Raw genomic sequence first — 144,179 nt, forward strand, 5'->3', positions numbered from 1 at the left:
ATGTTCTAGATACAGAGAAAAACAGCAATCATATGTATAACAATTAGTTATATATCATTTGGTTCATATATATTTTCTACCTTTTGAATATTGGAAGATGATCAAGAGATGAAGTTGAGTACACAGTACTGCACATGAAAATATCAAACTATGATGTTTATGTATGCAGCATACAACGAATAATTCCAAAAGAACGACGACGAAGGAACATTCGCATAGTAAACTGAAATATATGTGACATGCTAACTGACATAGGAACACAAAGAACTGATAAAGCGTTACCGGAGGCACCCATGACACTTTACTACTCCTTGCTAAATTTCATCCATATGCAACAGTGCATAACAAAGCATATACGCATCTGGTCATGTATAACTGTCAATTGTTTGAAGTGGAATTGTTTGTTGCTGTTGCTGGTATATTATCATTATGATTATTATCATCGTCGCCATTTCGAGGCCATTGTAATGCCATTCTTATAAGAAGTACCCTTGGGAAACACATATGAACAATGAAGCCAAAAAAGGCCAATATATAATAATATACATGCATTCCAGGTTGAAACATACACGCTGTATCACCTCTAACCTCATTCGAAAAATGTATAATGAATACTCACTAACTAGGACGATTACAACTATTAAAACTTCCAAATTAATTAGAAAGCCTTTTATAATAGCAAGGACAACGGTGAGAAAGGTTGCCAACTTACTGGCGTTTAATTTTTATTTCGATGTTAATAAATGTAAACACAAAGAGCTTAGCTGATTAAACGTTCGGCGGAGCAGGACAGTAAGGTCGAATATGTTGCCTCTAAATGAGTAAATTTTCTCTGAGCAAAAATGAGAATAATGTAACAGCAGAATCAAAACTTTACCATGAAAAAATATTAGATAGGAATTACCGTTAATAAACTGATTCCTACATTTCGACCAACATTTCAATCACCCTATTTCGAATATGTGACATCAGTATTACATGATGTGAATGTAGATGTATGGGGTGATTGTTTGAAATCACGCTGAACTAAGAGATCCCGTCAAAGGCAATGCCCGCGTTTGTATTAGGAATCCTAATCCGTAAAGGCTAATCATTTTGCACATTAGATATACACGATATGGAAAAGTCACGAGTCAAATACCAGTAAATTGAACGATTAAAATAAGAGTATAATATCCGCAAGCTGAAATCCATTTGTACTATTATGGACAGACTGAAATGTTAGGAAGATATGTATACCACGTTTCACACGTTGTCATACAAATCGGAGGGTAACCATAGATAAAAATGGAAAATGGCAGTCACCTACAATCTATGTATATACTTCTGTTTCACAAATAATTCACTGAACGCATTAAACTCAATATTATATAGTAGGCCATTACAAAGATAGTATTTTATAACTATTAGAGTTTAGAAAAAATATATTTGTATCCGATCGGCCTAGCTTGAAAGTTCTTTGTTATTATCGTAGTGGCTGTTTAGAAACAAATTCATATCGTTTAGGAGAAGAAAAACTACTATCAGATGCAGAACATAAGGCAAATGCATTAACTACATTTCCTACAAAACAACAACAGTTTGTTCAACATTATATGAAAGCGGCAATTTTGTAAGTAATATACCTTGTACAATACTATTCATGGTCAATACCACGTTGCCAGCCTTAATGTGATATCGTGTTAATGAAATCTAACTTCTGCGCTCGAGAAGGTGAGGTTGATCCAGCGCAAGAGCTGCTTTACCATAATCTCCTTCACGCTCAGGTTTTTTTCTTGTGTAACTCTCCTCACTCAAACCCCTGCCTTCTCTTTCTTTATACTCTTCGTATCTTCAAAGTACAACGGCGATTTGGGAGGGACGAAGCGACATGTAAATGTTTAACTGGCAGTCGTAGTTCTAAACCTTTTGAGAAATGGTCGTCTTTATCTTTAAAACAGGAGAGCAAGGAAGTCCAGCAGTATCCAGGCGACTGAGCAGCCCTGTTTAGGTCAGCACTGCTCAAACTAGTAAGGCAAAGGACTAAACATTTATTTTGCTGCAAACTAAATGGCCGGCTGTCCGTGGTCGGCAGATAACCCTTAATGAGGTCGACACCATCAGCAAACCAAACTCATTATCCGTACATGGAACGTACGAACACACTTGGGCAAGGAAGATACACTCGGGCCTCAGAGAAGAATAGCCGTCATAGCCAGAAAACTCGGCCGATACAAGATTGACATTGATGCTCTTGGCGAGACATGTCTAGCCCAGTAAGACCAGTATGAGAACCCGAGGGTGGATACATCTTCTGGCAGGGGAAAACAGAAGATAAACAAAGAATCCACGGAGTCGGTTTTTGCCATTCGGACTGCACGTTTGGGGCAACTCACAGTGATTCCTACATATTTGAACTAACGCTTAATGAAAGTCACGGTAAATCACCATCATCAGTTCATATCCCCCAGCAGCAACGACAAGGAGGCTCTCTACGAAAGCACCGATACGCTCGTAAATGTTACCCCAACTTGCGACAAACTTATACTAGGCGATTTTAACGCCCGAGTGGACCACGACTATAACAACTGAAATGGAAGATTGGAACAGGGTGGAATCGGAAAAATGAACACGAATGGATTGCTTTTACTGTCGATGTATGCAAAGAATAATCTGACTATCTCGAACACACTCTTCAGTAAGAAGAGCAAATATAAAGCGATTTGGATGCATCTCATATCCAAACAATATCATCTGATCGACTATAGCATCGTCCCTACTGATATGTCTGCGATGTACGGATAACAAAATCCTTGAGGGTAGCCTAGTGCTTGACTGTTCATCGATTAGTCAGGGATATCATTTTCCTGCCACAGCGCAAAAAGACAAAGCTTACCCAAATCAAGTTCAACACTGTAAGGCTGAACCACCCTCAGGTGCGTGAGCAATATCAAACTCGCATTGAAAACCTACTGAATGCACACGAACCTTTGGCTGGTGAACCAAACTCAAAGTGGAACTAGCTCAGGGACATATTGGGTGTGTCTGCGATGGTTATCTTAGGACCCAAGATAATAGTCCACAACGACTGGTTTGACGAAATTAACAAAGTGATAAACATCCCCCTTCAACAAAAGCAAGAGGCCTTTACCTGATGCCAGAATAAAGTTGACTCAGTCTCAAAACATGATCGCTTCAAAAGCCTGGAGAGCAAAGCTCAATTAGAACTCCGCATAATGCAAAGGATCTAGAGGGACCGCAAAGCAGATGTCGTATAACATTACTCAGACACTAACAACTCGAAATATATTTTCAGTTCCCTGGAAGATGTATATGGACCGACCGTCGAAAGCCTCAGCACTCCGCTAATCTCTTCTGAATGCATCACTCTGCTCACGAAAAGGGTATCATCAAGACGTTGAAGTAACACTTTTCCAACATGTAGAACCTGCCCTCCACTGTGGTCTCTGCAGTGTTCGACGCAATTTTTCCGAAACCAACTATCTCGAACGTGGACTTACCCCCTACCAAGGAAGAAATTGAGCGAGCAATCAACATAATCATCTCTGACAAGGCACCAGGCCAGAATGGAATTCCCGTTGAACACTTAAAAACAGCTGGCCCTAAGGTACCTTAGGCACTACATTGCATCCTGATCAGCGTTTGGGAGAAGGAATCCATGCCACATGAGTTCAAAGACGAAATGATTGTCACCTTTACAAATCCAAAGGAAGCAAAGCTGACTGCGGCAACTATCGAGGCATATCAATCATGTCGATTGCAGGTAAGTTATAGCGCGCGTCCTCCTCTACCGTCTGGTCAGTAATGTGTCGGAAGCGATATTGCCGGAGGCTTAATGTGACTTCATACCAGATCGGAGAACGATCGACATGATTTTCACAGTGAGACAAATACAGGAAAAGTGCATTGAACAAAATATGAATTTCTACTGTGTCTTCATAGACCTCACAAATCCTGCGATACGGTCAACATAGATGCACTAGGTGTCATCAAAGCACGACTTGTTTGCTCTAGGAAGTTTAATAAGTTGATCGGACTTTTCCACGACGGCATGGCAGGATTCGTTCTCTATAATGAGGATGTCTCCAAGCCATTCTACGTTTCTCACTGCATGAAGCAGGGTTGCATTCTCGCCCCAGTATTATTTAAATTATTCACATGTGTCCTGAACCATGCTACACGTGATCTCCAAAAAGGAGTGTAAATAAAGTAAAGACTGGATGGCTTTCTCTTCGACCTTCGCCGACTGAATAACCCGGTCCAAAACGATGGAGAAACTTATTTTTTAAGCACTTTTTGGTGATGACTGTGCTCTCATACCGCACACGGAGACAGATCTCCAGGTCATCGTTATTCGCTTTGCTGAAGCCTCAAGGCCCCTCGGACTCACTATCAGTCTGATCAAGACAGATGTACTTTTCTAAACTGTCCCAGGCACCATGGATCGCCCCCCACCCCCACCCCGATATTTGTATATCGAAGACACCCAACTTAAAGCTGTTGATCACTTCAAGTACATTGGAAGCATCATATCTTCCGATGGATCGGTAGACAAAGAGATAACGGCATGCATCAGCTGTGCCAGTCAAGTATTATAACGTCTCTGCTCTTTCGTATTGAATCAGAGGAATATCAAACTGTCCACCAAGTTAAAGTTATATACAGCACTTGTGCTAACAAATCAGCTATATGGCTGTGAGACCTGGACAACATACAAGAAGCACATCAAGCAACTTAAGCGCTTCCTCATGAGAGTCCTGCGTTGGATTATGGGCACCAGAAGACAAGACCTATAAGTGCTTGATAGAGTAGGCTTAACCAGTATCGAAGCGATGGTCATGAGAGCCCAGCTCCGCTGGAGGGGTCATGTCATCCGTATCGAGGAGTCTAAAATCCCGCGTCAGATTATGTTTGGAGCACTATCTAGTTGACAAAGAAACATTGGTCGTCCGAAGAAAGATTCAAAGACTCCATCAAGGACAGCCTGAGATGCTAATCAATATATATATGGTAAACTTGGAGTCCTGTGCAAAGGATAAAACTGGCTGGCGTACAGCTGTTAATAATGGGTGCATAACCTTCAAGGATGCCCGCCGTACGAAATTCGCCAATGCCAGGGAACGCAGAACGGCCTCAACGTCAAGAACCAATCCATGCATCAAGTGTACACACTGCTCAAGAATAGGCGCATCTCGTATTGAACACATCAGCCACACGAGGACCTATCAGCGAAGAGCAGAGCAGGATTGACTTCATCGAACCAGATGGTCAACCAACGAGTACCAAGTATAATTTTAGCAGGTATAAGTGCGACTAATTTCTGCCCATGTAAATTCAACTTTTAAAAATCGACTAATCTCCGATATTCTGAATTTCGATTACAAAATTAAGAGAAGGTCACTATTTATGCATTCCTTTATCATTAGAAACGTTATCCAGAATAGTTAAGGCTCGTTCGTACCTATCAAAATTGATAAGATAGCAAAACCAAACATTAAACAAGCAAAAAGCCAACTATACAATGAAGCGCATTCCTTGTTAATATGATTGGCTACCTGAGTAATATAATTATGGTATGATGCTTTATAATTACAAGTCACGTAAAACTCAAATGTGCTTAATAATTCCTCATTTGTCCAATATATGATGTAATCATTACGTTATTTGCACAGAGGCATATTAGGCTACGTAAATCTGTTTCTTATAATATAAGTTATAAGAGCCTGAACAAAAATTATGTTCCTAATCTCAGTTCGTTTTTCACACTCATAGGTTTTGCAATGGGGTTAGCAAGTGTAAATGTATCATCATTGGTAATCATTATTTGATATATTTGAGTTATTAAAGTAACTGTAAAACAGATCAATACTAGGCATAGCTTTTTTCGTCAAATCGTTTGACATCATATAATCGCTTATATGGCTATATTCTTCCTCAAACTTGTACATTTCTTTGCTCTAAATGTTTCGTTATCTCAAAAGATTTGTCATCGCTTGACATTATAGCCAACGACTTGCGAGACTGTCCCGTAAGCCTAATTATACCTTAACAGATAACGCACTTTCTCCGGTAATGTTCTAATATTTTTCTATCCAAACAACCTCAAAGAGTTTGCTAAATGAAACGTATTTTCGTCATATTCTACAATATATTTACTTCCAGCCTTGAATTTTGGGTTACCGGTTCATTGAAAGACAGGTGGGAATATAAATCGCACAAATAATAAAATAAACGTGCAATGACTGTCACAAATTTATAAACTATATTACAGATGGTATGCACGTATAAATCATTGAAGTGTATTTTGTGCAGTAGAGCTTTTAGGCGTAACAGGCTTGCCGGATTACTGCGGCAATTATGCCGGTGGGAGTACTTCAGTATATTTCTTCTGTACCAGAACGTTGGTAGTTTCTGTCAATAAGGAATGTACGAAGTTTTCTGAGGAATCTTGTCACGATTTTTAATACATAAATCAGAGTGTATTCATTACTTTACAAAATAGTTCACTATGTTATCTTTATTAAAGAAATATTTTGCATATGTCACATAGTAATGGCAAATAATTTAAAGATAATTATAAGATTAATCTTTAACCACGTATTTGATAACATGTAGGGAATGTCTAGGCTGTAGGCAAATGAAATATTATAAGTAAATCCAACATTAAGAAACATTTTAGCATTAGAAGATAACAAGCAGATCACATTTCTTTTAAATTTACTAGCCTTTAGGAATGTTTTGAGGATATTGTTAACAGTCTATGCTCTTAAAATAAGTAACATTAAAGTATGACGACCAACAAGCTTTGTAAAATGTAACAAAAAATGTATTGCCCGAGGACACAAAATGAAAATCAGAAGAAGGAAAAAGTTATGGCAATTCTAACTAAATCTCATGATAACCCAATAATTACACACATAAGTCCTAGCAAATTAAAGTCCTGAATAAAATTCTGTACAGATGTAATAATTCCGGATTTGAATATACTATAAACTCCAGTTAATGTCTCTATCCAAATATTGTATCAGAGGACCTTTGCATTTGCAGTGGAAATACTCACTTAAATTCAATAATTTTAACACGTAAATATTCTAGCCTAACACTCCTGGTCACAACATAAAATACAACTTAAAGTGCTAGATGATAAAGCATGAATGACTAAATCCTGACAATCACAATATTTTTATATTTCTCAACTTGACCTAAGGTGACAATTATCATTTACTAAAAAGAAACATTACCTAATGGAAAAAAAACTTCTATAATGATCCTGATGTTTACAAAATCAAAACCATAACCTGTATAATTCACTTCGGAAATTCCATAACAAAAATATTAAATTATAATAATGCAGCTATGTGTTATTTGTTTGCATAAAATAAAAAAATGTAAATCAGATCAACCAGAAATGATTTATGTTCGGACAAGGTCAAGAACAGTATACAATGTTGCATTACAATATAATGTAATGAAATATAACAAAATAAACTAACAAAAATAATTTATATTAAATATACATTAAAACTTATTCCTTTATAAGACTGCAAATCATCTTACGGTTTTAATTAGGAGATGGTTTTTTTGTCTGAGCAATAATTTTGCTCAAGTCCAATACATATATCCTCGTAATTTCGAGTATGGTTTATGTTTACTGACCTTCTCTGACAACATGACCTGGTTTTGGCATCCGACACAATGTTTCCCTGCAATAATACAATTAGTGTAGCTAGAGAGGTTTTGCTTGAGTATCAACACTTGTTACCTTTTCCAGTAGGATATATAATGTCAGCACGATGTCTCTCACAGTATCAGTTTAGTATAAGGTTTACCATCCCACTTAAAACATATATAGTTTAGATAACAACGTATACGCGAATAGGAATCCTAATGGTAAATATATCTACTGTCAGGTATTGTCCATTTAGTTTTGGATGGCGGTGGGAAGGGCTGTGATTTTTAGTTCAGCTGAATTATATTTTTTTTAATTTTCTTTCATAACAAGATGATATTTATTTGTCCAACTAATGTCATGGGATTAATATAATTTATTTGTTACTATGAATCAGAGCAAGATAATATTTATTATTTAAAAAAACAAACAGAACAAAACATTAAATTGTTGGTCCGTAATTTTATTGCATTGTAACTTGATATATGAAAATGGACGTTGCGATGTATCATGATGCATGCCATTGCAAAATATTTCAATGTAATCGGCTCTAGTGCGCAGTAAAAGCACATCGTATTCATTAAAATGAATCAGAAAAAAAATTAAAGTTTAAATTATGCTGTTGATTTCAAAACTTTTGCAACAATCTTTTCAGACATTGTGCATTCAAGTTGGCTGCATTGTTTTTACAAAGAACTTTTGACTGATAAATTTGCTTCCTATATTCATTGAAAAGGTATATTATCCTTTATGTAAATGTAATCGTACATCATGACATTTGCTAGGAACTTATCGAGGTAAAAATCATTTAGATGAATGTGGAATTAAGTGTAAATTTGGGGAAAATTGCATAATTCCACAGGAACTCGATTAGAATTAAACCTGTATATCGAGATTATGCGTTGATGACACGATAAAATTCTTTGTCAGATCTGTTACTTGAACGTAATTGTACCATCCATCATCGTACATATTAGAAATTTCATACAATACAAGACATATGTTCGTTGAATCATTGTATACATTTAGATTGTACTGTATAAACCCTTTTAGAGATAGACGATTTGCCAAATAGTTTAAGAAATCTAGGGATATAATGAAATTACTAAAAATAAAATAAAATAACCGACATAAACTTGTAACATACGAATGAGAAAAAGATAAAGGAGATTAAGAGCTCCACCCTTAAAGAAAGGTTTAGAATACTTAAGCTGTGTTAAACTGGGGTTGGATTGTGTTTAATGGTTGAAGGTACTCAGAGTCAGAGAATATACAATGCCAATATTACAAAAATGAATACCAAATATAGGTTACCACTGAGTAAACAACTTAACTGATGGATGAACAAGAATGGTATTATTATTTATGTATATGAATGTTGACGGTTATGCCAACATTGTCGCCAAAGTCGACATCGCGTGTACTACAGTCACGTCCCTGTACAATGTTAAGTTGAGCTAAGGACAATGGGAACACAATATACATTATCTACGAATGACGGATTTCAATGACTAGGACAACATTTGTCAGATTTATCTAACAAGACGTTAGATCAGTTCGTAATGGAAAACAAAGGGATAAGGCTCTAGATCAAATGAAGTGATTTTATTGACCGTATTTTATCAAGCGGGTTACTGACAATCGAAACGGACTGTATTCATTATAACAAAATATATTGTTGATGCTCGTTAAAGGCAGAATTAAATGATATAGCTGTCTTGCTTTGGGATTGCTAAATTTTAACTTTGAAGAAAGATATTAGATGATTAAACGTGCGGTTGGAAGAGTAATAATCATACTAATAACACTCTTGTGGAATTAGCTGGCAAACTAGTTACCTGCAATTAGTATTAATAAAGACAAGAAGACGTAAATGAGGAAGCAGAAGAAGAAGAAGAAGAAGAAGAAGAAGAAGGAGAAGAAGAAGAAAAGGAAGTAGAAAAGGAAGAATTGAAGTGAGACGAAATAAGAAGGGGAAGAAATGGAAAAGAAGAATAAGAGGAAGAAGAAGAGTTCTTGGTTGGTTGTGACGCCATTTTCTATATGATACATGGCGTCAAACATAACTGCTGGGGAAAGAACTGGGGAGAATCCCAGTAAGAAACACTGCCCAAGAAAATGTAATTGCATGCTTTCTCTTATAGATACATTGGCCTAGCCTGAGACCCAAAACCACACGGATAGAGGTGATACGGCAGTGTGGTGAATATCGTGCGCTTTTGACCACTCGGCCACCTGGAGCTACATAGAAGAACAAGAACTAAAACAAGATTAAGAAGAATAAGCGCAAGTACAACTGGAAGAAGAACAATAGGGTGAACAAGAACAAGACCAAGACAAAAACAAATTAGACCAAGAAGAGCAAGAACAAATAGGGAACAATAATAACGCAAGATGAACATTTACAATAACAATAACAAGACTATTAGTGTCGATTATGTATATAATGTAGTGTTCTCTCCGCACATACACTGTAATACCAGTGTATTGCTGGTTATTTGTCCCTAATTATTATTTTTGTCCGTTTCTGAAATATTGTATCACATCAATGATATCAAGAAGAACTCGAAATTAATTAATTTAATCAACACGCAGAGATAAACATTCACATATCCCTTCTACCCTGCGTCGTGAGTTCGATCCCCGACCGAGTCATACAAAAGACTTACAAAATTGGTACTAACAGCTGCCTTGCTTGGTGTTCAGCATTAAGACATTAGTGTTAGGACTGGTCGGCCTAGTGGGTGGGACATCATGATACATGTCTGCGGCATGATGCCCCAGTGCCAGACATCACTATAAACTGGCACATTGCAGACATCGTAGCGATATGACTGAAGAATTGTTAAAGCTACGTTAAAAATCAAAATCACATCACATCAGTACCCTGCGTCATTGTTAGAGCGCGTGTATAACAATTAGCTGTCAGCAATTATTGTTTAATTACAGGACAACCAATATCCATCAATCACATCAATCGGACTTCGACCCCACTTGTGATACATAGGATTAACCTGTCGATTTTGTACAACCTGGCTAGTTCTGAACTTTGCTTGATACTTGTAAACAAATTTATATAGTATGCATACTTTTATCATCAACACAAATGCAGTAATACCTAGCTACTGAAATGTAGTGAAGCGTGTAGGAGTGATTATTTATGACGTTCCAGACAACCTCATTACATTCTCACAGATACTGATCGGCGGAGTCACATATAAAATACATTGTGTCTGCTGAATGCATGTGGAATGAGATCAAATTCATTCAGTTCTCTGCTTTGATTCGATCATATTTAGAAAATATCATTTATTAAAATAATGCTGACATTAGTACAAAAGACGTTTATATTTGCGACCTGGGCAGTTCAGGTCGGGACAACAATAGGTAAGTCAATATCTTTCAGTCATAAATAAGGTTGTTCTACATCTTGTTTAAATTTGATTTTGTGGCGTAGGTAGGATATTTCATCCCCTATACGGGTCCCAATGTAAATCTTACCGGAGAGCGACCCTTTGTCTAATCTATAGCGCTAAACAAAACTCCTTGGACCCTATGTTTTGCATACTCCCGCTGTATAGTAGCTACGGCCCTGAATTCATAACTGTCATATATATATTAGTAATAGTCTAATATCATTTTACTGTAAGATTGAGATTTAAGATTTCCAATTAAATGTTTGTGTAAAATAAATATATTTTGACACCTAGAAAAAGTTTTATCAAACTAATATCGTGTCTATACGTGCTTAGAAGATAACAACAATTAAGCGTCCACTCTGTACTATTCGCTCATTTTTCACAATCCCTTCAGGCATTTATGTCAAATGTGAAACTATACTGGTTATAATAAACCACCAATTATCTAAAGAGGAACAGTGGGCAGCGAAGGGAGATTATACTACAAATATTATTACCACTATTATAAAATATACGATAATTAACAACTAACGTATGAATAATGACAAGGCGTTCATAACGAATTTGGACATATTTACTCTTTACCTACATTGATATTACTGGAGAAGAAATAAGTCTTTCCATGGTCGACAATAATAATTAGGAAACATAAAAATAGCCCAAAACATTTTTTTAAAAACAACTCTAAAAACAAAAGCAAACAGTTAAGCGATTGAGATTGCATGTGGAACTTCACATCGTCGATGTTGTTAAAATGTAAAGACACTCTATCAATTGCACAACTGCCTTCAGCTAAACAGTGATTTACTAAGAAAACTCATGTAACGGATTAAAGATGGAATTTTGCTGACGACTTCTAACCAAATATAACAATCAGTGTATATCACTTACTTGTTAGATACAATAACGATTGACCAAGAAAGGAAATGTAGAAGCTCCTAATTAATACAGATTTAAGCCAATCAACTTGATCACGAGTTGCAACAGCAAAAATTGCATCTCCTGTCATTAAATCAAAAAATAATAATTAACTTAACCGACTTGGTAACAATCTAAATACTGCACATATTATCTGACACGAATTCTGTCAACTATCATTCAAGGCGTGTTCAGGGTTCACAAAGTGTGTTTCACCCTTTACTAAAAGGCCACGGAGGGCATCGCACTCAAAATGCAAGGGTCGCAGGTTCAATAAATGCCCTGGTCAGATGTTTCCGAAGATCATTAGGAACATAGTAGAAGAAAATTGTCTTAAATTAACCCATAAAGCCAATGATTATTCAAGGTCACGCTATTTAAAAATGCAAAAAAAAAAAAAAACCTTTCCATGGTTCATTTAGATTACTTTACATTATGTTGGAATATATTCGTCATGATTTTATACAAAAGCGATAAATAAACAATGCGAAACATAACTGTCCAAAGAGGTACCTATTTGGAGTGAAAATAACACAGAACAGTTAATGATTATTTTTTATTCCAAACCCCGTCCCTGATGGAGGAAGTCAGACATATGTATACTTGATCTTATATTACCATCTTGCTGTCAAATAAAGGGACGCATCAAAAACTAGCCAGTTAATGAAAATTGACTGTTGTTTTTCAAATATTTGTACATAGGTGAGCGAAATATAATGATATAATTATAAGTTTTTATGTTTTATGTGTTGTCTAATGCTGTAAAACGCAGATAGTTTCTAAAGATTAGACGCTCTACAAAGTCGTTATTATTATTATTATTATTATTATTAATAGTAGTAGTAGTAGTAGTAGTATCATTAGTAGTAGTAGTAGTAGTAGTAGTAGGAACATTATTATTTCCTTTTTCCAAGCACTATTATCCTATAACGCAGTTAAAACTTTGTTGTTGTTATGCTTAATGCCAATTTTCAGAACGTGATATATGTCTGCTAGTTTCTGTGTTGAAGAACTAACTCCGAAGACCCTGTGTTGAACCTTGGTAAGCTACTGGTAAGCATTCTCATATATCCTGTTGGTCGACATGAGATTCAAACTCATGTGGACGGAGGTGAGATGTCTGAGTGAAATGTAAAGGTATGAGCTTAAGACTACTCCACCACACATGCCCTTAGGTTAACGAAGCTAATACGTGACCTTATATAATATATAGCCACCATGTTGTCAATGACAAAATAAATGTTTACCAAACTAGGGGTTTATTGTACGTACTGACCTCAGTCAAAAAGTTTTGGGTATCATATCACCTTACAAAAGCATCAAATCTGATTAAGTAATATCACTTGACAATGTGAGCTTGGAATTTGAATGTATACATAGACACACTGTGTGTCTGATAGAAAGAGTTCCGTTTGAAAGCATCAGAACATTATTTATTCCCGAGGAGAAGTTAATGCATTGAACATTCCCAGCACGAAGTGGCACATCATATCAGTATGCATTATCATAGGAACTATTCTCTATGACAAACGTTGACAGTCATTATTGTGAAGCATATATATATTTAGTAGTTTTCAGACCAAATCAACAATCCTACTAACTCAAATAATTAAGGTCAACCATTTTTAAGTAATCTCTAGGGTTTTGTAGTGTTAAATTAGTGGTCACTAGTCTCTGGCCCATATTAGATTGTAGATGAAGATCAGAAATACGGTTGAAGGATTAGCATTTCGTACCAAAGCCCACCGATATTCCCTCACCCCTAAATTATGACGCGTCAAATCTTCTATACTTGTTTTGTTCTTTTTTCTCTTATTTTCTTGTTCTTCTTCTTACCTCTGCACTATAATCGTCTAGTGCAACTGACAATGTCTGCAGTGTACAATCAACTTTATTCTTGTTTTGGAAGGACACCTTCGTCCTCAGACTGAGGTAGGTAAAACACGCGAGGATGGAAATGAACGTATGACCTCGTTGCTATAAAGTGTGTCCCGTATCATTACTAGAATATTAAGGAAATTAGTCTGGGAGACTATAGGTTCTATATTCAAAGAGCTGGAAAAAATGCAAGTAATTAATAGTGCTCCGGATATAAATTTATTGAGGATATTGGTGCAGAGGTCTGTTTTCTGTTTGATGCAGATGTAATGAAAAGTGGATTAGTTGTATTTACCCCACAGCTTGGTACGAAGAAGCTGTGATATCCGTCTACTATCTGTTCATCTGTTGTGCGTTTATGCAATTGAAAGACTGTTGATTTATCAATGATGTATATTTGTTTAATTGAATGATAACCGAAACACTCCATAATTAACACACTGGAAAAACCGTGGCACAATGGTCAATATTGTTTTTGTCAGTAGTAACAAGACACAGGTTCCACACGTTAAATATACATGATCATATATCAAACATCATGTATAAGTGTTGATTCAGCTCATACTTGATTGTTATATTTATTAAGGCACAATACGCATCAGTAGGATGGAATATATTATTATTATTATTATTATTATTATTATTATTATTAGTAGTAGTAGTAGTATTGTTATTATTAATAAACAATTAAAAAATCATGTTTTCATTTATATTCCACATTAACTGCGATAAGCTCAATGATCCAAACCCTCTCACCACACTTCTATTGCATAGAGTTTTGAGGCGACAATTAACAAAAGAAAATCTTAGATGGTAATCATTTAATTGGATACAATTGTATTGAGAGGCGAGCACAAAAGCTATAAAGAAAGTGAATCAAACGCTTGACTGGAAAAGATATGACTGCAGGGTGATTATGAAGAAACAACTTTGCTAGTGGGTATATATCAACTTTTTCATAAACAATGTGATAGCTTCAAAGGACACGACAAATCAACGGAGTAAATTGTTATGACCTTCAGAAGTAAAGACAACCTTTTGCCGGTAAACTGAAATAGTAAAAACTCATGGTGATATCAGTTATTCCCCGCTGATTCCTCTCGAAATAAAATATCAAAATTACATTAAAGAGCAATATATACTATCTTGGCATTCTCCTGGCTGTATGCAAGTTAATGTAGACAGACTTAGATATTTATATAAAAGAGCTTTCAACTATCAAGCATTCTTCACATAATGGTTAGAGCGTCCACCACAAATGCGGGAGGTCGTGGGCTCGAACCCCCGGCCGAGTCGAACCAAAGACTTACAATAATGGTACTAACACTGCCTCGTTTTGGGCTCAGTATTAAGAGGTTAGAGTTATGACTGGTGTCATGATAATGGGACTGGGTGGGACATCATGATACATGTCTGCGGCATGATGTTAAGTGCTGGACATCATTAAACTGCCACACTGCAGACATCGTAACGATATAACTGAAACATTTTTGAAGCTACGTTAAAAAGTCCAAATCATGCACACACACATGCACGCGCTTTTAAAGTATTGATATAAATCAAGTCGACATACCAGTACTATTGATATAGCAAACTGTAATCATCCCACGGCACAATAATATGCATATATAAACATTCAGTCAACTATAGGCTGTCAAATGTATGTCTATTGATCAATGATGAACTTCGACTCATTAATCACTGGTGACATGAAAATAATGATAAAAAGTATTAATAATCCCCGTTTTCTAAATTAATTTAAAATGGTAGGTACTTTCATCGCAATTCCTTCTGCGTTCCGTACAATCCTCTCCTATCACGCATAAGGGACAAAATATCCAGAAATCTAGAGTGAGAGAAAACGAATGTGGCCTGGGTGAAAACGTTGACACTGAACTCATACCTAGTAACTTACAAGAATATGGTTCATCGTATCGGCATGTGTATACATTCTTCGGGATTTATATACAGTGTTTATACTCATAAAAACGTGCAATAGCCTTTTGACAGTATACGGTAGTTTCTTCATTACAAGGCATACATGATGTAATGCATTTAATGTGTTGGTGTTATTACTGTTTCTTAAACCTATTATAATGTTCTAAAAATTGATTATCATTAATTAAATATTAAACTATCCAAATGCCCCCCCCTCTCTGTCTGTATGTATGTCTGTATGTCTGTCTGTCTCTCTGTCTGTATGTCTCTCTCTCTTTTAATGGACCATCGTAGCATTATACGCGCAAAAATCCATGAAAATCCATGAAATGAGACGCGTGAAGTATTGTTTTGCTTGTGTCATGCGACGATGTTTCTGTACGTATGAATGATGCTAAGAGTTAGATCAAACCGACCAAAATGAGATAGATACGGAGACAAAAACAGAGAGAGACAGAGACAAAGACAGAGGGACACAGATAATTATATGGTAGGTTATAATGTTAATTAATGCAGAATAATGACCTAGATTAACTGTAAATATATTAGAATAGTTTAATTACACGTTTCTCTTACGTCCTTTTGCTTAGTTTCTATTAAACACCAATTTCCATGCGCCGGCACGTGAATGGCTGAGGGTTCAGCGTTCACAAATCTAACCATTTGTTTGTACATTCTCTATTAATACCAATGAAACATACTGGACATATACCATGGCGTATCCTTGGGCAAGGCACGTACCTCCAGTGAACCTCTTTGTGTTCCTGTGACATGACGCACCCAACAAATGTATAACACATAATTACCATGTCAGCCAAGAAAACTATATTTGTCAATTTACATCAGTTACCCTGATTTCACGTAGTTTGTCTCTTTCGAATACGATGTATATCTATAGACATGACCGGAAATTCGAAGTTTATTTTCAATTTAATTTTTCATCATAGACTTTAATTCCCGATTTCAAGATGCACAATGTAAGATTTATTACCTGGCAAATTATATTGCATTACCGATATTTATGTCTTCACTACCTATCAACGGATTTATTATAGTTTCTAATATCGTGGTATCTTGAAAGAGATCGTGATCAACTAGCGATATCCAAGACAGGAGAAACTCGGTCGGTCTTGCATATTGTATGTAATAATTGTTACAAGATGTGATTAATTATGACATAGGATGACTTACAGTAAAACATCAGCAAATACTATTTTGAAGGAATTTGTATGCACAATATATGTCTTCCTACCGACCACAATCAATCTAACACACTAAATACAGAATCTTTTACCGGGCTGATACTGACGAAATTACGATACTCGTCTATAGATCAATGCTAGTAAACAATAGGTATTAAAGTGAAAGCAAAGACATCTCGATATCGATTCACTAAAGTTGTAATAACTGTTTTCTTGTTCGAGCCTAGCACAAGAAACCTATTTATTGAAACAATACTGTGTAACCGGCTTTCAAGCGATAGTTGAACTCATTGCTATAGAGGGTCCTGATCAAGGATTATAACTAATGAACCATCACATCCTTGTTATAGATGCCTAGCAGATTAAGCACATCCATTTACTGATCAAAGTGTCAGAGGAATACTTTTTCAATTAAGTTTTCAAATTTCCAAATTAAATGTCATGGATTGTATTGGACTTCAAGGACAAATAAATGCACTATAAGCACTAAGAATGATTCATGGCGTGTTATTAATGTAAACTACTAGGACACACATAATATAACTAAATTTGACCAAAGATAAACGGTATTCTATTTCTGTAAGATTCAGGATGGATCTTTGGATATTCTACATATATAGCGCAAACGAATGGGCAATCTGTGATCTTGAAGGAAGCAAACATATATGGTATTTTTCTGTCTTCGTCATTTCGCTTTCTTTTCTTAAATTTGTTTTATTTCTCGGAGTGGGAGGGGACGATATCTATGCCTTTTCCCCATGTTTCAATTTAGAGCATTTGTTTGTGTATGATAACGTCGAGCACGCCATGGGATGTGTTTTGGCATCAAATATTGGTTCGTTTGGCATTCATTTAAATAATGATACTGCTATTTATATCTTGCACGAAAGGTGTGTCTTTTTACATAGGTTTTTCTTTGCTAATCTCGAACACTAGAATTGTCATAGTTTATTTGCAAGAAAGATTTTTATTCAAACAACTGAAAAAATGTTATACTCTTTTCTTGATTATACGATTGGCTGCCAATAAATCCGCGATTTATTTGATTACAAATGCAACATTCACGCCACTATCCAAAAGTGTTATATGCCAAACATGAAAATCGGAAATTTGATCCAACTTGTTCTTGCTAATGTGATGATATTTCATCATGGACTCCAGAAATATCCAGCATGCAATTGAATGAGAATTGACAATGTAATCCTAACCCCACGCTCCTGTGTACAAATAAGCTTAAATCTCGGTATCGCAGATTTTTTGACATTGTACACGTCTTACTTTGATTCACAGGTTAAGAACATATAAGGTTCAGTGCTCATTCATTCGATTCGAACTGTTTTTCTTTATAGAATTTTTAAGGGAATACAATTCATTAGAACAAATCAGAAACAAACTACTTGATACTAATTTCAAAAACTTGACTTAAATGAAACATAACACATAAAAAGCAACAAAGTGTGAAATACGTCTTTACCTTTCGTTTCATCATCCTTTCATGTGTTGTGTTTATACCTCTTTGAGGTGTTACTAACCAGCACATATCCATATTTACAGTCGCTGTAATACAGTACGCTAAGTAAATGTATGAGTTATTTCAATTTTAGTCCAATATTAAATTGAGATTGTATCCAATTACAGTTATATGCCTTCCCTGGTGTTTCAGAAACCAACGTCTCTTGTCCAAATAAATTCCCAGGTGGCGTTTGGGACAACTGTCAAAACAGGGAAAATGAGACTTGTATGTACAGCTGTTTACCCGGTTTTCACAAAGATCCGATAATACAAAACGCCACGTGTTTGCCCGATGGCGCCTGGAACCGAAACACAGAAATACTCTGCAAACGTAAGAAAGACAGACAATGACAGGTTTATTAACTGATCAGAATAAACATCAGAATAAAGGAGGAATCGCATCGTATATGAAAAGTTTACTGATCATTATTCCCTTGAATGAGCTTTTTGATCAAATAGTTGGAATATTTTAGTAACAGTTCAATATACGAATTAATCCTAAATTACCTCAGATGCAAGGCATATTCCTTAACAACCATTTATCAACTCATTTAGAGAGTATCTTATTCCATAAGAAGTATAATTAATTGCACAGTCTTAAAATGAATAAATTACACATGTATCATATTTTTTTTTTTCTTTCTTTTCTTTGCTTTTTTTAAAATCTTGTTTCATAGTTTTGAATTGTATGATGTGACATGGGAATCACAAACGGCTATTTAAATTCAATATGCACATTAGACATTGGCGAATCATACTCATTGCGTGTGAGCTTGGATTTAAAGCAGTCTCTGGATTCAGTACAGTGACGTGTCAGGAAAACGGCGAATGGGCGCATGAAGAGCAGTGTGAAGGTAAAATAAGTCGTAGGATTACATGAGTACGTAGAAACAATGAGAATTGACTTAAGTACATTTATGAGAGATATAAATAATACTGCTTTCATCAACCATGATGGTCGGTTCTTTGTATTTTACGAAAGTTGTAAAATACTCCTTTCTAGTTTAAATGATTATGCTAAATTTTCAAACCTTCAATATGATTGTGTCACTAAATGCACAAATCAGATAGAACTATTTCATACATAAGCAATAAAGACTGGAAGTTTTAAAACAAAAGAAAATATGCTCCGTTCAATAAATTTCAAAACTACCGACTAGACATTTTCAAACGCTTGTTACAAAAGCGAAATTTACATGATTTGACTTGCCTTTCGATTGTGCTTTACCAAAGTTTTATGTTTTGGAGTAATCGTTGTCACAGCTCCGTAGAGCTAACTTCTATGATAATGTCTGAAAGAATTTTTCAAAAGGTCTTCTGGATCTAAACGTATTTTAGTACCCAGAGAATCTCAATCTATTGTCTAGCTCCCTACATTCTAAACAAAGACTTATAAAGACCATTTCAGAGAGGAAAGGGCTATGCGCAAACGTTTTCGAGCATGGTAAATAGGCAGATGGTTGTCATTTTAATGCAGATGATACGTGCGCATTTGAATGTGATGGTGGCTTCGATAAGAACCCGAACATTACAAGAAATATCACATAAACATCATCGACCCAATGTAATATTTACCTAAGCATACTATGTACAGGTATGTTTGACTTCTGGTGAAATTGTGTTGTATGTTTGTTATCGTTTGGCTGTCATCTTTCACACACGAATATACTTATGGCGTATAGAGAACTGTTAACTGAATTAATTCTGTCATTTATTCAAATAATTATTTTTCTGTGCTCCAAAATACGCATTGCCAATGCCAATTTAGCGTGAAGCAACACCTGTTTTCGCCGGTTTTGTATAAAACCGTTTTTTTATATAAATGTTGCATATTATATTTTTTCAAATATGGGAAACTATGTTCCTCAAAAGTATGGTTATCTCCTTTTATCTTCTTTCTGTCTCTAAACGTTATGCTACTTTCTGCTTTGCATTATTATCTCAATGATATTGCAAACAAGTTTGACCCTATTTTTATTACCAAATTTATGATTTTTATCGTTTCGCTGCTTATAGAGTTATAAGAAAAATGGTTCAGTTTAAGGTATTTTGCATGTCATTTAATCTTCGTGTACTTACTTATGATTCCGTATCTAAATTTACTTGTGTTACCTATTATTGTTACCGAACATATTATATTACAGAGAATGACCGTGGTTTGATTCTTACGGTAACCTATGATTTTCATAGGAAACATTTATATACGGTGCCTACTACTCTGGACGGAACACCCAACCTGGATTACATTCGGTCACTTAGCTTTCCTACTAACGTTCAGTTTCTCAGCGTAGACGGAGACTATAAGTTAAAGCAGGCGTTCGTGTACGATCACGTCAGGAACGCCATATACAAGTACGCCAACTTTTCGATTGGTCTCTCGGGGGACAATCACTGGACAAATTTTCACATGGGAACTTCAAAAGATTATGTCAAATTGGCGGTGGATTGGATCAGTCATAACATCTACTGGACCGACCCGCAGTACAAGTGGATTATGGTTCAGTCACTCTTAGACAATACCACGTCCCAGTACCGCGTTCTCATTTACGAATATCTGGAAAGGCCTCATGCTTTGGCTCTGGATCCCTTCGAAGGGTATGTACAACCAATGTTGAGTTAATAGATCATTTGTATCATTTGTATATAGCGTCAGGAATGTAATCACTTCCGTAACACATACGTGTCCTAGGTCCAAATCTTGTGCAGCTGTATGTTTAATATTATGTCACTTTGCCAACGTTCTTAATACTTTTGCATCCAACACTGACGAGTTCAACGTAATATAGTTATTTAGGAAATACAATACAATTCATGCAATTTTCTAGGAGCAATACCTTTATTTTCTTTATTTTTCATATGAAAATTGTATAACAGTACCGATTATGTTTAGGTATACACGCACATCATACACATAGAGAGAAGCAAGGATACACACACACACACACACACACACACACACACAGATATATATATATATATATATATATATATATATATATATATATATATATATATATATATATATATATATATATATATATATATATATATGTGTGTGTGTGTGTGTGTGTGTGTGTGTGTGTATACGTATGTGAGCTGCAGACAAGAAAGCTCAAGCATGATGGCAAATGTCATGATACCGTCGAACAAGACCACACATGAGGAACTAAAAATTTCACAGATCAGCTCTGACTAATCTGGACACAGAAGCTTGGTACCAAAAATTTCAAACGTTCTAAGACAGCAATTAGCTGAATGTTATATGCAAGATAGGATGTTTAATCAAAATTTTATTCTGCATCTTGACATAAAAAATCTGCGAAATTCGACATGTTAGCGAAACAATAGGTACCAAAAGGCGGACAAAAACCGCAATTGCCACAATCGCAACAAAATCAAACCGAAACTTGCCAACGAGAACAAATCTGCTATAAATTTGGAAGAGTCCATGAACGTACCTAGCTCGATGATGTCCCAAAAAGACCCATGAAGTTCAGCTAAAAATACTAATAATACTATTTCTGCTTATTGTTGTAATTTTTTTGTCATTAATTGTATTATTATTATTATTATTATTATTATTATTATTATTGTTGTTATTATTATTGATTATGTGGATGTACTATTTGTAAACATTTTATGCCCATTGCTCTATAGCTTGCCTCATATCCTAAAAAGTATTTGTAGACATGACTATCCTATCAGTTATGGTTATTTTTCTTCTTTTGCAAATTCGAGACTGAGTGAAATATATTTTTTATGGTTTTGGCATAATAGTAATATATTTAGCTGTATTGTTTGAAGTATTGTATTGATTGGAATATGACTATCATATCCGGAATGGTTATGAATGAAAAATGTTACATGGTTATCTAAATTTCTATTTGTAATCGTCATCTGCTGGACCTGCAGATATTCCTCTTAGATGAAATTGTATCTTGTATTATTTTCGTTGAGTGTCTCTTGCATGTATTAGGTTAATTTATAAACTTGAAATATTGACAGTCTACATCTGTTAATATCGTTCATTTCGGACATATCAATTTTAATTCGTTATAGACTACATTTGCGATGTCACTGAATTTTTCTCAGCTATTGTGTCGTTTGGTTTTTTGAATTATATCTTGCTTGTTTATTATACTGACGTTACGCTATAGTCAATGCTCTCAAATAAATATGATTAATATGAATACCAACCGTCTGTGATGACATCAATCTTGAAGAATCTTTTACTTAAAAGTAATTATAAACTCTGCCTATAGATCATTGGTTTAAAATAATAAATATCATGTTTTGTTTCTTTCTCAATGTCCGTTTAAGTAAACGGTTAAATTAAGATCGTTCAGCTGTTGCATAAGCAGTTAAACAAATTGGCAATTTGTAACAGGTTTTATATGGCATATATAGAACGAATTCCTGTCTATATCAATTGTGTTTTCTTTCTCAGGAAATAGTTGATGCAGTATTTAAATGGATGCAACCCCAAACAAGACGGTTTCATTCATATCCTTCATATTGATGGAATCTATTTTGTTATTACATGTCATAAGCATTGTATAGTGTTCCTTTCAGCGGTTCATGTTAACATATATTAATCGCTTAATATTCTGTCCTGTCAAATATGCATCTTTTCCATCAATCTTTCCAAGGCAATGCAAACTGCGACATATGTTGAGCACTGTACCTATTACAGCATGCTTTCAAACACATCTAGTCATAATTATAGACCTCATTATTAGTAATAAATTTATATCCTACACATTTTGTCCCCAATCAGATATTAAGAGTCATTTAACGTTTTAACAGCAACAAATTATTTTCAAATATAGTCGAATTTAATTATAATGTTATACATTTTATTTATAAACGCAGTGTATCATTTGATTTACATTCGAACAAACATCTCAGTAGTTTCTTTATAATTCTAGTTAAAATATTTCAATTCGTCCTATACAATATGTTTTAGAAACAAAAAATACAGAAAGCGGTTGTGCATTTGTTATTTAATTTCATGTTTGGTGCATCATGTATAGAACTGGCAATTATGGTGTAATCTACTAGACATAATTTAATATAGAGGGATATATATGGTTACGGTGCAGGATAGAGAGACGGGATAAGGATTTTCACGATGCCAATATATCTTTGAAGGGATGATATCAAGACAAAAAATGTTATAATAGCTATGACAAACAATGCAAATAAAATGTATAAAACAAATTAATTTGTGGCAATGATTTGGCTCTTCTAATTTGTAATTTGCTTGTATCATTACATGCATTAATTATGGGCTTATTAACTCTACAAATATAAATTAGTATTAAAATGAGTCAGAGAAGTCTAGCCGACGGTCATTCAAGATCATTCAACACTGGTATAAAGAAGTTTTGATAACTTATCAATATCCAATCAAACTCGTATTGCTTAAAGCTATCGTACACAAACGAGCAATAATTTCAAACAGAAAGGTTTGAGTAAAAGTCCTTTGTTAAAGCACTGTTACAATATGTGCTTCAGAGTTCGTCTATATAGTTTCCAGGCTATGGTCATTCATTGAGAGCAGTGAAAGGACTTAGCGTATTTTGAAAGTCTGGTCGCACTTTCTGCAATATCAGCATTGCCTTTATTTGAACATATCCTGCATGGATTTAGTCGACACATTTCACTGTTTTATAGACTGCGTGTCGTAAAGGTGTGGCCATCGAGTTGTCTGGTTTCTCTTTGATATAATATTGTATTGTTAGCTGCAATATTATTTCAACACCGCTTAGAGAGCAAATTGCTATTAAGCATAAAGTCAAACGCAGCTTTATGAAACATGCACCATATTGTAACTAAAGGTAAAACCTCTTCCTAAAAGTATGTGATGAAACATTTCAAAATAAGTTCTGATAGCAAGAACTAAGCGAGTGTCGATGTTTTCACGGAGAAAACGAAAATGAGTCTTCATAATAAACAACCAAATTTTACAAAGGCTAACCGAACATTATTCCCTACACTACAGCTTACTCTTCTGGAGCGATATTGGAACTTACACCAAGATCGAGGTGTCCAGTTTATCGGGTCGAAACCGGAAGTCTCTGATATCTTCCACCCTAGTGCGTCCGTACAGTCTTGCTGCTGATCACGCACCCCGACGACTTTACTTCACTGATACTGGTAGGGAAACCGTGGAAACTGTCACCTACGAGGGCAGAGATAGGAAAGTCTTATTTAAGAACACATGCAACTACTTTTTTGATATTGCTGTATATAAGGTAAGCAAAGCCGATAGCTTCAGAGCACAGCTTTTTTATATAAAATGTATATATCATGATATATGAGAATCTTGGTCATGAGACGTAACAATGTTACAGGATGGTGCCGGAGAATAACACCACTTTTACCGCGATAGATCAGTGTGTATTTTATTCATAGTCCATTTGCCTGTAACTATCACAATGCTTATGAACAAATTCTCCGAATTGGAAAGAAGATAACTTAATTTTGCAAATTTCTTATTTATGGGTCTGATAGACCGGAAATCCGTTGTTACTAGAAATTAGTGTTTTGCCATAATGAGATATCTGTTCGAAGTAAAAATGAATCGTACTTGCATTAACAAATATGTGATTCAATGATAAACGAATTTTATTTCCATGACAAACTCCTAGAAATATCTTGAGTTCTAACATTTCTAATCAAAATAAACCTAAGCTGGTTCTGAATTTCACAAACACAGTATTAATAGTAGAATCCTGAAAACATATAGCAGACAGCATTGACGATGTTTCAATATTCAATACTAATACGACAATGAAGAGAACATAACAAAACAAGCAGCATGGCTTCATTGATAATACAAATTTGCAACAAAGTGATGCACATGCTTAGTCATTTTGTCACATGTAATGTGGTTTAATAATGATCTGTTCCCTCATTATAAAATGTTACCCAGAATTAGTGTATGCAAAGCTAACGATGGTTTCAAAATTTTCCCTTGAGGTACTGCGGTAATTCTTAAAATTCACAATATCTGTTTTCTTACTTGCCTTTCTCTCAGAACAGGAGAGTCATAATTTATATTATTGTTTTTTTTTTTAAAAAAATATGCCCCTGCTCGTTTTCAGGATTATTTGTATGTGACCGATACCATTTATGGTCGGCTTTATTTCTTCAATAAGACGAATGGGGAGGAGTTACACAATAGTTTGTACGCAGAAGATACTTTCTACGCAGGAATAACTGTCTTCCATCCTGATGCCCAACATACATCTGCAACAGGTTCGTATGCTAGTCTATGCTCTGACAGACTTTAATAAATTTTGTCTCGATTTTACACCCATCTCTCTGTCTCTCTTTGTCTCTCTCTGTATGTCTCTCTCTCTGTCTTTATGTCACTTTCTCTTTCTCTCTCTTTCACCAGCGATACATTTTTAATGTATTAGTTTACCGTTTCATGTTATAACATGCAACCTGAGTTATGGATTTATATGCATTTATCTTTACTTGTAGCCCACTGTGTAAACTACGGTTGTGAACATATCTGTGTGACGGAAAAAGATGGCGCCACCTGCCTCTGCAAAGATGGGTACAACCTCAACCAAGACAGAAAAACATGTTCACGTAAATATATTAAGCAAACGTGCGGAATTGAATCATATTGTCAAGGATTAATTTATGTTTTTTATTTATTTATTTAAAGGTAATATGTTCATCTTACCAGAAGCTAATAAAAAAATGGATTTATCTCGTAATGTCATATTCGTTGCATATTATTGATTCTGGGTGTATATAAAATGTAACATTTACGGATTTTTTATAAGCAATTTTCAGTGTTAAAAACAAAATTTGTTTTGTTATATAGTCTGGGAATATACCAGCTTTAAGCTGAACATTGATTATGATTCGCATGTTATATTCTTTTTCTAAAAATGAAAACTGCAATAAGAACAAATGTAATCAAAAGCCGTTTAATGTTGTTGTGCTAATGATATTGCTCAATTTTGCATGTTCCTCCATACCAAGCACAGAGTAAATGAAAGTCTGTTTCATGGTAAGCTTCTTCCTACTGGGACTTAATCTTCTTGTATTCGATATGCGGAATATAGATAGCATTTAACATCGAAAGTGGAGATATTAAAGACAGTGCATATCTCCATGATTACGCCAAAAGAATATCGCTTAAACCTCCTTTTATATGTCATGTTTAACCCTGTCCTGTTTTCAAATTTCAGTGAATAATGAGTACTTTCATCGCGGGTTGGTGTACAGTAATGAAAGCAGTATTTGTATTGTGGATATTAGAATTGTCACGGATTTCATCTTCAGACCCAACTGTGTAATGAAAACTAATGGCACAAAATACATCGTTCTGGACACGGATCAGAGACAGATTATAATCGCCAACTATACGGCTATTTACGCGGCAAGGGTAGATAATCCCAGCCTGTATCTACTTACTAAACAATCTGGAATAATCAGTGGTAAGATTATCGATAATTCCATTATTTAAGGCAAATGTTATGAAATTTATATCTTATACAATTTTGTTGAATATTATATTCTACCGACGTTTTGTTTATTATACGGACAGTTCTTTAATTAAATGACTACATGGGAAGAAACACATACTATTTTTGGGGATTTGAATTGTAGCTAACAAACGTGTAATTTTATACTGATGGATTTTATCAGTCAGTTCTCTAACAGTTTGGTCACATTGCAACATGTTGCTTTCTGCTTCACATACCTTTGTCATGGTCTACAGGTGGGTCACTGTGATGTGACCCCCTGCGTGTCCGGGGTTGTAGAATTGGCCAGACGTGCCTCGCTACGTGTCGTAAAAGGCGACTAAATAGAGGCAACCTGTTTGCCGTGGGTTGCGTCCCGTGTCGGGGGAGGAAAGGATCCTGGTAGTTGAGCAGAGGCTTTCCATGCAATACACTACTTTGGCCTCTACTTCTCTTAGACGGGTAGTCGGGATGGGCCCGGTTCCGACAAATCGGCTGGTCACGCCGATCCCTAGGAAGTCTTTATTTACTCTCTCACCTTCTTTATCTGTCTCCTTGTATCTCTCTTGATACCACCGTTGCCCCTACATTCTATTCCTTTATCGTTCCCTTTTCCAAGTCTTAGAAGACTTCCTAGAAGGAGGTGGCTTAACGGGACATTCGGGGGGTAATTTTACCGACCTTAGAAATTGGCGACTTCAGGGTCAATCAAAGGTAATTTTATCAACTGAGTATGGCATCTGTGTATCCCTGGCACCTGAAAAGTGTCCCCTTGTTGGGCTCCTTGGCGGGTGGGGAGCACGGGTGCTGAATTTTAATTAAGCCAAGATGGAAACTTCCCAAAAAAATCAAAATAAACGATCCAAAACTCTGACTCTGACGACGAACCATGCAGTGTGGAGTCATTTCCACGCTTCATGGTCATACAATCAAAAGATGCCACGAAACCGCTTACCTCACTCTCTCCGTTTGTGATCGAGAAAACAATTACAGGTTTGATTGGAACACCAAAGAGCGTCAAAAAAAAATGAAATCTGGTTGCCTTCTTGTGGAGTGTGACAGAGGTCAGACAGACAATATCAAGAAAATAAAAACTTTCTTCGATATTCCAGTGACCTCATTCGCTCACACCACACTCAATACATCCAAAGGTGTAATTCGTTGTCGCGACTTGGCTGGAGTCAGCGACACTGATATCATTGAAGGAATGAAAAATGAAGGTGTCACTGCAGTACGCAGAAAACGTATTAAACGTAATAACAACCTACAGGACACCAACACCATTGTTCTCACCTTCAACAAGCCAACAGTACCCAAAGTGGTCAAAGTTGGCTTCTTGCAAGTGAAGGTTGAGATCTACATTCCCAACCCCCTTCGATGTTATAAGTGTGAAAAATACGGCCATCACGAAGACCGCTGCTCTAAAAGCCAAATATGTGGCCGATGCGGAGACAATTCTCATCAGGAAGCTGACTGTAGAGCAACTCCACATTGTGTCAACTGTGGAAAAGAGTACCACGCAAATTCCAAGGATTGCGATACCTGGAAAAAGGAGAAGGAAATTCAGAGGGTACAATATACAAATAATATTCCCTATCCAGAAGCCAGAAAACTTGTATAGGCGAAAACATCCCATCCTGGCCCATCCTTCTCCACTGTAGTGAAGAGCAATCCTAAAACAACGAAGGACGCTCAAACACAGACAGATCTACCCGGCTCAACACCAAGCTCTAATAACCACCATTACCAAGCACAGAAAAACACGGCATCTACACAAACTACATTCAATACCCAATCACCGAAATCACCGAAAAGTCAAAAAAAGTCTCACGAAAACAGGCAACAAATGAGGTCAGATGACCCCATCAAACTCTATAACAGGTTTGGAGACATTGAGAGCATGGATGCGGAAGAATCTGCTCCATGCGCTCAAGGTAGCTCCAAACCTAACAACAAAAACTTCACCCCCGTACTTCCTTCAGAGAAATAACCACTCAAATTGACTCCGCGAAAAGTCTAATCTAGGTTGACAACCTTTAATTTAAAAGAATGATGAAGAACACCATCATACAACGGAACTGTCGAGGACTTAAAGCAAATTACAATAATATTCTTCTGCTTTTAAACGAACATGATCCTGCAGAATTATGTCTTCAGGAAACATTTTTGAAAGATACGGAGAACATCACAATTAAAAACTACTCCCTGTTTAACACTTACTCACAGAATGTTGTCAGGGCCTCATGAGGAGTCTCTGTTATTGTGAACAACAGCGGCCCTCATAGCTTCATCCATTTAAACACCAATTTACAAGCCATTGCTGTAAGCGTCACTCTACATCGAGTGATTACATTTTGCTCTATTTACTTACCACCAAACACTAACCTAGTACCAAAGGAACTCGACAATCTTGTTCAACAGCTTCCCGCACCCTTTGTTTTACTCGGGGATTTTAATGCCCATAACATTTTATGGGGATCAAATCATATAAGTGACAGAGGTCACAAAGTTGAAGACTTTATTTCTAGACACCATCTGTGTCTATATAACACCAAAACACCGACATATTTACACCCAGGCAGGGGTACATACACATGCATCGATTTGACAATTTGTTCTCCTTCGCTGCTTTTGGACTACGACTGGAAGGTCGCTGAGGACCTTCACAGCAGCGATCACTTCCCAATCTCCCTTGTAAATCTTAACTCTACAATTGATGAAGTAATTCCACAATGGAATTTAAAGAAGACCGACTGGACTAAATTTGAAACACTCTGTAAAACTAGGCTGAATGCAGATACAGTTTTCAATGTTAATAACCCTATTCAGCATTTTACATTTATTTTAATTGAGATTGCAGAAGAATCAGTTCCCAAGTCCTCGCCGTATTGTAAAAGAACCCCAAAACCTTGGGTCACTAAGGAATGTAAGGAAGCCATTAGACTACGCCAAGAAGTATTAAGAAAATTTAATAATCATCCGACGCCAGAAAACATAAATATATATCGCGTTGTCCGGGCCAAAGCTCGCCTCACAATCAAAGAAAGTAAAAGAGCATCATGGAAGAAATATGTTTCTTCTTTAAACTCTCGTTCCTCTGTTAAGAAAGTTTGGGACACTATACGCAAAATAAACGGAAAGAGAAAACAAAACCCTCTCCGACATCTGACACTGAACAATAACAACTTTAGTTCAAAACGTAACATTGTAAATATTCTTGCTGACAGTTTCTCCAAAAATTCATCATCATCTAATTATTCAAAAACTCAAAAAGAAAAGTCACGTTTAAAATTCATATTCAACAACTCAGAAAGTTATAATAAATTGTTCTCACTATCGGAGCTGAGGGAGGCTTTAGATAAGGCCCATGATACATCCGCTGGGCCTGACGAAATACATTACCAGTTTTTGAAACACCTTCTAGAATCGTCATTAACATCTCTTTTTAAACTCTTCAATGATTTATGGATTACTGGTAATGTACCAAAAATCTGGAAAGAAGCAACTGTAATACCAGTCCCCAAACCCGGTAAAGATAGCGAAGACCCCAACAGCTATCGACCATTTGCACTCACAAGCTGTGTGTGCAAAACAATGGAACGAATGATCAATTCTCGGCTTGTCTGGTACTTGGAAACTAACAATTTACTATCTCCTTTCCAAAGTGGCTTTCGATATGGCCAAAACAACAATGATCATCTGGTTAGACTGGAAACATTTATTCGCGATGCATTTATGAAGAAAGAACATTTAGTAGCGGTTTTCTTTGATTTAGAAGAGGCCTATGACACTAGATGGAAGTACGGGATACTAAATGACCTGCGCGAGCTAGGTATAAAAGGCCGTCTACCCTATTTCATATTAAACTTTCTTTCAGACAGAGAATTCAATGTACGAGTGGGCTCTATCCTCTCAGATCTGCACGAGCAAGAGATGGGTGTGCCCCAGGGCAGTATTTTATCTGTGACGCTCTTTAACATCAAAATTAATGACATCACCAAGTGTTTGGCTCCTGGTGTGGATTGCTCGTTATACGTTGATGATTTTCTCATATATTATCGATCAAAGCACATGCATGCAATTGAAAGACAACTGCAGCAAAATATAAACAAAATTCAAAATTGGGCCAATGCAAACGGTTTCAAATTCTCGAAATCAACAACGGTATGCATGCATTTCTGTCAGTTACGAAGACATCACGATGAACCGAACCTCACGCTGAATGGAACACCTATTCCAGTTGTTGAGGAAACAAACTTTTAGGCATAGTCTTTGACAGAAAACTGACCTTTATACCACACCTAAAGAATTTAAAAGCTAAATCCTTAAAAACACTGAACCTACTTAAAGTAGTAGCGCACACTGACTGGGGTGATGATAGAAAAGTCATCCTGAATTTATATAGAAGGTTTATTCGCTCCAAACTAGACTATGGTTGCGTTGCGTACGGTTCAGCCCGAAAGTCATATCTTAAAATGCTTGATCCAATTCATCATCAAGGAATAAGACTGGCTCTGGGAGCATTTAAGACATCCCGGTGTGAAAGCGTTCTAGCTGAAGCGAACGAACCACCATTATCGCATCGTAGAGAAATGCTTTCCGCACAATATGCTCTCAAATTAAAATCAAATCCTCTGAATCCTGCTTTTTCGGCTCTTTTTCAACCCAAATACAAAACCTTATACGAAAACAAACCAAACGTTCCTTTGGCGTTAGAATATCATCCAGCCTTGACACTACAAGTATAGATCTTTCTAAAATTCAGAAAATGTCTATCTCCGAAACACCACCCTGGCTAATTAAACAACCAAAAGTACGTTTTACGCTACACGATGGAAAAAAATCCGAAACAAACCCTTCTGCCTTCCACAACTCTTACCATGAACTCCTCGCCGAATTTAAAAACTACACCAGAATTTACACTGATGGATCAAAGGATGAGGAAAAGGCTGCTGCAGCCTTTGTTTGTGGAAATCACACAACGCAAGTTCGCTTACCAAATGGAGCATCAATTTTTACAGCGAAATCAGAGCAATAGACCTTGCTCTGCAACATATAGAAAAGAAACATATTTTAAACAGTATCATCTTCTCCGGCTCTCTATCAGTACTCCAGTCACTACACAATAGAAAACTGGAGAACCCATTATTGAAAAACATACTCGTCAAAAATACCGAGCTGAGTTTCTCCCACAATATAATATACTGTTGGTTACCTAGCCACATTGGTATTAAAGGTAACGAAAAAGCAGATCGCGCTGCTAAAATGGCCCTTACTCAAGAACCATCTGATTTTAAAATACCGTATACTGATTTTAAACCTTGTATCAGAAAGTTTTTTCGTCAGAAGTGGCAGGCATCATGGAATGATGCCGTGAATAACAAACTTCATGCAATCAAGCCAACTCTAGGAGAATGGACTCCTTCCTACAGAACCATGCGTAGGGAGGAGGTAGTCATTGCAAGAATCCGAATTGGTTATACTTATATCACCCACACCCACATACTAAAAGGTGAAGACCCACCAGAGTGTTTTTCTTGCAATGAACCATTCACTGTCAAGCACTTTATGATAGAGTGCTTTGACCTGCAACTTACGCGCGATCGTTATTACATTGTGCATGACATGAAAGAACTTTTTGATACTATAAACATCACTCGTATTATAGAGTTCCTGAAAGCCGTAAATATTTACTCTAAACTCTGACTTTTATGCTGTCACCTTGTGCAGTTTTATGCAATATATATACCGTCGCATTTTAATACCTTTTCATCTTTTTTCATTAACATGGAATATTTACATCTCCCGTTGATCGGGAAGCTTTATTTTGCACCGCTACCATCTTACAGTTTTTAATTTCAACCATTTCTTCTTTTATATCGCTGGTCGATATAGGACTTTTAATACATTTTTTAAAAATATACAAATAACATTTTGTTTGGCGCTAAATAACCTAACAGTGCTGATGCGCCGTTAAAAAATGAATGAATAAATCAATCAATCAATCACTGTGATGTGACAATAAATCGTAATCTTATCTTTTCTCTTTATATATATATATATATATATATATATATATATATATATATATATATATATATATATTTAGTTTGCGCAAAATAATTGTAATATACTATGCTTCCTGCCTAATGAAAGTGTCATAAAAGTTTACATTCATGTTTGTTACTTATAAAATCAGCAATATAATATAGTGGGATAATATCTATACCTTTCAGGGACTCTGCTTGTCCATCAGCTTTCTAGCGGTTGGCACACTTGTCCATAAACATACTGGCATTGTGTGTTTCTCCCATCTTACATCTTTACGATACTTGTAACGGCTAATCTACACTTTAATTATGTGTCAGGCATGTCGACATGCGGACATTTTCTTCCGATATTATCTAACTTAAATGTAGTATGAAACAGCAGATATATTGGTTTAATTACGTACAGTTTCCGTATTGTTATAGCTACAACCAGGCAACTGCTAAATGCTTTGCCTTGGTATTAAATGTGTTAATCCAAAGATAAACAGAAAATGTATGTGTGCTGACAAAACCACTCGCTAGTCTTTCTTCTTTAAGGGTTATCAGTGAGGGAATGTTAGCATACAATGATTACCTAATCAAACAACGAGCAGTCGATTTATGTCGATTATTATCTCCCATTTCCATCAGCCCATACCTATAACTCATAAACGGAATATATAAATATCAATTATTGTATTATCAAAATACGAATAATTTATATAGCTGTTTCTTCTGATGAATGACCTGGGTTTCACGCAGGAAAAATGGTTGAAAAAATGTTAATTTGTAGCTGCTGTACATCAAGGCCATGGAGTTTTCTAACATCATATTGGTTACTTCACTACAGATTGAAGAGAACTTTGCATGAGAGAGATTCAGTTATATAATGGTGCATTTTGAAGAAACTACAAAAACAAGATCCGCCAGTAGAAGACAATGAAGTTAGAACTTTGTAAGATTAATATATCTAATTTGAATATTTGTTTAGGTTCAAGGTATGGACAAAACGCGACACAGTGTTTTATCTATGGAGATTTGAAACAAGAACTTGACAAATGTTGGTTATAGTTCCACACCAATACAGTTGAGACAGATAGATACAGATTGTCTAGTCTGATCTATAAAAGACTTCCATGAAATTAAGGCAACAATAATAATTTCCTTACTTGCAATAATTTTTGTTAAGGCATGGCATGGGATGGATACGACAGAAATTTGTACTGGAGTGAGGAGAACACGGGCATAATTTGGAGACTGTCTGAAGAATCAAACACGACACAAATCTTCATCAACGGTCTTAATAGACCACGTGATATCCTGGTTCTGCCCCATGAGCGGTATGATATTTAGACATATCAAAATTCTTGATGATATATATGGGTGTTATATCACCGAGACATGTTTTGTCGTGAAAACTAGTATCACAGTATCCATATAAAAGGCAACAGCATGCAAACGGATTCACTGGATCTTTAAGACCCGGAACATTCCCCATAAACCGCAGAGAGGTCATTTGTATGTTGGCCTCTATCGATAATTTATCTAATATTCTATAACAAATATTCAAATCACGCGCTTATATTTAATTGTGGTTTGCAAATTTACATGTATAGACCAGTGTAAACAAATTAATGACCTTTCTTGTTCATTTGTACTTATAACTGTTTATCATTATTCTGTTGATATATTTTTAAGTTTAGAGGCTTACATATTTACAGTCTCTTGAATTTTCTTGTTGCTAAAACGCTTTGTCTCGACGTATAATAATTTACAATAATTCGTAATTGCATATGTAAATTAAATAATTCGCATCATACAAGGTTTTGCGTCTTAACTTTACAGACTGATATATTGGATATCAGACAGAAACGGGAGCCCTATAAAATCTTCTAAAATGGACGGCAGTAGTCATCAGATGGTCCTAAACTATGCAGACTTAGTTGACCCAAGATCACTCAGTTATGACCCGTATGCAAAGAGGTGAGTCAGGAAAATACTGTGTCTCTTAAATTAACTAGCTTTGTTCTTAGATTTGGATATCATCGTTTATTATAGTTATCCTTAACATACAAGAACGATACGATAACAATGAACGATGTCGGCAGGTTTTATATGTTTCCGTTAATGATTAGAAAATTACTTTAATTATATCTATATGGTACAGTGTAGACCATATGCTATCTATCTGGTGACTTTTATTGCTGAAACAAGTATACTTTTTCCTAGCATTCCTTTCAACTGCAATGTTTCCTCTGAGATAACTGCTGCATAACGTGCCGAACAATCTTTTCCTAAGCTGTTTGTTCGAACCATACCCTAAAACACTCACTGTGGACACTCTGACATATCAGCGCAATACAGTTTACAGACCTGATTTTAGCCTAGCTTGTTTTTTTCTTCTTCATCTTCATACATTATTGACTATTGTAGCTAGATACGTTAATAATTAACAAATGGTGCTAATTGTTTGGAGAAAATGTGCTAAGCAGACACTGTGTCAAAAGTCCTTTAAAGAATAGTGTGATTTCATCAATATGGCTAGACCTTGAGTACGTATATCAGGAACTAATTTATTTATAATTTACAAATATGGCGCAAATGATTAACGCCATAACCACTATACCACCAATCGCAGACAAAAGTAAAGCACACATTATTAACAAAATGTCTAAACTAATATATGCATCTGTCTTATCTTGCCTACTAAAGAATTCTCTCTCCCATATTTAACACTGCAGACTTACCATCACAATATCAATGAAAATCAATCACTGCTGTAAGAATGCCAACTAACTTTGAATTGTAATTTACAATACAGGACTGAGTCCCGAGTCCCTATACATGTATCTAGGTTAAATTGGATAGTGCACGTCTATCCCATTTTGTGATTTATGATTTTGATTTGGACTTTTAATGCAGTTTTACAAGTTTTCTTTTATATTGCTAAGATTACAGCAGTTTAGCAGGTTATAGTGAGGTCTATTATTAGGGCATCATGCAGCAGATATGTAGCATGATGTCCTACCCAGTCACGTTATCCTGACACCATGCCGACTAGTCCTAACACTATCCTCTTAAGGATCATCGCCTAAAGAGGCAGCTGTTGGTGCCATTTATATACGTCTTTGGTTTGACTCGACTGGAGTTCGAACCGGCGACCTCCCGCATCCGAAGCGAACGCTCAATCCACTAAGCCATAGTACCGTTAAAGCACAAACATATTAAATAAAGCATTAAATCAGCGTAAGATATCTGCGTCATTTGCTCTTTTTTTCTTTCATAAATACATGTATATGGATACTAGTCATACAGAATATTTTTCGAAATACTTATAGTATTGTTTCTATTTTGAAACAGAATTTTACTTCTCTTTCAGGATATATTTCCTTGATGGATGGACCGGATATCTACATTCAGATATTAACTACATTATTTCCTGCAAGCTTGATGGATCCGATCTCTACTATTTTCATTCAACTCATCAAATCCTTCAAAACCTGGAAATATACAGGGTAAATGTGCAGTCTTATTTAGTGGATATGCAGGTGGAATTCGTAGTAATCCCATTATTATTAGTATTACTATTATTATTATTATTATTATTATTATTATTATTATTATCAATGCATTCTTCTGAAACACTATTTCACGGTCTAAATTGAATTGAATTTGTCTTTAATTCAATTAAATTTATTATAACGTTTCCAGTAAATAACAAATAACTATCTACGTCGATTAAAATATGAGATATTTCAATATTTCCAGTACTGCCCTACAAGAGTTATTTTACTTTGCAAATAACGTTATGAAAGATAGTTATATATATAATTCAAATTTCATTGTTTTGCTGTAAACACTTGGGATATCTGAATTAGATGCTTAAATTTTAATAATTCTATCAAATATTTTAAAACTTTCTTCAACTGGGTACTTTGTGTTTTCTTCTCCTGAGAAAGTACTGTTGCATGCCCCTTTCGTGTATTTATTTCAGGGACACTTGTTGATGACTGCTAAAGTTGCCGACGGAATATTATTAGAATCTTATTCCATAGACCTTGCGAGCAAAACAACATCTGGCGTTTTTTCGGGAAATGTTTCAGCTATAAAGGTTTTTGATGAAACTTTTCGTCAAAATGAAACAGGTAAATATTACTTGGTAATTATATGTTGAATCTCTTAACTGTCATTGTCACTGCTACGACTCTAAAAGTAACTAAGAGAAAAAAGCAAAACCATCAAGTTTTGTACAACTTTAACAAAGTCTTTAATTATCAAACTTATAACTGTGGGAGGAATTTATAGTATTATGAATCGAATTCAAACTAATCCTTATAAAGGTCTGTGAAAGTCCTAAATGAATGAAAAGTTACTGGTAATTTTCAAAACCGAAGATGTCCTGGTGCTCAAAGAACCGTGATGTCCAAATAATGTTGTTCATACTTTCTTCGGACAATTTATCACACTTCCAGAATAATATTATGGTCCGAATAATGGGCACATTCTATTTTAACTGCACATTCCGAACAAATGTTTTTGAGCTCGAATTTCATCTCAGTACAACATAAAACACGACTGTAGACTTACAACAGGAGCAAAAGAAATGTGATTGACTCCAAAATCGGAATGAGACTTATTTCTTATTCTTCTCTTTATATGCCCCGACTATTGCGACTATGTTTCGCAATAGATCACACGTGACAAATAACACTACTCATTTTGCGTATTTATGTGCCCGTGACCGACCACTGCGAATTCGGAAACTATTCTAGAAACGTCGAAACCCTATTGGACACAGTGAAATTAAGCCATAGGCGCCACTAAGTCTTCATATTACGATTATTATTATTATTCATAACTGTCAACAAATACAAAACCTCTATTTATAGATCCTATTTTAAGATACGCAGGTATCGTATGCAAAATACAGCTAAAGCTATTCTATACGATTCACAGACATGAATAATGTTAGTGGAAAAATTAGTAAAATAATGTGCCGAGACTTAAACATATATATATATATATATATATATATATATATATATATATATATATATATATATATATATATATATATATATGCAAAACGGGTACCACACCATGACTCAAATTATGCAAAAGATATCAGCAAAATCAAACAGATTTTAAAAAATCAACAACTGAATTATTTCTCTGAGCTACAAGGTAAAAAATTTATCGGAAGCTTAGAGTATTACTAAATAAGTTCCAAATATTTCCAAATAATTAAAATTATCTTATTTTATAACGAAACGTATTGCATGTTCAGGATGTTTACCAGCAATAATATTTACCAAAGTAAGACATGCAAACCTTTTGATCCACAACCCTCAGTTGAAAATAAGAATTCCATTAACACAGAGTTCCGTTCTGTTCCTTCAAGAGGACAAGGACAGATTGTTTTCATGTGTTGCAGCAAATGTTTTTCATAATGTATGTATTATTTTTTATTGTAAACTGATGCATAAATTGGTTATTATATCAAAAATATTGTCTCAGTTTATTCCATGGAAATCTAACCAAAAACATTTTTTTAAATTTTGAATATGAGGCAGTCAGTAGCGTGCTCCTAATAATATTGGCATACTAAATGTCGGACCTTTTCAATACTCAAGGTGCAGTTTGTCAACATTCATGCATTTTTTCTCCCATTGAATAGCTATAAAGTGATATTATAAGGTAATAAAATATACAAGAACATTGTGTAAGTCTTTTTTTTGTCAAACCAGCACTTAAGGATAACCTATCCATACAGTGCTGATCTCAACATGACTGTTGGGATCCAATGAACCTTTTTAAACCTTTCATACATCACTGCTTCCATCAAACATCTAAGATTTTGTATTAATCTTCATTCCAAAAGTTTTAGAAAAGAAATAAAACTGATTTACACGAGCAATTATCAGTATATAATTTCAGTTCTACCACTTGCATAATCCTAAAGGAATGTAAGAGCCGTCATCCAGTAGATTGTGTAAGCACCTTCATTATCAAAGTTTCTCATTAAAGCTTTGTTCTTATTATATACATTAGGTCGTGGGATACAACAGCACGTGGACAAAGTGTGACATAGACTGATTGGGACACTTGTATGAACACATTTTTGAATACTAACCATCTTCTCATTCTTTAGTTGAAATTTTATTTCAGGGCCGTGTTTCACTTTGAATGGAGATTGTGAGCAGCTTTGCATAGCCTACGGAAAGTCAAGGATATGTGAATGCACCTTTGGCTTTAAACTGGCCGGAAATGGAAAGACCTGTATGTCAGGTAGGTAAATTAAAGACAAAAACTGACACGTCGCTCTCTCTTTCAGACAGACATACAGAGAACCAAATATGTTACTTTGTCATCCTTATATATCTTCCCCAGAGACACAAAGTAAGTTTAGCAGAGATATTTCAAAACCGTTGTGTGTCAATGCAACTCGTGGCCCTAAAAGAGAAATACTTAACATTGGCATTTCAAAACACTCAAGAGTAACTGCATGGAATCAAAGGAAACATAACATTTTATATTTATTCTGGCACATGCGCATTTCCAGTAAAATAGGACTAATACATATCATTTGTTTCTAATGAACACAATGTCTTATATAAATTGAAAGGTGACGGTGGGGAAAGTCTGCTAATCTTTTAAACTAAATGCTATATATATTGTGTGTGAATGATCTAGACATCCTACTATTGCGTTTGATTGATCTTGGCATCCTAATTGATCAGAGACAGTTATTATTTAAATAACCCATATTGCAGAGCTAATATTTGTCTATGATTGTATATATATATATATATATATATATATATATATATATATATATATATATATATATATATATATATATATATATATATATATATATATATATATATATATTAATTCAGATGATTAGTACCGAAGATACACAACATTGTTTCTATCTGACGTTAGAACATTAGTTTTTCACTTGGAAATTAATGACTTGTGGACAGTTTAGGAAGTTTTAGAAAATAACCTAACCCTTGTATTGGTTATGTTATTGTGTAGCAAATGTTTGGATTAATATTGTTCGCTCCCAAATTACTCATTCCTATCTTAACAGCAGAATCAATATTGCTTTTGTGTAGCGGTTTAATTGGAGACTTTTTAATTTTATTTTAATTATTCAGGATACCTATTATATGCTCATTAATAATTCTTGGACTAAATCATTATTTATAAATTATTTTAGTTCCTTAAAGGGGAGATGGGCGAGTGGCCGAGTGGTCTAAAGCGCTCACCGTTACGAATCACTGCCATCTCACTTCTGTCTGCGTATGTTCGAGTCTCGGATGCAGCCAATATTGGTATGTGAGAAAGCTTGCCAGTAGCTTATCGTGGGTCGATGGTTCTTTCTGGGGTTTTCCCGGGTTCTTCCTCCACCATTAATACTGGCCGCCATGTATAGCCTATCGTGTGCTGAAAAATGACGTTAACCCTACAACAATAACAACAACAACAACAAGTTCTTTAAAGGATATTTTTAGATTATAGTATTGCGATGTATCAATACTTTAGCACGTTAGCACATTCGGTTCTTTTGGCACATAGACAGATTCAGTATTCGAAGTTATTATAAATAATTTTGGAATTCAAGTGGAAATCTTTACGTTTGAACACGTGCTAGAATATTTAGGACTATTTATGACTTAATTCGCAATATTGTAAGTTCTTTTAACATTTTTACTTTGTATTCTAGAAAAATGCATTTGAATTTTAAATTTTCAGACAGTTTTTGTTTTAGTTCTATTTTGTTACTTACAGCATCGACTTCTTAACAAATACTTTGGAAAGAAAACATATAGGTTTTGTTCTACTATCTCGTCCAAACATGTCCAGCTGATCCGTCAAGTAAAGAGTAGCTTTAAAAAAACGTTCTGGTCAGTTTAAGTTAAACTCAAATTTCTGTCATTCAGATCATTTAATTTTATATTAAAAGTTACGTTTCAACCCAGCCATGATGCTGAAAGGTTTAGATCTACAACAAATACAGAAATTTTCATAATTCTGTTTTATTTTACTGAAGAAAGTAAAATTTAACTGGTCTTCATTACGTTTAATGTGAACTTTCAGCCAATCAAATCAGTAGATTTTCAGCGTAAGGATCTGATATTTAGGTATGGGCTGACATTCGGACATGTCATGATATTGATTCAAGTAACTGAATACAATAATCTATTTATAAGATCCTGTCAAGGACAACTTCATTCTTATCATCGACTCTACGCATAACAGTATCTACCAAATGAGTTTGACAGATCAGAGCATTCACCGAATCAGTTCCCAAAGGATGTCTTCTCTTACTGGAGTGACATACAGCCCACTTCACGATCTCGTCATTTGGGGCACCGACGATTCTGAACTATGGATCATGCACCTTGACGGCACAGGGAAGAAAAGTTTGCCTTTGCCAGTCGGTAAGTATTAGAATGAAAGTTATTGATGCAAATATCAAAAATTGTATTCTATACCGTTCTAATTAAAATTTGCAATGAGCAACTGCTGTTGCAAAACTTTAGCACTGGAACTTACATGGAATAGTCATTATCGCAGCAGACGATCAAATGTCAAAAATTAATAATCCAGTTCCAATGGTTTTATGTTAATTATAATACATGTTCAATTATTATCCGGCATGTGGTGTGCATATTTGTTCTTGTTAAAGTCTGTCAGACAAGAAAATGCAGACATGAGCCAGGGGAATCTGAATATTACATTTTACAAGTCCATATATAGAAAAATACAATACAAAAAACATTATGTGAAATCTTGAGGGAAATCTAACACACTTTTAGATCATCTCACGTATTTCTTTCAGCAATCTCGCATACCAGTTTTGTTTTCCCAAATGGGTTTGCTGTGGACTATTCAAGTGGAAACATTTACTATACAGCAGTCGGTAATACGAACTATTTAGAAAGACCTAGTTCCATCAGTGTCATATCTCCAGACGGGAAGCACCGAGTCCTAGTTACGGGCCTGCTGTATCCCAACGGGCTAGTGGTCTATCCGTCTAAAGGGTAGGTGGGCAGTTTGTGGTCTTTTTAAGATGATAAATATATCCTTTAATAATATTCAAAGACTTGCATGACGTAGCAAGTGTTTAAACCATCAAACAGTGCTAAGACCCTTTTTATAAATACTTGCCAAATAACTATCTGACCTTTGTCAAACATGTTTTTGTTTTGCTTTGAGGAAAACACCAAGTTTTATTAACAAACATTAATATGTACTAATCATGAAGAATTGTAATATCTAAAAGGCTCTTTTCTATTTATATTCTCCGTACTATGTTTTTTTTTTTTTAATCTGATACTTTACCAGTCCGTGAATGAAACGTTAACGTTTCAATTTCAGAATTATGTTCTACACTGACAGCGGTAAAGATTATTATCTTTGCCAGGCCAGTATGGACGGAAGTCAGCCTACAGTTATCCTGGTCCTTACTAACGACTGGCCTACTGAGCTTGTGATCGATTACAGAAGTAATTCCCTTTTCCATATGTGCATACTTTACACAAAAGCAGCTCATTAGTGAATCGTATTCATACACGTTAAAAAATAAAGGTCTCGCAAAAATTGATTGGACCTAAATCTTGGATACATCTTAAATCAAAAAATACAAAACAAAGCCATAGGTGCACTGGCAATGTGTCGTCACGTCACTCACTAAATAGAACAAAGACGTGAAAACAACACGTTTTGTAAATTCAGCTAATAATCTATGTCTCAAAGTTGCATTGTGAAAACTGACGAACCACTTACACTAATGTGAATTTAACCCCAAATATTCATAAATGTCCTATGATAAGTACAAAAGTATGGACTGTTCACAATGATTTGTAATACTTTTGAATGTTACGATGTATAACAATGCTAAAATCCGGAGTTTAAATATCCCAATGTAATGTTTAAGACTTAAATGCAATTTAAATTACTAATTTCTAAAAAATTATATCTGAACAAAGCTGTAAATGATTTCATGAATTCATCTTACAAGGAGAATAAATAAGTATTTCCTTAGTCTAATTTGTAAACATCTCTACTTGAAATAAGTTTCAATAAGATGTTCTGTAAGATTAAAAATCTCCTTGGAATGTGCGCTAACCATTGAACGAAATGTATTGTATACATGTTTTGAATAAATATATTTATGACAAAAGTCAGAGAGGTAAAATCTGTCAACAACCCTTAATTATGAACAAAAATGAATCACACAATGGGATTTAAATATAGATAACAGTGATACTCATTAAAATTAGCTATCATTTTTTGATATTATACAGAGCGATATGGACACATGACAACATAATTTCATCGTTTTAGGTTTGAAAAAATCACACAAAGAAAACATACATGGGAGATCAAATGATTTATTTATTATGGCTTTCTAAATATTTTTTCCTTGTCAGACAAGGATCTGTCTCCTCCAAATAAAGTAATATGTTTCCTAACTTGATTATGACACATTCGTGCTTTAGAAAAAACCAACAGTATGATGAATACTTTATTTAATATTGCCAATCCCATATCTAGCTATATCTCCAGTAAACGTTACATCAATATGACTTATTCCGTGGTTTCAGGTGACATCCTGTACTGGATCAACTACTTGGATCACAGTATCAAATTATGCAAGCTGGACGGAACAAACTACAGAACACTGACCCAGTATCATGATATCATTATAAACGGTCTAGCTCTCTACCAAGATTACCTGTTCATCTCCACGGTGGATCAATCGTACGTACTATATATAGATGCAATAAGGTGTCAATCCATGTTTTGGAATATTTACATAATGCGTTTAGTTTGAAAATAACTATAGATTCAAAGACATGGAATGACCTTGTCCATGTGTGAATTTAATGACACTTAAAAGTCACATCCTTTCGAATAATAACTCATATATTTGATGGTTAGATCGATATTTTTTCCATCTCCTTCATTTTCATAAATTATATAGGTTTATCAGTCATCTGCATTACAAACATTAGGGCAACAAAAAATGTCAAAATATGTATAATTGATTAATTTAGTATACTATATTCAAAGTTACCTCCTCTCAAATAGCAATCTTCTATAAACATATGACCTCCTACAAGTAGTTTTGCGAAAGATTATCAGCATCATAACTTACCATTCATGATCCATTGCTACAATATGTACGAGATTATATAGTAATTCTTACATTACATTCTCCTTGCCCTTGATTGAGGATCCCACACAAACTATGATCTCTACTCTGTGATAAATTATTTTTTTTCTAATTTTCATGATTGTTTCCGATTCACTAGTCAGTGAAATATTTTAAAATCCAAAGTTACATTTGTTTATGTCAGTTATAATTATTCAAACGTTTAGTTGTCAAGGAAATGCTATCTTTGACCAACGATTCTTCTCATGCGGTTTAAGGGACTGATAACGCATGCAGTTTGTTGACTTTATTCGAAATTATCAGGCATATGATTAAACTGAAGATATCTAATCCGAACGAAACAACACCATTTGGAGCTTTCGAAGAACTGGGAAGAATTGGTGCCATCAGCATATATTCATCCACGGTCCAGAACAGTAAGTAAACATACATTGAAAAAGAAAAATCATGTATAGATGTATCTATTTATGGTTTAGCAACCATACCATTGTAAGAAACAAATATAAGGGATTTTTTAAAATATAATTTGGGATTTTTATTAAAAATGATTTATACCAGTGTCATATCCATTTTCGTATACTCGTGAAACATAGACGCTAACTTCAGATCTAAAAAGTAAGATTCAATCCTTAAAAATGTGATCTTGGGCATTTCATATTTTGACTACGAAACAAATAGGTCCGCAATAGGATCCACGAGTCACTGGATCGTACGAAAACCTCCTGACCACTGTGCAAAAGCAGAGTAAATTGGACACGATCATCTGGATTGGCAGAGGCAAACTTGTAAGGCACAATGTGAGAGTGCAGAAAAAGAGGAACAAAGAAAAAAGGATGGAAGAAAACATTAAAGGAGTGGACAAACATGGGGTTGTAGATTCCCAAATAGCAGTGTAGAATAGGAAAGATGGAGATAATTGGCGATGAAGTCATCTGTGGTGCCCCAACGACATCTTAGATTACTAGATTATGTTGATGGTTATTATTATTATTATTATTATTATTATTATTATTATTATTATTATTATTATTATATTACTATTATTGTCACCACCTCCACCATCATCACAATCGTCATAATTATCATCATACCCGTACTTTGTGATGTACTTAAATTAAGTAGCAAGTAGCCAACATCGTACTGTGAGTCCTTTGTTGTATCAAGATAAGGTTACGTTGCTATCAATTATGTAGAAAGAACATTAAAACATCCTGATGACACTACGAATTATATTGGATGTGTTTTGCAAAGGAAAATACCGGTCTTCAAAACCAGATATAATGTAATGTTCCACTCATACTATTGAGAGCTAGTCTTGTACAAAAAATTTCCACCCAGTCTTTTCTTCAGAAAATGCATTCTGTTCGTCTGGTAATGGAGGATGTTCCACGTTTTGCTTTCCGACCCCGGGTGGTGGTGTATGCGGTTGTGAAGATGGCGTAGATTTTAAGAAAGGAAGTGACAAAGAGTGTTCAAACAGTAAGCAATATTTGTACCGGAAATTGAAACAGACATATACAAAACTTGCTCAACAAAAAGACAAATGCTAAATTATAAAACAATGAATCTGTATAACAAAATCAAAATAGTCTCATCCGGAAAAGGAATCTAATTAGACTTATGGTAGCATTGATCTATTTTTGTCAAACGTCACCTAGAGTGTAACTTAATTTATTTCAGAAATTACTGATCTTTTTGACGATTTAATTCACCGTAAGCATTTGTACGATCTACGAAAACTTTATAACCAGTGTATTCCTCTAGAAACGAAAGTTGATAATATTTCTCTATACTGTTCATATCCTTTCTGCTACTGTGTTCCATAAATAGTTAGTCCTTTCTTCCGTAAACTTGATGGGACGTAACGCATACTTTCATAGTTGTTACTATTCTTTGTCTTTCTACTGAACTAGATAAGTTAGTATTTAACCCTGATAAAGGATAGACGCTACCCTCTGCTGGAACTAAGACTTTCCTGAGGAGTGTCCCTTTAAAGTGCACTATACATTAAAATATGATCGTTTAAAAACTATACTGATCTGGAACTGTACACAAGTATATAGTATATCATTTCAAAACTTGGAAATGCATCAACATTACTTCAGCAGAGATTAAATGGGATTACCTCAATGATAGATAAACGGAAATACAACCAAGCCTGAAAACCGAAATGTATACTGCGTGCTTGTTTTTAGAATAATTATCGTTGTAATCACTGCTCTTAAGACTTCAACGTATATCAAGGATATAGTTAAATTCATTAGTAATCGAGAAATTTCCCATCGAACAGATCAGTAAATTGTTATCTAGGAAGAATTGTTTTATAATATCTTTATAATGTTTGACCAATACATCACACTGTGCCTTGTCGCTTGGTCGTATTGATCGAAAGGAGCGCTGGAATGGAGTTGTATAACTGTTGATTTCTTTCCTCACATGTACAGACATGTCAACTGTGGCCATATATGAAGTCTTATCTGAGTAATTATTGTTTCATTGCACTTACATATCTAACTCATGACAAGCGAATTAGTTAAACACTTCATCCATTGGACATCGTTGAATTATATAATGTTCTCTTAACGCCTGTTGTTATAATATTCCTCATTTTATCAGCATGTTAGAATTAGGTACCCTATAACAAACTGTTTCCTGACCATTACTTCTATTAATCTCAGTCTGAGAAAAACATCATAAAACTACAGGAGATGACATATTTTCGACAAGCGTAAACTAAACTCAATAATGAATAGTTAACAATAATCTTTGAAACATGTTTAAAAAGAAAGGAAAACAAGTTCAACATGAAACACGTGGCCAATTCAAATAACGATTTCAAGTAAATCTGACAGTTATTCGAATTTTACAATATTGAATGTAAAGTGAACAACAATATAATTTACAATGTTGGCAGTCTATACCTTAGCTCAATTATTACAATAGTTGACATCGTACTTTTGATGGTATGTTTATACTTCTAGTCCGTTCACCAGATGCCATCGATTTAAGGAAGTAATGTAAATTATTGCAACGATTCTCTCACACTGGTTATGATTGATTACAATATAGCACACCGAATAGTACATTGCCACATTAAAATAAGAAATTCTTGAAATAGTCGGTGAGAAAGATGTATGTGATTGTTGAATACGATAACAGCAACATTTCAACATTTCCAAACCACACGCAGACGCAAAATAGAGCAGCAAACAATCAAATGAAAAATAGCCAAAGAAAACGAGAAAGTTATCAAAATCAGTAACCTAAAACAATAGCACGTTTTTAAAACATTCCTTTATGTAACCAAATTAAAGCCTCCCAAATATTTTGAATTTAGATTGTGTTTTAATACCGTCAACTATGTAGACGATAATAAATTTACAGTCATTCTGTTATATGCGTTGTCAGCTACTCAAATGATATGTAATCCGCTTAATATCAAATTGAAAAAGAACGAATTTAATTAACATTGAATTAAAAGTGTCCGAAGAAACATCGTTGATAATACAGCTGACTTATAGAACACAATATTTACGTTTATGGTTTGTCCTTGACGCAAAGTTATGAAGGTCGTACATTTTTATCATGCTAGAACCATTGCATTCGGTTATGCAGTATAAGTGGTTGGCGTGCCATACTCATGACTAAAATGTTGCTGGTTTGAATCCTACAAATGTGCAATCAGGGATACATATGGTTGCGTGTAATTCAGCTATGCACATACTCCAATAGCATAAGAAAATAAATTACCTCATCGTGTTTCTGTGCCTTACAAAACCAAAACATTCAAGTATAATTAACATGTAAACTAGTCGTTGTCTATTTGCTTCAGTTACCCTCATTTGATAAGTTTCACGTATATTGTCTGTCTACTTCAATATATCATACAAAGGTGCGGATATGTGAAGTAATGATCAAAACCATCTTAGTGTTTTTGAAAGGCATTTTTGTCAGCTATATCGACACACGTAGTACAGCCCATTTTATCTGATTGATTTTATTCCAGTTCCGTTACGGTTATATTTGCTTAATTAACATGAGCTAAAATAATTGGAATCCGTTTTAATTTATATCATGACAAAGTGACAGATAATCCAACTAGAATCTGTATTTCCTAAACTGGTTTCAGTTGTTTCTGTGTTTAATGGTCTGCAGAAGGTATGTAAACGGAACAAAAAATCATATTCACTGAAACATTATTAACATAAATTAATAGTTGGAACCCACTTCTATAGATAGTCCGGATTATGTGGATATATGGGTTCATTTGCTATATATGATCTTGGTCATTTGCTAAGATGGAGCTCATGGTTATATATTTTCCGGATCATGTGGTTATTACAAATAAAGGAGCAGCACAGTAAGTCTGTCAAGCAACTAGGCAGATAAGACCATACACCTACTGTGAAAATTGGCAGGTAAATACTTTTGAAAATACACTTTTCGATAGTAAAAGGTAAGTTATATGGCTGATGTTTGCATCACTCAATAACATATCCTATTCACCTTACAATCACGATATGGCATTTTACGGACCAAGAAATGTTCATTCTTACCCAAGGAGTAGACGTCTTTCTGACATATATGACTAAGTTGATCTTGCGATAAAAAAAAAAACTAAATCAACAGATAAACTTGTTCACATTGTGGACGATGTACCATTTCCTCCCCCGGTTACTTACCGCAACGGGCTGACGGGACTGAGTTATTTATATATTCCAGTAGAAAAGAATTGGATCTGATCATTATATGTGATTTTGATATTTGCGATTGTTTTCTATTACTTACGTGATTACTTTTAATTCTTCTTTATGTTTTGATGTGAGTTTTTATATATGTAAAGTATCAATCATATTACCACGATACTTTAAATGTATCAATGAATGCTACCTCTAAGTATTTTAATAAAGGTGATAACCATGAATTTCGTAAACTATAAGTGTATCCATATAGTAATATTTCCCTTGTATATGTTACTTTAGACAGTTTAGGTTGTGTATCATACAGACGTTTGATGATATTACCGGAGGAATGCTCACTGAAATTCCAATCTTGAAATGGCAAGGTTGCCGATTAGTCGTTGATTTGTTTGATTACAGTGGGTGTATGTAATGCCATCATTCCAAATGGTTCCCTTCCAATCAACTGTAATCTGGATATTGGTTCAACCTGCTCTTACTACTGTGATGATCACTTCAGCAAAAACCCCAAAATATCCAGTATCCAATGTGATGAGAATGGACAATGGAATGCTGACCTCAAGCTCCTGTGTACAAGTATGTACCGTAGAAGCATCGCAGCTTTCTGTTGTTCTGTTGTCCCTATTTTGATACATTTTGTGACATCTGTAAGGATTAATACTAGCTCATTATATGAAAGTTGTTCTCTCTGGGTTGTAAATTGCATCATAATAAAATAAACCAATAGAACAAATTACAATCCGATGCAGACACACTAGATGATAGTAGTTTTCTATAATTGCCTGAAACTATATATAATTTTGAAACGTATAAGATATATTTACCTTCAGTTTCGTCATCCTTTGGCGTGCTGTATTGCTTCCTATATAACGTGCATCTAAGCGGCATAGATCCATACTAGACAAAAACTGAATCGGATGCTAAATACAATTTACCTAATTTTAATTCGATTCCTAGTTTAATCTTAAAATAGTATGCAGTTGCCATAATGTATTTTACTTATGTTTCAGAAACCACTGTCATCTGCCCAGACAAATTCCCAGGAGGCGTTTGGAACAACTGTCAAAACAGGGAGAACGAGACTTGTACGTACATCTGTTTCTCTGGGTTTCACAGTAACCCGAATATACAGAACGCCACGTGTGGACCAGATGGCGCCTGGAACAGGAATACAGAGAAACTCTGCAGACGTATGTCAAATAGACAATAACGATTATTGATCGATGAGTGTAAGCATATTTTAAAACGGATAGATTGTTAAAGTGCAGCAACCTTGATGATAGATGATACTGAGAAGAACTAATTTTCTTTATTTAAGTTCAGTGGACATTTTGCTCAAATAATAATAAACTAACCTGATAATCATATTAGGTACAAGTGTTTATTAGTGTCCACAATTGATCAACTCATTAATGAACCTTTTCATTTTCGATGACAAAATAAAATCCATTAAACAGTTTTAAAGTGTGTGATCTATACTTATATTGCTTGCGTGTTTGTTCTGTTGTTTGTGTTTCTTCTGGTTTGAAATGTATCTTTACAGGCAAATGTGATCTTGAAATAAAAAACGGCTTTCTAGATTCATCATGTACACTTGAAATTGGTGATGTGTGTAGCTTTGAGTGTGAGCTTGGATTTGAGATGGGCACAGGTGACACTACTGTCACATGTCAGGAAAATGGATTATGGGCGCCCGTGGAGCCGTGTGCAGGTAAAAGAACTCGTAAGTCTATCGGGAGTCCAGGTCCCTCAATATATTCTTTAGTACTTGCACCATCGGTAGGTAATAAAATACAAAAAATTATGTTACCTGCTAATATGCTTGGATGCTTGAGGAATTTCCTTTTAAGAATAACACTTTGGATATTTTAAATGATTATGCTTAGAGTGACAACTTTGGGAGCACCTTTGTATCATATAACAAAAGCTGGTAACTGCCATTCGTGTGAAAGTGTAAGATAAAAAATCTAACTGTTTCACGCGAATTGTGAAGATAGGATAAGTCGTAAGACTACAAGTGCGATTGAAAAACATGTATATTCAAACATTCTAAAGAACGTACTTAATCAGTATGTAATATTCTACGCAGATAGATATTTATCTTTTCCACTGTGTTTTAAATAACCACGTTCTGGTTGAAATCACTATACTAACTAACGTCAACGTTTGGACTCTGTTTCAATGATGAATGTTATGTATAATTATTATATTTGTAATTTTTTTCACGACTTTAATTTGTACTGATTATTTGTAGCTGAATCTCGTACGTACAATGGGTATATTTTAAGATGTATAGAACGTAAAGAACGTAACATAGCAAAGGATATATAACAAGATGTTTTCGTTTGTGTTTGCAATTCCTATTAATAATATTCATAGTATACATGGTAACAAGTTTTTTTTTCCATCGGAAAGGTCGGTCAGATAGCATTTTGAATTATTCAGTGTAATTAAAAGGGCTCATTTGCTACAATATTATTCTCGTAAGAGTTACTCAAAGGAGTTTTGGACAACGCCACCGGACAGTGGTGGACTCTTATATTCGTGTATCTGACATTTATATGGAAGTTATCTTTCTTTAAATTGTATTTTATAATACTGCTAACTTAATTGTTTGTTACATTTACAAAACCAATCCGTGCTTATTGTTGTTAAAGTTGTGATAAGATATTTTACATGTAAATATGACATTTAATATATGAACAGTCGTGTTTCACGCGAAAGTTCTATGTAGAGTTCTTTCTATTTCATACGCAACAAAGACAGCAGAACAATCGGCTGGTGATTTTGAAGAAAAAAAATCATTTTAAATATTTTCTTTTTTGTATTCCTCTTATTTCAGCTGTACTCTGTCCAATCACAATTCCAAATGGAACAGTTAACGAGACTGTGTGTGACAGACGTATCTACTCGGAGTGTCCATTTATCTGCAATCAAGGATTTGACCCTAATCCCAAAATCAATAAGGTCTTCTGCGACATCGACGGAAAATGGAACGACATTAATATACCCTATTGTTTAGGTATCATCAAAGTTTTTGATGTATTCCTAGTAATAGATTTACCAGAAAGCGGAGTCCACGTCTTCTAATAGTCCAACAATAATGATACAAAAATAACAGTAAGAATCGTCGTACTTTGATGTATCAGCTATAGTTATGACCGATCTTGAGAACTATACTGGTCGTATTATGCCTGCAAAAATGGTTGTCAAAAGAAGTACATAATCGTAATGTAATACAGCACCCAAAAGGAGACGACTCTATTGTTTTGGTCCAAACATTCTAAACAATGATGTTTTGATCGTTGCAGTGAAATAAGGATTATGAATAAGTTTTTTTCAATCACTTAAAATACATTCTTGCTCTAAATGTATTTCAGTACTTAGAGAATGCCACTCAGTTGTCTCGCTCTTTACTTTCTAAACAAATATTTGCATTGACCATTTCAGAGAGGATAGGAATATGCCCAAACTACTTCGACCATGGTAAATGGGCAGATGATTGTCATTTTAATGCAGATGAGACATGCGCATTCGAGTGTGATGGCGGCTTTGATACAAACCATAACATCACAAGAAATATCACTTGTACGTCGTCCTCGGAGTGGAATGTTGACCTCCGTTTGCTTTGCAAAGGTAGGCTGGAAGATATGCATATAAAAATAATTCTATGGTACATAAAGAACATTGAGTTACTCAAACACGTAACTCATCCAAATAAGCATATTTCTGATTTCCAAACTACTTATCGCGAACATTTTCAACTTTCGGATGTTGAATTATAATTTAAGGTTGTAAAATTATATTTTTAATACAGTTTACATTTTTCAGCTTTTATTTAGGGTATCATGTATGCAAAGACTATTCACAATTGACTACTTTTAACATATTGTATTTATTTTATCAGCCTTTACCAAACAATATATTATGTTCCAGAGAATGATCGTGGTTTGATTGTTACGTTGATACCAGGAAACGATAAAGAACATATATATACAGTACCAACTGCTCCAAACGGAACACCCAGCCTGAATTACACCCGGTCACTTCTCTTTCCCATTGACGTTCAGTTTCTCAGCGTAGAAGGGGACTACAGATTAAAACAGGCATACGTGTACGATCACTACACAAATGCCATATACAAGGACTCCAACTTTTCTATTGGTCTCTCAGGAGAGAATATATGGACGACTCTACATAGAGGACTTTCAAAGGATTATACCAAATTGGCGCTGGATTGGATCAGCCATAACATCTACTGGACCGACCCACAGTACAAGTGGATCATGGTTCAGTCAGTTTTAGGCAACGACACATCCATGCATCGTGTTCTCATTCATGAACATCTTGAAGGACCTCATTCCCTGGCTCTGGACCCGATGGAAGCGTACGTCAACATTTTGTAATGCTTTTAGAGTACTTGTAGATAGCGTCTTGGAGGTATTTACGCCCTTAATATGGTCAATAGACCGATACAAACATCAAAGGTAAAATAATTTTTACCCGCACTGCCAAATCCCGGCACCAATATATTCTCTAAAAATGATAGATAAACAATACGTGAATCTTTTATTCCTGCATTGATCCAAGAATACATGTCATTGGAACATTTAAATATCATTATATAAAGTATATATTCCTTCTCGACACTTTCTTAGGCTATGCATGTATTACTTTATGTACAACACTCATCCTAAGTGTTTTTCACTTCGCTACATGACCGTACAAAACTATTGTAAGTTGTAGGGTCAGCAAGAACTGTGGCAGAATGAGTTTGTGTTATTGGTATGACCGTCTCCATTGTTGTTTCTTTATGTGTTTCTTTATTGGCATCAGTATTCAGAAAATATATAGAACAATGCCTAAGTATACCTGACACCTTATCAGAATCCAGATTTTTTTTGTGCTACTTGCAAGGGTTTGATATCTCTAGTTTGAGACTGAGTCACCCTACATAGTTAATAGCACAGCCATCAGTGGGCAAAGTTGAGTTTAAGTGCTGCTCACGCTATGGTCTCATTCTATTTTGTGTAGTAAAGTACTTCACTTTTTTCCAAAAACATATTCAGATTTCTTCCAACCAATATTGCATAGATAGAGTGAGGCTTGTGGAGACAAATATTAAGGACAATACTGCATACATACCTTTGATAAGGTATTGTATCGTAAGCAGCATTCTAAGGCCATTTGGACATTTGTCGTAAGATCTTGCTACAATTATATAGCAAATGGATGTTTAGTATGAGTCACAAATGACTGCTGGGAGACGTTAACTGACCTTACATTGTATATGGAAGATGCATGTGTCACAATAAACGAAAGCAAGCACACAATATTTTACAAATTTATGACAAAACATTCTTTATATACGCTATATGCAACAAATATAAAAATACTGAGAGTTTCCTCACGGAAATGAAACAATTAAGCAGCTGAATTTGCAACATATAAATGAAGTTTATTCCTTATGTAATAGCCTTCTCTTCTGGAGCGATATTGGAAAATTCACCAAGATTGAGGTATCCAGCTTATCGGGTAGGAACAGGAAATCCCTGATATATTCAAACCTATTGTACCCATTCAGTATTGCTGCTGATTACGAATCCCGACACCTTTACTTCGTTGACGCTGGTCGCGAAACCGTGGAACGTGTCACCTACGAGGGCAAGGAGAGGAAAGTCTTGCGTACGATAAAATACAGCTTCTTCTTTGATATAGCAGTATACAAGGTAAACAAACCTAATAGTTCAAGAGCACAGTAAACAAAGAGCGTTAGCTGCAAGCGCAAATCTCTTAATATGTGACAAAAATGATATTCATATTTACTGCTGTTTCATGGTGGTTTTGCGTGATAAAAACCACTTGTTACGTTAATATTTAAATTTGTATTGTATCCAAAGCCTTTTTTACATCCATATTACCTAGCTGTTGTTGCGTGTATAGTCGGAGTTGAATGAATGGTATCATACTTTCTTAATGAGTTGTATTTCTATAAAAATAGTTATTTTCTCGCGGACAAATCTTTTTCTGTAATATTTGTTCTTTGAATCAAAGAGTATTGTTTCCTGTGTTCATAACAATATTAAGTATGATGAATTGGTGTTATTCTGCTTGGAATATGACTCTCAGCCTATAATATTATATGCAAAAAACTATTCTAGTCATTATTCATAAACCTGAGCAAAGAACAAACAGAACCACTCCAAATATATACCAGGATTATACACAATACCTCAGTAATGAATGCAAATACAATAACAAGGCTAACATTACGACACTTTCCTTTGATGTTATAAATTACAGCAAACACCTAGTACAATACTCCATAAAGTTTGTTAATTTCTTACCAAATTATATTTTATTGCATTTCAAAACAAATAATTCTTTAATCTTGTTTATCAGTTAGCACGTGTATAAAGTTAAAACATAGTTCATTGACTTCAGTCTTTGCAAGTAAGTGGGCTCTGTAATTTGAAAGACTTGAATCATAAATTTCCTTTCTCTACGATACTGTAGAATGACAATATACATTGTGTTGCTTCAAATAACGTTTCATGTCGTTTTCAGGGTTATTTGTATGTGACTGATTTTAACGATGAAAAGCTTTATTTCTTCAATAAAACAAACGGGAAAGAATTACACAAGAGTTTGTCCAAAGTAGGCATAAAGTACGTAGCTGTCGCTGTCTTCCATCCTGATGCCCAAAACACATCGGTCACAGGTTCGTATGTTTGTAGTATTACGATTCGTCACAAAGTCAACGAACACTTTGTAATTCCAAATGATAATTTAATCAAATAATTCTTCTCGAGATATCTAAACAAAATTATATTTAAATCCAGAGGATTATCATAAGCAAGAATAAATCTACCCCTGTATGATTCTCTGGACCTATGTCCCAAATCAAACTTACATAACCTCTATTACGCATAATGTCTTTAATGTCTTAATGTCTTTGTCGCGGCACTTTGTGGCCGAATTGAGTATAGCCCTTACCGATCACAGACATGTCAATACTGTCAGCGTGATTTACTGCCAGTAGATTTCCGTGAAGTGTTGGTTCTTACTGGGGTTTATTCTGAATTCTTCCTCTACCAATGACGATGACCGCAATGCAGAGCATATCTTTTGCTGAGCGATAGCGTTACACACAAAATAACAAGATCTCCTCTTTCCCGCTCCCCCCCCCCTCTCTCTCTCTCTCTCTCTCTCGCGCGCGCGCGCGCCATTTATATCAAATGCATTACAATGGGAACGTATCGCTGAGTCACACATTATAACGTAACATTAAAATATGACTTTTTATGTCCCTTAATAGACCACTGTGTAAACTATGGTTGTGAACATATCTGTGTGACGGAGATAGCTGGGGCCACTTGCCTTTGCAAAGACGGATACACCCTCAACCAAGACATGAAAACATGTTCACGTAAATATACTAAGTAGAATTGCAAGATTATGTCATATTGCCTCGGACTGTGTCCTAACATATCATTGTAATCTTCGAAATATCAAATTACTTGTGATACTGAAGGTTAAGAAATACTTTATTGAGCTAAATGGTGCACCTCTTACATGACGTATTTATCAGAACATTCACATATCGCACAATGTACGACATATAATTTGATTATATCTAAAATAATTTTACTGATGTTTATAAGGCTGTGTTAATTGTCAAACCAGTACGTTTCAATATATCGTCCAGAACAATACCGACTTTAAACTGAACACCTTTTATAGTTCATATATTATAATCTTCTTGTAGTTATATATACTATCAACCATACAATGATTTAGTGTGAATACTAATGTTTTTTGTACCATGAATACTGCTTAATTATCCATGTTTCTCCGTGCAAGATTTTAAGTATGACTAAAATATATTTAAATTAGAATATGATTTTTGGTACATGACTAAACATTGGAACTAAGTCTTCCTGTAGAGGGTTAGGTTTGCATTTCTTAAGGGGAAAGTAGTTTCCTTATAAAGAAAGCATTTGATGTTGAAAGAATAGCAGAAATTATTTGCTTTACCACGCAATAAATGGATCTCATTAAAGTCACTATCACTTACATTATTGAATCATGTCATCTCCTTTTTCAGTGACCAACGCGTTCTTTCATCGCGGACTGATGTATAGTAACGAAAGCAGTATTTGTATCGTAGATATTAGAGTTGTGACCCATTTCTCATTCTATCCCAATTGTGTACTGAAAATTAACGGCACTAAATACATGGCTTTGGATACAGACGAAAGACATATTTTTCTCGCCAATGACACTGCTATTTACTGGAGCAGGGTAGATGATCCTGAATTACATCGAATGACTGAACCATCCGGAACAATTAGTGGTAACTGAAAATTTCATTAATTATGTTAAATTCAATTTATATGATATTTATATCGAATATGATAATTCCATATTTTATATTGCACCGAGAGTTCAAATATTATATTTCAGGATGGTCAGGGGTAGAATAAAAGGTTGACAAAGTAATTCCAAATTTTAGCGGACGATTTGATTAGACATTATACTAAACCAATCAACAACGCAACAATTCAATCAGAATAGATTTATTATTCAAATTTAACATAATACTTTAGGTAAGGTTAACCAAGAAAGTAACTGTTACATGCACTGCATAGGCTTAGGGTTTGCCAATCCAAATCAAAATAAAGCCAAACAATTTTGAGCATCACTCCATTAGGTGTTTTCCTTGAGGATCTGTCAGCATGGACCGTCATTAAAAGGCTTACATGACGTTTATGACACATTAATAATAGTGTTGTTTCCCATTCCGTATTTTAAGGTCTTGCATGGGATGGATACGACAGAAACTTGTACTGGACTGAAAACAACACAGGTATCATTTGGAGACTGTCAAGGGAAACTGAAACTGCACAAGTTTTCATAGAAGGTCTGAAAAACCCACGTGAAGTCCTGATTATCCCCCATGAGCGGTAGGACATTTAGACGTATCTACATTCATTACATATATGATCTTGTTGCTCTAGGTGTTTCAATATTATGGAATGCCTCAACAAAGAAAATGACTATTACAGATGTCTGTTATTGGAATTTTATCTAATTTCATGGAAATACATTTCAAGAGCGTATATCTCTATGTCTTCTAAACAAACACGCTGGTATGATTTTTGGTACATACATGATTTTTCTCTTATAGAATATCTTCAATATCCTTAATTTCCTTGTTCCTAATAAGTATTTGCTCTTGTGCCCTCAGTATAGCATTACTCGTAATTATGAAGCTAAATTAATTAAAATGCCCTTATACGCAAATTTGTTTAACTTCTCAGCCTGGTATATTGGATATCGGACAGGAGCGGGAGCACAATAGAATCTTCCAGCATGGATGGCAGTAACCTCCAAGTTGTACTGAACTCTGAAGATTTAATGGATCCAAAGAAGTCACTTAGCTATGACCCAGAAAAAAAGAGGTGTGTCAGGACGATGCTGTGTTTTCCAGATCTCTAGGATTTGCCCTTAAATTCGGCCTCTTTAGAAACCTGTCAGGCAAGCATACAAGCAAGATTTTATTACAAAGTTTGGCAAGGATCAGTGTAGTCAGGCTTTTTATGTACTAATGTGAACCTAAACAAATTATTTTAAGCGTACTTTTACATATCTTCGATTGTACCCGTCACTATATCATTTCAGTTCACAAATCATGAGAAACCCTTATACAATTAGCTTAATATACCCGCTACAGAACCTTGTGCTGCATTTGATCTTTGTTGAAAAAAGGTCGCATAGAAATCATTAAGGGTGTGATAACTGCAATTTCCCTGCTAATATCAACCTTGTTTTATATGTAAATTTGATAGTCATGAGCTTGTTACTTCAATGACTGGAAATACAAGTTGCATAATGAAGTACCAGATGTAGGTGGGTGGCTTGTTGGCTGGTGTATGACACCCAAAGACGATATCTCTAGGTCAATGTGTTTTTCATATTTTCTATACCGTTTTGTATCACACAACGATGAATATTTACTGCGATACTGCATATCAGATGTTTGCACGAATACCAATTAATTGTGGGAACTATTTAATACGATATGATAGAAAACAAAATACACTGAACTGAATCGCACGCTTACCAATTAATCTACCTACAAATTTAAAGTCAAGCACGAAATGCAAATCCAAAGAAAAGGAACTACTGCAGTCTTTTAACAGGCATACAAAGATGAAAATATAAACATTTTCTGAGTGATATATATGTATTGTCGCAAAATACTCCTGACCTCGTAAAGTGAACACGCGAATGGAGAATTTATAAGTTATACCTTTTGAGGCCTATTTAATGAGCCAAATCCTTTAAAAGAATAATGCTTGGTGATGGTTAACATAAAAACATGTTAATGATAGAACACTTACTGATTGACTCTAAAGGAAACATATTGAATGCTTTCGAATCGACTGAAACGAAAGTTAATGAGTAGTGGAAATGCATAGCACAATCGTAAACGGTAAATAAGAGTTTTTCTAATAGTCAAGCCCTTAAAAATAGTTCACATTGTACCAATCTTTTTGAACGATGCCTTAACACTCATCTTAGCACAGGAAGAATCGTAAGCTAATATTATCCAAAAACATCTATCTTAAATTAATAAAGATGGTTTATCTCTATTCGCTAAATAAGTAGCATAGCAGCTATCTGCAAGGGCAAGCACACTGAAAACAAAACAAACTCATTAACTCCATCTTGCTCGTATCATCTAACTCTGCCTTTTCTATGTCCTACAGCATCCGTGTTAAACGGTTATGAGCGTGCATAATTGATTATCTTTACAGTATGGATATTGACGACAAAAGTTAATCATTCTAGATTGTTTTTTTTTCCAGATCACAACTGACTACCCAATAGCTTATGGATATTACATGCCAAAAGTGTACTGAACAAATGTCATAATTAGTGCCTGCATATAAACGATTGAACATTGGGAGAAAACTTGCAGTTTGATTCACTGTAGATTCCTTTTGGTCATAAGGAAACCTACTGCTTTAACAAGCATCTTAGATGAATAGTTGCATTCTCACATCATGCGATGCACCTATAGAGTCCTCGCTTGCGGCATCCATGCATTTGGTTCTCCATATTCTGACGATAAAGTCAGTCTGTACCAACATGTGCACTACAGTTCAGTTTAGACAGCTCCGAAAATTACGCACAGCATCCTTAGTTTTAATAAAGCATTTTAACATGCCCAGTAAAATATCTCTGGTATGTATATGTTTCTCTGTTGGACACCAATAATTATGGTATCAATTCAAGTTAAATGAAAGATAAGATTAAAATCATTTAATATACAAAATCGAATAATAGAGAAGTGTTCCAAAGATGGCATGCAAAGGATTAAGCTGGACAGACAATCCAGCTCAAACAGATCTGTGAGTAATGAATTTAGCAGGAAATGGAATGGCGACTGCATGAATAGCTCTTTGGTCTTGTGCGTTTATTGCGTTTGGTGGTTTGTTCCAAATTTTAAAATTGAAAGTGGGTTAATGCTAAACTCTTGAAACATGTGCCACATCGATACAATATTCATGTGCTAAAGGATGCCGGTCAATCATTTACGTATTTTCTTTATTTATTTTTGTTCGTGGTGATGGCTTTTTATTTTTATAATGTATATTGGATGATCTAATGAGGTACTACAAGAACAGCAATTTTAGCCAGGGGAAAGTAACATAAACATGCTAAACAAATTGCAGCAACTTAAATACAGATAAAAATACATGTAGATATGTTAACTTAAATAGAGATAGGTTGTAATGTTGATACTCCTAATTCGATTTCACTATCACCTAGAAATGAAATTTTAATGATAGCGTTTTTAGTAAATCACAAACTTAACCAGAACAAATACTAGCTCACACTTTAGACTAGACACTTCAATATAGTTTGGAAGAGACAAATTTTAAACTTTATATATATATATATATATATATATATATATATATATATATATATATATATATATATATATATATATATATATATATATATATAATTTTAAAAAATCTTTCCACTCCTTCCACTTTTACAATAGTAAATATTAGCCATCAAAATATCAATGCGCATCAGGCAAAGCGGAGAGGATATATTACTGCTGCATATTATGTTATACAGCATTAAATTTTCCGATAAGTTTTACCTCTTTATCGGTTCTCGATTAACTTAGCTGATGCCAGATTTAACCCAAACGATCTGAGGATTCAAATGGTCAAGTCACAAAATATTTACTAAAACAATAATGAAAATATCCAGGATTGCATTCACGTTCACCTTTGTATCAATTTATGATGAGCACACAAGACACATTTGAAAATATTTAAATTATTGTTTCTAAATTTATATCTGTATTGTTTTCGTTTTTAATTTTAGAATCTATTTCCTGAGCACATCGCCTGAAGGTCGCAGCTATATTAGATCTTGTGACCTTGATGGCGCAGACCTGGTTTTTTTTCTCTCAGCTGACAGAAGCCTTGAAAAACTTGAAATATACATGGTAAATGCCCAGTCTTACCAGACTTATATGCTGGTAAAATTGTCATTAATATTATTATTATTATTATTACGGCCGATTCTTTCTTCTATATTATACATTCTACTATCCAGAGTCAATTAAGTATATTAGACGTACTATGAATATTTTGGTAAACGATGAAAGGGATATATTTTTTCGAATATAATTTGCGATAAATCAGTTAGTTCAGATTTGGCCTACATGGACCTTCTATCTTTACAATGAACACTATGAAACCTATTTATTTATATATTGTTCAGAATTAGTTATTTTGCCTTTCAAATATTGGTTTATGTATCTAGACGTTTTATTTCTTAGCAATCTTTTTTCAAAAACATTTATATGTTTTCATTGCGAAAGTATTGTTCTAACTGGTATTTATTTCAGGGACACTTGCTAGTGACTTCCAAAGATTACCAAGGGACTTTAATAATGTCTTATTCCCTAGATCGTGTGAAACTTACAATATCTGGCATATTTTCTGATACAGGAAGTATTTCAACTATAAAGGTTTTTGATGAAAATGTTCGTCAAAATGAAACAGGTGAATATTTCGACAATCGATGCCTTCTTTATTATGTTGCTCATTTAATCACCATAGCCTTGTGAAGGTTGATATAGCAACTTAAAATGATTACATTTTCTGTGAAGATGATCCTACTTTTGTAAGGTAATTATGCCTGGCGTACTTTCTTTCTTCTTTTGTTATGTAGTACTATAAAACATTTTTTTCTTCTGCAGAAGAGGACGATGACTACTGATTTTCATGCGCTGGTTCAAGTGCTCTTTCTAAAGAGTATTGCTAATTTATATTGTAAACTGAAGCATTGATTTACTGCTAAACTATTATTAATACGCACATGCACTGCATGGTGAGATCGCTATGAATAGTCGCTCCTATTTATTTTCGTTTCCGCCACGAATAATATCAGCACACGATACTTTCATACCTATTGAAAGCCCAAGGTGATATTTATCATCGTTCCTCTAAATAATGTCATGTTGTGTCACTGAAGCTTGGTCTTGTTTGGCATTGTAATGGATAAGGATAGTTTGTCTTCTTTCTTTCTCAAACCTAAATTTAAAAAATATGTGAATCGATACAGTGCTGCATTCAGCAAAACGTTTTCAGTCATTAGCATTCGTAATGCGTTACTGTTGTAAGTTTGAAAGTATCAACGGGGCTAGCAAACTTGCAAATATTTAGTAATGCAACGTCATAATCGATTTACTAAACCCATTATCAAGAATGTGTGACATCGTCTCATTGGACTCCTTTTTTAACAAATCAACGCTCATTCCCATGTTTTATTGTTAAATTTAAATATATTTAGGACCGTGTTTCACTTTGAACGGAGAGTGTGAGCAGATTTGTATAGCCAACGGAAAGTCGAGGATATGTGCGTGTACCTTTGGCTTTAGGCTGTCAGTAAATGGAAAGACATGTACATCAGGTATGTAAAGTTAAACGCAAGATAACACTTAAATAAATAAGGAAAGCTTAACAAGCATAATTTGGAAACATTTATATGCAAAGGTAATTCATAGCATAAAGTAAAGATTATCTAAGACAGAATTCCCAAAAATTACTGTCCCACGTAATACCTACCTCAAACGAAAATCAATGTAAAACAGTGTTAATATGAAGGTTTGCTCTATGTCCATTTTCCTCAAAAATATGACTGTCTGTTTAATATATGACTGTCTGATGATGTATGTTTCTAATAATGAAACCATCCATTTTGTAAATAAACCTGACGCCTTGTCAATTCCATAGGTACTACTACTATATTTTCCTAGCATTTCAATCATAAAATATACCGCCTCTTACTAAAGATATATTTCCCAAGGAAACTTGAAGTGAGAGTACTAAAACTGAATTAGATTGATCTAGTGGCGTAAAATATGTTTTCGAAAGAAAACAAATAGGTATGGAAATACATGCTGTCCCAAATTATCACTAAGGAATCCCTGAAGGAAACGGTTGTCTTAAGAAATGTAACAGGTCAGTTTTAAATTAGAGACCAGAAACCAATAAAAAATATAGAATAATAATAAAAGTACTATAGCAGAAAACCTTACTCTGAAGTATCATCTGCGACCGTTATGCCAATATTTAAATATTGGCCTATCTTCTAGGAGCTGAATTTCCGTGACCTCGTATGCAAAATTTCCGCGCCTATTCGGTTACTTTCGGGATGTGACGTCATAGTAGCGACTCCAGCAGCCCAAGTGGGAGTTGCCAGAGTAAAAGACAATATCGTTTTGCGTTGCTTACGGGTGTAATAGAACATTAAGAAAAGCCCGTTGACATAAAAAAAATCTTTTCCGAAAGATCAAGGCATAATGAAAGAATGGGTACATTATTACAAACGAGTCGATTTCAAAGCAACACCATACAGCACTATGTGCTCGTTACATTTCTCAAAGGAATGTTAAGAGAGGGATCATGAAAAAATAGCAGCTCAAAGATACGCAAATGCTAGGCCTAGACTAAAAGTTAGCGCTGTTCCAGACATACCTTGGGACATTTTAAATCCTGGGAAAAGTGTTAAATGTGTGAGTTACGAAAACGGGCAGAAGGACGAGTAAGTGACCACAAAATGCAACAATCAATCCACATCTTTTATCTAAAAACAGCAGTGCTAAAACAAATCTGATAGCCCGACACCCTGGTCCCCTTCTGGTTTTAGTTCCGGCCCATCCTCTATTCAAAGTGAGGTGCCCGTCAGGCTTGTCGAAACAAAAATTGATTGCCTGAGGAAACTTTGATTGCGCTAGTGAAATGAGTAAATGCATATTCAAGATGTTGACATACATGCCTTAACACGGCACAATCTAAATCAAATCACCACTGTCCTAGGTGAAATTTAGATTTGATTTTAATCAAATGGAAACTTTGCTAAAATAAGATTCTGAACCTGTCGTGTTTCGAGAAAACATAATTTTCAGTAATCTTATAAAAATTAAAAATTTAAAAAAAAATGCATTGTATACATGTAGTATGCATAAATGGTAATCTGTAATAATTGGAACTGATATAAAACTATTCCTTGGGCAGTTTAAAAAGCAGCGATTAAAAAGGAGGTCAAAGTTTCACATTAACTGTCTGACAATAGAACGGGGGGGGGGAATATTGACCCCCCCCCCTTTGCCCCAATGTGCGACCGCTCATTTGACGTGCCTTTTCTCCCTGTGATACACCTTATTATTCCCCCTTGACAAGCCCCTTTTGCATATTCTGGTCAGTTCTGGCTAAATTGCAAAATAGCTAAAGTTTTGATTTAAGTAAACAAACGATAAAGCCGGTGTGACTAATGAACATAATCCTTATCCTTGCATTGATCTTGTGAAAAGGACTGCCCTTCGGATACTTCAAAGAAACTATGTTCGACTATGTGTGTATGCGTAAGCACCAGCAATTGATTACCAAATAAACGATGCCTATTTTGCTGTTACTTACGATGCCATGGACTTAACTTTAACAGTTCAAATCTGCAGTCACAAGTTACCGTACCTGTGGCAACTGTTTATGCCCCACCTTATTTCCTCAGGTTTAAGTCTTAATGCATGTAACGCTGTTTGCTGAATAAAATATTTATTCAGAATTAGTTCTTTAGGGCCACATATACTGCATGGTATATTTTGTTTTATTCCTTGTAATTTGATCATAATAATTAAACTTTTCATATACGGTAGAGGAATGTCAGGTGTTAACTGGCCGAGTTTCTTTGGCGGAAATGGAGATACGATTTTGTTTGCAGAGAAACTTTCAAAGTCATCATTCATTTAAGCTAATTGGTGACAATTTTATTCTTTTAATTTTTTTAAAAATACTATAGTACTCTTGTAGTTGTTTAAAAAATCTGAAATTTCCTTGAATAATGTTTAATCTTCACGTTCTATTTACTGAAGAAGAAAAAAAGAAGAAAAAAAAATGTTGTATGATATTAATTATTTTGTCCAGTGCCGGTTTAGACGTGTGTGCGTGTGATTTGAATTTTTAACGTAGCTTTAACAATTTTTCAGTCATATCGCTACGATGTCTGCAGTGTGGCAGTTTAGACTGTGGATTGCATACGTTATATTTAAAAATGGTTTGGGGTTGGGTTTTTTCTTCCGACAAATGAAAATTGACAGACATAATGTAATAATCGTGACTTCGCTGCGCAAAATTGAGAGATTACGAGATCGGAAGGTAGATGAGGAAATACCCCCCAAATCGGGAGGTTTATCTCCCGGCTTGAGAGTTGACAGGTATGAACTGTCCGGGCTTGTGGAATTTCATTCAGGACTTTATTTTATTTAAGTCACCAGCCCAGGGCCTGTGCCTAACAAATTTCTTTTAGCACTTATCAGTACAGTACATATACTATTATATCAGATTGCAGATTCGACTTTTGAATGTGCAACCCAAATGTGGTCTCCTGTCTGCCTCGCTCGCCAATGTTTATGTTTGTACATGTATTCGAGGACTGGCTAGTATAGCGTCACGGTACCACGTGATCTGTCGTCTCATCAAAACTCGGAAAAACTCGGCAATTTACGGAATCGTGGTATCTTCCACGCAATATAATCACTACCCGCTTACCATATTTAATTTATAAACATTGCAGTCGAATTAAAATCTGTAGAGAATTACATACGTAAAAGGAAAATTTTGATTTCTAGTCTCCTTCAAAGTAAAATGTATTAAATCAAACTACTGGTTTAAGGCTTAAATATCATGTTTTGACTTAGTTATGCTGGTAACATTTAGGCATAGTTTCGATTGAAATCAAATAAAAATATGAATCATATTTGCTATTGACAGCGTTTTATTTGACGGAGTTCTATAATTTATCTTTAAGATCCTATCAAGGACAACTTCATGCTGGTTAGCGACTCTACGCATAACCACATCTACCAAATCAGCTTAACTGATCAAAGTGTTCAGGGAATCAACGATCAAGGGACCTATTCTCGAACGGGTCTTACATACAGCCCCGTTAACGATCTGGTCATATGGGGCACAGATGAGTCTGAAATATCCATCATGCACCTTAACGGCACAGGGAAGAAATTATTGCCATTATGTAGGTATCATGCTTATTGAATATTATATTCCAAACCTTGCTAAAACAAATCATTCAACGGACAAATGCTGCTGAGCAAATCCACTGTTGAAACTTAAATGAAATAGTCATTACCACACCTCACGCTTACATGTCAAGCAAAGGGATAGTCTACCTCTAATGCTTATAAATTAATTATAAGTTTAAATTATAAGTTCAGAGAAATCACAAGCGTTAGCGTAAGTGGTAACTTACATGTTCAGTTATGATCGTACAAAAATAAATAACTAAAGTGAGGTCATCAATGGTATCGCTTTCATGTTTTTCCTACAAATGTTCTACAATCTGTACAGATGTTCACACATTAATGGGTATAAATTTCTTAAACGCGTTTTGTAGTTTTCCTACAGATGATGCTTTATGTACTCTTTCTCAGTGTCACGACTGACTAGAATATATTATACATTTTTTCAGAACCCTATTTCTAATCAGAAAATAAGTCGCTCATAATAGTGGATAAATCGTTTTAACTTAATTTTAGTTCCACGATTTAAGCTGAATTGGTATGTTTTCAACGTATTGATCTAATCTTTAACCAAGCTAATTTTGTATCCAAGAATGTTTTAAAATTATCAAGTGGGTGATAAATGTAGTGTGTATCTATTATTCTTACTATATAATATCTCATAGGATTGCATATATTGGATACGGAGAATATAACGTTATAACTCATACGCACATTCAGATTATTACATATTATTTATTTTCAGCAATCTCGGACGGCAGTTATGTTTTCCTCTATCGCTTTGCTGTGGACTATTCGACTGGGAATATTTACTACACAGCAGTCAGTAAGCACTACTATATCAGATCAGAGAGTTACATCGGTGTTCTATCGACGGATGGAAAGCATCGAGTACTTATTAAGGGGTTGAATGATCCCCACGGGTTGGTCGTCTATCCTTCCAAGGGGTATGTAGACCTTTCTAGTCACTTTAAGCTTTTAAGATTACAACATTTAATGTTGTATCATACGAAGACTTGTGTGGCAGAGCTAGAATGATTAAACCCATTCTAGCTGATGTCTTCGTCAGAACAAGTATTTTTCATATTTGTCAAACATCTATCAATCATTATTTTGCAACAAGGCATTTCAATATTGATCTCAAGGTCATATGTTAACATTTTAAACTGGATGCGAGTTGGCTATAATGAAAAAATGTCTAATATAAATAATTTCTAGGCAATCAATTGTAATTGTTTTAGTCTCCGATTAAACTATATTTATTAAACTATATTTTCCATATAAATCTGATACTATACCAAGATGTATAATTTCATTTAAGTGCTAATGTTTCCATTTCAGGCTGCTGTTTTACACTGATAGCGGTTTCGACTCGCATCTTGGTCAAGCCAATATGGACGGCAGTCAGTTAGCAGTTCTTCTAAATATTTATAACAATTTGCCATATGATCTCACCGTCGATTACAAAAGTAATGACCTTTTCATTTTGTACAATAAGTTTCAACAAAACCCTTTCTAACATTCGAGTAAAATTTATGTAATATATTCATTGTGTAAGAGATAAATGTTCCATTAATTAACATAGGACTTCGTTTGGGGATATAATGTGTTAAGCGTGAAACAACTCTACAAACTCTGCATGTTTTCTTGCTTAAATCAGATCTCGTAGGGTTTTACCGATGTTATAATCATTCAAATCATGTACCATTTTCTGGTATAGGAGAAACATAATGTGACCTGTATACATGACACTATAGTTTGATCGTTTCAGTTTTAGGAACATAAACCCAATTCAAGATTTTTCCCAGATCACATATCAAATAATTCGTTTCTTATTGATCATTATTTTCTTCTTCAGGGAAGGACTGGCCTCCCATAAATTAAGCAGTATGCATTGAAAGCTATAAAACAATATTCTTTAAAATACAAATTGATATAAGACTATAACAATGCAAGCTTTCAAAGGTGGTTAATAAGCAAGTCTACCATTCACATTATTTTCCTTTCTAATAATAGTCATTGTGTAATATTCACAGTACCTCATCTTGTTGCATCTCTAACGAAAATCACTTGTGTACTTTCAAACACCTTTTGCCATGGGTTCAGGTGACTACTTGTACTGGATCAACTACTGGGGAGACAGTATCGAATACTGCAGACTGGACGGAACTAATCACAACACACTGACCAAGTATACCGGCACCAGTCTACAAGGAATAGCTTTTTACCAAGATTACCTATTCATTTCCACCGATGGACATTCGTATGTATTACATCTAAATGAACTAGATTTCTAATCAATCCTTAATTGGGATGTTTATCGATGCATTTCATCCACTGTGGAAATACATGTAGGTTATTATCTGTAGTAATTTGTCCACCCCAGAAAATGATAAACAAGTTTGGAACTCATGAACATGAATAGTATCGTCCTTAGATATGACATGTTTAAAGCGTCCGGTATAATTATTGAGACTGTACGCTTATCTAGATGAATCAATAAAATAACGTGTAAAAAATAAGTTGTACTAAGTTCATCATATACACATATTTGTGATTAATGTGCTACCTCGTAAAGTGCATGATTATAAAATGATGTCATGTTCTACCAGTAGGTCTATAACGAAAGTATCATCATCAAAACTTACATCACGCATTCTATTTTCAAAATAAATACCAGGATGGGTTTTAGTTGTACTTTCATTCATGAAATTGCCCTTGACCTTGATTCAGATTACATTACTAAATATAATGTATGTATTGAAAACACTTTCTTTTCTCTGATTTGATGAACGATTCATATAGCCCAGTTGATTTTGTCTGTTCGAAATCCTTTGTCCAATATTAGTGATTTCAGATACTAGTAGTCTTCATCAAATCCAAATTTCTTGACTACTAATCTTTCACCAACGACGCCGTTTGTGGCAATACTGGACTGATAATACATTCAGGATTGTTTTATTTCTAACAAACAGGCATATAATAAAACTGAAGGTATCCAACCCGAATGAAACGGCAGAGTTTGCATCTCACGGAGAGTTGGGGTCAATTCATTTCATCGGCATTTATTCCTCCACAGTCCAGAACAGTTAGTAAACAGCCACGTGACGATAATGTTCATTAAACATCCAGTTATAGCTTAAGCTCCATATGATTGTACAAAAACAATATCTGAGATTTTTGTTTCATAATTTATTTTTTTCTTTACATGTTCTTTATGATATAAATATTTAAAGTGACATGCATCCAAAATGTTTACTATGTAGTTTTAATGTACCAAGATAAGGTAACTTAGCAATTATTCTTGTAGAAATAATGATAATACATAATCACAGCGATACCAGTTCAATATTGTTTTTGCCATCGAAAATACGTTATTACAAACATTTATCTTAATTAGAGATTATATATAAATTATGGTTCCGTTCATACCGATCAGGTCTGATAGTTTCTAAATAATGTCATATGATTTATCTATAGAAAATGAATTCTGTTCTGTTGACAATGGGGGCTGTTCCACCTTTTGCTTTCCAATCCCGGGTGGTGGTATATGCGGTTGTGAAGATGGTGTAGACTTTAAAGAAGGGAGCAAAACAGTTTGTTCTAACAGTAAGCAGTCTGTTTATTTTGACAAGTTTTTTAATTATACGGATTATTTTAAAAATGGCATCTATAAAAAAATGAAGAACAATCGTCTATAAAGCTAGTATAACTTACACAAAATGGCAAAGATTAGGCAATATAAATGTGAATTTGTAAGCTGTCAAATTTTCTCATCAGGGACAGGAATACCATAAGTCATACAGTTGTACCCATTTGTAATTTTTTATAATTTATGACATGACTTTCATCAGATTTATTGTGATTGGTTTCCCTGAGAATAAGTATTGTTTTCAAAGTGCAGAATATAGGTCAAACATTTACACCGATCACTTGAAGTGGAATTAATGTTTCATTAATACATCATATAGGCTAGGTGCATTCCTACTTGGTCACATATTAATGCGTTCAAATGGACAGAACAGTTGGTGATAATATGCGATGACTGTAATTGCACAATGACTTAATCTAAAGTTCGCAATGCTTCCAAGATTTCTTGGTATCAAGTTGTATATGTTTCATTATAGTTCCTTATTGCCCTGAGATTAGCAAGAACATTATTGTTTCTACTGACTGCCCTCGTTTGAATGGAAGCAAGTGTACCTTTACTTGCATGCAAGGCTATAAAGCGAAACCAGATCTAGATAAAGTTTTATGTAATGGTGATATGTACATACCAGAAGATCCGTGTGAAGGTTCGTATGTCAGTTTGTCTTTCCTTTCTACGGCATGTTATTTTTCATATTAGTTCGTCTTCATCCAACGTTAATATTCTCAACTGATATTTAATTTTAACCATACTCAGCCTGGTAGATAGAAAGCTGTACGTAACAAGCCCATAATACTATTATTTCTATTGTGTCTTCCATAAATATTTCGTCCTTACATCCATCAGCCCGTGCAGTAGTAACGCAAATTTGCATTTTTGTATAATACATTTTATTATTAATATGATTTTATACGTATTAGCTCAACATATATATTAAAAGTTACTGTCTACGAGAACAATGACTTTCCTAATAATATTCTTTCAAAAAGATACTTAATAGATCTTTTAAAACTAGACTAATCCTAAAAGATATCCTTCTGGAATTATAAAAGCATAATGAGTACGTCCTTCAAAACTATAAGACCTTAAAATTACATTCTCTAAATGTGCAAGCTTTATGATTAAATTATTTTAAACATGTACACTTATACAAACTTTTAAGTCTGCCCTATACTCTCAAATGCACATACTTTCCTTTACAGAGATTAAATGCCCTGGTACACTTGTAAATGGTAAATGGGCAAATTGTAGCTTTTCAATTGGAAAGTCATGTAATTATACATGTAACTACGGTTACACAAGGAACGATGCAGTGACCGAAGCGGAATGTCAAATCAACGGAAAATGGAAATTAGCTAGCACCGATACACTTTGTAAACGTAAGTAGTGATGCTTCGTCTGTTTGTATGATCACTAGGTGCTACCAAATAATTCGCTTAAATAAAAGATAAATACAAATGAAAGAAGAAAGTCCAGGTTATTTGTCTTAAGCACAATCAAATCGAATGTCTTCAGTCTTGTCTATCCCGAAACAGTTAATAAACACACACGTTACATGGTTAATTCCACATACAACATGTGTGATATTATTTGAACATATTACTACCATGTTAACAGAAATATAGACATTGTGTACATGCAAACAATCAAAGGATTACACTTACGTTGTGCATTGAATATTGGTAAATGACGTTTTGCAACAAAAATTGCAGCCAAGAAGAAATATCATTCAAAACTTTCATATTTGTTTTAATTTCTCGTTGCATTTTCCATTACAGCTATTACTTGTCCCAAGCAATTCATGCATGGAAGAATTGTCAGTACGTGTGCGGGCATGCTTGGTCAGCGATGTGATTACGAATGCACGGGATATGGTTACAAGAAGAACGAAAGTATCTCCAGAATTGAATGCATGGAGTCCGGCCTGTGGAGCACACACATAAATAGTCTTTGTCACCGTACGTTTATATAAAATATTTCAGTTTTGTAATAATAAGATATATATATATATATATATATATATATATATATATATATATATATATATATATATATATATATATATAGATATATATATATATATATATATATATATATATATATATATATATATATCGATAGATAGATGTCTCTGTGTGTGTTAATGGGCATGATTAAATGGAAAGTAATCAAATTATCCAACCTGCACTGTCATTGCTGGCATTTGTCTGTGTCTAAAATACATTCATACCCTTTTCCACACTTACCATTGTAGCAATATTTTAACTATTTAAACCTGGCTAACTGTATTGCCTATTTCCTACTTAGACATCTTCTCGCCACTTGGACCTTATAACCTGATATCAATATATCCATTTCCTTCTCCTTCAATGCACATGATCGTCAAAATTTAACCAAATGTCTAACCTCATAAATCACTCAACAAACCATAAACTTCAGTATCACACTTTAGTCAGTTAAATCCGTATGATATGTAGATGTTCTGGGTTTATATCCTTGCCTTTGTATTTTGTGTTCGGGTCATCTACATACACAATGTGTATTGATATGTCCGTCATTTTTGTCCTTTACGCCATATATATATATATGTATTTATATATATATTAAATTCAAATTGCACACAAGTCTGCAACAAGACATAAGACAAATATCTCAAATGCAGATAAGGAAACACATTGAGACATTACGTATTCTTTAATATTGATTTTCAGAGATCACTTGTCCAACGGAGATTCCAAACGGAGCTCTACTTAAAGATTCTAATGGACAAGTGTGTTACACAGCAATAGGGACTCAATGTGGCTACGAGTGTGACACTGGATTTGTTAAAACACGCACAGTAGATAGTCTACACTGCTTGCTCGACGGTTGGGCTGAAGATTTGCAAACGTTATGTACAGGTAACTTTCCTCCACAAATTACTATATACCCAGTAATATTTGTCACATATGCAGATAGATGATGTTGCATTTGTGTTTGTCGTGTAAAAAGCGGGAACATTTTGCCATGAATGGATCTGTCTCCTGTATTTTTCATATTCTTCGACAATGCTTTCAACTCGTATCCTATAAAACACCAACACAAAAAGTTGACCATGTCTTTCCCGACTATTTTCATATATCTCCATAATACATTCCATTTTTAAAATGGGTTCGCCGAATGTGCTCTATCATAGTCACGCTGCCATGATGTGATGCAGATACGTAAGAAGACTAGTATTCATATGATTAATTCATAGTTTATCTACTGAAGGCAGAGATACTTTAGATTCACCGTAGTATTGAATGATTTACAGTGATCATCTTTAAATGCGAGCTACATATCGAAGCGTTTGCATGTGTCCGTCGAAAAACAGTGTCTCATTTATGAAACTTACAGTCTTTGTTAATTTATATTGGTACACAATTGTCTAGGTTCCAAGGAACATAACCTAGGCTCATGTTGCATATATATTTATATATATATATATATATATATATATATATATATATATATATATATATATATATATATATATATGCATATATATATACATATATATATATATATATATATATATATATATATATATATATATATATATATATATATATATATATATATATATATATATATATATAGAGAGAGAGAGAGAGAGAGAGAGAGAGAGAGAGAGAGAGAGTGAGTGAGAGAGAGGACAACTTGATTCGGATTGAAAGGAAAAGAGACAAAAAGATTAAGAGATTTTTACATCGGTTCATTTTTAGTTCCTCATTGTCCGGAGATGACTAATATATTTCGTGTCTCTGTCGATTGTCAGCGCATTAATGGAAGTAAATGTTCCTTTACGTGCAAGCAGGGCTACAAGGCCAGACTTGGTGTAGATAATGTTTTGTGTAATGGTGACATATATACACCAGAAGATCCGTGTGAAGGTACGTATGTCCGTTTATGTTCACATTTTGGGCGTGTGATTCTTCCCTAAACACTCCAATGTTAACATTATATCCTCTGACTCGATTATATAGTTAAAAATTTGCATCCTAACCATACTTGTCGCCGAAGAAAGAGACCTGTCCATGATAAACATAGACTAATAACCTTTATATTACTAGTCTATATGCACTTGGTCATTCTCTCAGCTCATACAGAAGTAGTACATGAACGCAATGTGTGACCCTGCTCTGTTCTTTTCTTGAATTTGATTACTTAGGTGTAAAGAGCAGGAATCTGCAAAAACATTTTTGTATCATTTTTTACAACTGTAGTACACTTAAATAATACCCCTTTAAAACTGTATTAATTTTGAAGAAAATCATCGTATCGGCATAACCATGAGGATAGTCCTGGTAGAAATCTACTAAATTTAACAAGTATTATTCTATTACTCTATGCAATGTACCGAGCATGCATTTAAAACTGTACTAACCTTACTGATTATCATTTTAAAACAATACTCTAATGAAAAAATATCTTCCAAGAACCTTACTTTTAAATAAACTCTAAGATTATTTTTGCAATAGGAAAATGGGTAAATTATAACGTAGCCGTTGCGAAGAAGTGCAACTGTACACGCGATTCGTATTTACATTAGGAAAAAATGCAGTGACAAGAGTAAAATGTTAGATTACGGAAACTGGACATTACTTATTACATATAGTCTGTGTCAGTGTCAACAGTTGCACATTCGTGCTACTATTGTTTAGATGATGACTAGGAATTATCAAAGCCATCGCATGAATGAAAGATAGCTACAAATAACAAAAACAAATGATACATTTTTAAGACGTTTTAACATATCCTTTTCCTTATATAGATCTGTTTAGTAACAGCATACACTACAAGGAAATTCGAAGTAAAACTCGGGTTATTTATTAAATATATTAATCCAATAGTCACACGAATGTAAAACCGTTTATCCAATTCAAAGGGATAAATTAAAGTTTGTTATCGAAACTGTTTGAAATACATTTTGCTATAAAAAGTGCAGCCTGGAAGAAACATCCTTAAAGACTTCATATTTGTTTTATTTCATCGTTTCTTTGTCCATTGCAGCTATTACATGTCCCACGCAATTCAATCAGGGCAGAATAGCAAGCACGTGCGGAGGCATGAAGGGTCAGCAATGTGATTACGAATGCACGGGATATGGTTACAAGAAGAATACAAATATTTCAACCATTGAGTGCATGGAGTCAGGCGCGTGGAGTAGGGATGCAGACAGTCTTTGTCAACGTAAGTAAATACGATATATTGTATTTTTCCAGTTCCAAGACAGTGTTCAATATTAATTACGAGATTTCTCATCAGTTTCATCATACGTATATATAAGTACAATTGTGTGTATGTGACTGTGTATCAGTTTTTGTATCTCAGCGATAAGTAATTATACATTCAGCGTTTTGGGGGTATTATTTTGTAAGTTTATGGAGTACCTTCACACCCTCTAGTTCAGTAAACATGAATAATACATAGTGTCATTCGCTGCAATACGAGCAAGACTGTTTTAATCCTCCCAGGTCATCTTTCGAATTTGTACATGTATATTTGTTATATTACATGCTGGATTCAGATGGCATATATCTACATAAATTCAGTTTACAACTATAACATGCACAAGTTAACAAACACATTGAGATTTTACTTTTTCCCTCATATTGATTTTCAGAGATCACATGTCCAAAGGAGATTCCAAACGGAGCTCTAGTTAAGGGATCTAATGGACTCGTGTGTTCCATAGCAGTTGGTACTCGATGTGATTTTGAGTGTAACAGTGGATTCTTGAAAGACCCCTCGATACAAAGTCTGTACTGTCTTCTCGATGGCTGGGCTCAGGATCTGCATACATTATGCACAGGTAGTTTTGCAACTAGTTTTAATTATCTATCCCCGATGCAGTTCCATTCAAGCAAAACAAGAAAAAAATATATATTTTTGCATCTACTGTATTCGCTTTATAAATATAAATTTAGGAAATAATTTTGTTTCCTTATTTAACATATTTTAACACAAACATGTATCTTTGCTTTCAGCACCACCTGCAGTGTCTTCTGGACATCACATTGACGTTCATACGGCAGCCATAGCTGCTGGAGTTGCAATTGGTGTCAGCAGTATAGTTGTCATCATTTTGGTAATTTTGAGAAGGTAGATACAATGTGATGGTCATTTTCAGTTTTAACCATATGAATTATCATTTCTACAGAAATTGAGATCATATCATAAGCTTTATTCAGTTATTGGTATATATATATATATATATATATATATATATATATATATATATATATATATATATATATATATATATAAGAAAGGGTACACTACTTTCACTGGTAATGCACCTGATACCAAAACAGCAAACAGTACATGTTCATAACAAACTAAAAAAGTCATTAGATATATTATTGTTGTGTTTATTCTTATGTAATAGATAATGATATTCAAAAGTTATTATTATCTCAATTGTCATCTGATATTTGCTTTTAGTTCACGAACCTTTCAAATTTTAACTACTGATTGCATATAAATGCTCTTTTAAACAATCCACATTAATCGTTTGCTTTGATAGTTTTTTTCTAATTCTATTCAGGCAAAGAATATAAAAGATTCAGACTTTCTGTAGAATTTCTCCATCATAATAGAGAGATTTTATTATCGTAACTATGTGGTTTTTATACATATTTCATGTAAAATGTATTACAAATACCTCTAATTCCATTGTAATGTTCCTCTCAATTACTTGATTACTATTAATCAAAGCAGTAATGTGATCATCGACTTCCATAGGCAGACACAAGTCATTTTTCTAAAAAAAATATTTTTATAATAATCTTATACAAATATCATTTCATTCTTATTCTAAGCAGAAAATGCCTCAGCTCAAAATGTGTCCAGAAGAAAATGGAGGACGAACTGATGTCAGGACCGGATATGCAAATGAGTACGAGTTTTGGTGCAGAGGGGGACAATCAGTACGATGATGTTGAATACGACAATTACCTTGACAATACTAACGATCCCACCACACACGAAGAACCAGCTGAGGTGTCGCAGTCACCGAAAAATAATATCAGGGGAAATTCTACAAAATATGATAATGTCATGGCCATTCCTAGACCACGTGCCAAAGAGAATCCGCTCAAATAAAACGCCCGAAATCTATTTATTATATTGTATCAACCTAAGCAATATGTAAGGAATATACACGATTCTTGTAAATATGTTACCTCTGACCGAGTATGCGCTATCAATGTGATTCAAATCAGCGTGAAACTGTTTTATATTTAAATTCGATTTTCTATGATTGTGGATGATTTTGTCTGAGGGAATGTTCCCCATTAGCTATTCTGTTTTGCATTCATCAACGTGTGTGCCAACAATGTGGTCAGTCAGAGAACATTTTAAAATCATATTCACTTTTCTGGAATTATATAAATTTCGTGCATATTGATATGTGCAGATGTATTGAGATTTCAGAGCGTGACAACAACCAGCGTTTGTCCATCTTTAATTATTATATCACGGTCAAAGAATTCCATTGCTACCATAGGTTGCAAGTGTAAATATTAGTAAATACACTCAGATAACTGCAGATGCTTAATTAATAATGTTTAGTTCCTCTATAAGTTTTTCAACTCTTGGATTTAGTTCATGCATAGGTTGTTTCAAAATCAATCCTGGACAATTAAGTATGCAATAGGCTCAGTCCCTCCTTTGATTCGGAGTAAAGGTTGTAAATGGTTAGAGAGTGTTCTATATTTGGTCTTCATACACATGACACTATCATATTGTTACTAATAATAAAGTCCAACGTGAACCTGTATGATCAACATTAAAGTTATAAAAAAAATCATATTCCTCTTGACGTTTATGATATTATCGATACAGTGATTGTATTATTTCACTCAAAAAACATGTAATAAATATTTTCACATCAATCCTATATTTTATTTAGAAAACTGTGTCTGTGTGGATAAGTGGTGATATTCTTTTCAAAACTTAAAATCTTTCTTATGTATATGCCTATGTAGGTTTTTTCTTCTAGTTCGAGCTTCTTTCTTTCATATGATGACTAACTATTACATTTTTTGTTGTATCTTGTCACGTATTTTAAAGGTAGAAATTTAGAAAATGATCTGGCCTTAGATAATCTGACTCTGGGTCAGGAATTAGGACTCAGTGTCATCTCAGAAACAGACGTCGTTGTAGGTTCCTGACCCAGAAGCATCCTTTTTAACTCGTGCTAGTTGATTTTAATACCTGCAAGTTAGAATTTGCTTGGACTTTTCTTATTGCTATAGAGCATTGTAATTTCAAAAACATTAGTTCCACCACGATTTGCAAGATACACAATCACTATGTTATTTATCGCTCTTCAAAATGTTTCGGAAAGAGTATTGTTGATTATCCAACGCGAAACACAACGACATTGCGTTATTCTGCTGTCAAATGAAGGAAACTTCCGCAAGAAATAATATCAATCCAAGATTTGCATTACCACTTTTTCCAGGCAATATTAAGCAATAAATGAATTTTGTTAATGCTGACGTCTAAATGCTTTATTTTTAAAATATTATGAAACAATACTAATGCTGTTGCTTCAGACTAGAACAAGTAAAGCCATAATATTCAGAACAAAATATGTGGTTAGTAATGACTGACTAATATTAGTGAAAACATTAGCAATCTTTTATGGATGAGTACATTACAAATTATAACTAATTAATTGATAATGATTTTACATTCGCTTTGAAATGGACATCAGTGGATACAGTTATATAAACTATATTTAAGACCTCTCCGGTGGAGTAGTGGTGGTTAGAGCGTTCGCCTTGGGTGCGGGAAGTTGCGGATTCAAACCCTGGCCGAATTATATCAAAGACTTATTTAAATGTACTAGATGCATTAAGAGGTTAGTAACAGGACTGGTCGGCCTGGTGTCAGGATAATCTGACTTGGTGTCACATATGTCTACTGCATGATATACCGGTTCTAGACATACTATAAACTGCCACACTGCAGCCATCGTAGCGGAATCACTGAAAAATTGCTAAAGCTACGTTAAAAATACAAAACACACAAACACGCACACTGACACACACACCGTCGGTCAGAGTCATAGTTGCAGAATAATTATCGCATATGCAAGGTAATAAGTCCGGTCCATTTGCAAATAGCAGAGATCCAGAACAACCGTCTTATATTCAAATTTTTCGAATCAATCATTATAATAAAGAACATAGGTACTGATCTGTCAGATCATTACGCGGAAGCTGATCAGTGTCTATGTTGTTGCAGTTGAATGTAGAGTCAGTTTACACTGGATTCCTCTAATGTAACTAGTATTACTTTCTGTATCGGTATCAATATACATATTTAGTACTTAGTGCATAGCAATGAAGGATCACATATAATCGAGTCAGGTAATTGCAAACAGCTGACAAATGTAAATTTAGAACATTGATGAAAAAGATTTAAAATTGAATTAATTGTTTGCGAACGTTATTGGCTAAATGTATTTTTGGGGGCAAAATATCAAACCTCAAATAATAGGTTACCAACAGTAAACATGATGTTTACCCAAGACGGTTATCAACAGTAAAAAAAAGTTTAACAACAGTAAAAGAGGGTTACATTCATTAAAAGAATATGCGACAATTCTCATATAAATAAATTAAACTAGAGATCACTTTTACTGTGAATTTTAATGTAATACTTAACTGGTCAATCTCCATTATATCTTGGACAATACTATAGTGTATCCCATAATGCAACAACATTCAAACCGTTCTTTAATACTAAATTTACATGAACTCCTAAAATATTAGCATAAGTACATAATTAGTATGTCATATTAAATATTTTTGCAACAGAGTGAGCGAGTAATAAAGTTTGAACTCCTCTTAGGCTTCTACACTTCATTACTGGCATTGTTTCTATTCAAAACCATGATGTATATACAGTGCTACCTTTCCTCAGCAGCCATAAGCGGAATGAAGATAATAATATATTGTTAAAGGAGAACTGTTTCTGATGAACCACATTTATTTTATATAAAATATGTAGAATATTATGAAATTCTGCTTTTAACACATTTCATTAGAGAATCATTTCCTGCTTACATTTCCACATGTTCGACTATTTTCCGCATGTTTTGTGATGCCGCTATAGTTGCGAGCGTTTCTCGTGTAAAAGCATAGTCTTTATATTTTCTTCACTTTTATGGATTACGTTATAATACTGTTATACATCGAAGCAATACTGAACAATCTTGTTAACGTGATTAAGTTGGTTCAAATAGCAATAAATGACACAGAAAACTAGAAGTTATTAACTCACAACTCCAGTTAAAAAAACTACTTTCGTATATATGTGCCCCTCTTGCATGCTTTGACATAATTTGTAAACAAAACTTGACATTTAGTTCTGTTCATTATTTTACATTTATTAGTGTTACTGTAACTTTTGTAAATATATATATGCAACTTTGAGTTTCACCTTTTTACATCAGGGTGCTTGAAAATGGATTACACAATATGCATGGCGTATCAGTGTGAAATCGATATTCACGCCTCATGATTTCTGACATCAGTGTTCTTGAAAATGGATTACGCAATATGCATGAACGTCCGTGGCGTATCAGTGTGTAATCGATATTCACGCTTCATGATTTCTGACATCAGTGATCTTGAAAATGGATTACGCACATATGAATAAGCGTCTGTAGGCTATCAGTCTGCAATTGACATTCATCCTTCTGGATTTTATCAATTCAGTAAAATATCAGATTCATTTTCTGAATTTCATTGAATTATAAAAAGGTAAACAGAAATTAGATGTAGGTATTGTTACAAATATTGAAGAAGGCTTCATTTTCGTATTTACATATTTGTACATTTGTTACTAATTACTCTTATTTTCTATGTTTATATATATGTATGAATATAACTTTGCAAGCGATTACCTGTATTTGGGGATACAACACATAACTATCAGTATTCAATATCGTTATGTTCTACACAACCATATATAATCATGTAATCATGTGTGACTCCGCTATAAAAATTCATTCTCACACCATTCCTTTTGTGTGACCCTCCATACCGATTTTAAAGAACGAAAAAATCACGGAAATAAAAATGCAACACGATATTACGAAAAGTCAATATTAGAGTATGCTGCATACCAGAGTATGTGTAAATTATTTCACACTATAGTAAGAAACGTCAATATTAGAGTATGCTGTATATGGCAGTATGTGCAATGTGTATCACGCTTTACTAACAACGATCAATAGTGAAGTATATAGTATATCAGGCAATACGTAGTGTATACCATGCTATATTAGGAATATTTAACATTAGAATATGTTGCATCGGTATAATATACTTTCGATAAAACCATTTTAAAATGCAAGTGCTGTTTGCAGCATTATCTGGCCATGATAAGAGAAAATATTTTCCCATGAATTACTGTAGTTAGAAGCCTTGGGTCAAGGAATTAGAGCGTAAATCTGTAGTTTTAGGAATCAGGAAATACAGCGTGGTTTTCTGGTAGTAAGATTCAGAACTTAAGCGTAGTTCTCTGGTGCAATAATTCATGTTGGATAAAACAAAGAGTTGACGTTTCACCAAAACCTTATTATATATATCAGAAACTGACATAGGCATTTGGAATTGCATTCGTTTACATAAAGAAAAGGTCTGTACGGAAACAAAATGGCCGCTATCGTTTAACCGGCTTGAAGCAGCTGTTCCGTTTATTTAGTGCCGTTTTCATGATATTTGTGCGTGTTGCCTGTGTTCATCTACGTTATTGTGTTCATTATGTATTGGCTGTTCAATTCGCATGTGTTTCCTCATCTCCTTGGTTTGGAAATGAGAACAATTAGACTTTTTCTCAGCTGTCTTGCTCCACTGTTTTTCAACAAACCGCCATCACGTGATACTCGCCAGTCAACCCGTTTATGCTATGATGGACCCTCATCAATTGCTTTAAATGATCATTTCTTGGCTCTCTACACTACATTGTGCTCTAGACTAAACGAACTGGGACTACATTCATCATTACCTAAATGTAAACTGAAGCGAGAAAAGAAACGTTGTTTCAAATCTGGCCGGAGTAGATCAGGAAGAAGAATTCACGTTATCTCCCTTATTTCGACTCAGCAATTTAAAAAAAAAAATCGACCATTAATTTAGATAACCTAATTCAAATCCCTATTAATTCGTCAACCTTTGTGTCAACTGTCCAAGAGATACCTCTGCGTATTGCATTATTCAACGCCCAGTCAGAAGGACCACCGGAAAACCGCACCGAAATAGTTAATTTTATCAACGACCAGAATATGTCGTCTTTTTCCTGAAAGAAACATGGATAAAAACATCAGGTGATAAGCTCAGGTGTGCGGATCTAACACCCACTGGTTACTCCATCAAGTCGTTCCCCCGTAACTCTCGCTGAGGTGGAATTGCTGTCATCACAAAGAACTCCATGATCAAACGTATTAACCACACCACAACATTCAATTTAGACCACACATCGTTTGAACTAGTCCAAACCACACTCACACTGGAGCAAAGGTCAGTCCATTTGTTCTGCCTATACCGCCCTCCTCCTAGTAGACAAAACAAGTTGGCTGAATCTCTCTTTTTAAGAAGATTCCGAATCTCCTGGAGTATGGAAATTCGATACGTGGCAACTTGATTATTCTTGGAGATTTCAACTTTCACTTTGACTTTCCCGGAAACCCAAACATCAAAACTCATAGATTCCATTAATGTTTTCAACCTCGAACAGTTAGTTAACCAACCCACGCATAAACATGGTCACATTTTAGACTGGATTCTTCCTAGACCTGATCATAATATTCTACGGTCGTCCCTGCTATCCCATGGCCTTGCATCAGATCACCTCTGCATTATATGCCATCTTGACGTATCAATCCCTAACCCTCCACCTTTATCTGTTACTAAGAGAAACCTCCGTATGATAAATAGAACCAAACTAATGCATGACATCCAAGCCAACCTAACAACTTGCTTACCTCCTACAGCAGAACAACTCCATAACTGCCTGAGTTCATTGATCGACAAACATGCTCCATCTACCAAGTGCAGAGTATAAATTCAAAAGTGTTCTCCATGGTATAGCAGTGTTAGGGACTAATTTCGCACTGTTAAAAGATACCGCCGTAAAGCTGAGAGGCTTTGGCTTTCCACCAGACTCACTATTCATAAGCAAATCTATGAATCTACTAAGAAGAATGTCACAAATATAGTACATGCAGCGAAATCAGCCCACTACAATACTAAGCTCATGGTAAGTTTCAGCTGCAAAGAGCTCTTCGAGATTACTAACAAGCTAATGTCAAGGAACGTACACCACTTCCAAATACCTTCTCTCCAGTCGACCTTCAGGACACGTTTGCAAATTTCTTCCGTGACAAAGTACAAACCATTCGAGATAAGCTTGATACCACAACTGCAATTGACTCGACGTCACCATACAGTTGGATACATAATTTGCAACCATTACAGAATTTGAACCTGCCTCTATGGATTTTGTACGTACAATCGTGATGAAGAGTGCACCAAATTCATGTGAATATGATCCAATTCCAACATCACTGCTGCTTGAGTGCTTAGATCCAGCATTGCCTTCACTAACTGGTGTTATTAATACCTCTCTTTCATCTGGCGAATTCCCATCATTTTTCAAAACTGCCATTGTAAAACCTCTGCCGAAGAAACCAACACTAGACCATAATAATTTAAAGAACTACCGCCCAGTTTATAATCTCCCATTCATATAAAAACACTTAGAGAAGGTTGTTCTATCCAAGCTTGTATATCATCTGAATTCAAACAGTCTTTTATCAATGTGCAATCTGCATATCGCCCTTGTCACAGTACTGAAATTGCTCTTCTAAAAGTAATTAATTACATTCTCACTGCGTTGGATAGCGGAAAGATTACTGTCCTCACCCTCCTTGATTTGTATGCAGCATTTGACACAATAGACTGGCAGTGTATCCCCCAGGGGTGTAAAATCGAAGGTAAAATAAAAACTATGGTGTCAGAGCTGGGGGTCAAATAAAAAATGGGGGGGTCAAAAATGTACTGAAAAATTTTCATATGACTCACACTTTACAGCTTGAAATAGGATATTGCAAATTGCACAACATACTCTCTCTCTCTCTAAACATACAAATAAACCAACATGCACAATTAACAAACAAATGTATTGTCCATTCAAAGGCTAATTTTATTAGTTCATTTTATTGAAGACGTACTTTTAACAGTGTCCAATATAATGCAATCTTATAGCCCAACACATTACATACAAGCCAGTATAAAAAGACAAATAAATCTTTTTAATCAAATGGCAGTTAATGTACTGTCTTTCATAAAATGTGTATTATCATTGGTTTCATTGTCCTTCGTCCTGGAACACATTTATCCGAAAATCAAGAATGATAATGATTCATCTTCTTTCTAGTAAGTTGCACTTGAGCTTTAAGATCTTTCTTTTATTGCAGTAAAGTTAAAAACCAACAAAATATGCAATGACCCGCTGACTTTGTAATCTAAATAATGCATTTGTCTCTTCAAGTTACTGATTTCTTTGCTGTGAAAGAATGTCATGGGTTATAATGTGTTATCCAGATATCTTGTGGCGAACGAGGGCAGATTTTTTAAAAACCCTGTCACGAAAGGATTAGTCATTTTTGCAGTCTTCGCAATCACCCTATCAGAAGTCACACTGATAATCACAATTGATGTGCCGTATTCATGTCAAGGGAATTATTTTCTCCATTTTTCATTGAAGTTAGATCCACAGTTACTCTTTTGTGTTCTTCTCCTTTCACTTTCTTCGCTAATGATTTTTAGTGCACGATGTTCTAATTGTGAACAGAATTAGTGTTGATATCGATGTTCTAATTTATGCATTTGTAGCTCCCTCTCTTGAAGTGTTCTCTTCGTCATGCTTAGTCAGTGCTTTCTTTGGAACATATGCTTATCCTACTAATTCAATGTTCGTATTATATGTTACGGCTGATCTGCTTAGTATCAGATATTGGTTCGCATTAGAGGGCTATTATATGTTTCTGCTCATGAAGTATGGATTGTATATCTAAAAAAAGCGTTTAAACCTATTGAGGATTTGGACAGAATTAAAAATTGAATGAATTGAAGTTATTTGCAAATTATTTGAAAATTTAATTCACTCTTTGAACGTATATCCAGCCTCCACCCATTGTCATCAATATGTCTGCAGCGTTTGTAGATTATGTTAGGTGCTTGCGTAAAGAGTGTGTACCTTGCTGCCCTATTCCCAAGGATACAATGTTTATTGTTGACTATCACGTTCTTTATCTTTGATATATTTAACAAGCTAGTGAGTTTGAGGGTTACAGTTAATATTACTATCCGTACTTAGCCGCAAGGTTGTATTCCTTCCTGAGTTATTATATTTTTGTAAATAGAAAACATTTATTCTACCATAATCGCGTAGGGCATTTCGAGGAAGATCGTGCGGAGTGTCTTATTCAAGAAATTAAAATATCCTGGATGTTGGAAAGTAGTTTTTGTAAAGAAAGACTACAGTGACCCCCAACACATAAGGCTTTTTTCTTAATATGGTGCTAATTGCCGAGTTCCCCGGCTATGAGCATTTTAGAAACCAAACGTCCTTGAACTATGCCCACTGAAAGAAGGTATTTATCTTCTATACTTTATTCACTGTTCATGTCTATAGTGTCAACCTAAGTGGAGTCATTATGGACATCTTATAAAAGCGACTATTCCAAATTTGCCTATCATTCCAGTCGATCTAGTATGCTGCATTCATGATTTAAAATGTTTTATTTTAGTTATCAAATATCTTTTTTTATAAACTTTTCTCAGTGATGGTCACGTTTGTTTTCACGGCCATGTACGTGAAACCAACGAACAATCCGGCTGTCACAACTGTTCTATTATTGGAATGATATCAAGCAGAACTCGAATTACTTTGATCATCATGCACACAAATATGCACACATTTTTTCCCAATGCGTCTGTATAACAATTAATATGTAGATCTCATATGTAATTTATTTTATTACAGGACAAACAATATCCAATACGAAGCTTCATTTATTAGTATTCCGTCGCACTTGTGATAAATAAACGTATTCTGTTTACTTTGCAGAATTTAGCTTATGTTGAACTCTGCTTAATATAAACAAATTTGTATCATATACATAGTTTTACCATCAACACAGAGGGAATAATACATATCTATTGGAATGTAGTGAAGCGTCTAGGAGTGATTATTTATGACGCTCCAGACAGTCTCATTACATTCTCACGGCTACTGATCGGCGGAATCACAGTCCATTGTATGAACTGGATGCATGTGTTTTGAGGTCAAATTCAATTCTTTCTCAGCTTTGATTCCATCATATTTAGAACGTAGTAGTTATTAACAAATGCTGACAATTGTACAAAAGACGTTTATACTTACGACCTAGGCAATACAGTATATGACAACAACCAGTGATTCAATATATTTCACAGATGAATACGGTTGCCTTTGATTTATTTCAATTTGATTCAGTGGCGTAGCTAGGATATTATGGCCCCTATGGTGGTCCTGATTCCGATTTTACAGATGGGCCCCGGACTAATCTAAAGAGTAAAATACAATTCCTGGGCCCCTATGCTTTGCATATTCCCACTATGTAGTATATACGTGCCTAATTTGATTATGATCGGAAGATTTCCTGCTTTTTGCAAATATCAAACGTCTGATATAATTACTGGAACTATTCGCTGGCTACATGTGAATTAAAAGCATTTCATTTGTTTCGATACTAACTAATGTGACTGGGTGGGGCATCATGCTACATGTATATGACATGATTCCCCAGTGTTATGCTTCACTATAGACTGTCACACTGCACGCATAAAAGAGGTATAACTGACACAATGGTTAAAGCTGCGATTAAAATCCAAAACACGCACTCACACTTTACACACCTGTACAAACTCGTCTAAGGTGACGTCGATTTTCTTATTAGAGAACATTACCTTTGATCATGTGGTGGATTTGCGTTGACTATACTATCTTTGCAAGGATGAAAATAATATTAATACTTTGCAACATTATACTAAAGATTTTTCTCGTCTGTTTAGCGAAATACTAAGTAATTTGATCCAGGAAGGACTATAATTTATAACATTAAATATTATGGAAAACTATCCAGATATACAAACAAGCAAGGTACGTCCAAATAAAAAGATTAGGGACATTGATGTAGGCATCTGTATTTTTGTCAAATTCACAACATAAGGCAACGTTTGTTCAAGATAGTTTACCCATCCACTTCACGTGGAGATTATGTTATACCCGTTTCATATCCGTTATTATAAATTGTGTACATGCAGGTAAAAACCTGTATATTTGTTCTGCATAGTCATTGCATTGTATATAATTTACATTTGATCAAAGCAAATGGCAAGCAAAAGTGGTTTCAAGAATAATATAGTAATGAAAATTTGGTCCAAGCGTAAATATTGTTTTCTTCAAAGTAAATAATAAGGAAAATGGGTCTCGTGCTCCAACAAATATCCTTCATTTCACGCCAGCATACGCGATCGGTAAAAATGCTCTCCGACACTTATGTTGCATGCAGCAGTCTTCTAGACATTAATGAAAAGGTCGTAAAGATATGATTAAATAATGGGATAAAGTTTTACTGATCCGGCGAAACAATCACCATGAAGAAAGTGTAGCATATCATTGACCAGGCAATATAAGACCGCATGATGCTACTCAAAACTATTTCGCAGTTAAGAAATGGCTGGTGAGAATAAACAGGTGTACAGTGTGCCCTCCATAAATAATAATGTTGTTTGAAAGTACATGACAACTCAAATGAAATAAAAGGATATGACTTTTGGAGTGAGAACAGGTTTAGCGCTGGTGCAAGGAAGTCTCGATAACGCATGGTTATTTCCCTTTGTTGGTTGTCGACATTATAGGTTCAAAATAATATTGTACTATGAACATATACAAATTTTGCATTCAAGCAATTTTGATACCTCTTAAAATCAACATTTATGAATACTACAAAATATATCTCATATATCTCATTTGTAACCCTCTCTCATATGTTTGCCAAACACATTCATGGTACTTGTAATAACCGCCTTTAAAAGGAAGGTTTGGATTACCACTAAGGCTGGAGTGTGGCTAAATCTGGATACGTCTAAAAGACAGTTGAGATAGTGTGTCTCACAAGATTTAATCTTTAAAGTTTAGCATATTATCCATTGTCAATATTTTGAAGGAATAATATATAATATAGAAGTAAGAGATTTCTCCAATAATAATCGAAACTTGTTTGATGTGATTTTAAAAACCAAAGTACTTGTACAATTTACAAATATGTTATTGTTATGTGTCACAGAAACTCAGGAGAGTTACGTATATATCTCTTCATTTCATTTTGTGGTGTATATCCAATCTACTGAATATTTATTTTTCCATCATTCATTTTTCTATATTTCTATAAACCAGCACCATTTAAAATTTACTTTTTATGCGTAATCGCTTATATTTATTTTGGATCCAGTTGCCAGTAAGTACCTTTAATTGTGTTCGAAAAGAAAACAAAGGGTATGACTTGAGGCCATATTTAATAAAAAATATTGCATGTTTTAACCTCAAATCTAACGAACAGGTCAGGAAATATGAACGTTCGAACGGGTTAAGGTTTCGATGTGCACTGAAAAAAGAATAGTTTTCATATTTGAACAATAAAACATACCTCTTTTATGAAACAGACAAATCATGTGACGCAAATTCTGACATATAGCATAAATCTTCTATACCCCCTTATCTCAAACATGTTCTATTGAATGAAGAGGTGTCTATGTTAGATCTTGCCGTTTAGACTATATGTTTAGGTGTATAATTGTCCATCTGCAAGAATATCCCGCAAGACCTCAAGATATGAGCATAAATAGATGGTCATTATATTCCTAATATTTAGTTACATGTAAACTTAAGAGGGGGCCCGTAAGTATCGTGCGGAAGACCTTCGTATCCACGTTTTACAAAAAGTGCACAAATAGTAAACGAAGCACTGCATCATTTGCGAACCCAGCATTTTTGGCATATTTTGTACTAATCTCAAAATACATGTATGATCAGTAGATTGTTTAAAATTCTAAAAACGTTAGTCAGAAAAAGAACAATATACCAGCCTTAAAACTTCGATCTCTACAAAAGGCACATCAGTTAATTTAGAAAATTCAATGGTTAATTACACTGTACTGCCTGAAAATGTGTTTCTGCATCAAGCAGCTTTTCACTTTGGATGACATATTTGTAAAAACGCTGTGTATTATTTTGAAAGAAATACGTTTTATACGTTCCACGAGCACCACTCAAATGACATTTTAGGGACCAAATAAGTTCATCGAAAAATATTTCATCATGCTTAAAATGAATAACGTTTTATCATGTCAGCACGAAGAGCGCATATAATAGTAACATCGGTATCAAGTAACTTCCTTTATACGCGTACTCCATCGGTACCATATTTAGAGTAGATATATGCCAAACATTATTCTTCAGACATAGCAATGGTACTAACAGCTGCCTTGCTATATGGTTAGCGTTATCTGGTTACAGATGGGACTGGTCGGTCTCGCGACCGGATAAAACTGACCGGATGTGACATAATGCAACATGTCGTCGGCATGATTCGCCCAGTTATAGACATAACCATAAGCAGCCACACTCATATATTTTAGTGGTATGTCTGAAAAATAGTTTAAGGTACCTTAAATCACAGCTAAGCTTCCCTTGCACACACACACACACAGATGTGTGTGTGTGTGTGTGCGTGTGTGTATGTGTGCGTGTGTGCATGTGTGCGTGTGTGTATATGTGTTTCTTCCCACTGAATGTGTGTCACATTTTAAATAAATATGATACTCACATTTAAATTTCTTTCAGTTCCGATGAGGAATGTTCTGGCTTATGAGTCATGATCACTAAAGTTAGCTCGCAGGCTAACTCCTTGTTTTAAACATTAGTAAGTATCATTTTACATAGTCTCTGAACTACGGAACTCGCCCGGTCATCTAGCGATTTGCAATACAGGGAAAATGTTTGGTCTTGCATATCTTATTGAACAAAAGCAAAAAAATTGATAAAGCATAACATAGCCTGGCGTTTAGTAATGCACCAAAAGAAAATATTCTGAAAGCAATGGCGTACCAAATGTTTGTCCTCCGTCCGATCTGAATTAATTTAACGCGAGATACAACCCATTTCACTTGCCTGGTTTTACTTCTAGTCCGTTACTGTTCCATATGCTGCGTAAATATGATCAAGCAACATTATCTAAATTAATTATAACCTGTTTCTTTCTGTATCAAAGTCATAACTAATCAATTTCTTTTTTTTAATTAGTTCACATGGTTTTAATTGTTCGCGTGTTTATGTTTCTGGAAAGTATGGATTCCAACAAGAAACAAACTTATTGAAACACTATAATAGTAACATTTAATACTATATATGGAGTTCGTTGCTATATATACTCCAGAACCTGTGGTTATATATAATGAAAGGAACATGAGCAATAAAGCATCCAAGCAACTATACATGCAGAATATAAACTACATACAATTAAGGTTATGCGTGTCAGAGGAAGAATGTTGCAAGTTCAGTTTTGAATATTGCAATATAAATTACTTGGATTTTGCTAGTCTCGCATGGACATTGCACATATATTTCAAGGTCACATCAACGCATTATAAGCACCAAAACGTCCTAATGTTTTGAGAAGGAGGTGAGGTGTTACTGATGCATTGGACAACGGATTATGTAATATACATACATCAGAGCAGCGGACATATCAATGAGTTTTCATTTACGACGGATGCATTACATCATTGCCACGGGTCGTGATTGTTGATCATCCATCAGTGATGGACACATATCTTTGTAAGTTCATTTTTATCTGAGCGTATGTGAAAACTGAGCGGTTATATGTCCTTTATAAGAAAGATGTGTGTCAAAATCATTGACTGAATGTTGCAATCGTATCTTAAAATGAAAACGTTTCCGATTAATAAAGACATTTTCAGAGGCTAAGTGTAATGCCACTATTCCCATTGAATCCCTGCAAATCAAATGTAATCTGGGTACTGGTTCAACCTGCTCTTACTACTGTAATGATCACTTCAACAAAAACCCCAAAATATTCAGTATCCAATGTGATGAGAATGGACAATGGAATGCTGACCTTACGCTCCTGTGTAAAGTAAGAATAATCGAGTTATTGCAGCATTCGGTCATCCTGTCGAGTTTTTACAGCATTTGGTCATCCTGTAGAGTTATTATAGCATTTGGTCATCCTGTTGAGCTAATACAGCATTTGGTCATCATGTCGAGTTATTACAGCATTTAGTCATCCTATCGAGTTATTACATCATCTGGGCATCCTATCAGGTTATTATACCATTTGGGTCATCATATCGAGTTATTACATCATTTAGGTATCCTATCGAGTTATTACAGCATTTGGTCATCATATAGAGTTATTACAGCATTTGATCATCCTGTCGAGTTAATACAGCATTTGTTTTTTGGTGGTCATATAGAGTTATTACAGTATTTGGTCATTATATCGAGTTATTACAATATTTGGTCATTTTGCTATCCCTAATTTGATTTCAAGGATAACTGCTCACTTGATATGCAGGTTATTTTTTGGGGTTTTACATTTTATTATAATAATTAAACAATAGTAAAACAAAATTTGAGGGGTATACACTACATGGTAATAGTTTGAAAACATTTCTTAGAATAAACATAACATAACTCGTTTAAAGAAGCAACACAATGTTAAGGATTTATTTATCTTCTGTTTCTTCTTGCCTTACAATACACTACTGTCATATTGACAGTTAATGTAATCCATAATAAGTACTATGTTAATCACTACAATTCAAATATTCGTATAATCATCAGATGGAATACAATTACCGCTGTGTCTTCATGAATGTCGTCTGCCAAAGCAAATTTCCAGGAGGCGAATGGGACAACTGTCAGAAGAGGGAGAACGAGACCTGCGCGTATAGTTGCTTTTTCGGGTTTCACAAAAACCCAAAAATAGTAACGAATGCCATCTATGGGTAAGAATGCGCCTGGAACCGAAACACAGATAAACTCTGCAGACGTAAGTCAAACAGATAATGACGGTTATTGAACGATGCCAGGGAAATGATGGACAAAGTCTATTGTTCTTTTGATACCGTGAATAGACTTTGTGGTCAAATAATACGAAACATTGGGTTGAACTGTCAACTACTTGCTAAACTCTCTGATGCAAAAGGCAAATGTATTAATGTTAAAAACGTATTGAATCATTTAATTGAATGCTCAGCATATGTACTTTTAAAGAAGTGTAACCAATTATAGTCTTAAAATGAATGAATTGTATTTTGCTGATTTTCAATTGGTTTTCTATACTAGGTTTCGTATCGTTTCAGGTAAATGTGATCCGGGAATCATACATGGGCTTTTAAACTCATCTTGTTCACTAGAAATTGGTGACGAGTGCACATTTGAGTGTGAGGGGTTATTTAATGTAGCCTCTGCAACCAACACAGTCGTATGTCAGGAGAATAGTGTCTGAGCTCCGAATGAGCCGTGTGAATGTAAACTAGAGTAAAAAAGTACAAGTCTACGTGAAATAAGGGTCGATTTAAACATTCTTGAAGGCTACATAGTGTTTAATATGATACAAATATACATTATCTGCGCTTAATATTTACACATTTTAAAATAACACTTTCTAATTTAAATGACTATGCTATTGACAAAAGACAATTAATTTACTCCGCTTGAATGAGAACATAACAATATTTGTAAATATCATGTATGTGAATGTTTCACATAATATACAAATAGACACATTTTCTATACAGATCATATATCAAGCAGAAAAAAACAGCGGAATATGGGCTATACATTCTTCATCTGCAAAAAGTATTACTCCTTTCATTACAATTCAGACTCCAAACTAAGCAATACACGGGTTTTCTCAATATGTATTAGTCACAACGTTATGACCAAAACATCGTTTTGGTAAAAGGTTGCACTGATCCTTCAAAGTCATAACGGTATTTTAGTTATTTTTCGAATGTTTCGTCAATTCTTATTCGAGGACCTTTTACATCTAGTATGGAATCTTTATCTAATCAAGACAAGTCAAACCTAGTAGTGCATAAGTTTATGTCATTTTATCAGCTGCCCATAAAGGAGTTTTCATTTGAAATAATCTTTTAAAATGTCTTCTTATTCGTTTTCGTTTCACTTCATCTGTACTCTGTCCAACAACAATTCCAAACGCGACACTTAATTTGGCTGCGTGTGAAGACATATCTATACCGAGTGTCCATTTATCTGCAATCAAAGATTCGACCCTAATCCCAAAATCGATAAGGTCTTGTGTGACATTGACGGAAAATGGGACGGCCTTCATAAACCATATTGTTTAGGTAGCTTCAAAGACTTCAATATGCTTATATTAATACATTTAATGGTCCATTCGTAATGGCATAAAAATGACTTCCGTGAAATTATACTAAATAAACTTCTATGTATTTGCAATCGTGTTGACCGATCCCTAGAGCTAGACTAGTCTTATAATGTCTACTGGAAATTCGCAGTAAGTAAATAGACGTACTTGATCTAAAGGAAAACCATTATCTTGAACAGGCTACTCAGATGTCCTGCTTCCGAAATTGTAAACAAAATTTGATGTTGACCGTTTCAGAGAGGAAAGGACTGTGCGTAAACTGTTCAGACCATGGTAAATGGACAGATGATTGTCAGTTTTATGCAGATGAGCAGTTTGCATTTGACTGTAATGGTGGCTTTGAGAAAAACCCAACCATCACGAGAAATATCACATACACGTCACATGCGGAGTGGAATATTGACCTCAGTTTACTTTGCAAAGGTAGGTTCGTCTGTTTGAGTACCTCTATTTTTATTTTATCTTGGCTCATATCTTTCCCATGAGTTTATTCCTTTGTGTTCAAAGTATTGATCGCGAACGCCACAATACCGAGATTGTGATAAGAACAATGCATTTGCAAGATTCAAATATATCCCGACAATTGAAATAAAGCAACAAAATGAATCCGATTCTGATACAAGTTACTTTTGTTTCAAACCTTGGAAACTAGCATCAATAATTTATTATGTCTTACGCCCGGAGTTAATGTCAGGGCATTGTGCTAATTTACGCACTGGTTTGAATACTTAATGATATTGCGATCTAGTGGAAACATATATTTTATTCATAAATTATAAATAAATTTTAATATAATGTAGTGTACAAGCAGAGTAAATTTAAAATGGATTATGTTCGGTTACTTGTTTACAATTATTTATTTTACCAACCTGTAACACTACACATATTTTGTTCTAGAGAATGACCGTGGAATGATTGTTACGATGCTACCAGGATCCATGGCCGAAAGGTTGTCTACAGTGGCGACTGTTCTGGACGGAAAGCCGAACCTGGATTATATCCGTTCACTTCGCTTTTCCATCAATGTTTAGTTTCTCAGTGCAGACGGAGATTATAAATTACAGCAGGCGTACGTGTACGACCGCTACAAAATGACCATATACAAGGACTCCAACTTCTATATTGGTCTCTCTGGACAGAATGATTGGACGATTCTACATAAGACTTTCAAGGGCTTTTGTAAAATTGGCTGTGGAGTGGATCAGCTATAAAATTTACTGGACCGACCCACATTACAAGTGGATCATGGTTCAGTCACTTTTAAGCAATCACACATCCATGCACCTTATTCTCATTCACGAGAATCTGGATGGACCTCAAGCATTGGCTCTGGATCCGATGGGAGCGTAAGTATATATAATCTAACAGAAAAACACTATTTCAGACACACATCAATGGCTACAGAATTGCAAACGCCCTCATCAACTGCCGCAAATTGGTAGCAATCACAAATGTGTTATGTCAAAACTGCTTTCTCTAAAATTTTTCAAACAGGCCCATGGGCCCAAAACGAATCAAGCATAATAATGCGATTGCAAATGAAATCTGCAGCACTTAAACTCATAATTGTTCATTCATCAGTACAAATGCTATTCCACAGAATGGTTTCAATATAGCGTATAATTTCATCATTAAAAGAAAAACATTCTCTATTTTGCGGACAGGACAGAGACTAATGTATATCTAACATTACTCATCTATTCTAGAAATACCTATCTATACGTATATATGAATAGCCTAACATATAATCGTCCAACAGTTAGTAAACATTTCTTGTACAGAGTATACCATCGTATCATTGGCTACAAAAGGAATTTTTCTAAATTAGAACGGATGTGAGGTAATGATTATATTTAGAAAATATTTTAACTGTTATTTTCATTTGATATGCATCTAATAGATCTGATAATGCATTAATATCTAATGCATTTTATGTTTGCATTCTCTCAAACTCATAACACGTGCACTTGAGACGACTAGCAACTTCACTGCACGACATATAAATTTGATGAGTTCAAAAACAAGATGCAACTACGCTCTGGGCATTATATTTACTACTTTATCGCCAGAAAGGATATATGCAGAATGTTCGAGTTACCAAGACGATGAGAAGATCAAACTCTTAACTGATCACACCCTCATAGTCTCAAAACTCAGTATCCCGTTCTTGTTAAGCATCCAGAAGAAACGAAAGTTCTCAAAACGTTATATGTAACCTAATTAAAACAGGAGAAATGTGAAACATGTTTTGTTGAAGAACTGTGTGGACAACTTGGTATGATCATAACAAATCAGAATATGTCGAGTAAAACTGGGCATCCTTTCAGCGCTTCAATGACAGGCAATATACCAGAAGCGGAATATCAACTTGTATACTACATTCATTGACCTGAACAAATTTTGACACGGTTTGCCGTGGACGTCTTTGAAAGATTAAGGAGAAATTTAGCTGCACAGATGAATTCATTACAATGATTAGAAAAGAGCATAATGGTATGCTATCTCGTGTTGTGGACTTTATGCTATTACAAACCCTCTTCAGAATGGTGTTCTGCATCATGTTTTCCGATGCCTTCCGTGACTATGACGCTGCGATCCATATCTGATATAAGACTGACTTCAAGTTGTTCAATCTGCAAAGACGAAGTAACAGGAAGTGAATAATCAAGTACGCCTATTTGCTGCCCATGTTATCCGGAAAGACAAATTTGAATCTGACATGAAAACCTATACGCTCTATTTATATTCAGCTTGTGACAATACGTGTCTCATAATCAATACATGGAAAGCACCAACCTGCACCAGAAATGCCTTGTGTGCATTCTACCGTTACAATAAATGGCCAAACCCTCAATGAAGTATAATAGTCCACCTCTCTTGGTAGCACAGACACGTGCAGTCCACATCGATAACGAAATAAATGCCAGAGTTGCAAAAGCAAGTGCGTTCTTTGACTATTTGGCTATATCTCTCTTTCCCTCCCTCCCTCTCTCTCTCTCTCTCTCTCTCTCTCTCTCTCTCTCTCTCTCTCTCTCTCTATATATATATATATATATATATATATATATATATATATATATATATATGTGTGTGTGTGTGTGTGTGTGTGTGTGTGTGTGTCAATATTAAGGATGTATCCAGCGAGCCGTTAAAGCAAGCTTAGCATTGCCATTGTGATATTATTGTGACTGGTTATTGTAAACTAGTGGCTACGGATTTATGTGACAACGGTCGCAAGCGTTAATGATTTGCATTGGAGACTGACCATGAGATAATGCATTTAGCTGTTTATTACGAAAACACAATTGGCTCTTGTGAGACGTGGACTAAACTTGCTTTGTATAACGAAGATGGAAAAGGACAAGCTTCGGAGAAAAAACAAAAGTGAAACATTTTTAACTAAATGATGTAATATTCATCATCTTTATGTCAGTGTATATGGTCCGATTGCCTGGCATTTGTTATTATTGGTAGTTTCTTGATGAAAATGGAAACAGAGTCTCATTCACTTTAACAAAGTCTAACGTTTAAACTAATTTCTTATGCACCAGGGTACTCCTCTGGAGTGATATTGGAACTTTCACCAAGATCGAGGTGTCCAGTTTAACGGGTAAGGCTCGGCAGTCTCTGATATCATCAAACGTTTTGCTTCCGTACTGTCTGGCTTCTGATTACGCAGCACAGTGGAAACGTACGAGGGCAGAGACAGAAAAATCGTGCTCAAACAATCATACAGCAACTTCTTTGATATTGCTGTTTTTCAGGTAAATAAAACCTTATAGTTTCAGAATACGGTTGAACAATATTAGGTGGTAGCACAAATCGATACATATGTGAGACACCTTATCACTAGATTCAGTGATATGTTTTTCGCTTGTTCAATAATAACAACAAATATGATAATACGGTTAACATAACGAAAAGTTTATGGAATGCCGTTAGTGATAACCAACACCTGGTACAATTTAACGCACGCATCTAATCATTTTGTCAACATAATAGTTTGACCTTTACAATGTATGTTACTTCTGTCAAAATGTCTTATTTTTGTATGGTTATCCATTCCAGACATTTGTATTTACTTTTATCTCTGAAATGTTAAATTGATAAGATTCAGTGTCTTCTTCAAGTCGGGATTATGTTCGTTTTCAAAATTATTTGTATGTGGCTGATTGGGGATATTGTGGGCTTTATTTCTTCAATAAAACGAATGGAAATGAGTTACACAAGCATTTGCCATAATCTGGCGCAACGTATTACAGAGTTACTCTCTTCCATCCTGATGCACAACCCACACTTACCACGGGTTTGTATGCTTGTCTTGTTACGAATCCAGGTATCAAAATATATAAAAAAAAGAAAGTGAAACCATTAATTAAAGTAAAATTTAACGACACGTTTAAATCTTGACGTGACAAAGTTTAACCTTTCGAGAAATATATGGTATTGTGGAATAAATTCCAAACGTTTTAAACGTCCCTTAACAAGCCCAAAGCTGATGAAACTTTCAAGCAAATTTCAATAATCGTGAAAGTGAAGATATATCACAATAATACAACCACACATATCTTTCTATGAGTTCTCAATTATCATAAAGTAATGATATAGTCCATATTGTCCATAAGCACTTTGTAATTCCAGTGAATATTTTAAATACATACTTCCTCACGAATTATTTCTAAACACAAATGATTACATAGACTGATAATGAAACAAGAATTGATATTTTTTATCAACACCTCCATTTGTATAGGTCATTGGATATATGTAACTGCTACGGTGACCTAGTGGTTAGAGCGTCCGCGTCGGATGCGGGACATGGTTGTTTCTAACCTCGGCCGAGACAAACTAAAGAATATAAAAATGATATTTGTATCTGATCCCTTGCAGCTCAGCATTCAGAGGTTAATGTTAGAACTGGTCGGCCTAGTGTCTGTGTGCGATATGATGCTGTATTTTTGTGTCATGTTGCCCCAGTGCTAGACATCACCTTAAACTGTCACTCTGCAGACATTATAGCCTTACGACTGGAAAACTGGAAAATATAAGTTAAACATTCTAAACACGGATAGTAGGACATATATACCCTCTGAGCGTGACCTGGGAAACAATCATCCTAATAGCAAATTATCAGGTTTAGTTTTATTGCGATGTAGTATGATCTTGAACTCTCTCTAAATGAATATTTCCTTTGCTTAAAATGATGATAATAAACAGAAAGCCACAACCTTCAATCATGACGAAAATGAGGTGCACAATATTAAAATATTACAACGTTAAATATACATAACAGCTTATACTAGGGAAATTTTGTCAGAACGTAATTGTCTAAAGCGCTCACCTTTGAAGATCACTGGCGCCTGAATCACCTCTGTCAGCGTGGGTTCCACTCTCGGATTCCGTCAATGGACATACGTGAGGAGGTTTCCAAATAGCTTCCCATGTGTCGGGTTTCTTCTCGGGTTTCTCAAAGGTACTCACATCAATGGTTACCCTGGCCTCCATGTAGCATATCGTGAGTAGCGAAATGGCATTTAACCTCGCTACAACATGAGTCTATTTTAGCTGTGTGACTCCGTCGGCGGTTGTGGAGTGATTCGAGTCTCGTGCTTGGCCATTGCGGAACATCGGTTTTTAGACCATCCTGCATGTGAGATGGCATTAAACACGAACCAACAACAAGTAAAACTCTCTCTCTTACCTCCTGTCCCATTTGTCTCTCCCTCTCTCTCTCTCTCTCTCTCTCTCTCTCTCTCTCTCTTCCAGACATTCATTTTTAATACATTCAGGTGGTAATATATATATATATATATATATATATATATATATATATATATATATATATATATATATATATATATATATATATGTATGTATCCAGACATACGATATGACCTTTGAACATGCCTTTTTATGTCTACTTTTAGCCCCTGCGTGCACCATGGTTGTGAACAGATCTTTATGACGCAGAAAGAAGGCGCCATATGTAAAAATGGATACACTCTCAACAAAGACATGAAAACATGTTCATGTAAATATCTTAAACATAGTTGAGGAACTGTCAATTTGCGCGGACATTCGTCCTCACATATACTTTTAATGTTTGAGGAGTCATTTGCCTTATATTTGAATGAATGTTCTGCTTTTTTCTGAAGGTTAAAGGTACATTCCTAAGTTAAACTGTGTAACTCATACACGACTAATCTATCAGAGCTAGCATAGATTTCAATATGTTTTGTGCCATATAGTTTTCTATATCAAAAATATATTGTCGTTTCCTTAGTTTGTGTTAGTTGCGTTCATCTTCAAACGAATAGATTTACATATGCTACAGAAATACGCTGACTTTAAATTGAAATATGTTTCTCGTTAACTATAATCTTGTGGTAATAATGACAACATATAAACAACAAAGACAGTGTGAAGTTTAATGTTGTTGCACCCAGAATTCTGCTTAATCTTACATTTTTTTTTAAATGCAAGGATTTGAACAAAATATATTTGAGTTAGGATGTGATTATCAGTACCTTTCTAGATATTGGAAAAAAGTCTTCGTTAGAGTGGCTAGGCTTACACTCATTACGCAGAAGAAATGTTCCTTATAAGGAAATTATTTTACACCAAAATAGCTTATTTTGAATATAAAGAAAAATACCTTTTGTTTTGCGGAATGTATAATAAGACAAAAATAATTAGATATGTTAACATCAAATTAACATACAATATTACATATTTTCTTTCTCCTACATTACCGTAAATAATGAGTTATTTCATCGTGGATGGATGTTCAGTAATGTGACCAGTGTCTGTATAGTGGATATTACAGTTTTGACGCATTTTTCGTTCGCTCCCATCTGTGTTCTGAAAACAAATGGCACTAAATACATGATTTTGGATACAAACGACATACAGATTATCCTCGCCAACGACACGACAATTTACTGGGCAAGGGTAGATAATCCAGAACTGTAATTACTGACTAAACCATCCCGGATAATCAGTGGCAAGTTTAAGTGTGATTTAAAATAATTACGTTAAAACTTAAGTTAATAATATTGATGAAACTCGATTTAATATTAATTGTCCCTTCTTTCTATTGTAGAGATAGTTTAATTATTATATGTCAAGATGGACAGATGTACAAACGTTAAATAAGGAATACGAATTGTAGCTCAGAATTGTTCAATGCTATGGTCATGTAAGTCCATTTCAATCAGTTTGGTTTATATACCATAAGTAACATTGTTTCATCATCCTTTTTCTTCGCTATGCATGTGGCTCAAAATAATATTCTTAACTTCACTTTCTTCACCATAACTCTCATTTGACCAATAGGACACTACTATTGCTGTTGTATAACCTGCTAATCTAGCACTTGAATACTCGTTTCTGGATCTTTGTATTGAATGCAAAGAGATTGCAAATGTCAGTTCCTAATATGTCAAATATTGACCTTTAGAAATTCAATAACCATTTTGTTAGTTGATTTAAAGAAAATCGAATGATAACATAAACGTAAGTTACATCATTTCACCCAAGACAAATTGGCATCAAGCAAGTTGATTAATGTTTTCTTGGTTAATTTGGGGATTCAGAGCGGAAAAAAGAAACAAGCTTCAAGTATTAATTTGTTTACTTGACAAACTTTCACACAAGTTAGATGGCTTAACCTTATAAAATAATGACATGATTTCCCTCATTCATCAACCCAATTTATAGGTGTGTCTTTGTCGATGCCAGAATATATATGCAGTGGTTACAAGCCAATGGTTATCACAGTGATTTTTAACCATTAGGTTCCCAGCTGCATCTGCAAATTAGTGAAAATATCAGTCACCAGTGCTATAAAAACACCCTTTAGAGGAACTTATATTATGCCAACAAAACAACAGATGTATGTAGATATACGTATAAAGACAAACAGATATATATGGGTGTTCATGAATGTTATTTTAGAAGTTTTTAAAATACCTGCAAGCAACCGTCATTCCTGAGATAGAACGTTTCACGCAGATTTACCACATGTGTATCGATCTGAGATCGAAAGTAAACGACAATCGAGAAATCCCGTTCCTTAGACGATGTCTTTTTGTCAATCATGTTTTTAAAACGAAGCCCCATTGACCGTACTCGTATCTATATTTTATTTTTTATCCCCGTTTACATCTTAACTCAAGTTATGGTTAGTCCGGTACTGTATACACATGTTAAACCTGACATGTGTGTGTGTGTGTGTGTGTGTGTGTGTGAGTATAATTTGGATTTTTAATGTAGCTTTAACAATATTTCGGTCATATCGCTACGACGTCTGCAGTGTGACAGTTTATATTGATGTCTATCACTGGGGTTTCATGCCGCAGACATGTAGCATGTTATCCCACCCAGGCACATTATCCTGACACCAAATGACCAGTCCTAACAATAACCTGTTAATGCTGAGCGCCAAGCGAGGCAGCTGTTAGTAAGTCTTTGGTATGACTCGGCCGGGTATCGAAACCACGACCTCCCTCATCCGAGGCCACTCGAGTGGTTAAACCTTTCAAACAACAATTAGCATGCTACATGGTAATTTTGATTAGACAGTTCACGACAATTAATGTTCTACGCAATAACAAATGCGAATGATTTAATTGCATAAGCCTATTACCTTTGAAAACCTTAGTCAACAAAAGTAAGTGTTACACGTTTTAAATGTGTTATTCAAAACATGAAAGAAGTAACACATGCTAGCATATGTTAGTGTTTTGAGAAAAGAGAAACATTCGTGAGTCTTGTTCCATTAAATGTCATCAGACAATGAATAACAGACGTATGTTAATGTTTAAAGCAAGAATCCAATACTTAAATGTAACTCTGGACTATATATGCATATATATATACAGCAAGAACCCAATACTTAAATGTGTACGTGTATGCAGAGAGTAGGGTCACCCTAAGCGCACAGAGGGGCAATTCATTCATCACATGTTTGACTCTGGAATATATATATATATATATATATATATATATATATATATATATATATATATATATATATATATATATATATATATATATATATATATATATAATGAAATGATAATTCTAACACTTTCGTTTTTAAAAACAATTATCACTTTGGGGGAAATGGTTGCTCAGGATTACTTGTATGGTTACCTCGGGCCCCTAGGCATTCGGACTTTCAACACTTGGTACTGGTTACAGCTTGATTATGGTCAAGTCCACTGATATATGACAAAGTAATACGGTTTTAATGACAACTAGAGTTCTATAAAATAATCACCATCAGCAAATTTCAGATGCACATGACCATTTAAGGACTTATAGCTCACATATCCTAAAAGCAGCAAACATGAACCGTTAACATGATTTTTGTTGGGGTTAACATTATGGACCAAATGCGAAACAATATTACATCTACAGAGGTTACGAATCGACTGATATTTAGTCTTCAATTGAGGAATTTGAATTTTGAAATCATTAGCAACGGACATTCCAAGATTTGGTCCGAAATAGAGATATGGAAGAAATATTGTCATACCCATAATTGACAGACCTAAAATGCCGATTACACAAACTCACAGGTTACTTGGAGAAAACGCGTACATGGAGTTAAGACAACAACAACAACACCAACAACAACAACATTAATAATAATAATAATAATAATAATAATAATAATAATAATAATAATAATAACTTTCTTCCAACTTATAATAGTTTCAATAATATTTCAATAAAAAAGCTAGGATTCTGGGTTTTAAGGGCTAGCATAGAAAGGATGCGACAGAAACTTGTACTGGACGGAAGAGAACAGTGGCATCTCTGCTGTAACTTTGAATACATCACGGTGGCCAGCAAAATTGCAAAGTTTTCTTAAGGTTAAGCAATGAAATAAATGTATTTGCACAAGCCATTTTCAGTGAAAAAGTTCATTTCTCCCACCTGCATGATCTTGATAGAACATATGCATCTTTTTTAGCCAGTAGCAGAGGCATTTCCACTGTGAGACGATCGTATGATACATCGCCACAACGCATGTTGTGACACTAGCTAACTAAGACACGAGTTTGAACAAATTGTTCAATGTTAACTCCTCTTTTATTGTTCTGTTAAATTTTCTCAAGCGCAGTGTTTTACGTTGAATGAAGATTGTCAGCAGATTATTATATCCAACGGAAAGTCGAGGATATGTGCGTGCACCTTTGGTTTTATGCTTGAAAGAAATGGAAAGAACTTTACGTCAGGTATGTGAATTTAACAGCACGAAAAGTCAGGCTGCGCAGTCATGTAAACAGACATACAGAGAAGTACATACACGGTATATGTGATCATTATACATCTTTCTTAGAAACAAGGTAAAATTAGAAAGATGTATTTGAAGACGTCTTTGTGCAAAAGTAAATTTTAGCATGAAAAAGATCACACACTAGCCTTCTTCAACATGTAACTCCCGAGTAAGTGCCTGGAAGCAAAAGAAAAATATGATGTCTGTTTATAATGACTAAACCACCTGTTTTATATCGAAACATGAGGGTGTTGTCAGTTGTGGTGTTCGGGGTGATCTGGGAGGGGTAGTAGCTCTGGTAGATGGGCACGTCGTGCTCCTTCGGGAGTAGCTTGTCCATCTTTGGTCCTCACCAGGCGCTCAGTACTCACTTGTGGCTCCAAGTAGCTGCAGCATGCGCAGCGGCCACACCACGGGCAACCGCTTCGACTGGCCGGCTAAACCAGGTCGAGGGTAGCCGACGGGCCTCAAAAAACCCTCGGTGACTTAGGAGCTTGCCTATCCTTGCATGCAAAGCCAGTTTCGGCAGACTGGGCGGAAGAGATCAACTGAGTGATCCAACGGTCACGAAGGCGGATCTGCAAACGTTTTGTGGAGAGCGCAGGGTATGACAAGGCACGGAAGACGTCATAGCCATCCAATGCAGCCGAAGTAGTCCCCAGCCGTGACGAATCTTCGTAACACTGAGTTCTAACTACAAAGGCCGAGAGAGTGAGGCTGTCTCTGTGCAAAGGCTGTTTCACTTTAATCTCCTTCGCGCACAGGTTATGTTGTGTACCTATCATTCATCCTCATCATCACACTGATTGTTTCTTACCTGCACCTACCAAAGTCCTACGGCGATGGGCGACTGGCGACGCAACAGGTGGAGATGACCACTGGGAGTTGTAGTCAGAGACCTGTAGGTAGGCGGCCCTTGGACAAGTGGTCGTTTTGCTCTGCTCCCAGGGCAGCAGAACAGTTCGGCAGCATCCAGGGGCGACTGAGCAGACCTTTTCAGGACGGCGCTGCTCACCCTGAATAGGGAGATGCCTAGAAAAGGTGGCCTAGAAAAAGCTTGCCCTAAAATATCTGGCCAGCATGCCGCAGCTGGCAAGATCATCCATACCCGCGGTCGAAATAATCAAAGAAAAAAACTTATTATTGGAGCATGGAACATCCATACACTCATGAACAAAGAGAACGTAGCAAGACCACACAGGAGAACAGCTCTAGTTGCTAAGGAGCTTTCACGCTACAATATCGACATTGCAGCCTTGAGTGAAACCAGGTTCGCAGAGGAGGGTTCTCTTACTGAGCTAGCAAGCGGCTACACAATCTTCTGGAAAGGAAAAGCCCAAAATGAGGACAGGATCTATGGAGTAGGCCTGGCTATAAAATCATGTCTGAAGCAGCTTCCGGAAATGCCTGTTGGTATCAATGAGAGGTTAATGAAATTGCGAATACCTATCAGCCACAAACGCCATCCAGCAGTCATCAGTGCCTAGGCCCCTATCCTATCGAGTACAGCAGAAGCCATCGAGCAGTTCTATACCGACCTCAGCTCTGTACTTAGCTCAATTCCAGCTGACGACAAGATCATACTACTGGGGGACTTCAAAGCCCGTGTTGGCTGTGATTATGGTCGATGGAAAGATGTGCTTGGCAAACACGGTGTCGGCAGAATGAACAACAACGGCCTGCTCCTACTCAGCAAATGCGCAGAATTTAACCTCCTAATCACAAACTCAATGTTCAGAATGGCGAACAAACACAAGAACACCTGGATGCACCCCAGATCTCGCCAATGGCACTTAATCGACTATGTAATAGTCCGCCAGCGTGATGCCAAGGATGTCCTCATCACCAAGGCCATGCGAGAAGCAGAATGCTGGACAGACCACAGACTTGTCCGAACTACCCTACAGCTGCACATTGCCCCTCATCACCTAAGACGTCCTAAACTTGTGCGCACAGCCTTCAACATTGTCAAACTTCAGCAGCCTTCCACCAAGCTCAATTTCCAGAAAAGACTAGATGACAATCTGTCAACAAACGGACCGATATGTGGAAATGCCTCCGAAAAATGGAACAAGCTCAGGGACACGATAAGAGAAACAGCTATGGCGACCCTGGGCCCAAAGAAGCGAATCCATCAAGACTGGTTCGACGAGAACAACGATGCCATTGAAGATCTACTTGCCAGAAAGAACAAAGCATTCATGGACTGGCAGAATGACACAAACTCCATCAACAAAAAAAACCGCTTCAAATTCTATCAAGCTGAGGCTCTAAGGGAAATCCGCAAGATGCATGACCATTGGTGGGAAAAGAAAGCTGATGAAGTGTAAAGCTATGCTGACACTAACAACTCCAAAGAGATATATGGTCAATCTTCAGCCACGAAAAGTCCAGCTCAGCGCCCTTGCTCGCTGCCGATGGCATTACACTAATAAAGGACAAGAATGGCATTAAGGAAAGATGGAAAGAACACTTTAGTCAGCTCCTAAACATGCCCTCATCGGTCAGCCAATCTGTTCTTGACCAAATACCACAGCAGCCAACGCACGACCAACTGGATATTCCACCAACGATGGAGGAGTTGAGGAGGGCCATTAAACAAATTAACTGTGGCAGGGCACTTGGAAAGGATGGTATCCCAGCGGAGGTGTACAAGGTTCTCAGTGAACAGGCTCTGGAGGCATTCCACGATGTGCTAATCAGCATCTGGACGGAAGGAGAGATGCCAAACGACCTCCGGGTCGCATCAATCATGACCGTCTATAAAAATAAAGGCACACGTGTGGACTGCAGTAACTACAGAGCATCTCCCTGCTGTCCATAGCTGGCAAAATACTTTCTCGCATCATCCTCAACAGGCTTATTGCGGCAGTGGCAGAAGATAACCTCCCAGAGTCTCAGTGTGGTTTTCGCCCAGACCGCAGCACCGTTGACATGATCTTCGCAGTGACACAAGTCCAAGAGAAGTGCCTTGAGCAGGACATGAATCTGTATGCTGTCTTCGTGGACCCGACAAAGGCTTTTGGTACAGTCAACAGAGACCCACTGTGGGTAGTACTCAAGAAACTTGGTTGTCCTCAGACGTTTACCAACCTCATTCGTCTCCTCCACGTTGGCATGACTGGAGAGATTCTCTCAGACGGTGAACTCTCTGAGAAATTCCCAATATCTAATGGTGTCAAACAGGGCTGTGTACTTGCTCTGATACTCTTCAACCTCTTGTTTGCACAGGTACTGTTCCATGCCATCCGTGACCTTGACATTGGCATCTACATTAGGTATCGCCTGGATGGATCAGTGTTTGATCTCCGTCGCCTAGCTGCAAAAACAAAGACGCTAGAAAGGCTCATCATTGAAGCACTCTTTGCAGATGACTGTGCCCTCATGGCCAATGAAGAGACTCACCTACAGGCAATCATGGACAGATTCTCTGAAGAATCCAACTTATTTGGACTCACAATCAGCCTAGGAAAGACAGAAGTCCTCTTCCAGCCCCCCCCCCCCAACCACTGTCCCCTCACATCCCTGTATCATCATTGGCGACACGCAGCTGAAGAATGTGGACAGTTTAAAATACCTTGGCAGCACAATATCTAGTGACGGCTCCCTGGACAAAGAAATCACTGGGAGGATCCAAAAAGCCAGTCAAGCACTCGGACGACTTCGAAACAAGGTTTTGCAACACAAGGACATACGCCTGTCAGCAAAGATGAAAGTGTACAATGCAGTTGTCCTCACGTCTCTCTTGTATGGCTGTGAAACGTGGACACTCTACCAGAGACATATCAGTCAGTTGGAACAATTCCACCAGCGCTCCTTGAGATCCATTATGCGGATCAAGTGGCAGGACCGAATCACCAACCAGGAAGTCCTTGACAGAGCCAACACAACAACCATCGAGGCCAAACTAATCCAGGCCCAGCTTCGTTGGACTGGCCATGTCATCCGCATGGATCAAAGCAGAATCCCAAAGCAGTTGTTCTATGGCGAGCTAGCCCAGGGAAACCGAAACCAAGGCCGCCCTCATAAGAGGTACAAAGACAACCTCAAGATGAACATCAAATGGAAAGACCTCCAACCCCGCCAGCTCCAGCTCGCTGCCTTAGACAGAAGCCATTGGCGAGCGCTGACCAGAAAAGCCTGTTCCACCTTTGAGGATGACCGCAGCCAGCGTCTTGCAGCAACTCGGGAGAGACGTCACAGAACTGTATCACAATTACCACGAACCACCGGTGTCCCATGCCCCACCTGCAACCGCCTATGTGCATCGTAATTTGGACTCAGGAGCCACATGCGCGTCCACCGTTGAATGAGATCGCACAACTTGTCTTCCTCGACTCGAGAGACTACTATTAATTAATTAATTAATACGTATTTCTAACATACATTACCAGACGTTTAGTCATAAAATATACCAACATTTCCGAACCTACTTAACATGTTGTATATACCTGTAGTAAGGAAACATTTCCAGTCTACCCACAAGCTAACATGAAATGAGACAAAGAGACTTTAAAAAATTAGTATTGAAGTTAAACTCGCATGCTGTAATGGCGTACAAATATCATTTGGAATGGTTATCACATAGCTTTGGAAATACGCGTTGGTCCCACAATTTACCAGCTAATTCTTCGAAGTAAGTGTGGTCTTAGGAAATGTAAATCGTCAGTTCTGAACCAAGATAAAATGCGGGACAATCAAAGTACTAGACTTTAGACTCAGCTGTTACGTTTCGTCTTAGTTTAGATTGAAATCAAATAATAATATTAATATTATTTGCTTTGGATAGTGACTAATTTCACTGAATAGTATCATTTATTTGTAAGACCCTATCAATACAACTTTATGCTGCTTAGAGACTCTACGAATAACGACATCTATCAAATCAGCCTAATGGATCAGTGTTCAGGGGATCGACGCCCAAGAGACGAATTATGTGATGGGTGTTACATACAGCCCTGTCAACGATCTGTTCATATGGGGCACATACGTGTCCGAACTACTCATCATGCACCTTAACTGCACAGGGAAGAAATTATTGTCAATGTGTAGGTATCATACTTATAGGTTACTGTATTTGTATGGGAATATATGAACTTGTGAGTGACGTATATCCATCGACAAAACGAGATCATACTATCCCATACAAATGCAGTAACCTTTTAAGAATATGATCATTTTCTTATTCCGTTAAACAAGTAAGCGTTTTCACGACTACAACATATATCTCTCTTCGTTGCATCAGCAATTATAAAAATATTCAACATCGTCCATGATTAATCGTGTATAATGCCGTTTATGATCATATGCTCCTCCCTGAGTAAATTTACCGATGATTTTTCTACCAAGATCCTTTGCGGTTTTATCATCATAACTCTGCTGAGGCGGTAACCAAACTTCTTTCTGAGGACGGTATGATATAATTGCTTCACTTACAATCAACGATATCAACATCGCTTCATCAAGTATATATCGTAATAAAACTATTGGCGCCCGGCGTTTTTCTGAAAAAGTGTCTACACGAACAAACATAACAAATCGGATGGAGATCTCTAGCAAATTCAAATGATACAATACGAGCGAATCCCTTCAGATCAAAGTCAGGTAGGGGTCCATTAATTGCCAGATTGTCATCTCTTGTGTAGGATGCCAAATCTGTTAAAATATCCAGATCACTCTCCCAAACCAAGAAAACGTCCTGGATAACACGCGACCATATCAACCGAGATAGCATCTTTGTAGTCATACTCGGTATTCCACATTCCACATTCTCCGTACTCATAGCAGCTTAACTGTACGTTTTCGAGAGATTAAAATCGTGTTGGCTTCCCAGACATTTTCTCTCTTGCAAAGTGAGCAGCAACTGACGGAACGGTGACACAATTGTTAAATAATTGTTCAGCATTCTCTGTTGAGAATTTCCGCGCAAGATTTTTCATTTCCTCGTGGAGAGATTCTGCACGATATATTTCGCCATTAAGTCGTACAAATTGATTCTGAACTCTTAAATAGCCATACTGATACAGGATCGTTTTTGTTATTTCGTCAATAAAATAAAACATATTTCCCCCAGAGTCTTTCCCAGGGTAAAATATTGTTACTGCGCTAGTCCACGCGTGCGCATTATGATCAGCGATATTTATCGGAGCTCCTCCTTTTTATAATATTTCAAATCATATAAAATTTATCCTGTCATCGTCGTTACTTTTATTGGGAATTTTATTGTTTTCTCTAACTTACCGACATTATTTATTGTAGCTCCGGTATCCTTAACCGATTCAGCCCATTTGTTTATTTTTTCCACGTCGAATATCCGTTAACCATTTCCACGCATCGTGTTTGTAAAATGTTCGATTACTCGTTCGGCTACACAATTTAGTACTGACAATCTCATTGGCGCAAAAGATCATTGATACTGGGGTTATCATTTATCTGATAAAAGCCATAAATAACCGTGGTCATAGGATACGCTCGAACGTGATATGGTCTGTTAATACCATGAATTTTCCCTTAGCACAGCGGTTTTTCCATTATGAAAAACAGGATCACGTTTGTCACGAATAAGCCACTCAGCGGAATCTGTATCTACTAGCACAATACACGTTCCTCTGAAAAAATATCACTGATCGTTGAGATAATCAATAACCTTTTACTCCCCCTCATCTTTCATTGTAGTATCAATGACTTCGTCCTTGACAGAGTCAACGGGTATAATTTTGAATGTCGACCATACGTGAGATGCACCATCATCACAAAATTCGTTTTTAGCATTTCGAATATTATTAATTATATTATTCGCCGGATCAACCAGAGCTTCCCTCCGCAAGTCAGTGGATATTCGGTCAAGATCGAATCTGGTTTTAGGACCCGAAGTTTTCCAAGGCTGGATTGTACATAATCTCTCAAACTCTTCCATATTATATTTCAGACAAGTATTTAAATAAAAAATATTATATATACAATAACGCAAATACAGAATAAATGCAAGTGGTTGATGATAGGGTCTTCAACTCCTTGTAACAAATCATGTATAAATGAATTATGCGGTCAACATTTGCAAAGCGTGAGGAGAGGTAATCTTGGTCCAAAGCCGTATTTAAGGTAGGGTATTGGAGTTGGAGGGAAAACGCAGTAGTGTGTGCAATGTGATGGTAAAAGATACAGAGAACTAAAACGATATTATGATAAAAAATAACAACACTGATAGTGTCAAGGACCTTGATAAAGTTATAAGAAACCTTGGGGATTATATAGCTAGATTTGTAAAGACAATTTATAATTTAGATAAATAATATTATATATAAAATGAAGCAAATCGAATTTCTCAGACATCCTATCATCAAGAATTATAAAACATTCGTGACGGTGTAATCAGACACTGTCGATTGAAAAAGCCAGTTGGTGTTGATGATAATACTGGTTATTTTAGATCCAACGTTGGGATGAAGATGTATTACAATCATAGGTTCATATTCGAGACTCTTCGTGTGGTGATCAAAGACATTCAAGTGATCGATCATATTGATGACAAAAACTCAATAAGTCAAGCTATTACACAAAGTGGTAATTCTGCACTTGGGAATTCTGGTAGATGTAAGACTGTTTCAAGAAAGGCGGTTAAATCCATAAATATTGAAACCCGCAAAGAAATAATATTTCAATCAATGAACACAGTTGGTAAGTATTTTGATATCAATGCACGGGGGGAGGGGTCAATATGCAGCAGATACAATAACCAAATCAGCCTTTTCACACAAGTATGAATAATGGATTTCAATTTGTTATATCCCAATCGTATTAGATACGGACAACGTCCTTGATAAATTCAACGGAGATATATCTGCTGCGGACATGTAACTTAGTTGATAGAGTTATCATTTTTCCAAACTCCAAAGGTGTCGACACTGTCCTTGATAAACCCTACCGCAGGGAAGATTTCAGAATACCTGTATATAAATATTTTTGTGATTCATTCTCACTTGTTATTCCTAAAAGTCACATAATCTAATGATTGGAAAAACACCTATTACTGTGATGTTAACTCGACAGAAGTAAATAACTATGGTCTATCTCAACAATCAGCATGTGTTACAACAAAGGGCATCATATTTCAGGAAGTATCTATTTCAATCCCTGACAGTTGTCTACGTTGTTTTATAACATCAATTCCCTTTGATTTTATCAAGGACTGTCAATGAAGATAGGTGTAATCGTTTATTAAGGATAAATAATAGTTTTTTTCAGAAACAATTTTCTCGCTTTACTGAATCCGTACAGTTTTCTGGTTCATCTACATTTTTTCTGCGATAATGATTAAGAAAAAATAAAAATGCAAACAGCAAAAAGCCCCGCCCATCGCTATTGTTGGATTTCTGAGTATTAGTTAGGTTATATATTATAGAACCCGTTTTATTATTGGGAGTCCTCTCCTGATTGCTTGAAACACAAACAGACAAACACACTTTTCCGCCATGTCACCACTTGTTGCGTACCCTTTTGCACTCTCCTGGGGTTGAGAATGACTATCGTGTATGTTTGTGCTGTCCTTAAAATTAAGTTAATTAAGATTTATGTATTGTGCCGTCCTTACTGTAAATACTATATGTATTGTGCCGTCCTTACTGTAAATACTATATGTATTGTGCCGTCCTTACTGTAAATACTATATGTATTGTGCCGTCCTTACTGTAAATAATATGTGTGCTGTGCCGTCCTTAAAATTAAATTAATTAAGATTTATGTACTGTACCGTCCTTATTGTAAACCATGTTAATATTATATGTAATGTGTCGTCCTTACTGTAAATACTGCAAATATATATTCCTGATCCTGATAGAATGACATATGGCAATGTAGAACTTCACATGGAGATTGTGCCGTCCTTAAAATTAAGGCTTATTGTATCATCCTGATTGTGCTAGAATGTCATATGGGAATTTAGAGTTTCACATGGAGATTGTGCCCTCCTTCGATAATACTTATATATTTTTGTCGTTCTCTACTAAACACGCCCTGCTAAGCCTGCTGGACAAGTTGTATGACAATCTAGGGATTCACGTGGTGGGGGGGGGTCATGGCTACTGAGCCTGCTAGACTGTCATATGGCAATCTAGGAGCTCATATGGGATTGTGTCGTCCTTAGTGTAAAACAAATAACACCCCTATGGACTTGCAATAATGTCATGTGGCATTCTAGGAGTTCACATAAGAGTATAAATAGTTTTCTTTTAAATATATATTCAGTGTGTAAGATATGCTATATAATAATATTATTTCTGCCATACAAAACTTTAGAAACAGACGGCATAAAATTATCAGATTTTGAAACATTACAAGAGCGTAAAAATAAAGGTGGATACACACTACCATCAGACTACAAGTTCGTAAAGGGAATTCGAAAATCCATGTGTCAAGCGTTGGCTACAGTAAAAGAAAGTGGAGTGAGGGAATTCGTCTCTCTCTCTCTCTCGTACAATAAAAAAATTAGATTAGAACTGTCTCGTGAATAAGAAGCAAAAATGACAATTAATTCTCGCTTAATACAATTAAAAAATAGTATGTCAGAACCTCTCAGGGAAAATGTAAGTTAGCGTCATTCGTGGAAATGAAAGTGAAAGTAGGATTCAGATTTTAGTCTTTCTTCACTGATTTAAGTCCATCTGTCAGTAAAAATAATATCTACAGAGCCAAGGATAACAGCAAAGAGGATAATTATTTTTGTACTGTTCAATGTGTATCACGCGTCAGTGGCATTTTTAAAGTAAGTGCTGTTCCCTTCACTCTGTCCTTGATAAGGGGAAGCAACACTCTGCGATTTTTAAAGATTTTTAATCGTAGATTTTTAAGATTTTATATATAAATTCAGGCTTAGAATTTCTACACGAAGATAAATCAAATTATTGTTCTGGTCAGTTAGTTTGAAATGTATTATTGATAATAACGGATTATGACATCGTATATAGACCGGGTTGATTGGTTCTTGTACAATGAGAGATCCGGATGGGACATGTGGAGTAAACGTAAACAGAATATATCATTGCTGTGCTTCATTTGATATTTCAGTATTTGACTGATAACTTCCATTAATTGCATGACATGCAAGATTGACCGCGATCGTCGAGATTATATTTACAATTTCCGGAGATATATGACGGCCTTCACCGTACGGGATATTATTTTATCTGAGAATATTTGGTGGCGGGGATACGTTTCTCCATGACTCAAGTATTTTGGGAAAGTTTTCGTTGATAAGATCATCATCTGATTTCTTCAGTTCGTAAGTTGCAAGTAAGGGTATTACACATTCTGGTAATTGTTGTTCATTTATGTTATACTGATTAAGAAATAACTGTGTTAACGTTATAAGGTCAGAAAAATGTCGAGTATGTAGATCTACCTCAGACTTATCATACAAAACTGTTTCAGCAATTATTTTATTAATAAATTCGACATCAGATCTAAGTTGGTTTGGATGTTATATTGCTTCGATAATCAGTTGTTTTTTTATCATTGTTATGATGCTGAAACAACAAATAAAACAAATTTTGTAAATCTATAAATAACTTTCAATGTTCAGATTTAATATCTCCTAAAATTAGGTACCTAATAAAACATCCGTCGTCGATAAATATATTCCAGCCAGTATAAGTAAATACACAATGTATTATTTTAGGATGCCTTATACCATCAGACGCAAGCAAATTGTTCCTATCGTGTTTCCAGGAAAACCGATTTCAATATCTTGCCAGTTTTATAAATATTTATTGTCTGTACTAAAATCATTTCGTGTTGGTTCTGGCGTTCCTGGCGGTTCTTGATACACAAGAGCTACATCATGCCATCCAAGCACGGTTCTGATCGATGATTGATATATATCAACGGCGTAATCAGGAGAATTTATCTCTATCGCGGCAGATAGTGTTGGTTCATGTACTGTTTTAGCTATCTTGGATTCCTTCCCTGTCATATTTTTTATTTTACGTTGAAATTCATCATCGATCTGTTCTATCTGATAACTTACGATCGGTATTCCAACAACCTGCCAATCGGGTGTGCCATCATTTTTATTTGTATTTGCAAATACCAACGAATTATTTGATTGCAATCCACCGAATGATTTGATATAATATTGGGCAAACTGTAGTAAACTCGCAACCGCGCCAGAACTATCTCCGTTACTGGAATCGCGGATGGAAAATTGATACTGAACTCAGGGTTAGTAAAGTTTATTGGTATCATCGTGGTTTTCAGCGTGGTTGTATTTGCGTCTATCTGCTGAAGTAGTTCTGTCATTATTTAACTTTATTGTTTTCTGTTAAATTACTGTTTGTTTGGTTTTCTGAATCGATGACATCATTTTAAATCTTCAGCATCTCATCACGTTCGGATATCATTGTATCGTCAAGGCTGAATGATATCCGCGATGACAATTTAGAATATGCGTTCTATAATATATGTAATATTACTGTATAGTCGTGCAATCTGTTACTCGTGCAAATTGATACCTTGTTCGCGATAATACTAAAAACCCCAGCAATTGTTGCGGTGATGAAAAACAAATTGTTAAAGCTACTACTGTTGTCAGTGGCGTTAGCGCCGATAAAACTACGCCGGTGGGAGCCACAAATGTAGGTACACAGTACACAATAACATCAATGAGAACCGCAGAAATACCGTAGCTGGTATTTCTTTTCTTTCTTTTGTTGCATATTTGTCAACGATGGGTTTAAAGTTGTTTGCCAATCACATACTTGATCGTATCTGAAGTTTGGACATCAGTGTTCATTATATTTTACACAATTACCAATAGAGGTGTCCCAGCAACAAATTCTAGGCACCACCAATAAGATACTGCGGTTAATTTCTCATCAGCTGCTTCCAGTATAAATGTTTCATCATCTCCGCTACTTAACACAAAAGACGAAAATCCGGAAAACTTATCGTTTCAATGACACCAGGGATATGTAGTGTATATACTATTAAAAACATTTGCATCGCTTAACACAGTCTGTACACACCATTCACTTCCTCGTTATGTTTGATAGTATTATTTTTCCTGTGACCATGTCGAGAATCCCGATAACACCGTGCATAATATTTTGACAAACTGTTTATGTGGGATTTTAGTCACATTAATTTTTATTTAAGATAACAGGAATTCCACTTATATGTCTTATTGTCTTCTCTTAATCGAATCAATACTTGTCTTGATATCAGAGAGTTTCACGTCAGCGGTCAACGAAGTGCTAAATAATTCCTCTGTGGTTTGATTAACTTTTCAAAATTTTCGACGAATATTCGTGAACATATTTACATGAATGTCATAATCGACCTGCAACGTGTTATAATTTATCGACCACGGTATCGACGTATCTTTTCGTTGCGACATCTTCGTCGGATGTAGGATCCCTTCAAAACTATTATTCTATTTCCGTTCATGTTAAGTTCACCTGTCATTGTATCACCGTTTTTCTGTAAAAGATTAGCAGCACTTCATGCATTTTCATCGCTGATGGTTGTAAATGATATATTTGAATCTCTGACTCAACCACCGTCAGTATATCTTGGAATGCTATCCGGGGTAGCACCAGAACTCAATAAACTATATCACTCCGTTTGATAATGCTTGTTTTTAAAACACCGTATTTATCCTGAAAAACAACAAATTGATCCCGGTCAACTCCAGAGAGGTTCATAATAGAAGCGAGTTCATCTTTTGCCGCGTAATTCGACTGATCTATTTCGTCAATTTTTTATACTTTTAGTAGTATCACCGCGAGATCTTCCATAAATATCTACAATGATCTTCTTCGCCCACTTTTCAAATTGTGATCTAAATCAATGATTGCTCAAACTATTGTCTAGTATAATTATGCACAATTTTGTGAGGTGGCACCGATGATTTTGATACAGGATCAATTGCACATGCTACCCAGTTCTTGGTCCAGTGGAATTATCGAGATTAATGATACACGTCTCGGTGCTGTTTGGTCCTTGTGGTAACTGATCGCGCATAAAATCAGCTCTGGAGATTTTTTATTTTAAGTTGCGTAGCAGCATCGATTAAATCAAAAATGACATCGGTGTAAAACTGTTGTTTTTTATCGCAGTGTTCCTGGAAGTCTCAAACCTTTTCTTCGATGAGTTCCTGTAAGTCTTTACCCTTTCCCATTGTTTTTTAATGCCATTCCACTAGCAGCACTAACAACATCTAACGCGGCTGATCTTGCAATGGCTGGGGCAGCAGCAGCTATCAACGCTGGTAACACAGCAATAATTGGAAATATACCACCGGTCTTAAAAGCATCACTGATAACACCAGCGGCGAGTCTAGTCGAACTCCACTTTTTGATTGAATGATTAAACTATCGTGTTATCAAGGAAAGTTTATTTTGACCACCTGTAATTTGGTTGTGTTTTAGTGTTATTGCGGTTCCTGTTTTTTACTGATGAGGACTGAAGCTTTTTAGTCTGACCAGAAGTCAGAAAGACACTAACATGATAATATGTTGACATTTTATGATTATACTTGTATTTTTAAATTACATATTTTCTACTGGTGCATCAACGACTTTCATTCCGCCACCAACACCTTCAAGTAACATTGCTTTGTCACTGAGTATGACCGCGATTGCTCTAGCACCACCTGGAAGAGCCAGTGGACAAGCTACTGACGCTGGTATTCGAGCTACACGAGCCCAAAATGTTATATCAACGACGGATTGCCTGACTAAATCCAAGTGTTCAGCGAAAAGTAATAGATTGGATACAGCGTTGCGAAATCACGCTGTGAGATTTGTACGCCGGTATCTACGTTTTGAACAAGTCAAAAATACGACATTAATCGATGATAAGCACGTGCAACATGATTGTGTTCAACATCTAGCAATATTTCTTCAGAAGGTTCTTGATGTTCGTTTATCCTCAAAGCAACTTCAGAAACTCCCAATAAGCAAAAATACCATTAGATTTCCTTCTTGTCTTCTACTCTGGTATTTGCCTGAAGTAAAACAGATATATATTGTGGGGCTGATATTCACTGCTGTGTAGCTATTTGCCACGTGGACAAACCGGCGGCGTTAACTGGGGCACTATATGTGGTCATTGTAAACCATGATATCATAGATGTACCACCTGTGTCTATAAACGAAAGTAATCGCTGTTCTTCAGCAAGTGATGGAGTCATTACTGGCATCCACAGTAACAGTTTTGTTAATGTTATTTTACCATCATCAACTCCATTAGCACGCCATATTGCATCATTGTCAGTAGGTTTTCTGATGAGTACTACTGTGTGTTTAGCGTCGAATATAACCTTTCTAACATTTCTGCAAAATTCAAAAATATGAGACAACCCGTGTTATAATTTTCATTTTTTGATACAACTTCGGTTCCAGCTGCATTCATCGTTAAGGCTCTGTTTTCTGGATGATCCATTGTATCATTTGCAAACATCATCGTTGGACCAGTCGATCTCGTATAGTCATCGGAGTATCTTGCAAGACCAAGTATCGTAGTGTCATTATCAACATTATCAAGGCATGGTTCATGTTGGGACACTCAGTAAGACCACTGCCAGTTTTCGGATGTTCAGTAGGTTTATCAAAAAAATATATCTGGAGATTGTGGTCGAAAAGGTAGCTGTTTTTGTTCTTCTCTCCTGGGTTTTAGTCGTTGTTTAAATTCAATGTAGCCCGGATCTTGAAAATTAGTCGGTGAGCTTTTAGCGGCAAAATATACCACAGGAATCCTATTACTAGGTGTTACCGTTTTAAGAGATTTTAAATAACTTTGAAGTGTTTCATATCCATTGCAGCAATATCGACTAAATCACCCAGATTGTTAAATTCCTCAAAACCATTAGTAGTAAATAAACCTCTAGGTCGGTTACCTTCTATGTTTAGCGGTAGTTTTTTTTTTTGGTTGCAGTTCTACCTGTTGCTGCGGTATAGGAAGTTGATAAGACGGCTGTGAAGTAAATGTGGAAGGTTTCTGCAAATATTGTTCACTCAACTTTGTATTGAGTCCTTTTAAAAAGATGGTTTTCATCATTATTTTTTACTTGGTTTTTGTTATAATATATACGATATATCCACTTAATAGCATTTTCATCAGTTTCGGTTTCATAACCAAGTTTTAATATTTCAGATATATTATACACACCAAGTACTATTTTTCCAGGCAATTCATCGTCTTTAGTATTTTTTATTTCTTCAGCAAAAAACCTTCTTTAATTTTTTTTAATCAATTCAACATTTTCCTTTCTTGATTTAGGTTTAGGTGTAGGTTCTTTTTCACGTCAGCGATTTCAGTTCGAACTTTGCCAATAATTTCAAGATATTTCTTCATCGACGGGTGGAGGTTGTGCTGCAGCTATATCAGTTGGAAGATTTTTTTAGTTCTTTCTGCTATCTTTTCAGTTTGTTCAGCAGTTTGTTTGACTGATGGAAGAAGACTTTCAGGAGCTATTGTGACGGGTTTAAATAACTGTTCGGCTCTGTCTGCAAATTCAACTTGCGATTCTTGTCGCGCTTGAAGTTTTTCTATAACTGAATCTCTCAGTGGTATATATGTTTTGATTGCTTCTAGTCGCTCTCGATCTAATCTAGCTGTGTATGATTCTCCAATATCTGACATTATTTGATATAACAGTGATTTTAAGTGATAGCAGCAGAGAGGGTGTGACCACCATGAGGGGTCAACGTAGTAAAACTCAAGTATATATTTCGATAACGACAATGCGAAAAAAAAGTAACAAAAAAGCTAACGCCAAGTGAGACTCTGGAAGAATCTCTCGAAATTTAGAGACTTTGGTTTCACGTTACTGGGTTAGTTTTTTATTTTATTTTTTATTTTTTGTTGTTGTAAGCCTTATTTTACCAAAATAACGCTTCTAAAATGAGGTGAGTTAACCATCTCTGCTGCTCTGCGGCATGATGCCCTAGTGCTAGACATCACTATGAACTGACACATTACAGATATCGTAGCGATATGACTGAAAAGCTGTTAAAGCTCCGTTAAAAATCCAAATCACATCTTTTGCAAAGCTCCATAAAAGCTCTCCACCCCGGTTTCCATATTAATATTTCTAAAACTAAATGAAATAGTGTCACAGCACATCCACGGCTTATGATCTTAATTTAATTATTTGCACGGCTATTTCTTGAACTCTTATCTCCCAATATGGCCTTTACAAACAGACAAAGGAAAAGTATGAAAAAATAAATAACGTGTTTTACAAGTACATAAGTGGCTATGCCAGTCAACTCCCTTCGAAAAGCCAATGAGAATCCATGAGCAGCAGAAAAAGCGAACACCTTCTAACTGACTTACTATTTTATATAATAAACCTTCCTGGAAATCGCAAAAAGGGTTAGAAATGAACTTACTTCTTGAAAATCGTAAAGAAAAAAGGGAATGCGGTGACTGAGTGTCAAGTAGGAGACTTCGCCCTCTCTGCTGCCATTAATTAAAATTTTATCAATTCGATAACGCGTTCGCGAATCATGTAAATTTATCGTTTCCCGAGCATGACTAAATACATTTTTAAAACGAGTATAATCCATGTCCCCATCACATCAGGTCCGATGAATATTTCAATGTATGCGTGTCCACTCCGTTGTACACAGCAAAAATATTACAACTATCCCTGATCACTTTCGGTATCTGTGTGTACCGTACAGTTGAGTAACATAAATCACATCTGTGTTTTTTTTTATGTCGTCCTCGAGAAAATATCCTAGCAGGGTTTGCCTGTTTATCCAGCATCACATCATCGTACACAACTAAAGTGTTAATAAACCCATCAATATCATCTACAGACGGTGCTTCACTGATGTCAGTGATAACTTCAATAACATCATCACCGCGCTCATCCAGCAACCTTGCGTTTTCATTAAAGTATTTTAATGCTTCGTAGCATATCTGATAATCTACAGATGGAACAACTAAGTACAACTTATCCCATTTTAACCAACTTAAGTAATAGCTGTGTTTTACCAGACCCAGATGGACCTATGATAATCATTCGGAAATAATTTGGTAAAGCAGCATGATGGTTGACCGGTTCCCGCACTCTTGTCGCTGAAGAATCAATTGCATACATATAATTATAATATGGATTTATATTGTGTAAAATGCAGGACGCGTACCCCTACAGGTGAACTAACAATTATTACAACAAAAAATAACAGGTCAGCAGTTACAGGTAATTGTGAACGATGCGGAACAAACATATTTAAGTTCATTTCTGATCCAAACAATATAAAAAGAGGAGGTGATATTGCCGCCCAGTTAGCCAAACTACCAGGAACTCCGTGGGCTAAGTACCCAGGAGAAAAACACCTCCCAGGATATAATTACTGTGGACATGGAACCCGACTTCATATCAGACTTGACAGCCAAGATCAATCAAAGCCAGGAGAGTATCCAAGAAATGAAGTGTGTAATACTCATGATGTAGCTTATAATAGTAAAGATCTACAGCAGCGGCATGTCGCAAATGTGAAAATAATTCACGCGCTAAATCACATAAAAATTAAATCTTTCAAAGAATCACTAGCTAATTGGTTGGTGAGATCTGCAACGAAGGGTAAGCTTGTATTGGAAACAAGATAATTAATCAACCGATTATTGATACAATGGAGTCGATTTATTATTCCCCAAGAGGATACAGGAAAGGTAGATCAGCGATTAGTAAACTCGCCTAAGCGGGGTGTGTCAGACGTTCTACTGCTGAAAAATGTCAGCGTTCCTTATGAAGTTCATCTGGCTGATTTTCTATTTTTACCACATGATACTAAACCACAAGGCGGTCTACAATTGTCACAGCTGCTACATGTTGATCCTGGCAAAGAATTTCAAGGCGCAGTATCATCGCTGATGAAACAACATAACGTCAAAATACGACGAGGATATATTGCAATTCACCGCGATCAGGCAATTGTTGAACGATTTAATCGAACACATGCTGAGCAGTTTTTTGGATATCAATACGCAAACGAAATGATTCAAGATACAAGATCTCGGGAGTGGTTTGCAAGATTGCCAAGTGTGATAGCTGCGTTAAATAATGAAATTACTCGAACAACCAACATGAAACCTATTAATGCAATTACAAGCGCGCATATACCAGTACAACAACGTGATTTTTCCAGCGCAGCCAGTGCTGGGTACTGTCACTGTAAGATAGTTATATGAACCCAGTGAACGTGAAGGTCCTCGGGCAGACCTGCAATCTACAGATTAGATTCAACTGATTCTCAACATGGATTTGCACGTGAACAATTACAAGTAATTCCTAAAGACACGCAATTACTTAGCAATTACTTAACTAGCGTCGTTACATCGATTACACTCATGACAGGTCAGCATCACATTTTCACGTGTATGATCGTGACTACTATCTTTTCTTTCTACGGTAAATTGTCCTGGGTGTTTACTCGAGTACCATCATACAACATTACACAATTACAGCTCGCACAGTGATCATTTTACTGCTGCTTCAGCGCTATGACAAATTCAACATCTAGATCAAAGTTGCGTTGTTTTTTTGTTTTTTTTTGGTCACTTTGTTTATAACCGGCTAATTTGTTTTCTTACTATATAGCTGTCACTAACATCATTGAAGGTTTCTGTAGCGTCTATGAAAATTCTACGTAGCTGAGATATTCTTCTGACTCGAGACACTGCGAGATAAACTAAATTTGACCATTCGACAAGATCATCTACAATCCAAACTAGCGTATCAGAGATGGTTAACCCCTGAGATGAGTGAATTGTCATTCCCTATCCGAGCGTTCACGGGGATTTGTCCACACTCAGCGCATTCTCAACAACACTGACATCAACTGAGACAACATCATTTAATACCATATTTTGTTTCCTTGGCTGTCCTGGTATATCAGCTTCGATATTCTGTCGTCGTGTATAAGCTGGTCTATAGCACAATGGTACACGTAACGCTGAGAAGTTTTCTTTATGCACTTAAAACAACCCCCGTTGAAGTGTATCACGAACTATCTTTCTACTTGCCACTATCAAACCATTTGGTCTCCACGTTTGCAGAAAATCGTTCATTGAAGTTTCTGAAATTATTTTACGCATTATTTCACATTGAATTTTATTTGCTTGTAGTCTGATTCATTTTTTAACTTCTCTTAATTCTGCTTCAAGAGATCTGTGATCATCAGTTATATCCGAGTAATAATCTTCACAATTCTTTAGCCAAACCAATCATGTGGAGCTGGTCCAACAAACGGTGGTGGTTGACCGTGATCACCGCACATTATCACAACTGTATTTTTCAATAACAGCTAATCTAGAAAAAAAAATTAATTTATCTTTAGATACTGTGAACACTTCATCCAAGATAATAATTTTTGGAATATAGTTCGCTCCCATTCGTTCAGGAGTCCATGTGTCACCGTTGTGTCGAAAAAAGCTGTGATAAGTACATGATTGCACTCCTTATTGTATCTTTTCTCTTGCTAGTCTGTGTGTAGGTGTTAGCACAATCATATCATCTGAATTCTGTCGAAATAATTCGATCATCCGAGTCATCTTAGCAGAACCCCCCGGTCCGTTTAGATAGACCGTCTTGTGTCTGGATACTGGATCATACACAAATGTTGCAGACGATAATTCTGATATCTGATTGATGCGATAAATATATTTAATCGTAACATCTGCGGATTCGGAATAATTATGCAACATTTCCTGTTTTATTCTCCACGAACCCCTTGATGCATCAGTGTTTGTAAAACCAGTTACCAATGATGTGTATTTTTCATCGATTTACAATCAATCCGTTGCAACTCTGGCTGCAGTGTCAGGGAATATATTTATCATTGATACTAAATTTATAGAAACATAAGCGAGCATCGAAGATCTTAAATGAGTAAACTGGGGAGATTCACCATCGGTATCACTTACAATAGTACCCAACCTTTTTCCGTCAGATAAATAAGCGTTTTCTCGACTGACAAATATATTTCTCGCTGTTGCATCAGCGATAATAAAATCATATTCAGTATCATCTAGAATTAATCGTGCATAATGTCGTTTATGATCATATGCTCCACCTTGAGTAAACTTGCCACTTATTCTTCTACCGAGATCCTTTGCGGCGCTATCATCACCAGGTGATGGTAACCAAACATTGGTCTGCGCCCGATATGATATAATTACCTCACTTACAATTAGCGACTATAATATTTTACAATCAATCAGATATCTAATAAAACTATTGTTGCCCAGCGTTTTCTCGAAAGTGCCTACCAATCAAAACATAGCAGATCGAATGAAGAACCTTAGCTATTTCGAATGATACAATATGAGGAAATCCGGTTAGATAAAAATCAGGAAGTGGTCCATATATCGATAATCTTGTCATATCATTTGTGGGGTTTCCAAATCGCTTGAAATATCCAACACACTCACGCGGCCCAAGAAAACTTCCCGGATAACACGCTACCATTTCCACGGAAATAGCGTCACTGCATTCCATAAATCTCCATGTCCGTAATTATAGCAACTAAGATGTACTTCTTCGAGAAATTCAAATCGTGTTGGCTTCCACTAATTTCTCTCTCTGGCAGCAGAGGCAGCAACTGACGCAACCGTACAACAGTTATTTAGTAATTTCTCAGTAATGTCTGTTGAAAATTTCTGCGTAAGATTTCTCATCGTTTCATGAAGAGATTCACGACGATATATTTCGCCCTTAGGTCGTACAAATTGATCATATTTTTCAACGTCTGAACTTTTAAATAACCATACTGGCACAGGATAGTTTCTACTTATTTCGTGAATAAAATCAAACATGTTTCTTCCATAGTCTCAGTAAAATCTTACAATTCGTTCTCGTGGAAATATTGTGACTGTGCTGGTACACGTATGCGCATTATGATCAATAATTTCAATTGGAGCTCCCATCGACTTAATCTTTGATTCATATAAAATCTCTATTGGAAATTTTAATTTACTTGATAACTCGGCAATATCATTTATTGAAGCTCCGGTATCCTTAATCGACCCAGCCCATGTGTTTGCCCGAGAAAGTCGTAGATTTGTTAATCCGTTTCCAAGTATCGCATTTGTAAATTACTCGTTCTGCTGCACAATTCAACTTTGAAAATCTCATTGGTGCAATATCATTAATGTTCGGGTTATCATTTACATGATAAATTCCATAAACAATCGCTGTTATAGGATATGCTCGTTCGTAATATGGTTTGTTAGTACCAGTCAGTAATCCTGGCTTGGAATTTTTACTTAAAACAGCGTTTTCTCCATTAGCAAGAACATGGTCACGTTTGTCACGGATAATCCACTCAGCGGAATCTATTTCTGCTAGCATGATAAACATTATTCTGAAAAAAATATTTCTGATCGTTTATTAAATCGATAATCGTTTTCGCCCGCTTTTCGTTCATTGTAGCATCAATCCTTCGTCGATGACTTTGTCATCGATTACAAATGTAAATGTCGACCACGTGTTTGATGCTCCATCATCACGAAATTCTTTTCTAGCATCCCTGAAAATATTAATCATATTATTAGTCGGATCAGTCAGAGTTAGCCTCCGCAAGTCAGGGGTTCTTCTGTCAAGATCGAATCTGGAAGTTTTCCAAAGATCGATTGTAGATAATCTGTCAAGCTATTCCATATTAGATTTCAGACAAGTATTTAAATTATATATATATCCTATAGTTTAAATAAGAAAACAGAGTAGGTGGTTGATGGTAGGGTCTTCAACTCCTTGTAATAAATTTGCGAGAAGGAATTCTGCAGTCAACATTTGCAAAGTGTGAGGAGGGGGAGTCTTGGTCAACAGCCATGTTTACGGTGTGATGTTGGATCTAGAGAAAAATACAGCTGTGTGCGTGTTGTGGTGGTAAACGATATATATAGTTAAAGCGATATTTAAAAAAAATGTCATTGATAATGTTATAAGATCCCCTGATGACTATATAGCTAGATTTGAAGATAAGGTATAATTTAGACAAATAATATTATGAATAAGTGGAGCAAAAAAAAAATTGCCAGACATCCCACCATTAAAAATTATGAAGGATCTCGTGATGGTGTAGTAAGACACTTTCGGTCAAAAAAAAGTCTGTTTTGTTAATAATGCTGGTTATCTTAGATTCACCGCTGGGAAAAGAGTAAATACAATCACGGATTTATATTCGAGGTTTGTCACCGTGAGATCAAAGACGTCTTTTGATCGATCATATCAACAGCGACAAGCTCGATAATTCTCTTGAAAATTTACAGGCTATCACACAGAGCGAGACTATTACACGTGGATGGAAGGTGGGAAACAGAAAGCCTAAGGCAGTTAAATATTTTAATATAGAGACCGGCAAAGAAGAAATATTTCAGTCAATGAACGCAACTGCCAAGTACTTTGACATCTGCGTGCCTTCCATACGAAAAGTCGCAATTAAATTATACAAATCAGCTTTTCCAAACAAGTACGAAAATTGGGTCTCATTTCCTTATGTTCGGGTAATGAAAGGAGATAACTCTACCGATGATATGTAACGTGGTTGACAGAGTTATCCTTGTTTTCTGTACTGATTAACCGCATAATAGTTTCACTATCGCATAGTTGAATACACATGCACCAAATCAATGAGCCGCTTACAGTTTCTCAACGTACAATAGACTGAAAGGTAAATTATTCTGTCCTATCTTTATTTTTTCTCTGTCCTATCAGAATACATGTAAGAAGTATTTTTTTTTTGTGGTAACAGTTAACACGGAAGTAAAATAACTACGGTCTATATGGTATCAGTTCTATTTCAAGCACTAACAGTTATTTCCGATTACTTCCCGTAGATGTTTATCAAGGAATGTCAGCACAGACAGGTGTAAATGATTATTGGTATAAATACTTTTTTCAAAAACAATATATATATTTTACTTAATCCGTATGGTTTTCTGGTAGTACTACATTTTTTCTGCGATTATAATTAAGAAAAATTAAGAATATAAGTCACGCTTATCTTTGAATTTTCAAGTATCAGTCCAGCTTATATACTATAGGACACGTTTTCTTTATTGGGGTTTTCGAAACTCAACAAATAAATACATCTTCCCGCCATGTCAACACGTTGGAGGACCGTTTGCGTCCTCCAGTGGTTGATTCTGGGGGGGAGGGTGTGCAAAATATATTGAGCGTAGAAAACGACCCCGTGCTGAACACTGTGTATGTAATAAAAATAAGAATCGTGATAATCTGGAAATTATAAAACAAAACAAAGCTATCTACATGTAATATATTACCTGAATCAGTTGCATTCTGTTGTGAAATTCACCAGGTGATGGCACCAACCTTTCCAATATTTTTAAAGGATTTCCAGCATTATCTCTTGTATTTTGAGCATATATATGTTTTCCGCAAGACAGACCGTCCCCCCAGCACACTATGGGATATACATGATCATCATCCCGTCCTGGAACATAGTCATGCATCCGTTCTAATATCCTAACGGCATCTGCAGTTGTTAAAGAATTTTCTGGGATCACGCCAACATTGAACTGTAGAAATGTAACACAACTGTATTACTATACTTTACGCATACGCAAAGAGAGTATGTAAGTGTTAAGCAGCAAAAACAATATACTTCAGAGTTTAATAAACACTTTTTGTTTTGTTGTTTTTTTGGGGTTTTTTTTTTTTTTGCTTTGGTCACAAAATAAATGCACACCCCGTCTTTCTTTCAACCTCTTAATATATCATGAGTATGGACTGAAAATGTAAAACTGGGAACACATCATCCCGTCTTAAAAGTAAAATTGTTTCGAGCTGCTTCGTGAAATTTCGAATACATAAAACATTAATAACTTGTGTGCACAGGATAACAACGTTAAGTATACATTAATATTAATTGACAGTGAATAGGTTAAATGAGATTGTCATTTATATAATCGCGATTAAGTGCAAATATTTGACAAGTACATACAACTTCACTTCTTTGTCTTGATTCCTTCCAATATTTGTGTTTAATATGATGACAAACAATGTCCGACAATGTTTGGAGGCATGGGATATTTTCAGTCAGGATTCTAGATAATACAGTTTCCATTCTATCCCTAGTAGCCTTTATTTCCTCCCGTGTAGGGAAGTAAGTGGATATTGGCAAATCTACAGCTCTCTTCACACCAGAGGTCTCCGTATGCATCATGGTATTCACTATATTGTTTATTACATATGATAAGGCCTAAATTATATGCCTGTTGCCATGGTTTCTAGAATGATGTCTTGCCTTTAGGTGACGGCCAACATTGTTCCAGCAAATACTATAACCTAATTATGGAATGAAATTTAAGAAACTAGCTATGTAATGTATGTCTGTGATACACTGTAACATGATTATTAGACAATATGAAGAAATACTGAAAAAAGAAGTTCAAAAATAAAATGGCTTTTCATTTTGGTATCATTGCTATATATAACTTATGCACTGATCTGAAAATTTGTGAAATATCAGTTGTATTTTATATGTCCCAATATTATTAATCATATGAAATAATAAATATGCACATGGTCAAGTACAAAATACAAATATACATAACATATGATTGCAAAGAAAAGCCAACAAATAATACCCAAAAAATTACATATTAAAAGTTTCATGTTTCATGTCGAAGGATTAAGGACAGTGGTAATAACTTAATGTATCTCTTAATTAGTGTTCATCTCATGAAACTTTATCAATATTAAAGAACATTAAAATCAAGGCCCAACTGTTATGTAAAGGTGTAGTTTGGAATTTTTCATAGTGTACTTTTTCAATTAGAAGGAAATCAATATACATGTCGTTTTCTTTCCAGATGGAGAATAGTTCCGCTTTAAAGAGTGTAAAAGAAGTCAAGAAGGTAATCTAAGAAAAGGAAGAGTAAGCAGTATCCTTTGACTGACAACAAGTTTGAATACACCAAGACCATTCTTCTCAGAGGGATGGCGGATACAAATAAGACGAGATGGTGTGAGAGAAGATGATGGACTATCCATGGTATCATTTTGGAAACAAGATCTAGTGAAATTTCACAACAACATTCATAGGATGTGCTTTGGCATTGGTCTTAATCTAACTGCATGCAAGCCAATTAATGTTTGTTTCAGGGCATTACTGTAATCGTATATCTATTTGAATCTAACAAACTCCAGCTACTATCTATGAAAGACCATGACTTTGTTTTTAAAAATCTTACTGGTGACATAATGTTTAAAAAAAAATTCACAAATATAATCCATACAAAAGCACGTGCTAAAATGTTCCAGCAAATGCTATTTTCTTCATAAAGAACAAAAGGAAATATTTCGCTTCTTTTTCATGTCGTTAGTGTTTGATTTAATGATCATGGAAAACAAAATTGGTTTTTTATACGTTATAAAATTTTGGCAAGTGTTTATTTGGATTTAGCACACGTTTTAGATGTAAAGTTTGCATAAGTTCATTTCTAAAGTAAAGGTCATTATTGTTTAATATAATTTTGCACCAAGGAACTGAAAGCAGATAAGCCATTATCAGAATTTGCAACTGTCAAATATTATGAAGAAAATGGTTATGTACCTCGTGTGATCAGTAAGTGGTAGTAAATACCTTCTGTCAACATATATATATATATACATCTGTGTGTGTGTGTGTGTGTGTGTGTGTGTGTGTGTGTGTGTGTATTTTCCTTCAACTGTAAATTTATACAATATTACAGATCAGTTCATGTTGATTATTATTATCTTTACGGAAAGCTCACGATCGGCAGACGCCACCTTGGATAGTCCTAGCAGGTTGGCCGGTTAAGTTGACCATGTTCTGGTCAAAACTTACTGTAAGACTGTGACACAATTTTAAACTTTTCAGGCAGAAAATCAAAATTTTCAAGGAAATGTGATATTGAAACATTTGTTAGATTACTTAAAAATGATGAGCTCTTATGGCGAATCCCAGTGAGATACCATAGGGTCTTTCAGCATTTCAGAGCAGTAGCTATAATAAGGAATACTGACATTAACACTCCGCACATAAAACAGTTATGTGTGTATGCATGTATGTATGCATGTATGTATTATTATTATTATTATTATGCTTTTCATATATTTGCAGCTAATTACAGTTCAATTTTCTTTTTTTTTAAAAAGTTTATTTATCGTTTTCTCAATCTCAAATTTCCGATACGTCTGTATCTGTTTCTCTCTCTCTCTCTCAAAATTCTGCCGTGGCGGCCAGACATAACCGCACTTCAGTCCAAAGCGTTAGCCAGTTCTGTGTGATATATTCCTCGCTATAAGGTTTCCATCTGTTGTTCTTACTTTGGGGTGATGCTGCTTTCAACGCATGCATCAGCAATTTAAAAATAAGGTCAGTCATAGATGTATACATAGGTGATCTGTTCTGACAGGGATTATTCCTAAAAAGTGAGTGCTCTGAAGGATTTAACGCCATAGGTCAAAAGAAGAGGGCTTTTAGTTATCGTCAGCATAAGTCGAAATAAATTTATTAATTACTAGCGAGCGTCCGATGGGTCAAAACTGATGTGGAGGTTAGCACAATATAAATCTTCAATATCGACTACTGCCCGACAACATTGGTATCTGCTGTCAGAAGAGGGACATCATGTGGGGGGAAGCATTGGGGCTTTGACATCACCCCTATATTTGCATGTGCTGTAAAATTGATGTAGCCTATATACGTAAATTAACATGCCCATCATGATTTGCCCGCTTCCCCTGACAAAACTGAAGTGACGACTCTGTGTCAGGAAAACAGTGGAGACCTACTTGTGTGACATGGTCATATTCCGACCACTGTGGTAATTCCGACCGTGGATCTACGTTTTGCTGTTTGCAACATAGATATGCAAATAACTTGCTGTGTTGTTTGTTTTTATCTGTTCACATGCGTATGCAAATTACTAACGATTTTACAGGCTACGTGGGCATCGCGTGACAAAATGACGAAGTCGCCTCAGTATTCTCTCTTCGCTCGAGTTCAGAAGCGGCATTCATAAAAAAAATTATATTCCGGACCCTAGTCAGGCATCACTCTTCCAAGATTTGTATAGCTTTCAAATAACATAAAAATTATGTTCTCGTAGCTTTAAAATAATACTTTGTCTCTCTAAAAATTCAAAAGTTGCACCAGTTTTATGACAAATAACAATAATAAACAATGTTCTGTATAGCGGTCGGATTTACCCCAGGTTTTTTTATAAGAGGGAAATTCCGACCAAGAATGCAAGATTAAGGAAAATGAAGAATTATAATGAGTTTGCAATGAACTTTGAAGAAAAAAACAGGAATAAAAGTGTAATTTAAGAAAAATAAATAAAAAAATAAAGTCATAATTCAAAATAAAAAGAAAATATTAATTCTCTCCACAATTATCTCTATAACAGCATCCATAATTATCTATATAAGAAAATCGCTTTCTATATCTCTATCTGAAAATAAAATAAAAACAATTTAAAGCATTTAAATCTGTTAAGAAAAACAAAATTTTTACATTTTATAGATGAAACTTTTATATGTACGGTCCATATATGGTGGTCGGAATTACAGAGGTCAGAATAAGCCACAACACGGTCGGATTTACCCCTGTATATTGAATCATAATAAAATCACTTTTCAGTAAGAAGAACTAATATTATATGCTTTTTTTAATTTTAAAACTTGCTGCAAGTAGCCCGACTGACTGCTTATAGTATCGTAGCCAGGTACACAGTAGTCGGCTTCGAAGTTGTCAATGTCATGTCAACGACCACAATGGTTAGAATATCACCAGATTACCCTTATTGATCTAGAACGAAGTATAATATTAAATAAATTCCATTACAAGCACCGGATAGAAAACGGGATTCTCACTGGCTCGTCCGCAGGAAGTTGACTGGCAAAGCCGCTTCTGTACTTGAAAAACACATTGGTTTAAATTTTCCAATATTTCCTTTGTCTGTATGCCAAAGGCCATGTTCAAAGATAAGTGTTCCAGAAAAATATGTGCAAATAACAATTATATTAAGATAATAGCGGTGGATGTGCTGTATGTGATAGTATTTCAGAACTATTACTATGGAAACCCGTGACGCTAGGTTTAGGAGAGGTTGGAGAAGGAGGTACAGTAGTATTTCTTCTTCTCGATAATATCTTATAATGTTAAGGATATAACAGTTATATTTTGTAGCATGAAATGGCTGCAGAAAACTTAACTATCAATTTATGTTTATCTCTACATACTGCTATATGATTGAAATAACTCAAATATGTTGTTTTCCGTTTTGCTTATTTCTTGTTTTTATGCCTGTCAGGGAGCATATGTATAGGTATCTGTCCAATATACTGTTATTCCAGTTTTTCACATAACGTGCACGAGGGACAAGTTCATAGGCAAATATTAATGGTCCCTTCACAGATCCCCACAGAACATTGTTGTACCTTGTATAGTTCAGGTTTAGGCATAAAATGACATTGGTTGAATTTGTTTATATTAAATTGCTGTGTATCTAATGCGTCATTTTCTTGGCAAATTCGAGCCTTAAAATCATTGGCACAGCTAGGAAATTTGGGCACTTATGCAAATCATACTGATGGGCTCCTTCCTAATCTAAAAGCCCAAAATAATATTTCGTGGTCCCCTGGGCTTTCATACTATTGTTTTATGGCATAGTAAAAGTCACACAGTTCATGTGTGCAGGCATTTAACATCGATTATTTCAGAAATGGATGTCATCTTATAGAATTTGATTCTACCTACCTTAAGTGCCAAGTGTTCACTTCATTTGGATTATGATACATTCACATTCTTTTCGATAGTCATTATTTAGACGCCCAAAAATGTGCATATGGCAAAATCAATGTTACATTACGTAGACATTTTTGGATGAAATGAACCTAAAGTTGTAATCCAGTTCAATCCAGATTGAATGTCACACACTATGCTACTATAATCAACGCTACGCATATTGATAAACAAATTCATACTACTCTATATTGTAATGATTTCACTCAAAGTACTCTTCGCTTGACCCAAGTTTAGTACATGGCCATAATTGAAACATTGTTCTTATGACATACATATCGTTCATACCCTGATAATTCTCTGGAATGTTTAGAATGAGTCACGAGTTACATCCTGTTATAAACAGTTTTGTTTATAATATCTAACGCTTCACTTATTAATATTAAACTTGTAGTGTGTGGGAGAAGTATAGTTGTGTACTGTATAACTAAGCAGATATAGGTAAATACAGAGGTCTCGCAAGGAGTTTAAAATTAGGAGTCCATGACTCCTATTTTGTTACAAATAGGAGTCCAAGCATCAAAAGGTGCAGTCCCTTCTTTCCTACAGAATCAACACAGACGTGAGTGCATCTATTTTGATGGATAGGTTTTCATAATGCAATCGCTCGCTTTAATATAGCTTCATTACAACAGTCCATCGACAGAATTGCCAATTTATGGTGTATGTATTTGTTTACGTCCATGTAGTAATTTTAGGCAATGGCTAAATAGTATCTGATTTGCTCTTTTTTTCCCCGTATTTTCGCAAATACGTGTCAAGTCGGAAAACAGCTTATACCTTAAAGCGCATCTCGCAACTTCCACATCATAGCATTGACCCATACGTTTCTGACCTACATAATTTGCATTTTAAAGTTAAATCTTTAATAAAATATTACCTTGGCTTTGCTTTCAATGATTTGTATATTGTTCTGAAAATATTTGCCCGATAATTTACGAAAACAGACAATCTAATAAACTGGTACATCCCAGACTTAGCGAAGTCCGCCATTATTTCCCGTTAAGCCTACTGGTTCACTTACAGTTTCAAACTAATTTTATGACGAAATAGTGTACAAGAGGCAGTAAATATATATCCAGATCACCGATTCTGATCTTAAAACACATGTTGGTATGTTTTATCATCAAAGGATATCATGCAGGAAATTGATAGTTGCTACCTTACTTGGAAAAGGGTTAATGGTCAGTCAGCTATCAAAACATATGCTTGTGAATGGGCAAAAGTTTGTTTGTCAACGTAATTGATATCAAAACTAGGCCTAGCTACTGAAGTCTTAATGAACACATTTCGCTACAATACTAGAACTAACCGGGTTACGGCAAGGGGCATTTAAAAACAAAGTATGGTCAATGTACTTCTTAAATAGCTTAAATTGGTAAATTGATTCTTACAATCCTTGTTGAAAAGTACAGTCAGTTATAGCAATGGCGCGTACAAAGCAACGAGGATTTTGATACTGTGGTGGAAAAAAGGTTGTATATTTGATACTAATATTTAGTAGAATTTATCCATAACATATTAACTCAACCGATACTACTCCAGGCTAATAATCCCGGCTGGGATTCGCTTGAAGTAACACCGAGTGAGTGTTATTCACCATATATACGTGAAAACGTTTTATAGGTTCCTTAGGAAGTCTTGTACATTTATAGATTTAAACTAATAGTACTGAGTGATAAAGTAAATAACAAATCAAAATTACCCAAAAGTAGAAGGACTGACCGCCTAGAATTAGAGATAAATTGATCCCCAAAGTGCAAGGCTAGGAAATAGTAGAGTGAGACCTGCAGCATTGGATCATATCTCTACAAAAGACGGAATGAATCTAGGAGCGGAAGACGTACAAGGAGGACCCGGGGGGGGGGGAGGTCCAGAATAAAAAAGTACTTCCGAACAATCGTAGAAGAGACAAGAATGGTGGTGAACCACCCTGACGGCTGCCAAACCATAGACTTTGGGGGAACGGCCCCTGCACCAAGACAGAGTGAGGTGTTAATGGCGTTGCACACCATTGGAGTGGACATTGGAAAGGTGGAAGCCCTGCAAAACGGAGGTATAAATATGTACGTGCTGTACCCAAAGGGAAATGTGCCACTATTGAACACAGAGGAAATTGAAATTAAAGGAATGAAGGCGACGATCTCCAAAACCGCCCCTTTCATAAGAAGTTTCGAACCCCGGGCAACAGAGGTTCAGGTCATGAGTTTACCGCGAGAAGTAGATAGCCGAGAATTGACAGAAAAGATAGAGAAAAAAATGGGGATTAAAAAAATAACCCATAAAATGGCCACAATATGGGGCTTTGCTCCTATAAAATCAGGAAACAGACTGATTTATGTCAGCAGGGAGGATGCCAAAAAAATCCCCATATTCTTTTATGTACTTGGTTTTAAGCTAAAGACATGGTATAGAGGGAGTGAGAACGACAGATGTTGTCCAATGTGTCACCAGAAAGGACATGGACCAAGGGATTGTAAGGGAGGTACATTTCCACCAGAAACATCAACAGGAACATACGCAAGCGGAGTAGCAGCTCAGCCAAGTATGCAATCACAAGGGCAACAACAACAACAACAACCAAAGCAACAAGAGGAAGCACACGCGAAGGCAATTCTAGAACTCATCAAGCAGGTCAGAGAGGAAAAAGATAAAGAAAGCTTCCAAAACTTGCCAGAATTGGACATTACGCAAATTGAGGGGCATAAAACACTTGAGTGGGAAGGCTTCTCGAGTCCCAACAAAACAAGCAGAATACACAATTTGCAAACTGAAGGAGGAATAATAACGGAGAACAGATTCGGAAGCTTGGAAGATAGCCAGAATGATGAAGCCAACTTACCCCTCACCTCAACGCCACTTCCCAGAAGGAACAGAAAAAGGAGGAAGGAAAGTTCAATATCTCCCCAAGATCAAAGCATGGCGACAAGAAGGAAAAAGACTGATATAAGACGGGAAATACCGGAAGAATCAGACCAAGAGAGTGAAAAGAAGATAGAAAAAGAAAAATGCACCGAATCAGAGTATGAAACTGGTATAGACATGGAAACAGAAAAAGATACAACGGAAGCCGGAAAGGAAACAACGGAAACAGAAACATACCAATCCAACACAACGGGAACGATCAATGCTGAACAGGAAACGATAGTTACAAATAATACAGAGAATGGAAGTACTATTAGGCCAACAGAGGGGGGTGGGGAAACCAGTGCCCCCCCCCCCCCCGGACATTTCAAATTAAACACATAATTTAAATACATAAATACTTATAATCTATACTAAAAATAGAAGTAATGGAACAAAAAGACAACACCCTGGTAAGAGACAGGAATGGAAGACAGGAATGGAAGGAAAGAACTTACAAATCCTGTCTGTTAATGTAAATGGAATTGATAAGGATAAAATATATAAATTTCCAAAAGACCTAAAGTATGACGTGCTGTTTATACAGGAAACACATAATGGATTTAATAATAATATAAAAATAACAATGGAAAGTCACTTAGATGGTATCTTATTAATTAATGATTATCAACATAGATATCAAAGTGGGTGGGGTAGCAACTCTAATTAAAAACAAAAGGGGACTATCATGGGATAGAATAGAAGTAGGAGATATATTTAAAGGCAGAATGATGCACATCAAAATTGAGGAAATGAACATAATTAATATATATATGCCAGCGAATAGAGAACAGAAGAAAATTTTTTTAGAACATTTAGATAAATATATTGGGAAATATGCAACAGAAAGTATTATTTTAGGGGGCGATATTAACTGGGTGGGAGATAACATAGATAGAGAGGGGAAACTATCATCAAATGACATTAGGATTAAATCAGATATGGAAAATTTTATTAGGAAATATAACTTTATAGATGTTTATAGAGTACAAAACTTACTAAGGAAGCAATTTACTTTTGATTATAAAATAAATAAAGGAAGCCGTTTAGATAAGTTTTATTGCAATGATTACTATGCAAATGTACATAGAGAAACTAATATTACTGATTTTAAAGTATCTGATCACAAACTCATAAATATGACTGTTACAATTAAAAATAGAATAAAATGGGGGCAAGGAAGGTGGATGCTGAATAACTCGATTTTAAAAGATACGGATTTTATACAAGATATTGAAAAGGAGATAGATAAATTTAAAAGTAGGGAAAATTTAAATATAGTATTAGAATGGGAAAACTTAAAAAGTAAATTTAAAGAAATAACGATAAGGACACTGTAAGTTAAAAAGTAGGAAACTAAAAATGGAAAGAGAAGCGATTAGAAACCTACTGCAAAAACAGAACAATAATGATATGGAAAACCATTTAAAAAACAGATTGGAAGAAATAAATAAAATAGAAAGTAGGGGTAGAGAAATCAGGGCAGGGAAATATACGGGGATATACAGGAAAGCAGAGGGATTGTATAAAAGGGAAGAAAAAAGAATGGGGGGAGATAAAACACTAGATAAAATTAAAATAAGTACAACAACAACAACAACAATAACAAAAAAAGAGGAAATTATGGAACATATAAAAAACTATTATGCTACACTTTACGAAACACAAAATATAACAGATAGCGAAATTGACGATTATTTAAAAAACATTCCATGTGGGAAAATCAAACAGGATTTTAAAAATATTTGCGATGACTTTATTACACAAGAAGAGATATTTGAAAGTATAAATACAATGAATAAGGGAAAATCGCCAGGAGGAGATGGACTCTCTGCAGAATTCTACATGACATTTTGTAGAGAGTTGTTGCCCATTCTCGAATGGTTATACAATAATATATTTTTAAAAAAATAAGGAAATGTCGGAAACAATGAAGGAATGGATAATTATTTTAATATACAAAGGGAAAGGGAATAGGGAAGAACTTAAAAACTGGAGGCCCATCTCCCTCCTTAACACAGATTATAAAATATTGAGTAGGATTTTGAGAAATAGACTTAAAAAGGGGATAGGAGAAATAATCAATGTAAATCAAACTTGTGGGCCAAAAAATAGGGACATACAAAGCAATATTTTAAGTATAACCGCCATTATAGATTATATACAAAATAAGGGACAGAAAGCTGCTATGGTACTTTTTGATCAGGAAAAAGCCTTTGATAGAATTGAGCACAACTATATACAGAAAGTCTTGGAAAAACTTGGTTTCGGAGAATCTTTCCGAAAATAGACAAAAATATTATATAATAAAATAACTTCAAGAGTTCAAAATAACGGAGCAATGACAGAACAATTTGACATAAAAAGATGCTATTATACGTAATAGCAATTGAAATGCTAAGTATCAGTGTGAAACTAAACAAAGAAATTAAAGGTATAAAAGTTCCAAATATTAAAGAGGAAGTGAAAATGCTACAACATGCAGACGATTGCACTAACTTTTTAGAGTATCCGAAATCCTTTGAGAACCTTATAAAGGAATATGAAAAATTCGGAAGAGCATCGGGATCCAAAATAAATCAGGACAAAACGGAAATATTAGAGATAGGCAACTGGCGTGGTAGGAACTCAACCATACCAGCCCATGTATTCAAGGATACCGTTAAAGCACTGGAGTGTGCTTTGGCAAAAACGAAGAGAAAGATAACTGTAAAAAAATGGAAAGTGAGATTAAACGGAACGTTGATATCTGGGCACTTACGCCATTATGTCTAATGGAACGAGTCCAAGTGGCCAAAACGTACATGTATGTTAACCTTAATTATATAATGAAGTCCACCAATATAAGTAACGTAATATTAAATAATACTGATAAACTTATAATTAATTATATATGGGATTTCAAACTGCATTATGTAATAAAAGAATTTTGTACAAAGCAATAGAATTGGGGGGGGGGATAGGGATACCAAGTCCCATACTTTTAAAAACTACTAACATTTTAAACAGATTTAAACGACTGAGTGACGATCCTAAATTACCATGGGAAGGGATTTATATATATTGGTTTGGTTTCGTTTTACGGAACAGGGAGGGGATATATAAAAATAATAATGTTATGAAATATTGGAAACACCTAGGAAGTTTAAAGGTATAAAAGACTTATTAATGAAATATAGGGGTAAAATAGAATTTTGGGACTTAGACGAAAAACTCTCATATAATTGGATTAGAAATGACATAACCAAAAATATACTAAGTAAAGTAGAAATTGAAAACTTGTATGTAAATTGGAAAAATGCATGGGGGCACTGGTCACAACTAGGGTCCCTGAAAATACAAAGCCTCACCTTCAAATACATGCATGATGCGTGGTTGACAGGAGAGGTTGCAGCGAGACGGCATATGGTCAGAATACCGCCAAAATGTCCGCTGTGCAAATTAAATATATTTAGTAAGAGACATGTTATGTTAACTTGTAGAAATACACAAAATGATAGGAAAATTATAGTGGATGAAATTAACATAAATAGCAATTTCCAACCAGAAAGTATACTATATCTTGACGGAGATTTCAATAAGAAAACATTATATAAAATAACAAGTTTTATAGTCAAGATGATTAAAAATTGTGGCCCAATAAAATTTTAACTTAGGAAATATCTCAAGAGGGAAAGTACAGATAATGATGCCATGGGGCTATGTCACATGGCGCTACGCGAAGTGAACAGGCCCATGGAAGAGTCTAGAAAGGAACCCTCTTGAAAATAATTTAAACCGAATATCTATCTTTTCTGCCTCTAACCTTTATAAAAAAAAAAAAAAATAAATAAAAGGAAGAGGAAAAAACAAGAAAAAAAAAGAAAAAAATCCGTTAAATTTAACTTGATTTGAGTTGCAATCCGAACTTGTGATTGCATACATTTTAAAATTTAAAATAAATTTACATTTAAATTTCAATTTAATTTCACAAGGAAAAAAAAAATTTTTTTTTTTTGGACCAATTTAGGAATATTTATAATTAAAAGATAGACCAGCTCCATGGGGGAGAAGCATAATAATTAAAAAAAAATGTGAACCCTTCCTGGAGATCAGTCTAATCTTATTAAGAAAGGTGATTAACACATTCATAAGAATCAATAAGATTCAAAATTAAGGGGACATCACCTCTCTTCCAAATTCATAAAAATATAATAACGATCTTCCGTTGTATATATTAGATAAACTTATACACTACAAGAATTTGATCCAACAAGCTATCCCAACAGAAACACAATATAGCATACATAACCCATAGCACAAACATATAACAAACACGGGATGTAGGAGACCCTAGCAAGGTCACAGGAAAAATAAACTAGGGGAAGTTTAACCGAGAGGATAAGTGAAATCACTCTCGGAGATACTCCCCTATAGATACACTAGGGGCTGGAAAAATACCCGAACTCCTAATTCACGTTATAAAAACGATGAAACAATACATTACAACAAATCTGGGGGAATACAAAAACACATAAATAAACAAGGTAATTAGGAGGGGGGGGGGTGGCATCTGTCTGGTGCCCCAAAAGAAAAAAAAAATCTTAAATAGCTCTTGTTCGTCCATCAGAGTGTACTGAATTTTGTCTATCCAAATAAGGACTTATTCCAAACACTAAGCTAGGCATCACACACTTTCTTACACTTAGCTACTGTCCTATCCGAACTATCAATTCTAGCAGCTTTAGCACACTTCTGAATCTCATTACAATCTTCTTAAATTTGCCTTTTAACCCCAAAATGCTTATCCAAATTTACGAATGGCTTTTTGTGTAAGTCTCAACATGTTTTGATTCTGAGAATCAAAACATGTTCAGGCTTACACAAAAAGCCATTCGTAAATTTTTATTCTGAGGTCACTTGCACTATTTATTCCGATACATTCGGAAATGAACACAATAATGAAAGCTAAAGTTGTTTATTCGATGTACCTTTAAAAGTTACCGAATGTACATATCTGGTTCTTTCGGACTCTGAATTCAATCACTGTAAATTTATGTACATCTTCCCACCCGGCCACCAGTCAAACCCTTTGAACTTGTCGCCCAGCTATTGTATCGTGTTCTTCATGATGTACTCTTTTAATGGCAACTTGTAAGTACATCAAGGGGTCTTTCAGTCACTGAATTCTGTAATTGTAAATATCAGCACAGCTACTTGATCAACCCATTTTCCCACAAAGCAGGTGGCTGAAGCAGGACTGGCAAGTCTTTGAATTTTGCAGCACACCTATTACTTGCGTACGGAGGAATCCCTCCCCATTGATTTTCTGCATCCCAGATCAAAAGCTGGCATCCAAATACGCGTAATTAAGCCTTTCCCGAGATCTCTGCCGGGTATCATCCCTAGACTATTATATTTTACAACAGAGAGAGAGAGAGACAGTGAGAGAGCTTCTACACCAAACACTTTCAGTACGTAGCAACTTGAGATGTCCCAAGTGATCCCATTACACAACAAGCTAAGTAGTTGATCCACTGCTCTAAAACTGTATGCTAAAACTACTATTTTAAAGGAAGAGCACATTACTATGTAACAAAACTATTCCATCTGCACTACCGGTCCATAGTTTGAAAGTAATAACACATATTCTCACACCATAGATTACTATTTGTATTTGACATGTGATCACAATAGCGAATTTGATCTCTGTTTATAATAATAATGAGGGCTTTGTATCACGCCTAATCATAGAAGCTCTAAGCACTTTACAACATTAGACAACACCTATAAGATAAAAAAACATATATAATGATATGATTACAAAAACAAACACCATGAAATTAGAAAACATAAAAAACATACTGAGAATATTTAAGGTGAGAAACATTATTAGGTCTATAAGTTTGTTCTTGTAGTCGAAATAAGTGAGTTTTGAGAGCACTCTTGAATGGAATCACTAAGTTCAGTGGGCAATTCATTCCACGTTGCTGGGCCCTGTTATGCAAAAGAACGCTGTCTATATGACTTTGTTTTCATAGTGGGAATAATGTGTATACGATTGCCAGAAGAGGAGCATAAGTATCTTGCTGGTGTATACACATCGGTGAGGTAAGATAGGTATGTTGGACTAGAGTCCATCAGTGAAACATAGCAGAGAGAACAAATTTTGTTCTTCATCCTGGATTGAATGGACAGCCAGTATAGGATACAGAGCAGCGGGGATGTGTGCTCTGATCGTGGTACTGTAAGTATGATCCAAGCAGCTGTGTTCTGAACATTTTGAAGTTTCTGGAGCAGATATTGAGATGAACCAAGCATAATGTGCAATGTGAGAGTACTGCCCAGTGTAACACCTAGGTTTCATACTGATTGTGTGAATTTAATGTTGGTGTTGCTGATATTTATTGAACGAGGTAAAGGATGTGAAAGAGAAAGTGTTTGTGTTATGATCAGGTTGGCCTCAGTTTTATCATCATTCATGTGCAGCTTGGTACATGTCATCCATGATTATAGATACGGAATCCCCTACATACGTCCAAGTTCGGCCATTATTAAATGTGATTTTTAGCGTTATTAGTGTAAAAATGACCTTAATTTCAAAATGTTTCTATATTTTCAATCAACAGAAAGAAGACAAACTTAATGTATTTTTTCAAACTGTTTGCATTAGAGCCCATTGACATTTAGTTGACAAGTCTTCGGTTTTTTTTATAGTTACATGCCGATCTGCTTTTTTGAAGTTTTTTAGTGCTTATGCAAAATATCATAATATTTATTTATAATATTACATTTATAAGCCAAGCGATATAATAGTCTTCTTTATCATTTATTTTACATTTTAGTGAATCAAGTTGTGTAAGGGAAGATACCTGTTTTTAAAAGCAACAATAATGATATTCATTCGTTAATTTGTTTAAAAACTGTTGACGTAAGTTCACCCTCCAAAATGATTGTCTGCATGTAGTTTCATCTTTATTAATATAGTATTTCAAATCTTCAATACCATCACTGGGTGGTATTTTTGTGTAATGAAACTTTACATCACTGAAATGTATTAAACCATATATTTATTAAATACATGTACTCGGGTTTCGTTTTTTTGTGTAAACGAGATAACAAATGGTGATTTATGTATATTGTACAATATTTCAAAATAGTGAGTTTGGTTCATCCTATGCCACACATGCAAAGTGCATTCAATGGGGAAAGCTGAATGCTTCCAGCGCACAAAGTGCATTCAATGGGGAAAGCCGAATGCTTCCAGCGCACAGATGACTTATTCTGTGTATAAATGCCTGACTGTAAGGCTAAATCCACAGATTACAGAACATCTTGTCTGCTAGAGGTCTACTTTAGTGATACCTGAGTTAATCTGTGTATATCATAGTGGACATGATGTCGGGTTTTGCCCTGGACCGCACAGGTCAGCAAGGTGGACCTAGGATTGATTCACTAAGACCCCTAAGGGGTAAAAATCACAAACAAAATATTTATCCTATAGACTTCAACTTAGGAAAGCAATTTCAGATATGGAAACTAAAGAATTAATCTGTGTCTATCATGGCAGAAATAATGTCGGGTTTTACCCTGGACCGGACAAGTCACCAAGGTGGAACTCGGATTGATTTACTAACAGTATTTTGCCCCAAAATGCTTTCACCAACTTCACATATGAATGGTTTATCTCAGGTGCCTCTTTAAACAGCATTCTGTCTAAACCTTTAATCATGTACTTGACCTTTGAATTGTGTTTGTATATCTCCAGTATGAATTCTCATGTGTTTCTTCAAATGACAATTTTCTTTAAACATTTTATTCCAAAACTTTACATCTGAATGGTTTATCATCAATATGTATCATCATGTGCCTCTTTACATTACTACTCTGACTAAACATTTTCTCACATACTTGACATTTGAATGGTTTATCTCCAGTATGAATCCTCATGTGCATCTTCAAATTACTAATCTGTCCAAACATTTTATCACAAACTTCACATTTGAATGGTTCATCTCCAGTATGAATTCTTGTGTGTTTCTTCAAATTATAATTTTCTTTAAACATTTTATTACAAATATCACATTTGAATGGTTTAATTCCAGTATGTATCTTCATGTGCCTATTCAAATTATTACTTTGTCCAAACATTTTATTACAAAGTACACATTTAAATGGTTTATCTCTAGTATGGACTCTCATGTGGTTCTTCAAAAGACTACCATGTCGAAACAGTTTATTACAAACTTCACATTTAAATGGTTTATCTTCAGAATGGATTCTCATGTGGCCTTTCAAAGTACTACTATGTGCAAACATTTTCTCACAAACTTCACATTTGAATGGTTTAATGCCAGTATGTATCCTTGTGTGGC

At 35.4% G+C, this 144,179-nt stretch overlaps 2 protein-coding genes across 2 annotated transcripts in view; one reads left to right on the top strand and one right to left on the bottom strand.

The window, feature by feature from the left end:
• Positions 1-20,943: 20,943 nt before the first annotated feature.
• Positions 20,944-77,366, top strand: LOC149784088 (uncharacterized). The gene is made up of 18 exons (XM_089932944.1): positions 20,944-21,131; positions 24,541-24,695; positions 26,031-26,141; positions 26,753-27,001; positions 39,226-39,345; positions 49,962-50,141; positions 50,495-50,662; positions 51,794-51,973; positions 52,888-53,338; positions 58,275-58,415; positions 61,369-61,525; positions 61,898-62,054; positions 67,335-67,512; positions 67,931-68,058; positions 75,273-75,452; positions 75,886-76,074; positions 76,250-76,364; positions 77,087-77,366. The coding sequence occupies exons 1-18, from the start codon at positions 20,944-20,946 to the stop codon at positions 77,364-77,366; spliced, it is 3,327 nt and encodes a 1,108-aa protein (XP_089789070.1).
• Positions 77,367-143,604: 66,238 nt separating this feature from the next.
• Positions 143,605-144,179, bottom strand: part of LOC149784089 (uncharacterized) — a 1,692-nt gene continuing 1,117 nt past the window's right edge. Inside the window, exon 1 of the mRNA XM_089932173.1 lies at positions 143,605-144,179. This exon is cut by the window's right edge and continues 1,117 nt beyond it. Coding sequence (XP_089788299.1) covers positions 143,620-144,179 — 560 coding nt within the window. The 3' untranslated portion in view covers positions 143,605-143,619.

This window comes from Sinohyriopsis cumingii, chromosome 14 (assembly GCF_028554795.1).
Source record: "Sinohyriopsis cumingii isolate HCF-2022 chromosome 14, ASM2855479v2, whole genome shotgun sequence".
NCBI lineage: Eukaryota > Metazoa > Mollusca > Bivalvia > Unionida > Unionidae > Sinohyriopsis > Sinohyriopsis cumingii.

Bases quoted from the DNA above. Each gene is read 5' to 3' on its own strand.
- LOC149784088 (XM_089932944.1), top strand. From the start codon at position 20,944: ATGGGAACTTCAAAAGATTATGTCAAATTGGCGGTGGATTGGATCAGT. The intron at 24,696-26,030 runs GTAGGGAAACCG...CTTTACTTGTAG, and splicing joins ACTTTACTTCACTGATACTG to CCCACTGTGTAAACTACGGT. The intron at 75,453-75,885 runs GTAAGTAAATAC...ATTGATTTTCAG, and splicing joins TGCAGACAGTCTTTGTCAAC to AGATCACATGTCCAAAGGAG.